Raw genomic sequence first — 144,179 nt, 5'->3', positions numbered from 1 at the left:
GAGTATACTGATTAAATTGGCAGAATTTAACAATTATATGCACCCTTTAGATATTAACACCACCGAGAGAAAAACAACAATCACTCATACAGATTTTAGAGATTTATATCCCTTCAACCAGCAATAAGCGTAACTAACAATTACAGGTTAGAGACCTAATAATATAATCCACTCAAGGGATAACACAGAAAAAAACAAATGTTCACAAACAAACAAACAAAAAAAACAGTCTTAATCCAAAGATCTAAAGAACTCAAAACAAGAAAAAAAAAAAATTTCCCAAAAAACAAAACAAAAAAAATGGCCATTCAAAATTGTAATCCAATAGCAGCAGAAAGAAGAAAAAACCAAAAACCAAAAAGGATTGATTTCACCCAATTCTACTGTTCAGGTCCACGGTGATGAAACTTAATAGAGCTGCAATGATCTTTTTAATCCATGCTTGAGAAAAAAAAAAAAATTCTCAACAGCGATTGACAATAGTGCGTTCAAACCAAAACCAATACAAATATAGAAAAAGAACACAACTAGCAAAAACGATAGTATCAAAGCAAAACAAAATATTAAACTTATTATTAAAGAAAAAACAAACGTTAGTAAAGCCGAGTAAAAGATAATGTCCATGAAAAGACTGAATATCTAATACTAAACAAAGGAAACGACATCTTAAAAACCAATAGACATTACTAAAACCCAGACTAACGAAATAGATAAAGAAAATAAACTTGGCCAAAGGTTCCAAAAGAACGACAAGTCCTGAGAGCACTAGCTGAGAAAAAGAACTCTTGAAAATAATTTTCTATCATCTTTTAAATTACCCGGCTACCAGTCAGGAAACGAGACCTGTGTAAAAAAAACTATGGCAAGCCGAAAGGGACAGAATTGAAAAAAGCGTAGCAGTAATTCCAAGTGAAAAAATTAAGCAAGGCAAATAACTACTGCTAACCACATCATAGATATTAAAATATCTGATCAAATAAAATACTTGACAGCTATATATATATATATATATATATATATATATATATATATATATATATATATATATATATATATATATATATATATATATATTTAGCAATGGATGGTATTCAAAAGTATATTTAATTTGTTAGAATCACAGAATATAGAACCTAGGAAGTAAAGAAGTAACACGGCCAGGCCATCTGCAATTCAGGTACGAATTAAACAGGTGTTGTGCTTATTACAACACATTGTGTGACAGTCGTCACAACTAGTTATACCCTTACTAATGTACTCTGCACCTAAAAGGGGGTCTACATGTAAGCGAAGATCTTGCCCAAATGAAAGAAAATAAAGGGAATAACCAGTTGATGCTTGAGGGGTAGCGTGATAGGCATAAACAGCTTCTGGTAAGTGGTCTGACCACTTTCTGTTTTTCTCAGGGGGCAAAGCTCTCAAGAGGTTGTGAAGGGTTTGGTTGAACAGCTTCCATTTTCCCTTCCATCACTAGCTTGTTCTAAAAAAAGTGAAATTCCTTGCTACCACTCCAATGTACGGGCTACAAAGTTACCCACTGGCACTCAAATTTTAGATAAAATATACCTTTCACACTTCTTAACCCAGTATTCTAAAACATTATACATTCCTGCCCAATAACACATGGCTCTCAATAAGTTTGACAGGAATAGACACGAATATATATATTTGCTATTTATAAAAAACGGCAGAAGCGGACTCTGGGGAGACGATGGCAAGAGTGGAACCCTCGAGAGGCGACAAGCATTGGGTAGTCTCCATCTGGCAGTGGAAGGGGAGCAGCAGGTAGTCTCCTGTCACTGGAGACTGGTGAAGCTCTCCCTCGGTCACCTGTGGACGCTTGGCCTCCCTCCTATTGGGCTCTGGAGACACCGGCTTCCCCCTCTTGGGCACTGAAGATGCAGTCTCCCTCCTCTTGGGTGCTGGACGCTCAGGCTCCCCCCTCTTGGGTGCTGGACACTCGGGCTCCCCCCTCTTGGGTGCTGGACACCCAGGCTCCTCCCTCCAGTCCACGACCTCTGTCATGGCCTCCAAGGCTTCCATGACTTATGGCTTCAGACATACAAAATCCACCAGGATATCCAAGTGGCTATCTCTCAGTAGGTGTCTCCCCTCCATTTTCAGCCACAGGGGAGTGCTGGCATCCATAAGCCAGCTCTCGTACCTCTCCATGTCTCTCCAAGATAGGTGGTCTTGCCTTGCCTTTTTTTATTTTGTATTTTTTTCAACCCACAGTCCTGCTCTGAGTCTCTCTGTGGCACTCGAATCCCACGCAGGCCAAATAAATGTTTTAATGCAATCTGGTCACTTTCAGAGTGGAAATTAGTGCCAGGTAACCATTTTAAACATATGTCCAGTTTTAGCCCCGCTAACTGTCGTTTGTGCTCTGAATAACGAATATGAATACAAATATGACGTCCCCAAATACAGATGCAGATAATGGACCCTCTGCAAGCTCCTAGTACATTAGTTCACAAGTATGTATACCCTGTCAGTGAACCAGAGTGCAGAAATTATTCCCATTGTGTGCATTACCTTGGTTATGAAATCCCTGCGTACATTCTTGTATAAATCTGGAAAATCACTTTTCCAATTGCCATGAAACTTGGTGCTAACATTATTTAGCATAAGTTATTGAGAGTATCAGATTCTGGATATATCCAGTATGTGGAGGTGTCTGGATATCCAGAGATCCATCAATTCTTGCATGTTTCTGGAGACCCGCTTATCCAGTTGTTTTGAAACTTGGCATTAACAGTATCTAAGATTTATTAAATTATTAAGAATATTAGATTCTGGGTACCGTTATATATCGAGGTGTCTAGCTTTTCATCTATCTCTGAATGTCCAAACATATCTGACAAATAGCTTTTCAAATTGTGATATAATCATTTCATTGCTAGTTTGTATTCCCTGCTATTCTGTACATTATTTGTTTATTTAGCAGACACCTTTATCCAAGGCGACTTACAGAGACTAGGGTGTGTGAACTATGCATCAGCTGCTGAGTCACTTACAATTACGTCTAACCCGAAAGACGGAACACTAGGAGGTTAAGTGACTTGCTCAGGGTCAGACAATGAGTCAGTGGCTGAGGTGGGATTTGAACCAGGGACCACCTGGTTACAAGCCCTTTTCTTTAACCACTGGATCACACAGCCTCCCTATACTGCTGATATATTTTATGGTCATCAGCTTTTTCATCATACTGATAGCTCTAATATTGAGTTTACCGCTGTGGTGGGGATGTATGTAACTGGCATACTTGTGGATTGAGGCAGTACTGACATTGTCAGTTCATTATTCTGGTAAAAGGTGTATACCACAACCAGTAGATGGGGTCAACTATCTTTCTCATCGGGCGTGTCGAGGGTAGGATCATCGTCAGTTCCCTTTTGAGCACTGGAGGTTGAATCTGATGCTGCATGACATTGTTTAGGGTCGTCCAAGGGCATCCAATGTTGTCAAACTTCCTGTTTGAAGTCGCTTGAAATGTGAAATTTCTTGTCACAGTGCGTTGTCCATGTCAGGCAGTTATCGTGGTGCCGTTGATCTGTGTGACTTTGTTTTAACTGAGTCAATCACAAGTTGAAGGCAGAGATCTGATTTTGTGGCTTTTTGGATGGGATTGCTGGAGTCTGCTTTGTATATGATGTCAAATTTGTAATTTTGACATTAAGTACCCATCTCTCAATTCTTGGTGGTGGCTTGGATGAAGGCTTGTTGAAGATGGGCACTAGTGGTTTATGGTCAGTGATTACTGTAAATGTCTGTCCTAAATGATAGAGGTGAAAATGGTGAAAGACATCCCCATCAATTTTCAAGTCTTGCCACAGATTCACAATCTTATTGAGGTCTGGGCTTTGACTGGGCCATTTTAAGACATTCAGGTTCTTGTTTTTAAACCACTCCAGTGTAGCTTTGATTGTGTGTTTAGGGTCATTGTCCTGCTGGAAGGTGAACCTCCGCCCCAGTCCCACGTCCCTTGCAGACTGAAACAGGTTTTCCTCTAGAATTTCCCTGTATTTGGCTCCATCCATCTTGCCCTCAATCCTGACCCTCCCAGTCCCTGCTGATGAAAAGCATCCCCATAACATGATGCTGCCACCACCATGCTTCACCGTGGGGATGGTGTTCTCAGGGTGATGAGCAGTGTTGGCTTTGCGCCACACATAGCGTTTTGCGCAAAGGCCAAAAAGTTCAATTTTGGTCTTATCAGACCAGAGAACCTTTTTCCACATGTTTGCTGTGTCTCTGTCACAAAGACGGCCAGAATGGGTGGCGTCAGACCAGAAGCAGGAAATAAACAGACTGAGATTTGGGGTTTGGTGAAGCTGAGCGAATGCTTTCGCTCAGCATTTAATAACAGAACAGAAAATAAAAGGTTTGAACAGACCACAAAACAGGACACGGCACTTGTAGCCAAAATAAACAGACAAACAAAACAAACTAACACTTAACAAACAGACGAACAAACACGGTGAGTGAAAACACTATTTACTTTTATAATTCACAATTACCTCCGTCTCCAATCCCGTTCTCCACTCACCGAACACCCAACCCCGAGTGAAAGAAATGTGCATCTATATATACTGTTGTGCTGGGATTCAATTACTAATTAATTATTCACTTGAATCCCAGCACGTGAATTAATCCTGTGCAACCCTGTGCTCACATATTTAACCAGCACGTGAAGTGATTTGTGCCCTCCTCGTGCCTAAATACAAATCTACCTTTTTAAATCACATGTGAAACACAGACCCGTTTATATCCCGTGTACCAATCTATACACCAACATTAACACACGCAACATACAACACTTAACACACATATGCACACAGGGGCGGGCACATTGCCACATATACCCCCCCTTGTGCGTAGCACACATGGCCTCAACAGCCACCTCCCCCCTTAAAAATCCAGCAGTCCAGGACAAAGTCTCGGGCTGGGAAGGGAGGCTTCAGTGGGCCCATGGCTGGCCATGCTGTCAGCACCCCTGTCGGTAGTGGCACGGCTGACAGCCTGCTGGTCTACGCCTGCAGCGAAATTGCTGCGGGGGATGCTGGTCTCCTGACCTCTCCCCCTTCCTTCGTAGCCGGTAGCTCCCCTTGGTGGGGCTCCGACCACAGTACTGCCGGCAGCGAAGAAGCTGCAGTGGGAGCAGGTCTCCGGACCTCCCCCACGATCTCCGGCAGCGAAACTGCTGCAGTGGGAGCAGGTCTCCTGACCTCCCCCACGATCTCCGTCAGCGAAACTGCTGCAGTAGGAGCAGGCCTCCTGACCTCCCCCACCTTCTTCGTGGCCGGCAGCTCCCCTTGGTGGGGTTCCGGCCATAGTACTTCCTGCTGCGATGCGGAGCTGCTGGCAGCCCCAGGCGATGCGGAGCGGCTGGCAGCCCCAGGCGATGCGGAGCGGCAGGCAGCCCCAGGCGATGCGGAGCGACAGGCAGCCCCGGGCGATGCCAGACAGGCATCCTTGGGCGAAGCGAGGCAGGCATCCTTGGGCGAAGCGAGGCAGGCATCCTTGGGCGAAGGGAGGCAGGGAGTCAGGACAAGCTGGGGTGCGGGTGTTGGCCCTCTTCTCGACCTCTGCGGCTGGGCGGTTCTTCCCCGTGCTTCCCTCAGCAGCCTATGCAAGGGCTGCTGAGGACCGCCAGCATCTAATCCTGATCCTTCTGGTGAAGGGAGAGGCAGCTCCTGCTCCTCTCCCCCTGATGGTGATGGAGGCAGAGGCAGCTCCCGCTCCTCTCCTCGTGATGGTGGGGAAAGTGATACCAGCAGGCATTTATCCTCTGCTGGTGGGGGAAGTGATACCAGCAGGTATTCATCCTCTGCTGGTGGACAGGGACCCAGCAGGCCTTCACCCTCTGCTGGTGGACAGGAACCCAGCAGGCATTCACCCTCTGCTGGTGGACATGGCGGAGGCAGTGGCAGCTCCTGCTGCTCTGCTCCTGCTGGTGGAGGTGGCGGAGGCAGAGGCAGCTCCTGCTGCTCTGCTCCTGCCAGTGAAGGTGGGAGCAGCGTGTAGTCTCCTGGCGACGAAGGTGGGAGCAGCGTGTAGTCTCCTGGCGATGGAGGTAGGAGCAGCGTGTAGTCTCCTGGCGACGGAGGTGGGAGCAGCGTGTAGTCTCCCCCTTTTTCAGGGGACTGATGCTGCTCTGCCTCTCTTGCAGGGGACTGGTGCGGCTCTGCCTCTCTTGCAGGGGACTGGTGCGGCTCTGCCTTTCTTGCAGGGGACTGGTGCGGCTCTGCCTTTCTTGCAGGGGACTGGTGCGGCTCTGCCCCTATTGCAGGGGACTGGTGCGGCTCTGCCTCGGAAGGGAAAACCAGCAGGCATTCTTCCTCTGCTGGTTGTGATGGGGAAACCAGCAGGCATTCTTCCTCTGCTGGTTGTGCTGGGGAAACCAGCAGGCATTCTTCCTCTGCTGGTTGTGATGGGGAAACCAGCAGGCATTCTTGCTCTGCTGGTGAAGGTGGGAACAGCTGCCTCTCAGGCTTCGGATTCCCGCGGTCCCCCCGTCTGGGCGCTGGACGCTCGCGGTCCCCCCGTCTGGGCGCTAGTTCCTCCTCTTCATACTGGGTGGGGCATATGGCTAATGTGTGCCCATAAGCCCCACAGCCAGGGCATAACTCTGCCGCGAGTTTCTTTAAAAAAAACTCCCAGCCATCATCCCCGACCTCCTCCCTTTTGGGCTGTGGACGCCCCGACTCCTCCCTTTTGGGCTGTGGACGTTCGGGCTCCCCCCACTCAGGCGTAGGACGTTCGGGCTCCTCCCGCTTTGGGCTGTGGACGCTCAGGCTCCTCCCGCTTGGGCTGTGGACGCTCAGGCTCCTCCCGCTTGGGCTGTGGACGCTCAGGCTCCTCCCGCTTGGGCTGTGGACGCTCAGGCTCCTCCCACTCAGGTACTGGAGAGGGCAGCGACTGCTCCTCTCCCTCTTGCTCACTGGAAGGCATCCCTCCCATGTCTGCAGCTAGGTACCCCAGCACCACCATGGTGAGGTCACGAACGGATGCCGGGTTGTGCTGTTGCTCCCAGTCCTCCCATCGTTTCCCATCTCGCATCTGCAGCGCGTGAATAACTCAGGGGAGGTCACTGGCGAAGTTCCCCTCGGGGTGCACCAGCCAGTCCCATATTTCCCGGGACAGTGGGGAACCCGGTGGCAGTGGGGGTAGAGGGGTGGCTACTGCCCCGTTGTGGCTGTCCTCCTCCCAGCCCAGCATGCAGGATGAGTGCTGCAGCTATTGTTGCTGCTGTTGCTTCCGCTGCTTCCTGCAGCTCTTTCTTCCCATCCTTGCTTTACTATTTATTTATTTAATTTTTTATTTTTTATTTTTTATTTTTGTAATCCAAAAAATGCGGTTCCTGCTCTGGCCTGAGTCCTGGAGGCGCTGTAAATTCCACGCAGGACACCACGTGTCACAAAGACGGCTGGAGTGGGTGGCGTCAGACCAGAAGCAGGAAATAAACAGACAGAGATTTTGGGTTTGGTGAAGCTGAGCGAATGCTTTCGCTCAGCATTTAATAACAGAACAGAAAATAAAAGGTTTGAACAGACCACAAAACAGGACACGGCACTTGTAGCCAAAATAAACAGACAAACAAAACGAACTAACACTTAACAAACAGATGAACAAACACGGTGAGTGAAAACACTATTTACTTTTATAATTCACAATTACCTCCGTCTCCAATCCTGTTCTCCACTCACCGAACACCCAACCCCGAGTGAAAGAAATGTGCATCTATATATACTGTTGTGCTGGGATTCAATTACTAATTAATTATTCACTTGAATCCCAGCACGTGAATTAATTCTGTGCAACCCCGTGCTCACATATTACATTTAACCAGCACGTGAAGTGATTTGTGTCCTCCTCGTGCCTAAATACAAATCTACCTTTTTAAATCACACGTGAAACACAGACCCGTTTATATCCCGTGTACCAATCTATACACCAACATTAACACACGCAACATACAACACTTAACACACATATGCACACAGGGGCGGGCACATTGCCACAGTCTCCCACTTGCCTTTTGGCAAAATCCAAACGGGATTTGATATGGGCTTTTTTCAGCAATGGCTTTCTTCTCCCCACTCTTCTGGGTTATAGTTGTCCCATGGACGGTTTCTCCCATCTCAGCTGTGGATCTCTCCAGCTCCTTCAGAGTTACCATTGGCCTCTTGGTTGCTTCTCTGACTAATTCCCTCCTTACCTGGTCACTGAGTTTTGGTGGACGGCCTACTCTAGGCAGTCTCGCGGTTGTGCCATATACTTTCCATTTTTTAATAATGGATTTAATGTTGCTCCGGGGGATGTTCAAAGTTTGAGATATTTTTTTATAACCCAACCCTGATTGGTGCTTCTCCAGAACTTTATCCCGGACTTGTTTTGATAGCTCCTTGGTCTTCATGATGCTGTTTGTTTAGATATGCTCTCTAACAAACTCTGGGGCCTCCCAGAAACAGGTGTATTTAAACTGAGATCATGTGACACTTTAATTGCACACAGGTGGACTCCATTCAACTAATTATGTAACTTCTGAAGGCAACTGGTTGCACCAGAGCTTATTTAGGGGTGTCACAGCAAAGGGGGTGAATACTTATGCAATCAAGACTTTTCAGTTTTTTATTTGTAAATAATTTTGAAAAATATGTAGATTTTTTTCCCCACTTCGACATTATGGACTATTTTGTATAGACCAGTGACAAAAAATCCTAATTAAAACCATTTTAATTCCAGTACACTACAAAATGTGGAAAAGTCCAAGGGGGGTGAATACTTATGCAAGGCACTGTATGTGCTATCTTCCTCAGATGAAAAAGGTTGTATAATGTTGACAAGTTGAGCTGCAGTACCTGCTGTGCTTTGTGTTTGACTTCTGTTTGTCAACTTGAAGCCAGACCTGCAAACTCTGGCATAGTGGTTGTTCTTTCCACACTTTCGGCAAATGGTACCTCTGGCTGGGCACTTAGTTTGATGCGGGTATGTTTATCCACAATTATAACAAGTTGTGCTTTTTGGTTTGGTTTCAGCTTTAAATGGTTTAGACGATTGGCGTCTGTTCTGTTGCATCAGTTGTATTGTCATTAGGGTTTCGGAGCTGTGTTTTATACCTTTTTCTCTATTTCCACTGCTTGAAATTCAGAGGCTTTGAGCAATTTGGCTGGGTTCCTTAAAACTCGTCTTCTGAGCTTGTTGGATGAGCAGCTTTGTATCAGTTGCCTGTGAATTTCTAGGTCGATATCAGTAAATTCACTGGATGCAGTGAGTTCGCGCAAGCGTGCATGGTATTCATCAATGCTTTAATTTTTTGACTGGGAAGCTTGTCTGAACTTGTAAACTTCAATGTCCTGATTTTTATCTTTAGCTTTGTCATAGTCTGCAGCCTCATGGTGAAGTGTGTTTCTTCTTCTTCTTCTTCTTCTTCTTCTTCTTCTTCTTCTTCTTCTTCTTTTTATATCTATCTGTTTATTTTTTAGCTCTACAGTTTAATTTGTATTGTATGTGTATTATATGTACGTTTTCAACTCTGTTATGAGGCAGTCGTTCGGATTTCTTTTTTTTATTTTTGTTTACCTTGAATTCATGTATTGTCTGCTGAGCATCAGATTCTCATCGCCACTGTAATGTCCTTACTCTTTGGTAAATATGTAATGAAGATTCGGATGCACAGGTGGGTCTCATTTCACATGAACTTTATTCCATGGTTTATTAGTCAACATTAATGATGTTTATTACTGTTCTCCTGCACTAATCTACCACTCTGCTGCTGCTATTCTCGCCGTGTCTTTCCACACACTGTCTATTTAATCCTTCTTCTTGACCTTGACCGGTTCTTGACCTTACTTCTTTTGTGCTATCACTGTTTACGAGCTATTACTTAAAGGGGCAGCAGTACATTTCTGGACACTGCCCAACCATTGCCCTTGGTACGCCTAACTATTTTAGCCTACACACCATTTGTCCTAATAAAGTTGATTTGACTTAATGCAAACCTAAAATGTATTTGTCAGGATGTCAAATTAAAATGAATCTGTTTTGCTGTAGCACCTCTGGTACCAAAAATGGGCTGGCAGTTACTATACAACACAAACAAAGGGGTTTGGGAAATTGTTTTTTATTTTTAATAAAAAAATTTAAGCATTCAGTTGGTGAAGTCACAAAACAAAACATCTAACTGTAATCATTCAGTGGACTAGATTTAATATTCACAGAACGATGTGTTGGTCACTCATGTAGTCTAAACAAACTTAGTATCCTAGTTGAAGCACATAGTATAAACAAATACATGTGGTAAATATAAGCAAACTGTGTAAGTCTAAAACACAAAGATGTACTAAAAACGGGCAGTGGTGGATCCTGGGATGGTTTTGGATGTTAAGCAAAAGAAGGAGATGGCTCAAAAGCCCATTCAAAATGGACAGAAATATATACTGGCATGACCTTTCCTTAGTTTCATCAGTGTAAGTTCCCCCTCATTTTCCCACTTGGCTACATAAAGGTTTCAGCATTTAAACCATGTTTTTTATGACAGGGTTATTATTGCTGTCATTAAAGCATATGTGTTCTTTTTTTCCAGAACTGCCAGTAGAGTATATTGATCCCACTTCTATAGATCTCACCCAGTTAGTAAATGCATTACTAAATACGACCCACACTGGTAAGTTAAATTATTACACACATGCAAAAGTTCTGCTTTAATAAAATACTGTAAAATGATAACCTGGCAAGTGATGATTTTGTAAGAATTCATGTTATGTATTATGTGTATTAGAATGTCATTGCTATCATAAAATGTGGGCAGATATTTAAGCAGCTTGATTAAATATTGAATATTCATTTTTGGATCAAGTGAGTACCTTTAAATTACATTTCCTTTGTTTACTGTCCACTTATTTTTTAAGATGTTTATTGTCATTCTCAGTGGTTCTTAGTGCAATTACTGAAATATTGTTTTTATTTATTTATTTATTATATTATTCCGTTCAGTAGCAGCTCTTTATTTCTATTGCCTGCCATAGACATATGTAATGTCGGCCAATCCCCCAAATCTTTATATTAGTAAGCACCAGCTCCATAAGGTGTACTACAGTATCCTGTATGTAAAACAAAAAGAAACTTCATTAAAAGTTACAGATCACTAGATGGTGCTTGTTTTTACAGTAGGTCCTATGGAAAATCTTCCCAATAATGCAGTAGGTGCGGTAACTGATACCGTAGTGTACCCTGGGTTATCGGTCAATTACCAACGTAAGATTTAGTTACTTTGGCTAGAAAACAAAATTGATAATATTATGATCAAGATTTAGATACATTATTTTCCCTGTCAGGTGTGATAACAACTGGAATGTTTGTATCTTTGCAAGAAGGTTTGATTTAAACAATTCATATTTATTGCTGTATATTAATACTATACTGTCTATTATATTGCTACAATGCCTATCGTGAGGTCAGTGATTTGTTGTAGCATATAACAACACATAAGCCTACTACAGTAAAGACAATTATTATTCTTATCACTTAGGTTTGCTTTAAATAGCTAAGCTCATGCAAAAGGATTGGGGGTGGGGTGGGAGGGGGGACTTGTTGTTTAGTTGTCTCAATTGTTTTTCAAGTTCAAATTTCATGTTGTGGTTTCTTCCGTCTTTGTACTTGTACACCACGAGTCTAACTGTACATCCAGAATATGTATGCTATGGTCTTGTTTTTCTAAACTTCTCATTTGAAATATAGCCAACATTTATATATATATATATATATATATATATAATTTAGTATATTTGAAGGTTAGTATACTATGATTACTACGACCACTTCTACAACTATTACTACTACTAATAATACAAGTATGTGATTTATTATTAATCCCATCATTATTTTCCCAATCAAGTTATTTCAAATGTGATTAAAATAAAAAATATATATATAACATAATAATCTCTGTGAACCCTATCATTAAACTGTTATCGTATCCAAGCTAAATTGATGCATTTTATTTACTTTTATATTCCATTATATCTAAATATATGTTTGTTATGTTAAATGCATCATAAACTGTTAATGTTACAAAACAGGATTAATGTTACAAACACAATCCTGGCAGTGTTGACTCATAGACCTGATCAGCCTCTGGATAGACTGCTTCCACCACTCTTCCTGTGCAGCTGCAGCCAGCTGGTGAAGGTTTGCTGGTCGCGGTTGACTCCTGTGGATGACACTGGCGATTTGGTCCCACAGATGTTCTATTGAACTCAGTAGAAAAAGCTGGCCATGGCAAGACCTTAACATTGTTTTCTTGTTTGGTCTTGCATTGCCCTGGTGAAAAATCGACAATTCCGAATGGGATTGCAGGAACGGAAAAATTGTTGCCTCAAGGACTTCGTCAATGTATCGCTGAGCAGTAAGGTTGCCCTCAATCTGCACCAAAAGCGTGAGACAGAAGACGTCTCTCAGCTGTCAACATGTTACCCCTGAATGGCCTCCGATCATGCAAATCATTTTCATGCAGACGGCGAGCTACAGTCATTCTGCTGATGCGTGGCTTATTTCTTCCTGGAATTTCTCGTGCTGTAGCCACTGCAGTCTGAAAACGATTACGCAGATGGATCAGTCGGATGTGACGGTCCTGGGCCGGTGTAGTGACCCTCTGCTTTCCAGGACATGGCCTGTCCCTCACAGAGCCGGTTTTCTGGTTTTTCTGGCCTAGTCTGCTGATTGTTGAAGCAGAACATCTCATTCTCCGGGAAACTTCTCTTACAGGCAGACCGCCTTCAATCATGCCGATAGCAACCAGGCAATCTTCTTTACTCAAGCAGGGCATGGTCGTATCTCTCGCTGTTCTTGCATTAATTAAAATCATGCCTTTTCGAATGGTTATTTATACAGATTCTTAACTCATTTTGGCAATTTTAACTCAACTCAAATACAAAACACTGAGCACCTGGCATTTTTTATGAAAGCACATGACTTGAGCTCAGTATTTTGTTATCCCAAGGATCAATACTACTCAAACAATCAACAAACCTACCTGCTCACTATTTAAAATTTAAACAACATTATGTATGTGCCTAATGAGCTATTGATGTAAAACTTAGACTGTTGTGTTTTCATTGTGCATCAGTATATATAATTAAATTTGCATTAACATTCTACTTCTTTAAGTTCATCTCAGTCTTAAGGAACTGTATTGTGGCCTTCCATGGTTTCCTGTTTCACTGGGGTATAAAAATGAGGTAACACGCATATGAAATCCATTTGTCATCCATCACCATGGGGAAAGGCAAAGAACTCACAAATGAAAAAAGGCAAATGGTTGTTGACCTTCATAAATCAGGCAATGGGTACAAAACAATAGCTAAAAAACTAAATATACCACTTACCACTATTAGGGCAATAATTAAGAAGTTCAAAACCACTGGAACAAACGTAAGCGCCTGGAGTTTGCTAAACAGCATTGGCACTTCGATTGGAAGCGGGTGCTATGGTCAGATGAGACGAAAATAAAGCTCTTTCGCCACGCACACCAGCAATGGGTTTGGCGTCGAAAGAAGGATGCATGTGCAGAAAGGAAGCTCATATTTACTGTAAAATATGGTGGTGGATCTTTGATGTTATGGGGCTGTTTTGCTTCCACTTGTCCTGGGGCCCTTGTTAAAGTCAACGGCATCATGAACTCTACCCAGTACCAGGACATTTTAGCCAAAAAACTGGTTGCCTCTGACAGGAGGCTGAAACTTGGCCACAAGTGTATCTTCCAGCAAGACAATGACCCCAAGCACACATCAAAATCCACAAAGAAATGGTTAATTGACCACAAAATCAACATTTTGCAATGGCCATCTCAGTCTCCGGACTTGAACCCCATTGAAAACCTGTGGTTTCAATTGAAGAGGGCAGTCCATAAGCGCAGACCGAAGGATATCAAGGATCTGGAAAGATTATGGAGGAATGGTCTAAGATCCCTCCCAATGTGTTCTCCAATCTCATTAAACATTATTGAAAAAGTCTCAGTGCCGTTATCCTTGCAAAGGGAGGGTCCACACTTCATTTTTTTTGGAAATAAATTTATAATTTGAGAAATGTGTAATTTTGGTTGATTCCATTGAATAATTAATAAAGTCAAATATATTCTACATGTTGGAAAATTACAATATAGCTCAGTACTGGTATTATTTATCTTTATCAAGGGTGCCAATAATTTTGACTGTATATATACCGAGCATCAAAAGAAACTTATCACTATTATAACACATTTATTTTTGAAAAAAATTATGTATATAAATGATGGACATTGACAAAATGTTTTTGGTTTCTGTTTAATCACTTGATCATTCATCCTTGACCATGACACGCTTGAGTGACTATGACTGAAGCATTTGCACTTAATCACCTAATTAGTGAGACAGTTGATTGGACACTCGCTGTGGAGTGATTTCAGCTGTTGAATTGCAAGCTTGAATAAAAGCAATAAAGAAAATCACAGAAAAAAAACAATATGCCACGTCTGTCAAGAGAGCATTGCCTTCGTGCAATCGGCATGTTGGAGGCTGGACGAGGGCAGCGTACTGTGGCTCGCGGTCTTGGGTGCTCACAGCCAGCAATTTCAAACCTGGCGAGACAGTATAACCAGACACACTATGTCAACGACAGGCCACGAACTGGGAGACCAAGAGTCACAACACCTGCCCAAGATCGACAGATCATTTTGCAGCATCTTCGTGATGGCAAGTGTTAATCAGCACAATAAAAAGTCACTGCACCTGTTCTAAAACAGAGTGTGTCTTTTCTCTATCACATCGTGAATTTTATCTAAATATAAATGATAAGTTTCTTTTGATGCTCAAATATAAGTGATAAGTGTCTTTTGATGCTCAGTATATATAGAAATTCTACACCCCCTACAGTACCTATAGAAAGTCTACACCCCCTTTCAAAATGTTCACTTTTTGTTGCCTTATAGCCTGGAATTAAAATGCATTGAAGTAGTTTTTTTTTTCATTTATCTACACATCCTACCCCACAACTTCCAAGTGAAAAAAATATTCTAGACATTTGTAGAAAATTAATTAAAAATAAAAACTTAAATAGCTTGGTTGGATAAGTGTCCACCCCCCTTGTAATAGCAATCCTAAATTAGCTCAGGTGTAACCAATCGCCTTCATAATCACACACCAAGTTAAGTGGCCTCCACCTGTGTTTAATTGTAGTGATTCACATGATTTCTGAATAAATTCAGCAGTTCCTGTAGGTTCCCTCTGCTGGGTAGTGCATTTCAAAGCAAAGACTCAACCATGAGCACCAAGGCGCTTTCAAAAGAACTCCGGGACAAAGTTGTTGAAAGGCACAGATCAGGGGATGGGTATAAAACAATATCAAAGGCCTTGAATATCCCTTGGAGCACATTCAAGACGATTATTAAGAAGTGGAAGGTGTATGGCACCACCAAGACCCTGCCTAGATCAGGCCGTCCCTCCAAACTGGATGACCGAGCAAGAAGGAGACTGATCAGAGAGGCTACCAAGAGGCCAAGCCAATGGCAACTTTGCAAGAGTACAGGCTTTTATGGCCAAGACTGGTCAAAGTGTGCATGTGACAACAATATCCCAAGCACTCCACAAATCTGGCCTGTATGGTAGGGTGACAAGTAGGAAGCCCATTACTCAAGAAAGCCCACCTTGAATGCCGTTTTGAAGTATGCAAAAAAACACTCAGGAGATTCTGTAGCCATGTGGCAAAAGGTTTTGTAGTCTAACGAAACTAAAATGGAACTTTTTGGCCTAATGCAAAGCATTATGTTTGGCGCAAACCCAACACAGCACATCGCCCAAAGAACACCATCCCTACTGTGAAGCATGGTGGTGGCAGCATCATGTTACAGGGATGTTTCTCATCAGCAGGGACTGGGGCACTTGTCAGGATAGAAAGGAATGGAGCAAAGTACAGAGAAGTCCTTGGGGAAAACCTGCTGCCCTCTGCAAGAAAGCTGAAACTGGGACGGAAGTTCAGTTCAACGACCCAAAGCACACAGCCAAAGCTACACTGGAGTGACTAAGGGCAGCAGTGTGGAGTAGTAGTTAGGGCTCTGGACTCTTGACCGGAGAGTTGTGGGTTCAATCCCAGGTGGGGGACACTGCTGCTGTACCCTAAAGTACCCTAGGTACTTTACCTAGATTGCTCCAGTAAAAACCCAACTGTATAAATGGGTAAGTGTATGTAAAAATAATATATAAAAAAATAATGTAATTGTATGTAAAGATAATGTGATATCTTGTAACAATTGTAAGTCGCCCTGGATAAGGGCTTCTGCAAAGAAATAAATAATAATAATAATAATAATAATAATAATAATAATAATAATAATAATAATAATAATAAAGAACAAAAAGGTAAATGTCCTTGAGTGGCCCAGTCAGAGCCCCGACCTAAATCCAATCGAAAATTTGTGGCATGACTTGAAGATTGCTGTCCATCAACGCTCCCCAAGGAACTTGACAGAGCTTGAACAGTTTTGTAAAGAAGAATGGTCAAATATTGCCAAATCTAGGTGTGCAAAGTTGGTAGAGACCTATCCCAACAGACTCACAGCTGTAATTGCTGCCAAAGGTGCTTCCACCAAGTATTAACTCAGGGGGGTGGAGACTTATCCAATTATGATCTTTCAGTTTTGTATTTTTAATATATAATTTTTTTCTCAATAAAAACTTTGTTCCCCTTAAAAATGTGAAAAAAGTTCAAGGGGGTGTAGACTTTTATAGGCACTGTATATATACATACAGTGCCTTGCCCCCTTGAACTCTGCGACCTTTTGCCACATTTCAGGCTTCAAACATAAAGATATGAAACTGTAATTTTTTGTGAAGAATCAACAACAAGTGGGACACAATCATGAAGTGGAACGAAATTTATTGGATATTTCAAACTTTTTTAACAAATAAAAAACTGAAAAATTGGGCGTGCAAAATTATTCAGCCCCTTTACTTTCAGTGCAGCAAACTCTCTCCAGAAGTTCAGTGAGGATCTCTGAATGATCCAATGTTGACCTAAATGACTAATGATGATAAATAGAATCCACCTGTGTGTAATCAAGTCTCCGTATAAATGCACCTGCACTGTGATAGTCTCAGAGGTCCGTTTAAAGCGCAGAGAGCATCATGAAGAACAAGGAACACACCAGGCAGGTCCGAGATACTGTTGTGGAGAAGTTTAAAGCCGGATTTGGATACAAAAAGATTTCCCAAGCTTTAAACATCCCAAGGAGCACTGTGCAAGCGATAATATTGAAATGAAAGGAGTATCAGACCACTGCAAATCTACCAAGACCTGGCCGTCCCTCTAAACTTTCAGCTCATACAAGGAGAAGACTGATCAGAGATGCAGCCAAGAGGCCCATGATCACTCTGGATGAACTGCAGAGATCTACAGCTGAGGTGGGAGACTCTGTCCATAGGACAACAATCAGTCGTATACTGCACAAATCTGGCCTTTATGGAAGAGTGGCAAGAAGAAAGCCATTTCTTAAAGATATCCATAAAAAGTGTCGTTTACAGTTTGCCACAAGCCACCTGGGAGACACACCAAACATGTGGAAGAAGGTGCTCTGGTCAGATGAAACCAAAATCGAACTTTTTGGCAACAATGCAAAACGTTATGTTTGGCGTAAAAGCAACACAGCTCATCACCCTGAACACACCATCCCCACTGTCAAACATGGTGGTGGCAGCATCATGGTTTGGGCCTGCTTTTCTTCAGCAGGGACAGGGAAGATGGTTAAAATTGATGGGAAGATGGATGGAGCCAAATACAGGACCATTCTGGAAGAAAACCTGATGGAGTCTGCAAAAGACCTGAGACTGGGACGGAGATTTGTCTTCCAACAAGACAATGATCCAAAACATAAAGCAAAATCTACAATGGAATGGTTCACAAATAAACATATCCAGGTGTTAGAATGGCCAAGTCAAAGTCCAGACCTGAATCCAATCGAGAATCTGTGGAAAGAACTGAAAACTGCTGTTCACAAATGCTCTCCATCCAACCTCACTGAGCTCGAGCTGTTTTGCAAGGAGGAATGGGCAAAAATTTCAGTCTCTCGATGTGCAAAACTGATAGAGACATACCCCAAGCGACTTACAGCTGTAATCGCAGCAAAAGGTGGCGCTACAAAGTATTAACTTAAGGGGGCTGAATAATTTTGCACGCCCAATTTTTCAGTTTTTTATTTGTTAAAAAAGTTTGACATATCCAATAAATTTCGTTCCACTTCATGATTGTGTCCCACTTGTTGTTGATTCTTCACAAAAAATTACAGTTTCATATCTTTATGTTTGAAGCCTGAAATGTGGCAAAAGGTCGCAAAGTTCAAGGGGGCCGAATACTTTCGCAAGGCACTGTATATATATATATATATATATATATATATATATATATGGCTGAGGCTCGTTTACGCCCTTTAAAATACAGACCCAAGCACAAGAACTGCAGGTTTAAACTGCAGGTTGCAGCAGTGTAGAGTAGTGGTTAGGGCTCTGGACTCTGGACTGGAGGGTTGTGGGTTCAATCCCCAGTGGGGGACACTGCTGTTGTACCCTTGAGCAAGGTACTTTGCCTAGATTGCTCCAGTAAAAACCCAACTGTATAAATGGGTAATTGTATGTAAAATAATGTGATATCTGTATAATGTGAAATAATGTATAATGTGATATCTTGTAACAATTGTAAGTCGCCCTGGATAAGGGCGTCTGCTAAGAAATAAATAATAATAATAATAAAGGACGTACATGAACTTGTATTATGTAGAGGCAAAAACCTAACTCCCACATGGAGTGCTAAACTAAACTATAAACCGGATGGCTAAGCCATTTACCAGTAAAAAAAAAAAAAAAAACTTTTCCACAAATAAGGTTCACACAGTACCTTTCTCTATTCGACAGGTCTCTTCATACCCACGGCTTGTTTAAATACCTGGGTGTCCCTCATTAAAATTAAACCAGGTGAACCATGTCCTGGCTCACTCCTGTGGCCTTCTAGGGAATGTAGTCATGCAGCACCCTCCTGGACTACATATTTTCCTCCTCCACCCTCTACTCTGTCACACATCCTCCCACTTGTGCGTAGCACATCCGGTCAACACACATATATATATATATATATATAAGGGCTGTCAATTAATTAATATTAACACATACATTTTTTGGGAGATTAATTTTTTTTAACGTTAATCACTCTCCTGTTGTCCTTCTTAGCATACCATAATTCATTTCCTATGGCACCATTTTAATACACTCCAGTGTATGCCAGGATTGAATGTGTGTAGTCATCGTTTGAATATAAAATTAGTCACAGAACTGCATTATGTTAGCTGACGATTGTAAATAAATATAAACCTATAAAGAGAATCCAGAAATATGAAAACAGGTTTTTTGTGCTGCATTGTTTTTTGGATAATAATAATAATAATAATAATAATAATAATAATAATAATAATAATAATAATAATAGCATCGGTAACAAAACAAACTTGTGATGGATGCAATCATTGTATTTAAATCTCAAGATTAATGGCAATTCATTTTTTAAATCTCTTCATAGCCCTAATAAATTATATAGTGGCCTAGTGTCCCAGGCAAGGCTGTTCTACACTTCTGAAATAGTACCCAGACACTGAAACTGTAGTTAAAGCACCTTGCACACTTTTATTTAAACTAAACTAAACACAAACACAGGAACAAAATAAAGGTTTTAACAAAACTTAAAAATAAACACAATACCACACCTTTCTCTTTTCTACTCTCTTTCTCCTTCCGCTCCAAGAGCAGACAAGTGCAGCATGACCAACAGGTTGCTACCAATTCCAGCAATATATGACACACGAAGAACAACATTCTTCTGTCCAGGGGAGCAACCACCAAGGAAAGGTATTAAAATCAAATCTCGTCTAGGACAGCTGGAACTGCTAGAGACTGAAAAATGCTGCCAGATGCTGGACAACGGCTTATTTTCCCACCTGAGAGTGCCACCACTAACCTTCAACCTGATATTGTGGTCTTGCGGTCTGGATCAGCACCCCTTGTTCACCTGGTAGAGTTAACAGTGCCATGGGAGGATGCTGTGGATGAAGCGTATAAAAGGAAGAAACTTCCATATGCTAGCTGCTGAAGTGGAACAGCAAGGATGGAGAGTCCAGGTTTACCCAGTGGAGGTTGGTTGTCAAGGATTTGTGGCACACCACAATCTGGTTTCTCAGAGACTTCGGATTCAGTGGTCAAGAGTTGCGACGCATAGTGAAGAACTCATCTGAAGCAGCAGACAGAAGCAGCAACTGGCTGTGGTTGAGACAAAAGTGGAGGATGGAGGGGGGTGATGGATTAAGGTGTTGTGGGCAAGTCAACAAAACACCAAGGATGGAAGGTGACCACTTGAAGACCCCAGAGAAGTATCCTAATCAGTTCAGTCCAGACGGTTGTCATGCTGATGCGCTAGGGAGGCTGCACTGTGGTTGATCCCTGGAGCCAGCATTGCAGCTGTTGTGTTTGTTGATGCATCAGGGAGGCAAAATAGACTGATCCCTGGAGCCAGCATTACACTTCAGCCATCAACACCAGGCAGAAGGATATCTACTTCATCAGATGGAAATAAACACATATGGATCACATTAGTTTACAGTAAAAGAAGCTATGTCTCAGTTGGTGCTTATCTTGGCGAGAGCTGAGTCCAGTATCAGCATGAAGTTTTAACACCTACTCTCATGTAATGGAAATCATTATATATGTATATATATATAATTTAATACAAGCAGGAATGGTTTTTTTTAATCAATCAATCAATCACATTTTTTTGTATAGCGCCTTTCAAGTCGAGCAATCCCAAAGTGTTTCACAAGCAACCAAGTAAAAAGGCCTATGAAAACTAGACCAAACAATAAAAGAATAAAAGTTAAATAAAAACACAAAACATAATCACACTCTAAAGGCTTCAGACAACAAATAGGTCATCAGGGAATCAGCATTTCTGATGATCACTGGTAAAGTATTCCAAAGAGCTGTAGCATTGCGCGAAAAACTGCAACCTAGCATGACATACCTAGACATTGGTGAAACTAGCAGCACTGAATTTTTCAGTCGCAACTGGCGATGGAGCAGTTTTGATAGATATGTAGATCCAAGACCCCGAAGTGCTTTAAAGGAGTTTTAAAAGTGATAGGAAACTAATAGGAAGACAGTGCAGTCATAGGAAAACCAATGTAATATGTTCAGTCCTTTTAGTACCAGAAGTGAGAATTCTTGCAGCTGCATTTTGAACAAGTTGTAACTTATTCACTTGTCGAGCAGGCAACCCAGACTTGTAGTTGTAGTTCATGTATAAACAGAGGTCAGTGAAAGAGGGGTAGTTCTCAATTGTTTCCTGGTACCTACAAGTAATAGCTCAATTTTATGTGCATTCAGTTGTAGGTTTCTGGACATCCAGGCTGCAATATCATCCAAACAAGCAGATAACCTAGTCAGCATTTGTATCACCATGGGTTAAAATCAAAGTAAAACTGTGTATCATCCGTGTAGGAGTGAACATGGAAGCTGTGATTTCTCCCAGCAGAAGCATATACAAGTAAAAACGTAGGAGTCCAAAAACAGACCCCTGTGGAACACCTGATGAGGCAATACTGATAGAGGAATCAGAACTACCATATGACACAGTTTGCTGATGGTTTGACAAGAGCCAAACAAAGCAAGTGCAAGTACTCGTGAAAGTCCATCCAGATCAATATATTTATTAAGTCTGGCTATCAAGAACTGAGTAATCGACGGAGTCAAAGGCAGTAATGATAGCCGGCATAAGTACCGAAGACAGGCCATTATCTGCATTAAGCAAAAGATAATTTACAGTTCGAACCATGGCTGCTATGCAGTGGACGAAAACCAGATACAATGTGATTTATGTCTTCTCTTCAGAGGAGCCGGCTGGCTTTGTGAAGAGTATAAGCAATGTCCAAATTAGATTTCTCTGTTCAATATTCTTTATTTCCTTGGCACAGGTTTGTTGCTTTTAGTTACAACATTAGAATACAGAGCTCAAAGACAGTTGCTCAAAGTACCCTGTGGTAACGATCTCTCTCTCTAGTCCTAAGACACCACCTAACTCCCCACAGTTCAGCAGCAACATCATAAAGAGTAAGGTCTTCCAGTTAAAGCTACAGTAGCATTAGCTGTACAGTACAAAACACCAACTAATAATTTAGCTGTATTCAATCTAACAACTAATAACATTAATAAAATAATCTAAACAATGCAAATGCTGTAACCTGGCCAAAAAATAGAAAGTACATTCCAACATTACAATATGTTAAAACTGTTTTTATAAACCACATGGGACTCTAGAACGTAACTGGAGATTAAACACATTTGATTATGCATGCATCGCTGCATGCGCTTGCATGGGCTTGCATGAATAGACAACCAGTTAACCTGTTTAACCATCCAGCTTGATCGAAATCTTTCAGTTTTTTTTTATTAACAAGCAATATTAAACTTGGCCAAAACATTTGTTGTCAATCAACAAATACATTTTAAAAATGCAATAAGTTTGATAAGACAATACTCACACAATACTCCAAAACAGAGAAAAACAAATGTAAAGCAGAACCCATCTTATTAACGAATGATGGTATACAGTCCGTTCAATTGCTAAAAGCTTTCTGGCATACTCTGTGGAAAAAGAAAGTATAATTTTTTAAGTTCAAGCTGTATCGCATGATAATCACAGTATAAAATGACGTGCCTCCAGTTATTGAAAGTTTACTGCGGTACAGGTGGAGATTTTCCACGGGACCTACTGTATTTCTATAAAGACACTGATCTAGCCAAAGACAGGCTAAAGTACAGATCATGAACACAAAGTACCTCAACACAGACACAGTATTTCAGTAACTACAACAACAACCATCATAAAAATTTAAGAAGCTAGTAAAAAAGACATTTGAAGCTACTTACTCATTAAGCAAGTCAAGAAGAAACTATAGAAAACCCCTTGGATATGGGGTCATCTAAAATGATCAATTACAAAAGCTTAAATAAAAATGCTGACGTCAGAAGCAAACGCTAGATTTTCAAAATGCAATTACTCACTACAGAGAAAGTGAAAATAAATACTTTTGACGTTTACTGTATCCTATATTGTACACAAACACAGAGGCATTGCAAGCACCGGTTCAGAATTTGGTAATACTCTTTTTCTCCCTATGACTTGCAAGAGGATCATAATGTTTAACTTTTTGGCCCATTATTTGTGGAACTTTTTGTTCATTTATTGATCACAGTCCATGCGCGGAAAGCAGATACTACTTATAGTATTATTTTTAATGGAATTCCATCTACCGAAAGAGGCAGCTCAAGTAATTTTAAGGTAAATTGTACTTTATTACTTTTATGGGGGGCCCAGTAAGTTTGTTTATTATTTAAAAAAAATACATATATGTGTCAAACAGGATTGTATTCTGGTACGCCTGGTTAGTTCGAGAGGTTATAGTTTAGCAAGTACAAATAAACTGCAAGAAATATGTTGAGTTTTCTAATCCGATTTTACAATTAAATTGCATAACAGGCAGAATTTCACAATGGTATATTGTATGGGATTCCATTGACCTATTTGTACAAACAGATTTTAGACATTATTGTATTTACCATATGAATGAATTGTGCACATATTTGCATACTGAAATGCAGTACCAAATACAAAACATATTATTTCTTCCAGTGAATAATGAATTGTATTTGTATTTAATTGTGCTGGGCTGTCTTTCTGTACTATTTGCCATTCAAATGATCGACCATGATAGACACTGATATTGCTAAACACATTTCATCAGAAAGGAAATTGATAGGTCCAAGAAAAGTTGGAAAGGAAACATGTGCTAAATAAAAATTATATTTTTTCTCAACCGAAATTTTAATATCATGAGCAATGACAAAAATGACATCTCTTGTGGCCACATTAACCACATTGCTTTTGCAGGAAGACATGTTATTAATTTCAAGCTATATAAAACTGTTATAATTTTTTTTTAAATCTAAAAGCATGCCCCCACCTCCTAGCTCACACTTTGTATGCTTTCAGAAAATGACAATCATTTTGGACTGCACCTAAATTGGATTATACATTTTAACCAAATACCATGCTGTTATATTGTTTTCAGAAAAATAGCAGAATTAATTATTTTTAATTGTAAATAAATACACAGAAGGCTATTTTAACTTACATCCTGCTTTTCTTCCCCTGTACAGGTAAACAACAGTTATTCTCGTTACTGAGTGTTACCTCACACAGTTCCCTGGCTCTCCATACACTCAATATTCTTGTATACAACAGTATGTATTATTTACACTTCACTTACTGGTCTAACTTACAGGCTACTATTTAGCGAAGGCCTTCCAAACTGACAGAATGCCAATCAGATTGGCTTTATGTCTCACAGAAAAAAAAAATGTTGTGGTAAGTTCTGGGTTCTATAGCAACAATAATAAAAGAGGTGCTTCTTTATGCACTCCAGGCACCATATCACAAACAAATAGAATATTTGTGCTTTTTCTTTTTGCCAGTTTCTGACTTCAGGAATATTGACGCTAGCATATTTCCAATGAGGTACTGCTACTGTTTAACTAACAGGACAAATGACTTAACAGGTTAGTACTTGTTTCATTTTTTTTATACTCACAGCTGTTGACTTATATGCTACACAAGTCTACAGAAAATATTAAAGAGTAAGTCGCGAGTTTCCAAAAGATATAACGTTATAAGTCCCCACGTGTTGCTACAACTGTCTAAATAATGTGCCTGTAATTTTTCTTGTCATTGTTAACATCCTAACAACTTTTTACACTTGTAACTTTAAAGTCTGTTTCAAAGCTGTTTTCAAAATGGCTGCTCTAGTGCACTGGGGTTTCAGATCTGTTCTCTAAACCACTGCAGGAAGAGTGATTAAAAAAAACAAACAGTGCTCTGGCTTTTCAGTTCTGTACCACATCATGGATCGTTATTGCTGTGTTACCTGTTTGACAATGTGGACAAAAATCCTTACACTGTCAGTGCACTAGAGCGGCCATTTTGAAAAGAGCTTTGAAGCAGACTTTAAAGTTATGTGTAAACAGTTGTCAAGATGTTAACAATGAAAAGAAACATTACAGGTACATTATTTAAACAGTTGTAACAACACGTGGGGACGTGTAACGCTATATTTTTCTGAACCCTGTTACTTAATCTTTAAGAACTACTGTATATACATTTTTAGGGGTTTTAATCGATTATATATATATATATATATATATATATATATATATATAGTAGCGTTTTCGATCCTAGCGAGATGGTGGAATCAAGCGAAGGGACAATAATACATTTTCGGGGTGGGTCAAGATCTGTATTTATTTAGAAGTAAATAAGGCGACAGGAAAGTGGTCAGATAAGGGAGGCTGGAGAACACACACACAGATGGTAGCTGGTGGCCTTCTTGGTGAAGGGACAGCCTGGAACCAAGATATCCACCATTTGCACAGCCACCTAATTCTTTGTGTGAATGGAAAAGTGTGGAATGTGGCTAGGTGGTGATTGAATTGATCAACCCCTGGCTCGGAGTGGAGAGCAAGTCAGAGAGAAAGAAAGAAAACACCAGGATAGCCGTAGTTTGGGTGTTTTTGGGGTTAGTCTAATAGTTTTGTAGTATTTTGTTTAACCCTTTGATTTGTTCCTGTGTTTGTTTATTTGTTATTATTAAAAGTGTTTAAACTGCAGTACCAACCTTGACTTTCCGACACTTTACCACAGACCCATATATATAATATATATATATATATATATATATATATATATATATATATATATATATATATATATATAATGGGTAATCAGGATATGCAAATTTAAGCATTACAAGAGCCAATCAAATATTTATTTACAGCAAGACTAGGGTGGGGGCTGTATTCCCCATTTTTCCTGGGTAATTTTCAAGCTACTGCTTTTTCTCACCTTAACTTGAACACTACTTGTATTTACTCTCCTGAGCTTTTCACTACTTGGAATACAGTTACACTTCACTGATGAGCCCCAAACAGGGAGAAACATGTCTGCATTTGCAGTGCTCTGACTTTTAAAATGCTTTGAATGTAGAAGCCTTTTGACAACTTTCACACCATTTGATTGGCTCTTATAATGCTGAAATGTGCATATCCCGATTACAATCGGGATACTGATAATCAGGATTTCTGCTTAAATGGTTACCACTGTGTTATCTCTCTCCAGATTTCACAGCAATATTGTTGGACATCATGGATAATTCAACCAGCTATCTGCATGAGCTTTTCAAATCCAATTCTATCTTATCTGGTTAGTGGTTATTAATACATATAAATAATGTGCTTTAACATGTTTCCTCGTAGATTTCTGCCAATATAATTGTAAAAGTACAAACAATCTGAGGCCCAAACGCCAAACCCACAATTTAAAAGTATTGAAATTATTTATGGAAACATCTTTATGCATTTACAGGAGCATTTTCTATTCACAGCTTTCTTAACAAGTCAGCAAACAATAAACAATAATGAAATACCTGTGATACTTACAGATGTGTAGCGATAAATGTTTTATTGGCATCAAGGTACACAATTTGGTATATTGCTTCCCAGCTATAATGTAGGCCTCAGCTGCTGAGGTTTGACATTTTTGGTGGGGATGAAAACCAAAAGGGGTGAGAAAGAAAGTGTTAAAAGTGATGTCAAGCACATAAAATGTATTCCTAGATAGCTAATGAACTGACAAAGAACATCACACTTCATCATAAGTTTACTCAACATAAAAACATATACTGTATGTAAAAGACTTCTTGAATAAGAAGACACACGCTGCTTCCATAATTAAATATCTATACCTCTATAGTTATGACTTCAACTTTGTTTCAATGTTAAACTCTGATTTTCAACCATTAATATCTCGGCAATGGTAGGGGGTAGAGTGATGTCCTTTGGACATAGACCCCTTCTGACATTTCTTCTTTAAATCTTTCAGTATGGTTAGTTAGGATTAGGGTTAGGGTTAAGGGTTAGGGTTCAGATTTAAAAGATAAAAGGGACTGTCACAGGGGGTTGTGACAGGTGTAGGTATTCACTGTATTTAAAAGACAGACACCGAAGGTTTTTCTTTGAAACAGAGTTGATTTATTAATTTTACAAATATGGCAGGTGCTATTGCACATTGCTGCCACTAGGGTACCAGTGGGAACCTTCCTATCGGTGGGCGAGCCGACGTTGTCGTCCTCTAAGGTTGGGAAGTGAGCTTCACTTGCCCCCAAAAGAGGACCCCTGGCTCCACGCAACTGTGCCACCAATGCAAAGTGAATTGTTAGTTATAAATGATAGTTAGTGATTAATTACATATATATATATATATATATAATTATTTTTATAACTAATCAAACCTCTTGGTGGAGAGGAAAAACACCCCCTTTTTTGTGGTCCTAGCGGAGATATGGCCTCCACTCTGGGCATGTAATATCGAGGAGAGAAGAGCGAATGTAATATGTGCGATTTGAAAATGAGACAGAATGTCAGCAGTGTTATTAGTGATACATGGAAGGAGTTGGGCTTTCAAAATAAAATTATTTTTGAAATCCAGACTAGCCGATGAATAAGTTGCATAATTAGAGGGGAGGAGGAACAGCCTTTATTAAAAATATGAACAGTAGATTGATTATCACAAAAGATTAATGGGCCCCAAAGATAGGCTGCAATGACAATAGGGAATATCTGAAGTAAGGTTGTGGATTTAAGCTGAGGAGGAAGATTTCTGATTTCTGGCCAGACATCTGAGAACCATTGATTATGAAAAATTCCACCAAAACCGTTAGAAGCATCCGTATGGAGTGAGAGGGTTGATGGGAAGAAATGAAGTCATCATAAAACAGAGAAAGGCCATTCCAGTACTGTAGGAGAGAGGACGGCATCCTAATGTCTTTCCGGACTTCAGCTGTAATATTGTGAGAGTTTAGATTTTTAGCTGTTGTAGAGAGAGCGAGAAGACGAGAATTAAATGTCCTACCTTGAGGAATGATGCACATTGCAAAACTGAAATGTCCCAGGATTGACAGAAGGTTCCGTTTAGAATGGAATGGTTGATCTTAAATTGAGTGAATGCATTCCAGTTTATCTGGAGGCAGTCGGGCTTCAAATCGAATAGTATCCAAAGTTATTCCTAGGAACTCAAGAGAGTGAACTGGACAATGGTTTTCACCTCTGAGAGGGGGGCGCCAACTGCTGAGAAGAGAGACCTGAGTTCTAAGTGCTTCAGCTGGAGGAGCTGATGGAGGAGATATAAGATATAAATAAAATATTTTTAACAAAAACACACTGTTCACAGAGTGAAACAAAAAGGTTACACAAAACAATAATCACAAACACAATAACCAAATAAATGATCCAGGTCAGGCTGGGCAAATCGCCTTCACTGTTCCTAGATTTATTTTTAATTCGATTTCTCTCTTGTCTCCTCTGCTCTTGTTCACTCCTCCTAACACCCACCCAGAGTGCAGAGAGCTGTAGGCTTATATGCAGGTGACCATCTCCCGATTAGCAACAATTAAACAATTAATTAACTCGGGAGATGGTCACCTTCCGCACAAGGTTTTTAATGTGGATGGGGCTTCCCATCCATGCTGCGAAACAATACAAAACATACAGCTCTTCATCGTCACATTTAATAAAACAATAACAAAACAACACGGCTACGCCGTCATATATACAAATAATAATAATAATAATAATAATAATAATAATAATAATAATAATAATAATAATAATACAACAAAACAAATACAAAATAATAAATTGCACAGGGGCGGAGGGGTACCCCGTTCTAAAAATAAACAAATAATCATGTACAGGGCTCCTCGCCCTGTCATAACAAGGGATGGATTTTAACCTTTGGCAGTCTATTTATTCAGCGCGTCTCAGGCACGTCACGTCAGGTCAGTTTATTTTAGATGCGCTGTTTAAAGTATTTTTTCACAGTAAAACAGGTTTAAAAGGCACTGAATATCAACAGGACACTCAGAACTGCATCTCCAGCACCGCCCCATCCCTCGTTCGCTATATTTTTCAAATAACTTGATGGTGGAAATGCTCTTCTCCTTTGTTTACTGTTGCAACCAGGCTGTTTTTTTTCAACTGTTTTGCTAATTATAGTGAAATAAAAAAATATATTGGTAACATTCATCTCAGCACAGTTACATCAGCCTAACACATTGTCACCCAGTCTCTGACCAGCTGGGCGAGTTTCATCTTTGCACAGGTAGTGGTAGGGTCCACTGCCAGCCAAAACTTGATCCCAAATTTGACAGGTTTGTTTGTTCAGCGACACCGTGCTTTTGTCAGAAACAGCTGCTTGTCCATGTAATGTTTAGCTTGAAACAGGAAATGCTGTTTTCAATGAAGTCGCTCCAAATTTCTGATGCCAAGGAAAATATATCTGAAGTTGCTCTCAAATCAAAACGCAAAAATCACAAGATTTCTCGAAAAATTCTTATAATAATAATATTATAAGACAGCAGACTATATATGCTCACTTAGACAGCCAGACGGCAATTCTCCAAGGAATTGATAGGATTATAATAGATATTTGGATAACACATATCTAGACGTCAAGAGCAATATTCTATTCAAATACATACTGCTCTAAACTCAGCGGAGGTACAGATAACAAACTGGCTTGTATACCTACATATAAAAAATAGCATATTGTACTGTATTGTAACAAGCAGTCAAAATGACTACTTTTGGCGGTATATTTAATACATGTATTTAGTAAAAGTCAAAAACAGACAACTGCAGATCTTTAACACACGCAGCTTAATTAAAATGTTAAAAGTGAAAACCGTGGCAGTTCTAGTGTTAATAACCTGGTCATTGTAATAATCCAGGCCTTATTTTGATTTAGTTTTGACCAGTAACACCTGCTTAACAGGGGGTGGATCGTTACACCTGAACCAGAGGCAGTCGCTAGAGTGAAGATTGGCAACTCGAGAGTAGGTGTGGGCATGGCTGAGGCAGCAGGAGAAATGAGCGCTGTTGCCACTGATGAGGAAGTAATGGCTGCTGGTTCCAAACAAATGATCCTGCTATTATTGCATCCATGCAATCAGATACTGTAGAAATTGAGGTGGAAAGAGTTGCTTGATATTGTTAAAAATCTGAGGAAGGATTCAATTAAATTAAAAACTGAGGGGTTGTAGTTGCTGAATCGGAGGCGAGTGAACCTTGCAATGCAACAGCAGTGGAGCGTTAACTGATAAGTTTGGATCTCTGCTGAGACTTTGAGGAGGATAGACAGGCTCGACCAATATGGAATTCGAGTAGGAAACAAGTAAAGCAGCCCGATCACTTCCGGCTTCAATGGGCAATCCTTTTATGAAAAGAGCTGTCACAAGTTTGTCAATGGACCAATCCTTGCAAATAAATGTTCTTCCTGAGGTTTGATGTGTTTAGAGTGGCGAATGGCAGCAGGCACAGCTGGTTAAGCAGAGATTGAAGCAGGAGCATTGTCAGATGCAGAAGCAGGACGGGTGGATTTCTTTGAAAGTTTTTTTTCTTTGGTGGATTATTTGTTGAAGGAAGACAGCCAGAAGAGGAGAGAAATTCTTCATGTGAGTCAGATTAAAGTGAAAGCTGCCTCTGGTGAGTAGTCATTTTAACACTAGAACCGCCACGGTTATACTCAAGCCTAAATCTGCCGCCGGCAGTCGCTATGATGGTTACATTTTAAATAACATCAATATTTAAAATGAAAGACAAACTATCGAATACAACTCAAAAGTTTTATTCAAGCATGACATATCAAACATCTGCACAGCCGAAACGCCATATTGAAATGAACAATTAAACATAATTGTAACTTGTCACTAAAGCACTACTTCAAAAAATGAAAAACTATAATAAAATAAACATTTAAAAAGAAACTAGTGTGTAAACAGGTGTAAACAGGTATATGTACATATAAAAATGTAAAAACAAAATTATTTTTTAAATTTAAAACAAAAGTAACATGTTTTCTCTTGCATGTGTCACTCGGTGCAGCACTGAATCCAGGTTGAGCTACAGCAGTCTGCTGCTTTGCAGTTTTCTAGCACTGTGGCTAGCTTCAAGATGAAATCTCTCCTACTGATATTTTCCCCAGTGCATTTGTAACCCTCCTTACCAGGGTGCAAGTTATTAGGCCAGTTAGGTAAAAGCACAGACACTGCTTATTGGTACCCAATATGTTGCAGAACATTTATTTAAAAAAAAAAATTGTAATTGGGTAATGTAAAACTGCCCTGACTAGTCAATGTCCATTTTAGCATGGAGTTCACACTGCACAGTCCTGCCACACTAAAACCTATTCCATGAGTTGTCCTCCAGGTTTTCCAGAATCAAAATGGTGGAAAATGATTTAAGCTGTTGGTCCAATCAGCATCAGGTTTCAAAAGAACATTTTCTGATTATCTTCTAAATGTAGTTTTTTTTTTTATTCTGGAAATCTTTATTCATTTTAGTTTAGAATTTCTTCTATAACTTTTCTTCAGTATTTCTCTGGCATTTTCCTCTCTGTTCAGTCTTTTTTCTCTCTGCGTCACTCACTTTGTAACGTGCTGTAACTTGATATCCCAACTCAGAACACTGTCCGAGAGTATCATCAGGCGAATCAGGTAAGTTCCTTTCACAGAAAGAATCCTGGGCTTCATTACTGTTTGGATTGAAATCGAAGTTGTTGGATTCAAAACAGAAACCAAGCTCGGCAATCCAAAATGTCCTTGTGAGTGCCATCACTATTGGAATGGTCAGGCAAGTTAGCCAAGGTATCAATAATCTCTTCAGTGGTTTTGACACTTCTGTATGTCCCGATATTACTTGAAAACAGGGTTTCCTCATAAGGAGAACCATCATAATTAATCCTTTTCGCACTCAGAAGATCTTGAAGTCGAGTTCTACAGGGTTTCTACGGGTAGCGTTTCCAGCGACTCTTATACAGGAAGAAATCCACAAGATAGGACAATATCTCTATGGAGGGTTCTGATCGGCCCATCTACCTTCAGGTTTAACAACGTAAATTGGCAATTCACCCATGCGTTTGACTATGATGTGGATATCAGACTGTCTGCAAGTTTGTGTATACCTCATGCTCTTAGATTGTGCACTTACACACAATCACCACATGACAGGGTAGGCTCCCTAATATACTGGTCAAATCATTTTTTGTTCTTCTTAGCTGACCTTTGTGCATTTCCAACAGCAATGTGGTAGCTCTCTTCCAGCTGATCTTTATACTTCATGACACTCTGTGAATGAGTAAGGAGCTCATTTTCAGATTTTAATCCGAAAGCAATGTTTATTGGTAATCTGGGTTGTCGCCCAAACATGAGCTCATAGGGAGAGAATCCAGTGACATAATTTCTGCTACAATTATAGGCATGGACCACTGATTTTACAAAGTCCTGCCAGTGTGCCTTACTCTTTTCTTGCAACGTGCACACCATGCCAAGCAAAGTCTTTTTAAATCTCTCGCAGGATTCCCACGTGGATGATATGGTGTAGTTTGGACCTTTGTTGAACCCACAAGTGCACATACAGCCTAGTTTCATTATAACAACCCCCGGGGACCTGGAGATATGTTCATTATATCAGGTTGTTCACTATAATAGGCAATTTGCTGTATCAGAATAATGAAGACAAGACCAAATTGAATTGAACATCTTTATGCGGTATACAGTAGTTCTTTCAAGACAACGTCACATTGATCAACATGTAAAATGTATTTTTAAAAGAAAACAGTAAATAAATGAAAAAAGTACACCTACATGCTGAATACAGTAATTACGTGCCCTTTCTCTTGAAAAACATATCCAGCGTAGATTGCTTAATATTTTTCATGCTTTTCTCAATGCATGCTGTTTCAATCTTGTTACCTCCTCACACCTGTTGCCATGGTTACAGTTTGTGTGAAGATGGCAATGGTTGCATACTTCACACATGATTCGCACTACAATAGGTTATCTATGAATCAGCCTTATCTTCTAATTAGCCTACCAAGGTCTTTGTTTTCACTGAGAGATTAACACATTCACACTGAAGAAAGTTCATTGTCAGTCACTACTGAAATTGTTTTATCTGGGTAGATTTTGTAAATTTCCATTGAAAAAATCGGTTATTGCTGCTTGGATTGTTAAAAAAAATGGGGTTTGCTATAAGAAGGGTTTCTTGCAGTGACGTTAGACTGTATTTCTTTAATCATGTGGGATTCAAAACCCCTTCCTTGGTCACTATGCAGTTGCTCTGGGAATCCATAATGGACAAAGAAATTGTCCCACGATGTTTTGGCCACCGTCTTTGCTCTTTAGTCCTTCGTTGGGATGACGACAGCATATTTAGTGAAGTGATCTGTGATTACAAGTATATTCCGGGTGTCTCGTACATCTGGTTCTAGTGAGAGGAAGTCCATGCAGACTAACTCCAGGGGTCTGCTGGTCTCAATGCTCACTAAGAGAGCTGCTTTCTCTGGCCGAGCCTTCGGCCTTACACACCTCCCACATGCCTTGACCTTATGTTCCACCATAGCAGCCATTCTCGGCCAGTAGAACCGTGATCTCACTACCTCTAGTGTTCTCTCCACTCCAAAATGTCCCATTTCATCATGCAAACTTTACAAAACTTGGCTTCTGAACTTCTCCAGCAAAACCAGCTGATGGGTAACTTTAGCTCTATCCATGCGTTTACGGTACAGAACACCATCTATTATTTTCAAACAGCTCCATTCCCGCAGGATCAGCTTGATCTGTGGATCTTCAATACTGTCGCTAGACATTTGTTGTCCTAACTCGAAGAGGACTATAATTGCACCAATAATTGTCGGCAAAGCAAAACTATCTGGAACTGCACTGGCGCGTACAGCAAACGACCCAACTAGAGTAAATTCAGGAAGTTCCTCTGCACTAATGGAAGTCCCTGGGTTGCAGACACTGTGGCAATGGCAAATAGCTGTTAAGCCCTGTCTAGGAATGACTTCACAATCCACAGATGATCCCAATTGCCGTGAGATAAACTAATTTCAGGGTCATCTACCAAGTCTTTGTGAGGTTGTGGCAACCGCCACACAATGTGCTGCAAGAAGCGTAGCACCTGCGCATTCTTAAGAGAATGCCAGTAAGCATGGCCAGGCAATCTAGTTCTTTCATTACAGCGTTTTAATTAGCTCCTTTATATATATATATATATATATATATATATATATATATATACAGTCACCTCCAAAATTATTGGCACCCTTGATAAAGATCAGCAAAAAAGATTGTATCAAATAAATAATACCAGTACTGAGCTATATTGTAATTTTACAACATGTGGAATATATTTGACTTTATTAATTATTAAACGGAATCAACCAAAATTACACATTTCTCAAATTATAAATTTATTTCCAAAAAAAATGAAGTGTGGACCCTCCCCTTGCAAGGATAACGGCACTGAGTCTTTTTCAATAATGTTTAATGAGATTGGAGAACACATTGGGAGGGATCTTGGACCATTCCTCCATAATCTTTCCAGATCCTTGATATCCTTCGGTCTGCGCTTAGGGACTGCCCTCTTCAATTGAAACCACAGGTTTTCAATGGGGTTCAAGTCCGGAGACTGAGATGGCCATTGCAAAATGTTGATTTTGTGGTCAATTAACCATTTCTTTGTGGATTTTGATGTGTGCTTGGGGTCATTGTCTTGCTGGAAGATCCACTTGCGGCCAAGTTTCAGCCTCCTGTCAGAGGCAACCAGTTTTTTTGCTAAAATGTCCTGGTACTGGGTAGAGTTCATGATGCCGTTGACTTTAACAAGGGCCCCAGGACAAGTGGAAGCAAAACAGCCCCATAACATCAAAGATCCACCACCATATTTTACAGTAAATATGAGGTTCTTTTCATCCTTCTTTCGACGCCAAACCCATTGCTGGTGTGCGTGGCCAAAGAGCTTTATTTTCGTCTCATCTGACCATAGCACCCGCTTCCAATCGAAGTGCCAATGCCGTTTAGCAAACTCCAGGCGCTTACGTTTGTTCCAGTGGTTTTGAACTTCTTAATTATTGCCCTAATAGTGGTAAGTGGTATATTTAGTTTTTTAGCTATTGTTTTGTACCCATTGCCTGATTTATGAAGGTCAACAACCATTTGCCTCTTTTCATTTGTGAGTTCTTTGCCTTTCCCCATGGTGATGGATGACAAATGGATTTCATATGCGTGTTACCTCATTTTTATACCCCATTGAAACAGGAAGCCATGGAAGGCCACAATACAGTTCCTTAAGACTGAGATGAACTTAAAGAAGTAGAATGTTAATGCAAATTTAATTTTGTTTGATTTTATTTATAAGAACCTTTAGGGGTGCCAATAATTCTGACACCTATCTTTTTGAGAACATTTATTACTTGTTAATAAAAAAACTTTTTCTCTGACAACTGTATTAGAATAAAAGAATATGGTTTTCCCATATATTCGAGCATAAAATATAGCTCATTACCTGTGTTGTTTATTTTATACAGCCTTTTTTTGCTCATCTTTATCAAGGGTGTCAATAATTTTGGAGGTAGCTGTATGTGTGTGTATATATATATATATGTGTGTGTGTGTGTGTATATTGTAAACGGGCCATCACGCACTGTCGTTCATTGCCCCTTTAAGAACACTGACCCAGGACACATATTATGGATTTTTAAGCGCGGTTGCGCTATTTTTAATAAACAAACACAAAATGAACAAAAACCAAAACAAACACCTAGCTCCTTTGGAGCACTAACTAAACAACAGGCAGGTCCCTCACTATCCTGCAGGACGACTAAGTCGTTTTCCTGTCATAAACAGAATACACTCTAACCGCTTCGTACTCACAAGGGTGACTGCCTGGAAACAGAGCACACCGCCTTCTGCTTCCTTCTCGTTCGCTATATTTTTCAAATAACTCTTAATAATAGTACATACCCATAAATCATCTCTTGATCACTCGTTTTATCACCAAACTTCTCAATAATGCGATCCAAGTCATTATTTTATTAATATAACATCTAAAAAAGCTCTGCAAATGTCTGTAATATTGTCTGAGTGCTGGATGCGGAAGCAGCTATCTTGTTTGTTTATGTCCGTGTTATCTATGTGATGCTGGGTCTATCAGTATTCATGAGATACGCCCCCTTTTTTCTCCGGCTTCTCTCGGCTCCTATCGGTCTCACTCGGCCATTGAATGGTTTTCTCTGCTTTTTCCGGAGAAAAAACAACTAGAGGCCTGTTTTTTGCATCTTTTTGATGATGTCGGACAGGGTCCGACATTTGACCGGAAAGGGAAAATTGCGATGTCGGACCAGGTCCAACATAGGACCGCAAAGGGTTAACCCCCTCCCTGCTGTCTTACTATATATATATATATATACAGCTCTGGAAAAAATTAAGAGACCACTGCAAAATTATCAGTTTCTCTGGTTTTACTATTTCTAGGTATGTGTTTGGCTTGATTCATGCGTCCTTCACAAAGACAAATCTGCCCGATTCCAGCCTTGCTGAAGCACCCCCAGATGAGTCCAGTTTTCAGCTTTGCCCAACACCTGGTCATCTAATGGTTAGACGGAGACCTGGAGAGGCCTACAAGCCACAGTGTCTCGCACCCACTGTGAAATGTGGTGGAGGATCGGTGATATCTGGGGGTGCTTCAGCAAGGCTGGAATCGGGCAGCTTTGGCATGAATCAAGCCAAGTACAAGGTTGTCCTGGAAGAAAACTTGCTTCCTTCTGCTCTGACAATGTTCCCCAACTCTGAAGATTGGTTTTTCCAGCAGGACAATGCTCCATGCCACACAGCCAGGTCAATCAAGGTGTGGATGGAGGACCACCAGATCAAGACCCTGTCATGGCCAGCCCAATCTCCAGACCTGAACCCCATTGAAAACCTCTGGAATGTGATCAAGAGGAAGATGGATGGTCACAAGCCATCAAACAAAGCCGAGCTGCTTGAATTTTTGCGCCAGGAGTGGCATAAAGTCACCCAACATCAATGTGAAAGACTGGTGGAGAGCATGCCAAGACGCATGAAAGCTGTGCTTGAAAATCAGGGCTATTCCACCAAATATTGATTTCTGAACTCTTCCTAAGTTAAAACATTAGTATTGTGTTGTTTAAAAATGAATATGATCTTATTTTCTTTGCATTATTCGAGGTCTGACAACACTGCATCTTTTTTGTTATTTTGACCAGTTGTCATTTTCTGCAAATAAATGCTCTAAATGACACTATTTTTATTTGGAATTTGGGAGAAATGTTGTCAGTAGTTTATAGAATAAAACAAAAATGTTCATTTTACCCAAACACATACCTATAAATAGTAAAACCAGAGAAAATGATAATTTTGCTGTGGTCTCTTAATTTTTTCCAGAGCTGTATATATATCCTTGCCTGGTTTAAAAATAAACTCTTGGGGCAATTCTTTTAGTTCATGTGCTGAGTACCCTGTTTATATTTGGGATAAAAACGCTATTTTCATAGCTAATTCACATTGGATATTTTGGCCCTGACTGTTTTCCATAATTGGGGGCAGAGCTTCCTTTGTTTGAGAGCTCGAGACCAATAAGGTATAAAAAAGGTTTTGAAAGTCTTTTCAAAAAGAGAGGAAAAGAGGAAAGAAAGAGAGAGAGCGAGAGAAGTTATAGGCAACCTGTTCAAATGGCAGAAACAAAAAAAAGTTAGTCTGTGTTTAGTATGCATCTAGTCTTTGTTTAGTCAAATACCTTTGTTTTGGTTGTTCTCCAGTTTCAATATCGGGTCGACTAATACTAGTGCAATAGCTATTCTCACACGCTGCTCAGTTTCGTTGGGCATTACTCACGTTTTGTGTCTATTTTTTTTTTCTGGAGCTTGGATTACAAATATTTTTTGAATGGCCATTCGGGTTTTTGTTGAAGAGCGTTCTTATTTGGGTTGCTGGATTTTTGTGTTATTTTTCTGGAACTTTGTTTGTCTGTTTTGTTTTTGTTTTTGGGTGCATTTAATATTCAAGACCGGGACTGAAACTTTTAAATACAAATACACTGGTATATAACTATTGCAACTGTGAGGGCCATAGAATGAACAGCCTGATTATTGGTTGGCCTACCTGTATTTTCTTGGTGTTTCCTTCCCTTTTTTCTGTTTAATTAAGTTCAACAGTGAGTCAGACCATTATTGGTCTTGCTATACATTATTAATTTGTTACATGCATCTGTAAAAAAGCCTATTATATATATATATATATATATATATATATATATATATATATATATATATATATATATATATGTTCGTTTTTCCAATTGCCATGTTTATGTGATTAGCATTGCAGTGTTGGCATGTTCCTTGAAGGGTTATCTAGAGATATACTGTGTAGAAATCCTTGTTTTTTTTCTGTACCGATTTACCTGCTGGGACTGTGGTATTGAATGTTTTATGCTCGGTACTAGTATACACTTATGGCCTAGGTGTTTTGTTATTGTACACTAGGTAAGTTTGTTACAAGGTCTCCAAAAAAGGCCATCGGCATCCCGATTTAGGTTACTAGCTCGGTATCTGATGTCAAAATTAAATGTAGAAAGAGCAGCAAGCCACCTGTAACCTGTAGCATCCAGCTTGGCTGATGTTAGGATGTATATGAGAGGGTTGTTATCTGTCACAACAGTAAATTACACTTCATACAGGAAATCTCAAAATGTTTCTGATACTGCCCATTTTAAAGCTAGGAATTCTAATTTATGAGCGGGGTATCTTCTCTCACTATGTGACAGGCCTCTGCTCAAATATGCAGTCACACGCATCTTGCCTTCCTGTTCCTGATACAGGGCTGCTCCTAATCCATCAGTGCTAGCATCTGTGTGCAAGACATAGGATAACTGGGGATTCACAAACCCTAATACGGGTGAGGAGGTCAGCTTTTCAATGATGGTGTCCTTTCAGAATCTCCGATGGGTTTCTTTCGTCCCGCTGGCAGATATTCCACAGTCAACTCATTGAGTAGCTTTGCTATCTTTCAATAGCCCTGCACAAATCAGCATTACTAGCCGGCGAATCCCAGGAAAGATTTCAACTCCTTGAGATTCTAGGGTCTTGGCCAGGTGAGGAGGGCGGAAACCTTCTCAGGGTCAGCTTCTACACCATGTTCACTAACTATATGGCCCAAATACTTGACAGACTTCTGGAAAAAATTACGTTTCTGAGGGGAAAGTTTCAGTCCATACTTTTTTAATCGGGACAGCAATTCACACACCTTCATGCTCCTCCAATGTTTTCAAGTACACTATAATATCATCCAAGAAACCAAGAGTACCTCTCCCAGGTTCATGTCTCCCATGCACTTTTCCATACACTGCTGAATGATACTTGGGGCATTCGTTACCCTCTGGGGCTCTATTGAACTCCCAGAATCCCTGAGAGCACACAAAAGCTGTCTTGTTTTTGTCCTCCTCTTCAAGCTCAAACTGATAGTACCCTGACTTTAGGTCCATGACAGAGAACCACTTAGAACATGTCAAGGCAGTGAAAGTCTCTTCCGCACTAGGTAGGGCATAGGCATCGCGGATAGTTTGGGAATTCATTTTCTGGTAGTCCACACACAAATGAACATCCCCATTCTTCTTAGATACAGCTATAATTTGAGTTGTGAATGGGGACTCTCAAATGATCCCAGCTGCAAGTAATTGCTGTAGGTGTTCTCTGACGGCTTTGTGGTCGGAAGGGTGGATTGGTCTAGGTCGTTGCTTAAAGGGGGTTTGGTCAGATAGTCTTATGTGATGTCTGACCTTTGCAGTGCAACCAAAATCAAAATTGTTCACCGCAAAGACCTCAGAGATGCTGCTTAACTTAACTGCTTCCACTCTTTAGGCAACAGTGATGCCCCAAAATCAAAGATTAAATTTGGTTTATTAATTACTACTTCCTACCAGCAGAGGCAGTACACTGACCGACAACCCATTCTTCCTTTGCAACTTTTGGGCTACAGGTTACGTGCCCCATCGGGATGATGTGTTGAGGAATGTAAAGTTCAGAAACTAGACAATTTACAGGGAGGACTACATTATGACTGCTTTCATTTTTCAAGAGCACTGATAACCGTGGGTTTGATACAGCTGGTAAGGTCTGGATGCAGTTACACACAAAAACCTCTCCTGGTAAGGAGGACTCTTGGGGACCATCAACAAGAGCTACTGTGCCTGTACTCAAGTGACTCAAATGTGAAATGCCTTCTGCAATCAGCTTCTGACCAGCAGATAAACATTGCTTATCTTGCCACGGCGCATATGGATTTTCTTTCTATCAGCAAGACCTCTTAATAATTATTTGTTTATTTAGCAGACAACTTTATCCAAGGCGACTTACAGAGACTAGGGTGTGTGAACTATGCATCAGCTGCAGAGTCACTTACAAATACGTCTCACCCGAAAGATGGAGCAGAAGGAGGTTAAGTGACTTGCTCAGGGTCACACAATGAGTCAGTGGCTGAGGTGAGATTTGAACCAGGGACCTCTTGGTTACAAGCCATTTTCTTTAACCACTGGACCACACAGCCTCCTATACTCTTAAAAGGCAGTGATAGGCATCTAAAGGGAAGTGAGACTTCACTCTTTTCCTCTTAGTTGGTTGAATTCTGTGTAGCACATCCAAGGCATTGGCCCCAATCAACAACGGAATCTGGTGACTGGACCGAATGACAGGGACAACCAAAATCAAAGTCCTTATTTGTTCTACTTTTCTTGTGATGTCTTCTTGATATTGAATACTTGCTTCTAAGTAGCCCATGTATGGCACACTCTGACTATTTGCGCCTTCAATATTCAGCAGATTGTTTAACAGTAATATTGGTATATACGATAGATGATGCTGGTAGAAACCTAAAGAAAGGGTGGTCACCTGTAAGCCTGTATCTAACAAACAATCACAAGCAATACCCTCAATACGAACAGTAGCTGCACATCTTGTTCCAACAGTTGGTTCTCAGGTTGGGTGGGACTTTGTGATCCAATACCTGTACCAGTTTGTACCTGTGGAAGAGTGGTGGGCAATTTACTAACACACACGGGAGACAGAAGGTTTAGTTGAAAACACTGCACTGGTGTCCAGTTTTATTACTTTCTGTTTGATTTATTTTAGAGGGCACTGTTGTCCGTGGCCTGAATACCGACAATGGTAAACAGGACCACAGTAATACCAATACAGGTACACAGTCAAATGCTGGCGCACTCACAGGTGCTCTGAAATAATAATAAATAACAAAAGGTGAAAGAAAAAGGGAAAATAAAACACAGTAATAAAACTACAAAATAAAAGGTGGTGTTTACGCAGTGCCTCCAGCCTACAGCTTACAGCTAAGTCGGTCAGCTCGGGTCCCCGTCCTATGTTATGCACTATACACTGGGGTGGCCAAGGTTCCCCTCTATTTACACACGGCCCCCTCGGGTACGCAACAATTTATTTTAAGTATAATTTTCTTTATTTAAGGCTGGCTGTCTTCTTCAGCCATGCTTGTCTGTTTCATTCATGCTCGCCTCCTCAGCTGGCGTCTCTGGGTAACCCCTATCTTGGCCATCCGAATGCATAACAAAGCAAAATATTTATGGGCCGAGCAATCCCCCAAGGCCCGCCTCTCAGCCACTCAGAGAGGGAAAGCCAACGCACCCTCTTCCCCACCTCTCCGTGTCATCGCCATGACTGACAGGTGGATCTTACGTGCCTTTTAAATCCGGGATAATTCTGGTCGCTCTTCTTTGCACTCTTTCTAGAGCAGTAATATACTTTTTGTAGCGAGGTGACCCGAACTGAACACAATATTCTAGATGAGGTCTCACTAATGCATTGTAAAGTTGTATATCCGAGCATCTTGTTGGCCTTTTTTATCGCTTCCCCACATTGTCTAGATCAGGGGTGCCCAATCCTCGTCCTGGAGGGCCGGTGTCCTCCTGGCTTTTGTTGCAACTGTGCCCTAAATTACTTAATTGGACCAATCAAGCACTTATTAGAAGCTTAACCCTAATTGGACCAATCAAGCACTTATTAGAAGCTTAACCCTTTGTGGTCCATTATCGGACTGGGTCCGACATTGCAATTATTCCTCACAGGTCCTTTGTCGGACTGGGTCCGACATCATTATAGCAACGCAATAAATGGGTGTCTAGTCATTTTTTCTCCAGAAAAAGCCGAGAAAACCATTCAATTGCCGAGTGGGAGCGATAGGAGCCGAGACAAGTCGAAGAAAAAAAGAAAAAAAAAAGGCGTATCTCATGATTAGTCATACATGGTATCTGGTATCAGATAACGGGGGCGGTCTGAAGTAAACAAGTTGGCTGACTGAATCAGCGCACAGAAAACACAGATATTTGCAGAGCTTTTTTGAGATGTTATAGTAATAAAATAATGACTTGGATCGCATTATTGAGGAGTTTGGTGATAAAACGAGTGATCCGGAGATGATCGATCGGTATGTACGACTATTATTATTATTATTATTTATTTCTTACATAGGTGACCGCTATAGCAAACGAAAGGGTGGGGCGGGGCTGGAGATGCCTAGTGAGTGCTTTGTTGATATGCAGGGCCATTTAAGCCCGTTTGATTGTGAAAAAAAAATACTTTTAAACAGCGCGTCTAAAATTAACTGTGCGTGTGAAAATTAATTAGACCTGGCGTGCCTGACGCACAATTAATAAATGGACCGCAAAGGGTTAATTGGTCCAATTAAGCAATTTAGTGTACAGTTGGCACAAAAACCAGGAGGGACACCGGCCCTCCAGGACCAGGATTGGGCACCCCTGGTCTAGATGAAAACATTTGTGAGTCAACATAAACTCCTAGGTCTTTTTCATAGATTCCTTCTTCAATCTCCCATATGATATTTATAATGCACATTTTTATTGCCTGCGTGCAGAACCTTACACTTTTCTCTATTAAATGTAATTTGTCATGTGTCTGCCCAGTTCTGAATGTTGTCTAGATCATTTTGAATGACCTTTGCTGCTGCAACAGTGTTTGCCACTCCTCCTATTTTTGTGTCGTCTGCAAATTTAACAAGTTTGCTTACTATACCAGAATCTAAATCATGAATGTAGATTAGGAATAGCAGAGGACCTAATACTGATCCCTATGGTACTCCACTGGTTACCTCGCTCCATTTTGAGGTTTCTTCTCTAATCAGTACTTTCTGTTTTCTACATGTTAACCACTCCCTAATCCATGTGCATGTATTTCCTTGAATTCCTACTACGTTCAGTTTGAGAATTAATCTTTTATGCAGGACTTTGTCAAAAGCTTTCTGGAAATCTAAATAAACCATGTCGTATGCTTTGCAGTTATCCATTGTCGATGTTGCATCCTCAGAATAGTCAATCAGGTTAGTTAGACACGATCTCCCTTTCCTAAACCCATGCTGACTGTCTCCCAGGATACTGTTACCATATAGGTAATTTTCCATTTTAGATCTTATTATAGTTTCCATAAGTTTACATATAATAGAAGTCAGGCTTATTAGTCTGTAGTTGCCTGGTTCGGTTTTGTCTCCCTTTTTGTGGATCGGTATTACGTTTGCTATTTTCCAGTCTGTTGGTACAACCCCTGTGTCAAGAGACTGTTGCATGATCTTGGTTAGCGGTTTGTAAATAACTTCTTTCATTTCTTTGAGTACTTATTGGGAGGATCTCATCCGGCCCAGGGGATTTGTTTATTTTAAGAGCTCCTAGTCCCTTTAACACTTCTGCCTCTGTTATGCTAAAGTTATTTAAAACTGGATAGGAACAGGTCGACATGTGTCGAATGTTGTCCGTATCCTCCTATGTAAAAACTTGTGAAAAGTAATAATTTAATATATTTGCTATTTTTTTCTCTTCTATGATTTTGCCATTTGTATCTCTTAGACATTTTACCTCCTCTTTGAATGTTCTCTTGCTGTTATAATATTGGAAAAACTTTTTGGAATTGGTTTTAGCCCCCTTAGCAATGCTCATTTCTATCTCTCTCTCTTGGCCTTTCTAACTTCCTTACTTTCTTTTTGACTTGTGTTTGCAGTTCTCTAGTACTCTTACTGTGTACTTTGTTCTTGGTCCCTTTTAAACGCTCTATAAAGTGCCTTTTTTCTCTGAATATGTTTTTTAATTGATCTATTTTTTAATTGATCTATGTAGTGGCAAGTTGTCTTCTTCAGGTCTAAGATATGTATGACGCTTGAATGGGTCCCCATTACAAGAAAAGGCTTTGTGGTTACTTCCTGGATCCAAGAGCCCAAGAGTCCAAGAGAACAAGTTCATGCATGTTTTGCTTTAAATATAGCGCCCAAAGAGGGAGTTTACTTTGTTGATCCAATCACTTCCAGGTAAAACAGGAAGTTAAACCAACCAAAATCAGTCCTTTCATTGGTTTACAAAGTTTGAACGATGCATCCTTTTACACAAACAAAGTGTATTAACACAGTAGCTACCCCTCCTCCATGGAGCGATAATAGTAAAAACAATATCATTTATAGAATGATACTTAATTTTGTTCTAACTTTAGTTATATTGATCATAGAAGGAAATGTCAGTTTCATTCTAAATAAATTACTGTCGCAAGCATATTAAACATGTTATACAATAATTAAACAATTAAAACAATAAACATTTCAATTTTAACACATATATAGTGTTAAAATTGTTTTGTTTTATTATTAGTTTTACTTGTTTAGTTGTAGTTTATATAGTTTTTAGCGAAAGCTAAACATGGCAACGTAGATGGACACCGGGAGTGATGAAGATTTTGAAGTTGGTTCAGGGGATTTTGATACCAGCGAAAGTGATGCTGTGATGAAGAGGATGTGGAGCCAAGAACAGCAGGGGACTGGGTGATGCCAGTCCTCCACCATTTGATTTTGCACCCGTTTACACAGATGTGCACCCCGCCGTGGAACTTGAGAGTTTGCGTTCTCCATTGGAGTGCTTTTTGGCTTTTGTTCCTGAAAAGCTAATTACTTACCTTTGTGACTGTACAAACAAAAGAGCATGCAGCTACTTTACAGGTAAGTCAACTGCAAGCGGGAAGCTGTTTGGTTTGAAATGACAGTGCTATCAAAACACAGTACTGGGTACAAGGCAATAAAGCAGGCGTCTGCAGCAGCCAGATCCATCACAATGCCTGCAGAAAAGTAGCCCTGCACACGCATTTGTGACTATCCCTCCGACACAAGGGAAGCAGAGACTGCAAAAAAGGTGCAGGGTCTGCTACGAAAATGAAAACAAAAGAAAGGACACAAGAAAAATGGGCAGTGGTTGCGAATGCAATCCCGGGTTCTGTTGTATTGAACATTTCAATAAATGGCACAGAGCAAGTCGATAATGGCACACGTTTTGATGTTGTTTGATTTTTATTTGATAATTACTGTTTACTGATTATTATTGTTATTAGCAGTGTTTTTGTTTTCATTGTTAAAACAAAAAATATAAAATAAAATAAAAAAAACGTGTTTTTATCTCTATATTGAACATGGGTATGTAGTACACAGGAGCATGAAAGGTTAATGAAAAACACAGTTTAGGTCAGTGGTAGCCAATACACCAAACACTGCGATCCATTTTGGTGGATCTCAACGGGCTCCGCGATCCACCAGTAAGCTGTGACCAACAATTATTAGCGGGGTTTAATATAACCGTGTCCAGTATGTAATAGCAATAGTAAAACAAAACAATCACAACAACAAAAACGTAACCAACGCTCTACACTAACTTTTTTAGGCACATGTGCGCCTAAGTTTAAAAAAAAAAAAAGACACCCACTGAAATTTTGGGGCACACACACAAAATAATAATAATAATAATAATAATAATAATAATAATAATACAATTATAACTCAAATGTATTGTTGAATATCTACAGATCTTTTTTTCCTTCCTTTCTTACATAACACTTTTTTTTTTAACTGCCTGGTAGCATGTTCCTCAGAATGTATGGTAGCGGGATGGTCTGCCTCTCCGCACATTGCGTGCCGTTTTAAAGCACTGGGTTTAATATATTTTCATGTTTGAACTTCTGGCTCCCTGTTAAAAATGCAGTCTTGCCTGCCATCAGCTCCCCTGCATCCTGGTAAAACGTGAAAAACATGGATCTTTTTAACACTGTCAAACTTAAGCCAGGGGACATCTTTTAGCCACAGTTGGTTGAACTTGTATTTTATAACTGTAAACACGCTGTAACTAACTCGAAGTTCGCTTTCATCTTCTGACATACTTGCATTGCTAATTTCTTGTAAAGACGCCGACATATATGAATTTGTTATTTTCCTCATCTTGGTTTGAAACTAGTAGCCATCTCACTGATAAATCATGAAATTGGCAGGGTATGGGATTTGTAGTTATGTGTGATTAACAGTGGGCACGGGACACCAATAAACTACATTCCCAGAGTACATTATGATTGAGCTATGAGTTTAGATCCGACTGTGAGGTTTTTTTTTCTTTTGTTTTATACTTTTCAGCTTAAAAAATAAATCACGTTTATTGTTTATAGTCAACCTCTAGGAATTTCCAGTCGCATACGTGCACCTAAATTAAAATGTACGTTCACACAAGCATTTTGTTAGTCTCATATGCAGAAACTGTTGGGATATTTTCATCTGTGCTACTGGACGACACAGAAGGTTCTGCCCATCGGCGAGACAAAAACTGTTGTATGCTTATACGCTAGTGTTTGTTCTGATTTGTCCCGAGATCCACCGATCACGTATTGGCCACTTCTGGTTTAGGTCATTTATTTGTGTTTTATTCACCATATGTTAACATTTTATAGCAATTACATGTTTGAAAACATTATTATTATTATTTGCTGGTACCTGGGAAGGGGTTTCATTTTTACAGCTGGAGCTGAAGTGGGCTTGACAGTGATTCTGGCGTCCCAGTTTCACCCCCCTCTGTCCCCTACTCAGCTAAGCCCAGCTTACTTACCTTCCTTTACATCGATGTTGCTTTCTTTCTACTATGCTTCAGGTCCTCATCCAGAATCTTTTTGTCTCAACCAGAGCCAGTTGCTGTTACTCTCTGATGCTTCAGATAAGTTCTTCACTGTGCGTCGCAACTCTTGACCATTGAATCCGATGTCTCTGAGAAACCGGGTTGTGGAGTGTGCCACAAATCCTCAACAACCCACCTCCACTGGGTAAACCTGGACTCTCCATCCTCGCTGTTCCTCTTCAGCAGCCAGTTGAGCATACCGAAGTTTCTTCCTTTCATACGCCTCATTCACAGCATCCTCCCATGGCACTGTTAACTCTACCAGGCGAGCAAAGCTGGACAGAGGAATGTTGTTCTTCGTGTGTCATATTGCTGGCATTGGAGGCAACATGTTGGTCATGCTGCGCTTGTCTTCCAATGCTAAGGCCAAACATCACAGCACCTGGTCATGATGTCAAGTAAACCGTCTTTGGCTAAGACCCAACCTTACATCCTGTCAAATTGTGTCTTAATGTTCTGTGGTGATGGGAGAACATCATATGTTGACCTGATGAGGAAACTGATCCTGCTCTGTTCCATTGTCCATAGATCTCACCAGCCGATCTTGCGTTGTTCCACTCTCCCATTTCGTCCATTCTCCCTGCTTGGCCTGGGAAATGGCCTTTACGCACCTCATCCTCTCCTCCTACTTTTGCACCTCGTTTGATTACCAGCTTCCTCCGTTGAGCTGGGGCTGCTTTGTGCCATGTGGAGGAGCTGAACTGAGACCAAGGCCTCCTCTTCCATGCTGTACTTGCCCCATGATATCACTGATACGAAGGGCGCATATCCTTTTGCCGCCCACTTTCTTCCAGTTTTCAACACACATTCGTCATGTGACTCTACCAATGTCATTTCCAATCGAACCTTGGCGCACTTAAACTCCTCGGTTAGAGCTGAGACTGGCAGCTGCAGTATCCCTTTACCATACAGTCCCACTGTGGCAGCGTGGAACTCCTAACCATTTCCTAACATATGAACTGATTAATGCTTCCAGCTTCTCTACTGTTGTCAAGGAAACCTCATACACAGTGAGTGGCCACAGCAGCCTCGGCAGTAGACTAAACTGAAAGCACCAGAGTTTAAGTTTGCCCGGTAAAGCGCTGCTGTCTATGCTCTTCAACCCTTTCACTGCTTGTTGTCTCACTTCTCCCACATGAACTGTGTCCTTTAGGTCCACATCACACCATCTCCCAAGACTTCTCAGACACTGTTGGTATTGCCTCACCGTTAATGTAGAACCTCTTATCTACTACTTTACCTTTTTCATTATAGAGATGCTCATTGACTTAGTGGGCTTGAATTGCATCTGTGCCCATTCAATGTTATTGATTAGTTTGCCCAATAACCAATTAGTGCAGGCTTCTGTTGTAGTCATGGTTGTCATGTCATCCACATATGCTCTAATTGGTGGCAGTCGCATTCCAAAGCCAAGCATTCTCTTCCCACTACCCATTGTGACCATCTAATGATTACTATAATGTAAAAAATATAATATAATGAAAAAAGTTTAGTTTATTCACTTTGTGCCCACAGGGCCAGCACAGGTACATCTCAATAGTGCAGTACAAATACAAAGAGAGACATTTACTAAGGTAAAAATAATAAACAAATGCTTTTAAAAAGACCAAATTCCCATTGGGCTTTTTTTTTTTTTTTTTGGATTCTATTGATTTTTGGGTATTAAAATCCTAACCAGTTCTGTCTGTATCCATCATAATGTGATATAAAGAGTGTGTGTGTAAGTAGATATAGTTTAAACACTGACATCGGCAAAGCATTTAAACGTTCATAAAAATGTACCAAAAGCACATCCCTATATCTTATATTATTATTTGTTTATTTAGCAGACGCCTTTATCCAAGACGACTTACAGAGACTAGGGTGTGTGAACTATGCATCAGCTGCAGAGTCACTTACAACTACGTCTCACCCGAAAGACAGAGCACAAGGAGGTTAAGTGACTTGCTCAGGGTCACACAATGAGTCAGTGGCTGAGGTGGGATTTGAACTGGGAACCTCCTGGTTACAAGCCCTTTTCTTTAACCACTGGACCACACAGCCTCCTATCTAGAGAATGTTATGGGGGAAGGAAGGGTAAAGATAAACTAAATTAACATCACAGCATCTCAAGTCTCATAGTTTAAGATTTGAAATGTAATTTTGAATGTACTTTATAAAATGCCAACTACAAATTTGTCCAACAGTCTGCCACACCAGACTGTCCAAAAGTCCCGGAAAGACCATGCAAAGCGCTCGTCCTCCAACAAGCCATTGTTAAAATGCCAGTAAGCAGCGGTGTGCCTAGCTACCATCACCGCACGATCTCAGGCTCATCCTCAGTCCTCACAGGGAGGGGATCTAGCTCCAGGGCACCACCTCCTTCTGCCCTCTCAGGTTCTTCCCCTCCCTCCGATTTGCCAGTGGCGGTCACTGGAATGGGCACAATCTCTGTAGAGCCCATAACTACCTCAGGGGAGGTTTCTGTTTTCCCCTCCACGGCCGCTAGAGGGGGGAAGCTGAGGCAGTGGTTGCTCTGGGGTCCCCTCCTTTGTCCCCTCAGTGACCTCCACTAAGGCCAGCCCCAATGGTGGAATTGAGGCTGGTTCTCTTGCACTTCTGTGCATCTGAGGAAGGTACGCTGGCAGTGGACAGCAGGCTAGCTTGCCCACCATCTTCCTCCTCCCCCTCGGAGAGCTGGGCCTGTGCCTTTCTCCTCCTTATGCCACCGGATATGGTCTCCTACTGAACATCCCTGCCACTGTAAGTCCCCCCTCGATCGCTGTGTTTGCGGCGGCCTCCGATTTCAGCAAGAAACTTTTTGGAGGCTGCCACGATGGCTGAAGATCCCACCACCTTTGCCATTGCCTTTACAAACACCTTCGAGAGGGTGTCCCTCAGGAAGCACCTGACCCCATGCCTCCTGGAGATGCTTATGAATGGGTTTGCAGCCACCTGTGCCCATCTTTGTTGGGCCAGTGGAGCTTGTCTACTCATGTTTATATATTTTAAAAATATATTTATTTGTATAATAAAAACAAAAAGACCCCCCCTCCGCTGTAAAAATCACCCGCGCATGGGTACATGCACATAACACAACACAAAAGACCCCCCTCCGCTGTAAAAATCACCCGCACATGGGTACATGCACATAACACAACACAAAAGACCCCCCTCCGCTGTAAAAATCACCAGCGCATGGGTACATGCACGTAACACAACACAAAAGCCACCTACACTGCAACAGTGCAGGGAAACACACAAACACAAGACAAACACAATAAACACAAATAAACACAAAAGAAAAACAAAGTTTTCTCTTTCTCTCTTTTCTCTCTCCCCTGTAATTCCCTTTTTAAAAACAAGGGGCAGGACAAAGGATTAAAAGAGAAAAAAAGAATTCAAAAGAAATAACTAAAAGAGAAAAGGGTAGAACAAACAAAGATACTGTGTGCTCTCCCTCCCCAAACTAAAGTAAGTTTATTTATTCATATAGCACCTTTCATACAACAGTATCTCAAAGCACTTTTTATAAGTCAATAAAAACAAATAATTACAATAACATGAATTAAAACAATTAAAAAAAAAAAAACTTGAATCTGAAAAAGTTATAGTAAAATAAATCAAAACACCAAAAAAGCATCAATATTAATAGTGAAATAAAAAGAGAACACTTAACATTTTGTATAAAATGCTAGTCTAAAAAACCTCACAGCCTTCTTCAAATGCCCGTCTCCTCCACTCTGCACACGTCAGAAATGGGGGTTTAAAACAAATGAGTTTTTTAAACAAAAACTAAATACAGTTTGGGTACAACAATTTAAATATATAAAAACAAAAACAAATACCTTTTAGGTAAAATGTAAATATAAGATAATAGTGTGTTAAAAAGAACATAAACTCATAAATTGTCAAAGAGGAGCACCACGAAAATGTGACCTCCTCTCAGCGCTGCACTTTGTCCAAATTAGAAGGCAGACAAACATTTAAATATACCCTCCCGTATTTTAATATTAGGTTGTTTGCATTTGAAGGAAAATGTATCTCCCTAAAATAAAACTACATGGAAGGTACTACACAAATTGCGTGAGAAAAAGGTGAGACTTTTGTTTCAATTTTTCCATGGAAACTCCGCCATTATTGTAAAAAATGCTGTAGAGATTTTAGGATAAAGAAGCAAGTTCACTACAACAATGTGGTACATCTTAAATTATGTTCCTTATTTTTATTTTAGTGAGCCAAAACAATGACTCTGACTGTATCTTCATCTGTGTTATGGCCGGTAAAACAGGTAAGAATTTTAGAATCAGCAGGTGTAAAAAGATATGAAGAAAATATGGTGTAAATCAAAAAATAAATGTACTGTATATTTATGAGCTTTAATTAAATTAATCCTTAAATGGAGATAATATTTTGTGGTTTCTAAACAGCTCTAATGCAAATTTCATATATTTTAAAATTCTATTCTTTCTTTTAGTATCTTGTAACTTTTTTATGTTCTTAGACAGAGACTTGTCCCTACTCTGGGAGATGGCATCACTTAAACCTCTTTTCAATCACACTGTCAGCAGTACTGTACCTACTGGTAAAGGTAAGTGCATTTAATCAATGTAACTAAAAAAAAAAAAAAAAGGCTCATTTAGGGTTGAGCCCAACCCCAGTTTTTTTTTTATTTGTACTTGTAAGGAATACAGTTAAAATATTTGGCAGATTTGGGAAAGCTTTGCATAAGACAAAACTGATCCCAGTTTATTCAAAGCTGTCTTACTGTAGGGAATTCAAGTTTCTTTCTCAGTAAAAGCTTTTAAATGAATACCTTCACCTCATAATAATGGCATTTGTAAATATGTGGTATTGCTATCTATTTAACAGGTAGCACTTCCACTTTGGTCCCAACTTCACCCCTACCTCAAGGTAAGAATAAATATGGACCTTAACATTTATGTACTATTTTTACTTAATGTGAACTGTCCTAGAAAAAGTTGTGTTTTGTGTCCATCAGTAAATACAAGCTTAAACACACAATGTTGATTTATTTATACATTTTTTCAAAGCATTATTTAAATATCTGGACATTATGTGGTACCAAGTTATTGTTATGCTTGAATTATCACCACAAAAAGTTTTAGTGAAAAAGTGTATAGTAGGAGCATGTTGAACAAGGAGGCCGACACAGTAGATGTTTTGTGCTTGCTGATGTTATAGAATATGCTTCTTACTATACTGGTCCAAAATAAAGAAAATAACAGCGATATAGTGGTTACAGAACAAAAACTAGCCACAGAGCAAACTCTGTCCATGTCAATTCAATCCTCTCCTACACTTCATCTCCCTCTACAGTACAGAAACAAAGACATAACAAAATTAAGTTTCTGTACTTCACTAATATGCAAACGTAAAACTGGAATAATCTTTGTTCTTCGGGATCGGTAGCCCGCCCATCTCTGCTCTGGATTGTTGGCTTTAGGCTTGTGAGATCGGAGGACGCTCACATGCCCTCAGAACATCTGTTCTGTGTGGGGACTTGCTACGGTGAGGAGAAAAAACATAACTGGAGATTCCAAATTGTGGGAAAATAAATACAAATAATAAATGGTCACTAAACTTATATTTAAAAAAAATGGAATAAGCAATATAAGTAAACTAAATTAAATCTTACTTTCTTTAAGCACAATAACATTATGTACATACTGTAACAAGGCTGCGCTTGCTGCAGCACTGTGGGACTGCTGCGACCTTTCCCCTACCTGACACTGTGCCAGTCCACCTGGAACTCTGAGGTAGCAATGCGCCAGCCCGCTGTTTGGGACTGTCAAGGAAGAGAAAGGCAGCGAAGACTGCATTCCGGGACCTGGTGATGGAGATCGACCATATCGGTGGGGGGCTGGAAGGTTAAGCCGTCGGGGCTGGACAAGCAGGGAATGCCATCCCCAGCCTGTCTGAGCTGGAGCAGGGGCTGGTTGAGATGGGGTGGTGGCTCTGGCTGGCCAGCAGGAGGGAGCCCCACAGCTGTGGGGGACGAGCAGGGCCCAGGCCGGGGACTCTCTCCAGCAGCCTGGAGCCAGCGGCTTGTGCCTGATTCAGGTTTTTTTCAAGAGCTCGAGCAATTTCCATCTTTTTGTAGCAAGAGAAACAGCGGCTCATTTCGCCGCTTGTTTACATGGCATTTTGTAGTGATGAGGTGCATTTGTGGAAGTTAGAATACAAAACAAGTCAATGATGGTGGCTCTGTGTGACAGCAGCTGTCTGCTGTCACACAGAGCATGACAGTTATGTGCTGCTTCTCATTTCCAGTCATGATTACTCACATCTTTTTTTCTCCCTATTTGTGAATTGTGGTATTGCTTGGCGTGTTGAAAAATTCAGGGGTCTGATCAGCATTTCTGATCTGTCCAAGCTGGTACTGTTTGTTAGAAACGCTGCAATTTTGAAAACTCTTGAATTCCTCAGGAATCTAATGATGCTTCTTTGAAAATGGCTGATTGTATGTTATGGACAGAGAGTGTGAGCGGAGCGCGAATGGAGCAGGGGAGCAGAGTGGGATAGTTGCTGGAGCGGACATTTCCGGCCCGCTCCTTTACAGCACTGAGAAGAACTGAGCACAGATTTTTTTTTCTTAAATACGTTTGGCCATGGAGTTTGCACAAAAGTGTTATAAAAAAAGGTGACAAATACAGATGCAGTTACTTTACTGTATTTTCCATTATGCCTGTTTGTAACCATTCACTTTCCAGTTTCAAACCAAAATTATGCACTTTTTTGTTTGCAGACTTGAGAATTGCACTTTATAATTCATTATTGAGGGAAAAATATATATTCTCCTGATCTGTGGAGCTGCATTTGTGCCATATAAAATGTGAGAAACGTCATCAGTGTGTCCATCTGTCTGCAGTTAGTATATAGCCTATATTGTTCTTATACAGTTCTATGGTTATGCCCTAATACAGCGCTGTGAACGCAGTTTATATTTTCTGCACTCTTAAAATAGTTACTATACTACAGGATGGTCCGTTAGCCACGTTGAGACTCACTCATATCAGTTTGTGGGTTGGTTTGAGCTCCCTATGAGATATTCGTATACAAACAAAGCCCAATATAAAGCTAATTTGATACAAATCATATGTAAAGTTTGAAATAGGTGAATACACTGTACACGACATCGAAGGAACCTGTTAAAAACCTGTTCATTGCAAGATGACATTTACTAACTTTTTAACTTTTATTTTCAATATATGCATTTATTCAGTACCAATCAATAATAATGAGAAAGTGTCTTTGAATTGAATTAGATAACTTCTCTGAGCACTTTATGTTGGCTTTTTACTTTGCTGATCATAGCTGAGGATTTTTTTTTTTTTTTTTTTACTTCGGTCAAGGTATGCGATTATAATAAGGACGATTTAAACAGTATTTCTTTCTGAATGTACATCACATCTTTTCATCTGCAATCTGCAACAGTGGAGCTTGCCTGTTTTGTCTGGAGCAGGGGAGCGGAACATGAATCACAAGCAGTGGAGCAGAATGAAAGAAAGAGCGGAACGGAGGACATTACGAGCGGTGAGCAGAATTTTGTCACCACTCTGCTCACGTTCTCTGGTCATGGATGATTCGAGATTGGGCAGTAACGTTTTGGTTTATTTTTTCTTGGCAATAAGTCACGTTGCTGCTTGTGTACTCGGGTAGTCACGTCTTTTGTTGGCGATTTTTAATACACGCATCACTACTGTACTCAAATTTAAGACGCAGGCTATTTTTCTAAAGCAAAAAAATGTTCAAAAAGTGTGTCTTAAATTCAAAGGAATACTGTATTTTTAGCAGTGCAAGTATCAAAAACTAAATCTTGAACGAAGGCTCGGCACACTTTGCTAAAGTGCGCAGCAACAATTAATCATGTCCTCATGACTGGAATCGAATTTGTTTTGTCTGGTCTGTCGCGGCTTGATGACGAAAGACTGTGCCTAGCCATTGTCTCACTGTTTACCCGATTCACGTTTACTTAGCACTGATCAGGAAACAGAGATATTATGAAATATAGGAATAAATACTTTGATTTAGATGGAGAGCTGACCAAGGTTTTAAAATATGTTTCTTACCACATAATAGCATTAACAATATTATCAATGCCCCTCTTTTCTTCTGTTGAAGATATTTTGGTTCTTTGCAGGTACTATATACATCAATTTTAAATAATGCGGAGATTTCAAAGACCAGTATACATTAAACATTGCTGCAAATTCCTAATGCTTAATCATCTCATGTCGTAGTTCAGACCCACTCCAATAGTGTAGCTACAAATAGTCTAGCTGCAATTTTGCTGTTGAATACTCTCTCAACAATTTAGTTTTTTTCGTACCATGAGCAATTAAAAAGGTGATTTTGTTTAGGTTCTCCCTGTTGAAGAAGGTGCAATTTAGGCTTTGGACGACTTTCGTTTTTTATTCTTATTTTTTCCTCAATTGAAAGCGCGGAAAACAGTGTATGAATTAAAAAACTACAACATTTGACGGCAGCCATCGTTCACTGAAAAAATGTACAACTACGTACTGCGTATGGATTTTGAAAGGGAGTAGCAACACGTGACCCATACCCTGCTTGGCAACAGACACGTCAAGATTAAGTCTAATTGTGTGGTGGAGGCTAGCCACAAACTTCGTGTATCGTGTAGCCAATACAAATACAGAAAAACTTGACACAGAGGGTGATTGAAGGTGGAATACACACAGTATCCCACTATTTTTGAGGCTACAGAAAACTCAAATTGGGTGGGATTCTGTCATGTTAGCCAATAGCAATACAGTAGACCTTTGAAAGTGTAACCCACTATTACAATGAGTCACATTGAGAATTAAGTTCAGGGAAAATATATGTGAATTCTGGAGATCGCTCTCTAATGCTGCGTATACCCTTCTTAAGAAAATGTACTTTACGTTATACAGTTGCCTTAATATATTTATACCAGGTTACTTTATTATAAAGAATCACTCAGCAACAACAAATATACTTTATGAAAAAAAAAAGTTTATAAAAGTAATATATATATATATATATATATATATATATATATATATATATATATATATATATAGCAATTAAAATTGTTACAATATTGTTCACAGTAAAAAAAAACACTGGAAATAAAAATATAGAACAAAACAAAATGTTTCTATCAGTTGTGCACAACGACTAAAGTACCTCCGGCGGACTTAAAAATATAAAAAACATTCCTTCTGCTGAACTGTACAGTCCCGCTGCAATATTACAAGTCGTCTCGGTAGATGCAATGGATCGAGTCCTCCACTGTTCGTAATCTCCAGTATCCACGAACTATTAATAAAATATAATAGCAATGCAGGACAGTGAAGATACAGCATATAGAAATTTCAGATGTATTCCTAGGACGGTATCTCTGGCACTCGTTTGCACCTTGGAAATTAACATGCAGGCAACTGACTGTGTAAAACACAATGCACACGTGGTACATTAATTAAAAGGAAACTTATTTAAAGTGCTTTTTTTTATTCTTTCTTTTTTAGTAACCATACAATAAAAATGTACTATATAAATGACAAATATGTATTTGGAACATCTTAAACACATAATATAAACCGTTCAAGTTTTGAACTATATTTAACTGCAGTTCAGCCAAAATGGCGGACGAATGTATAAACAATATTCTCTTTTTTTTTTTTCTATTTACCGAGTAAAATGCGAAATACAACTGCCTCTGTAAATAACAGAAATCACTCAAATAAAAAAATATTATTCTTTTATAAGTATTAGAATATAGCCGCTTCAAATATTTATTTATTTGCAAAGCTGTATTGAACAGGATCATCCACATGGCGGCCACACTATTTGTTTATTTATTTATTTATTTATTTATTTAAAGTTTTACCTAAAGCTTTATTACAGCAAATCCTGCTATTTTTAATCAATAAAATCAAAGTAAGGAGAAATCGCTTACCTATTAATAAAATATAATAGCAATGCAGGATAGTGAAGATACAGCATATAGAAATTTCAGATGTATTCCTACGACGGTAGCTCTGGCACTCGGTTGCACATTGGAAATTAACATGCAGGCAACTGACTGTGCACGTGTTTATTGCGGGCACAGAAGGGGGGGGTCGTGTTAAAGAAACAGACTCACTGATACCCATATTTGGAAACAGGAAGCATGGGGGTTACAAAAGCATGACATAAAGGTTTGAAAATGTATGGAACAGGCGCTAGAGGCTAAACGAAACCCACCCTCGATACAAAGCTATCATAGCTCAATATGGTTATTGCACTGCGATTATTTTTTAAGACATACACATAGGTTTAGCCTCCGTAGCCTCTTATGACGAGCTGCCACTGAGCACCATTAACCCTTGTCCCTAACCAAATCAAAAAGATCCACAGTAGATCCAAGAAGACAAGCATTGAATTAACAACAGAACTGGCAGAAGGCACATATGTCGTTGTCCATCAAATCAGCAGTACGAAGGTCACTCTTGAAATCAGGACTTAAAGGATGTGTTGCAGTAAGAATACCTCTGTTAAGAAAGGGGAACAAGACTAAAAGGCTAAAATATGCACAAGAACACAGAAACTGAATTATGGAACAATGGTCAAAGGTGCTTTGGACTGTTGATGGATGGACAACGATGCCTGTGCCTTCTGCCAGTTCTGTTGGCAATTCAACGCTTGTCTTCTTTCTATTCCTTAAGGATATTATCTTCAAGTATTGCTCATCCTTGTTAGACAGCTTTTTGGGTCTTCCAGTCCTGGGTTTGTCAATTACAGATGATGTTTCTCTGTACTTGTTAATTATGCTTCGGATACCACACCTTGAAAAATCAAGTGATGCAAGCTATTTCACTCAATGTTTATCCTTCTTTATGCAAGTCAAGGTTGTTATATAGTAGAAAACACTAGTGGAGGCTTTGAGTAAATTGTTGATGCTCATATGCATCAAAGTAGAAAAATGCAACATGTTGAAGACTCTTTCACAGCAGTGTGTATATATATACAGTGCCTTGCGAAAGTATTCGGCCCCCTTGAACTTTGCGACCTTTTGCCACATTTCAGGCTTCAAACATAAAGATATGAAACTGTAATTTTTTGTGAAGAATCAACAACAAGTGGGACACAATCATGAAGTGGAATGAAATTTATTGGATATTTCAAACTTTTTTAACAAATAAAAAACTGAAAAATTGGGCGTGCAAAATTATTCAGCCCCCTTAAGTTAATACTTTGTAGCGCCACCTTTTGCTGCGATTACAGCTGTAAGTCGCTTGGGGTATGTCTCTATCAGTTTTGCACATCGAGAGACTGAAATTTTTGCCCATTCCTCCTTGCAAAACAGCTCGAGCTCAGTGAGGTTGGATGGAGAGCATTTGTGAACAGCAGTTTTCAGTTCTTTCCACAGATTCTCGATTGGATTCAGGTCTGGACTTTGACTTGGCCATTCTAACACCTGGATATGTTTATTTGTGAACCATTCCATTGTAGATTTTGCTTTATGTTTTGGATCATTGTCTTGTTGGAAGACAAATCTCCGTCCCAGTCTCAGGTCTTTTGCAGACTCCATCAGGTTTTCTTCCAGAATGGTCCTGTATTTGGCTCCATCCATCTTCCCATCAATTTTAACCATCTTCCCTGTCCCTGCTGAAGAAAAGCAGGCCCAAACCATGATGCTGCCACCACCATGTTTGACAGTGGGGATGGTGTGTTCAGTGTGATGAGCTGTGTTGCTTTTACGCCAAACATAACGTTTTGCATTGTTGCCAAAAAGTTCGATTTTGGTTTCATCTGACCAGAGCACCTTCTTCCACATGTTTGGTGTGTCTCCCAGGTGGCTTGTGGCAAACTGTAAACGACACTTTTTATGGATATCTTTAAGAAATGGCTTTCTTCTTGCCACTCTTCCATAAAGGCCAGATTTGTGCAGTATACGACTGATTGTTGTCCTATGGACAGAGTCTCCCACCTCAGCTGTAGATCTCTGCAGTTCATCCAGAGTGATCATGGGCCTCTTGGCTGCATCTCTGATCAGTCTTCTCCTTGTATGAGCTGAAAGTTTAGAGGGACGGCCAGGTCTTGGTAGATTTGCAGTGGTCTGATACTCCTTCCATTTCAATATTATCGCTTGCACAGTGCTCCTTGGGATGTTTAAAGCTTGGGAAATCTTTTTGTATCCAAATCCGGCTTTAAACTTCTCCACAACAGTATCTCGGACCTGCCTGGTGTGTTCCTTGTTCTTCATGATGCTCTCTGCGCTTTAAACGGACCTCTGAGACTATCACAGTGCAGGTGCATTTATACGGAGACTTGATTACACACAGGTGGATTCTATTTATCATCATTAGTCATTTAGGTCAACATTGGATCATTCAGAGATCCTCACTGAACTTCTGGAGAGAGTTTGCTGCACTGAAAGTAAAGGGGCTGAATAATTTTGCACGCCCAATTTTTCAGTTTTTTATTTGTTAAAAAAGTTTGAAATATCCAATAAATTTCGTTCCACTTCATGATTGTGTCCCACTTGTTGTTGATTCTTCACAAAAAATTACAGTTTCATATCTTTATGTTTGAAGCCTGAAATGTGGCAAAAGGTCGCAAAGTTCAAGGGGGCCGAATACTTTCGCAAGGCACTGTATATATATATATATATATATATATATATATATATATATATATATATATATATATATATATATATACACACACCTCGTAGCACTTAAACCTACCCACAAACACACACAAATACAGTACAATACCTTTTTGATTTAGAAATTATTTTACTATTAGACTGGGGACACCTCGTGATTAGGGATCTACCTAATTCGCTATTTCGCGGACTTCACGAAAATTGGTAAATTGAGGGGTCACCGCGAAATTCACCTCCTTAGGGGCCAATGCATACCGAACTAGTATGGAGAGAAAAAAAAAAAGAAACCAAATGATTTAAATGAACTACTGCACAGCACAAGCGACGCAAACTACGTAGCTTAATTCTGTAGATAGGCTTTTTTATCCCTTCACCTTCCTGTGTGCATTGCACTTAAAATAAACATCCTTAGACAAATACAATTAAAAAAATACTCCAAAGCGGTTATTGTTCTGTGACCTGTACTGCACAGTAGTAGATGGGACAGTCAGTGTTGCATTGCTATTTTGATTTAGGTTGCTAAAATCTAGTTTTCAGCATTGGAGGTAAAATACCAAAAATGGACGACAACGCGAAAAAAGCAAAGTATGTTGAGTATCGTGTCAAGAAATTTCCCAAAAAACTTTACATGCAGATGGAGGTATTTGTAATTGTTTTGGAGGTAATGGTAATTGTTTGTAGATCTTGTAATGTGATTTTTTCAGAGAAAATACGATCGATCGCTATTTAGCTTCAGAATCACACATTAAACAAAAGCCTACTACAGAGGCTACAGAACAGAACGTAAAATAAACAGCTTTCAGAAACCAAACTGGAAAGTCAGCACAGGTTTATTTATTGTTTAGACACGTCAGCGAAATCCTAATTTTATTCCATAGCCTACCCGGGAAAAAGATGTAAATTCTTCGCGATTTATGTAGTCCCCTACTTATGATATCAAGGCGACTGCCAAGTCATTTCCAAACAACCAGTCAGTCAACAAGTAAATTGTTTTGGGTTTGATTTATTTGAATTAATAAATTTTATATTCTCATTTATTTTGTTTTTGTGGCTCCTAAAACCATAAAAAAAAGCATTTCTCTCATAAACAGGGTCCTTCATTTTATGCGACCTGTTTTTTCAATTGTAATTCAACTGCTATCCCCTAGATGTCCCTGCAGCCACTCCAGTTATAGTAATCAAATTCACAATTAAGAAATCAACACATTACGCTTTGACTAATTAGAAAAATAAAAGCTAATTATGATGAGTATAAATGGTAATTGGAAAAATGGATGCGTTAAAAGAAAAATCGAGAGACCTAAACATGGAGTCAAAGACATTGCAATCAAAAAGCATTTCATTGAGTGAATGCACGCAACAATATCCACCTGGTGTTCTGCACACTGATGGGTATAATTTATTTTGCACAACTTGCAATTTATCTTTGGACCACACTCGAAAGTCAACAATAGACGACATTTATCATCAGAAAACACAGAAAATGAAAGGCTGAGATTGACAGCTATGAGACGACGTCCTCCAGTAAAAAACGTAAGGGGAACTAAAGTTATCAACGCCGACGAGATGTTATTTTCGATTTGACAGAGGCATTTGTTTGTGCTAATATTCCACAGGAAAAAATTGATAATCCCAAACTACGTGCATTTCTGAACAAACCTGTAATAAATGCGGGAGCAATTCCTACAGCAGGTCAACTGCGAAAGGAATATCTACACCAATTTGCTGAGTTGCACAAGATGAAAATTGTACAACTGGTAAAGATGTCTGACAGTGTATCTGTAGTAACTGACAAGTCTACAAATGCAAAAGATCAGTGTGTTTTGCACATTTTGTTTGTTCTCCAAGGACTATCGAATACCTTTGAACTGAAAGTAATATTAGCCGATACAGTTAATCTGCACTCTGTGAATTACTCATCGGTGGCACAGGGCGTTGTGAAATGTTTAAACGCATTTGAAGTTAATTTTAATAATGTGACTGCGATAATGCCAGTTACATGATCAAGGCATACAATGATATTCTTTGAGGTTTACTGCCAAATTCACTACATTTGACTTGTAATGCCCACATAATAGCCCTTGCCAGCAATATCTGGGCAAATAATTTTCCGGAATTACGTTTTAAAGACCACCTGACAGAAGCAATCCAACAAGAAGGCTGTACTTTACCCATAAAGTTGCCACCTGAGCCACGATGGGGCACTTGGTATTCTGCTGCTGAATCTCATTCCAAATACATCATCCCTTTCTATGCAGGCTTCGTGGAAAAGGAAATGCACACCAAACACTGTAGTGTTAAAGGACCTCCAGAAATTGCTTAAAGATGTGCAACGTTTAAAATCTCAACTCTCCCTAATTGGGACGCATGCCAAGGGACTGGTGGATCTGATTCATTGGTTTGAAAGCCGTGAAGTGAGAGTCCATCAAACATATAATAAAGTTGCAAAATTAATAAATACATACCGAGCAATGACACTAGAGGTACGTCGCAATAAACAAACTATGTGTAAAAACCTTCCATGACGTTTCTGAAAAAATGACTAATTACTACAACCTGGATCAATGCAAAAATAAACCAGGTTTTTTTCAACCAGCTCATAACTTTCTGATGGCAGTAAGGATATTCGATCCACAACAAGTGTGTAGTTTGGATCTGGAAGCCCTCCCATTATATTCTATACCAGGATTTGATGCTGACTGTAAATCAGAAATGGACAAATACCTCCCATGTGCACAAGAAAACGGCAGTAGAATGACTTTGAATGAATTTTGGATTAAAGCTGAAGAATTATTTCACACTTTAACACGAAAGGCTAAAATATATTTGTCAGCTGTTACCAATTCTGTAGAACAACGTCAATCTATGAAAGAAGGCAGGGTTAACCAACTGACGATGCTTAAGTTTAATAGCAACCTTTAATGCATGGGACATTTTCTTTCATGAAACTGTAAGTGACACTTAATGTGCTGCTTGCAAACAACCTTGCATTATTATTATTATTATTATTATTATTATTATTATTATTATTATTATTATTATTATTATTATTATTATATTTGTAATATATATGTTACATATTGATGTTATGATTTCAATATTTTATATAAATTGTTCAGGGAATCATTGCTGTTATTTTTAATATTTTGTTGACAAATTATGTGTTCTTACTAGTAAACGGAAACATTTAAATTACTTATTTACACATTCTAAGAAATAAAGGCAGCTTTTTATAAGACGGGTCTCAGCTTATAGAACCTGCTTTCCATCAGTGTTACTAAGCATGCAATTTAAGGTGCACCTTATGGTTAGCATGGTTTAGTAAATACCCTGTGCATACCATTCCCCTCAATAGTGCTTTCCACATCATTTGAATACATTACAATGCATTAGGCATATTCATCAGATGCTAATCAACACAACACCTTATTTTTAAGGAATGTGTGTTAACGTGCGCCTTGTGCTTTAAGGTGCACCTTATGTAGGTTGATGAAATGCTTAATTAGACCTTTGTTCTTGGCTCCTAAAAAGTTGCAGAGTTCAAATTACTTATAAAATGTTATAGTTAACTTGAAATAACTAATAATTTGCTTAATTAGACCTATTTAATTGTTCTCGACTCCTAAAAAATTGCAGATTTCAAGTTAGCTATAACATTTTATAAATAACTTGTACTTTTTAGGAGCCGAGAACAATTAAAAAGGTCTAATTAAGCAAATTATTAGTTCAATTAAGGGTTTAGTTAAGTAACTGAGAGCTCAGTTGGAACATGGGGTCCCCAGAACCAGGATTGGGAAGCTCTGCTCTAGGCTGAAGGCTATACTCCTGCTGGTGATAAGACTTTGTCACTAGTGTTGAATATAAATATTACCGGAACTGAGATGGATAGCCTTGTAAACCTCTACTGAACCCTTTGTTTTACCACTGGCACACAGAGAGTTTTCTTTTTCTTTCTTAGATATTGAGTGGATAAAAGCGTCACCACAGTACCAAAGACACGAATGAAGAGCAACCAGACTAATTCCAGGGTTTAAAGGAATGAGCTACGAAGATAGGCTGAAAGAACTAGCCTAGAACAAAGAAGAATTAGACATAGTTATTCTTTACCAAAACATTAAGTGCAATACAGAAACCAGGACCAAGGGACACAGTTGGAAATAAGTGGCTATAGACTTCGGACTGAGGGAAGGAGACACTTCTTCACAAATGTGATGAGGGTATAGAATGGGTTACCTATGCCTCAATGTTGCTAAGGCAGAATCGTTTAGATAATTTAATATCCAACTTGACAAAGTTTTGAAATCAGTCAGTTTCTTATGTTGTTATGGTCTTAAGAAGATAATTCAAGTTAGATTTAAATTGAATATGAAGTATGAGCTCAAAGGCCACCCTTTTACTTGCTAATGTGTACTCGTCTTAGTTCAACTAAATCAAAAAGAGATTCAGGTGCCGTTTAGTTAGGTTTGAGTAAATCAATCAGTAAAAATACATCAGTAATCCTAGTAAAGCAAGAATCATTTGTGAAAGAATACATTTAATAAACAAGACAACACATTTGATTAAATGGTGGGACTAAAGCCACCACATAAATCATAATACTGTAATGTGATATTTGTTGTGTTTCAGCAGAAGGGACATAGTTATTTATCAAGCAATGATTAGTTGAAGTTCTTGCTAGTTTTGTGTCGTATACACCTATGAGCTTAGGACTGTGTTAAGGACATGCTAGCTTGAATATACAAATTGACTGCAGACAAGTTTAAATTAGAGAAACAATAGCATCACTGATCACATTCATAAACATGAGAGCAAAACAACATATTTGTTTTTATATTACTCTTTTTCAATAAATCATTGTGTCCTTTCAGAATAAAAACATTTTACAAAATCATAATACAGTAGCTATCTTGTATTCTTGTTAAAACCAAAATGATTTTAGGTTAATTCACTTTTGACAAGTAACAAAAAATAAACACTAGATGGAGCCAGTTCATCAGTTTTATCAGAACTCTGCCCTCAAAACAGGACTGATTACAAGGATCTCTATAATGTACTAGAGTTGTATCATAATGACAAAACGTCATAATAACTGTGAGAAATCCACATGAAATCATATTTAAACAACATAACAATTAATTTTCAATTATTATTGCAAACACCTTGGCCTTCCAAAAAATGTAACTTGTTGTGTCTGGCAGTATTTGCCAGTTTTACCCCATGCTGAACGCATATATGGTGGAACCCCTGAAAAGACTGCTCTTGAAATACAGGCAAATAATTTTATTGAGCAAACTGCCTCACATAAGCAGTGGTGGTACACCAACATTTCATACATTTTCTAGAAATGTTAATGAACTTTTCATTAAAAAGTTATTTTAAGAATTGTAATCCCCCCCCCCCCCCCCCCTCCACTTGCAGGTCACACTGGATACCAATCCCCTTCCCCTGCCGTTTAGTAGACTTCAAGGATTCTCCCACCAAACCCCAACCTTGTCTCACTGATATTCACTCCCATTTTTCCACCCTTGGCTGGCAACGGGGAGGGGGTCTGTTCTGACCCAGCTGGGGGCCAACCTTGGTCTCCATTGCTGTGAAGGGAGGCCGCCCATTGGGTTTTCGAGGGGGTGAAGGTCTGGGGGTGAAGGTTGCCCTTTGGGGAGTGGTCTTTGGGACTGGAGGAGCCTTGGGTCAGGCGGAAGGAGGGGTGAGCTGGTATGCCGGCAGGGAATCTTCAAACGTCTCGGCCAGGCGGACTGCTTCCTCCAGCGTGGTGGGCCAATGCTGACTGACCCACGCTTGTCTCTCTGGCCCGATGATGTGGCTGAACTGCTCAATATCGATCAGTCCAACCACCTGTGCTATAGTTCGGGTGTCATGGCAGAGCTACCGGGTTAGCTGGTCCGTCAGCTGTTGAGACACCATACCTGGGGGCCGCTGGTATTCCCGGAACTGACGACAATAGGTCTCCTCTGTGATGTCCAGACGCTGGAGGATGGCCTGCTTGACCAGGTCATACTCCACGGTGGCCTTGTGCGTCACGGCTCGATAGGCCACCTGGGTTTCCCCAATCAAGCAGGGGTCAAGGTGAGTGGCCCACCATTCCTGAGGCCATCTTGCTGCTGTTGTCATGCGCTCAAACAGAATGAGGTAGGCCTCAGGCTCATCATCCAGTGTCATTTTGAGGGTTTTGGGTTTGGGAGATACCACCCCTGGTTCCGCCGCTGGGGCCAGACATGTACAGGACGTTCATCCTCTCCAACATGCCGGCGATTGTCCAAACAACAGTTCAAATGATCAAAATGTCCGTATTTATTAAGGTAAATTATCATGCCGCCCCTCTACCAGCAATGGTATCGTGGGGTATACGGAAGGTTTAGAGTCCAAAAACAAAACAGCAACAAATAATACAATCCATCGGTGCACAGCAAAGTGCTCCAGGAAGGGTGAGGTTGGTGTTGTGCTGTGCTGTGCAGTGATGGTGCTCTAGGGTTTGTGCTGGATCCGTGGCTGCAACTCCCTGGCTCCTACTCTGCAACACAAAACAAAACAAACAAACAAACAAAGTTGTTCTGTCCCCTTTGTACTGCCAAACTCCTCCCTGTGATCAGAGTGGCGCCTCGCTCTATCCAATTGTTGCATGCCCCACAGCTGATGACAATGGATTAGTTTAGCAGTCTTGCAACTACAGTCTTTCTCCAAAATGGCCAACTTCCAGTTCTGACCAACAATCGAGTAGGGCCATTTCTGGGAATGCATACCACCAACAGGGCCGGATTAACAAATTCTGGGCCCCTGGGCATGAACGCATCATGGGCCCCTCCCACCCCTCCTCCTATCAACCTTTTTAAAAAAGGTGTCGATAGAAGGCACACTTTGTAAAAGAGCTGCTCCTCTCGCTTCTTTCTCCTTTTTTTGCTTTCGCTTAACGTACCCGCTAGGAGTGCGTCGATCCATGCTTTTTTCTGGTTTTGCTCTTCGCTGGCTAGCTACGTTTTTTTCTTAATTTTGTCAGCCTTTACATTAAACCCACACTCCCTTACCATTGTACCAATCGTAAAGGGTATGTCTTCTGGTAGAAAATATTCACATGATTTAATTGGTCAATTTGTTGTGCTTAAACAGTGAGTGTGTAAACATTGGACAGTTGACTTGCTCATTCTAATTTATTTCAGTGGCATAAATGCACGTTACATGACATGTTGTCGGGGGCCCCCTGGTGGCCGGAGGCCCCTGGGTAACTGACCCAGTTGCCCGTTCGGTAATCCGGCCATGACCACCAACCTTACATAGCCCCCTTTCTGGTCGGCAGATAGACTTACATACAGCTCAGATTCCTTCTCTCCTTGTTACACTGCCTCACAACCTACCATGTTAAAATGGTTGTATATTTACCTGTACTGTAGTGTTGTGTTCTCCTGTAGAACAGCTGTTAAGCATGAAAAAGCTAATTTGCAATATCAAAGGAATGTTGTTAATGCTTTTGCCAAAACATTATTTTTCAACCCGTACATTTAGTTTCATATTACAGTTTAAAATGATTACGTTATTGAAGTTCTGAAACAGTCATTTCAAAATCCCATATACAGTGGGAAACCCAATTAAAAATCTGTACATGTTCCGTACAATTTTTTAACCAGGTTATATACGAGCACAATACAAGCTGAATCAAAAATCTGTTGATTTTAAAAATAAATACAATAATCATTACCTGACTGATTTAAGAGTGCCATGCTAGGCTTTGCCTAGGTTGCAAGTTCCCGAGCGCCAGCCCGGAACATTTATAACAGTTGCAGCAGTGTGTGGAATGGGTTCCCATCACAATGGGCATTTCAATAAATACACCAGAAAGAAAGTACAGGTATCTTACAAAAATGTTTGCACATTAAGTGGATAAATAAAGATGAGTTTCATTGTTACAAAGCAATCCTATACGTCCAGTATTCTATACATTACCCAAGATACATGCAAATGCATTAAATCCTCCAGGGCGTCCAATAGTGGCAGGAATTGGATCGGTGACTGAGCCGTTATCTCAGTATTCTTATTACCACATTAAAGCTTTAGTACAATCATTGCTAGGGCTCTTTCTGAAGGTTTGTTCTCTAGCCAGTGATTCGAAGATTGTTTTAGACCTTCGAAGGTTTAACAGGTGGGTTCACGCACTGTATGTTTTTTTTATGTTGCTTCCTGTTAACAGAAACTGTTTGACAATGTGAATACTATAAATCACACATTAAATATCACTCACATACAAAATTTGATCTTTTAATTTGTATAATACATATTACATAAACAAAAGTTATTAAAATCCTCTAACAAATCGTTATCACGTACAACACATGGCGCCACTGCCGTGTATGGTGCAGGGTATTATTATCCAAAGCAGTGGGGTCATACCTCTAGTGGCTGTATTGCTTCAGTAAAATATGTACTGAATACCTAGTGTACAAGACAGTGTAAGAGAAGTGCTTTGATAGAATGTTTGAAACATACAAAATATACGCTAACATTAATACACCACCCACTCGATATATCACGGGTGTCGGGGTCCAGTATAAATCCACTATATATAGAGGGCCGTGATATAGCGAGAGACCCATAGAAAAACAAACAGGCTAACAAACACAAACTGTACAACCACTCCCTCGTCAGGGTCCAGTATAAATCCTCTACGCAACCTGCTTTTTCTCATTTTTCGTATAAAACGCTGCACACCGTTTTAATTCGTACAGCGGAGGGTAATTGCTTCTCATCAACTTCAGTCTCCAATTAATTTCATGAGTCTTCCTCTCCTCTCCTTGCATTGAAATAATCCATTCCCAACAACATAGGTGGCTTGTTGCTTTGAAGCTGACGTCACTGCCTTGTGCCTTTTGCTAGTGCATTGCTGCCACACGTGAACACCTCGTTGGCTAAAATAAAAACCGCTTCAGCAAGTAGATATTTAATTTGCTTTGTGTTATTGTGCAATAAGTGTGTATATACAACAGTACAATATTAATGCTTTGTTTTTAATTGTTTTGTATGTTGTTGTTTGTGATGTGCAGTATGAAGTAAAACGTACAGTAATTATAAGTGTCTATGTATATTGCAACTAAGGCATATGCAATTACAGTAAAAATGGGGAGCCAACTCCAGGACCGCGATATATCCGAATCCGCACAGTATAGCGAGGGGCGATAACGAGGGGTGGGTGTACTTTTAATTTCGAAAACTGACCACCATCCGCCCCTCCCCGCTCCAGCTCGTGTTATCCAGAAGCAAACCTTTAATTTCTTCATTCACCATCTCGACAGCAAAGCGTTGTGTAGCGTAAAGGGGCGTTCACACCAGTTGGTTTTCAATGGTTTTCAATGGGTTTCAATGAAAGCGGTTACGCGCAGCGGCAGAGTGGCGTGCAAGAGATAAAATATTTTCAACTTTTGCTGCGTCGTGACGTAACCTACCAACAGCCAATCAGGGAAAATTAGGAGGTTCCTTTGCGAGGAAGAAATAAAAATAATAAAATGGAGGAAAAGCTGTTAGCTGTAATTTCAGATTTCCCGACCTTGTATATTACAACAATTAATAGTTTCCAAGATATTAATAAAAAAAAGCTGCAGCATGGAAGTCTATGGGTGTAAAAATTGGATTATCGAGTGATTATTAAATATACATAATTACGTACGAGAGATAATATATTTTTTTGTGCCAAACTCGACATTGAAAATAATTATGCACCTGCTACTATAACGTAAGCATTTTTTTTTGATAAATTAACTGCAGACAAACTTTTAAAAGATAAAATAAAACGTTTTATTTGGTGTACATATATTATATTTTAACAGTTTTTAACAAAATTGATTAAAAAAAAAAGGAGGGTGGGTGATTGTGGTGGTGTGGGGGTTACAATTAGGTTTTATAAAAAAAATATTTATAATGTTTCACTCCTCAGTTTTGTCTTTTGTCAGTGTCTTCAGTTCTGTCAAAAGAGTTTTATTTTCCCGCTGGCATTTACTGTTTGTTGCTCGGCAACCAAAAACCACCTTAACTGCAGTCGTAACGTAACAACACAGACCGCCCACTGACTTTACTCTGCCGCGTTTGGTGTGAACAGTACTGCAGCGCGGCGCGTCCTGTGTGAACGCCCCTTAAGGCCTAAACTGTTGAAAGAAATGTCTCAGCACCCCTCTGCTGGCTGTTTTGGATTTTTTTTGTTAAATGCCCAGACGGCCAAAAAAAAAAAAGGTTGAATGCAAACTGTGCAAGCGACTCGTATCATGTAGGCATAACCAATCTCTGGGATCACTTGACAAGCGTAAGTTCATATTATTATTAGTATTGTTAATATATTTAGTAGTAGTAAAATGTGACTGATAACCTGCTTGGAACGGTAACTGTTAAATAAAGCTTTGTCCCCTGCAGTTGGTTCTGGTGCAATGCAAGCTAAGCAGGCTCAATTACGTGTAAATAAACAACGTATTTTTATTTAAATTATAAAAACACGATTACTGTTCTATATAACGTGTTTTTAAACTACATGTGAATGTTCTATTCCATTTATATGGATTACCTGTAAAATAATAGGATTTTCAATCAAATGTAAACAAGTAGCTATGGTGACGTCACCAATAAATTATGCAAATGAGTACCATCGAAGTTTCGAACCTTCCTTCGGTAATGTGTTGCGAACCTTCGAAGGTCGAAACGTACACTTCGTTGCAGCCCTAATCATTGCCCTCTTCTATTAAAGACACTACAGATTTTATGAACAAAACCAGGACTATTGATAAATTATCACCCTCAGATTTATTATGCTCTATGGATGTTACCGTATTCCTCATAGTGATGGGTTGGAGAGAGACTGCAATACTTTCTGGATAGGAGGGAGGGATTAACTCCACGACTCAATATCTAACAAAATTAGCAGAAGCAGTATTAACAAAGAATGATTTTAAATTTGAGGAGAATTTACAGATTTAAATAATTGTGATGGGTTTGTCTTTTTCACCTAATTATGTGAATTTATTTATGGGTAGATTTGAGTTGAATTATGTATATAACAACAATCCCTATATATCTCGCATGAAAAATTGGTATAGATACATAGACAATGTTTTTTTTTTGTTTGTTTGTTTTTGGGACAGGTAATTCATTAGAACTGGGAGAATATGGGGTAAATATCAATCATAGAATGCCCTCTGTCTAATTTAGTTTGGTTAGTAATCTCAATTCAGTATATTTTATAGATGTAAATGTTATTAAAAGGGGACATCTGTATATAGAAAGAAAACAATAAAATAATGTACTTGATTGTACAAGTTATCATATACAGTAGATGCCGCTTATTAGCAACCCTGATAAAGACAACTTTCGGTTATTAACAACATTTTCCCAGGATCCAGTCCCGTCCCATAGACTTCAATGTTAATGGAATTCTGATATCAGCAACTGCACGCCGATTATTGACAACTTTATTACTAGTTGCCAGTGCTACAGAACACACTTGCATGATTTATGTGCATACTTCATGCAGCTTTTTTAACACACTGACTTCGCAACTGCGAATTTTGACAGACTGAGGCAGAATCGTGGCTTTAAAACTGGCTACGAAGCGACACACAAAATAGATATGGATCCACAGTGGAAGGTGGTACATTTTATAAAACAGACAACATTGGACAATTTCTTATTTTAAATTGTGTTCTTTAGAATTGATTGTAAGTACAACCACGGACGTCCACAGAATTAGTTCTAGGGTGGGGCAAGGTGTTTAAAAGTAGTCGGGTAACATGGTTTTGTATTGCATAATAATTCTTCTAAACCTCACTTACAAAAAAAAAAAACACCACTCTACAGCAAGCAGTTCTCAGAAATCCTGCTACGATGTCAACACGAAATGTGCTGACTGTAAGTGTAAAAAGTGATCAAAAATGATGGACTGAATGGGCTAACACTGCTTCTAAAATACAGAGTAACTATGAGGCACACAGATATAGAGAACATTTCTGAATTCCTGAAAAAATATTTCTTGTAGGAAATCCGGCCTTACTCACAAGTGCTTTTTACTGCATATAATTCATTATGCGTATCTTAATATTTTGCCAGCAGACATGCATCTTTTTTAGTTTTGTTTCACAGAATAGAATTGAAAGGTCACCTTATTACTTTTTTTCTGTATGCCATAGAAGGCTAAAGAAAGCAGATGGATTTATATATTTTAAAATGTATGCAAAAAACCAATGAGGTATGTCTTTGCTAAAGTTCACAAAACAAAATTCAATGTACAGTCATATTTTTCAGACAAAATAAGAACATAAGAACATAAGAAAGTTTACAAACGATGGGAGGACATTCAGCCCATCTTGATCGTTTGATTGTTAGTAGCTTATTGATCCCAGAATCTCATCAAGCAGCTTCTTGAAGGATCCCAGGGTGTCAGCTTCAACAACATTACTGGGGAGTTGGTTCCAGACCCTCACAATTCTCTGTGTAAAAAAGTGCCTCCTATTTTTTGTTCTGAATGCCCCTTTATCTAATCTCCATTTGTGACCCCTGGTCCTTGTTTCTTTTTTCAGGTCAAAGAAGTCCCCTGGGTCGACATTATGTATACCTTTTAGGATTTTGAATGTTTGAATCAGATCGCCGTGTAGTTTTCTTTGTTCAAGACTGAATAGATTCAATTCTTTTAGCCTGTCTGCATACAACATGCCATTTAAGACTGGGATAATTCTAGTTGCTCTTCTTTGCACTCTTTCTAGAGCAGCAATATCCTTTTTGTAACGAGGTCACCAGAACTGAACACATTATCCATTTTCATTGTTGCATCCTCAAAAAAGTCTAGTAGGTTAGTTAGACACGATCTCCCTTTCCTAAAACCATGCTGACTGGCTCCCAGGATATTGTTACCATATAGGTAATTTTCCATTAGAAGTCAGGCTTATTGGTCTGTAGTTACCTGGTTCGGTTTTGTCTCCCTTTTTGTGGATCGCTATTACGTTTGATCGATATAACACTGTACAACTATTGTGTACAATTATTTTTTTTGCAAATTCAGGTTTCGGGGGCTCTTGCACTAGGGTGACCACCCATCCCTAATTGGGCGTGACAGTCCTGATATGTACAGATCAAGTCCCAGTCCCGGGTTTAATGCTTCTAGGACGACATTTGTCCTGAATTCGTAGACACAGTGCAGTCCATAGCATATCTGTTTATAGCGCATCATAGCACCGCCCCTGCCACTTTATTTTGCAATGCCGTACATTCACCAGTTAAAACAGGTATGTATATACATATATATGTAACAAGTATGTATATATCCAGGCGTACCCCCAGAACCCTTTCACATGGTACGCACAACTGAACCACACTGACATCTCATCTCATGCCGATAATGACTCTGCATCAACATGCTGTAAAGTGTTTTAGTCAGAGTGCTGCATTTCTGTTCTTTCCTGAGTTTCCCTTTTTAATAAAGAATAAACACAGCACGCTGCCATCGAGACAGAACAGCAACTACAGTGACAGCCAAATAGTCCACAACAATAAAAGCTACAATTAAATCTATTTGAAATACATACTCAAAAATATTTTATGCTGGTTCCATTTCTAATCATTTTAAACTCACAATCACTACAACTAATCATTACTCCTCCTCCCACCCACTGCCCCCCGCCCTGCTCTTTGGGGGGAAACAATAAAAAAAAGTAACATAAATATGTAAATATACCCCAGCATAAGAAATGGCAGGTGTCCTGTTTTTGCATTTTGAAAAGGTGGTCACCCTGTCTTGCACTTATCTGCAGACGCCCATGAGTACAACACATACAGACGTGCTCAAATTTGTTGGTACCCCTCCACAAAAAATGAAGAATGCACAATTTTCTCTAAAATAACTTGAAACTGACAAAAGTAATTGGCATCCATCATTGTTTATTCCAGATTTAATAGAAATCAGACTTTGCTTTTGATTTTTTATTCAACATAATATTGTAAATAATAAAACAAATGAAAATGGCATGGACAAAAATGATGGGACCGCTAACCTAATATTTTGTTGCACAACCTTTAGAGGCAATCACTGCAATCAAACGTTTTCTGTAGCTCTCAATGAGACTTCTGCACCTGTTAACAGGTAGTTTGGCCCACTCTTCCTGAGCAAACTGCTCCAGCTGTCTCAGGTTTGATGGGTGCCTTCTCCAGACTGCAAGTTTCAGCTCTTTCCATAGATGTTTGATAGGATTCAGATCAGGACTCATAGAAGGCCACTTCAGAATAGTCCAACGTTTTGTTCTTATCCATTCTTGGGTGCTTTTAGCTGTGTGTTTTGGGTCATTATCCTGCTGGAGGACCCATGACCTGCGACTGAGACAGAGCTTTCTGACACTGGGCAGTACGTTTCGCTCCAGAATGCCTTGATAGTCTTGAGATTTCATTGTGCCCTGCACAGATTCAAGGCACCCTGTGCCAGGCGCAGCAAAGCAGCCCCAAAACATAACCGAGCCTCCTCCATGTTTCACTGTAGGTATGGTGTTCTTTTCTTTGAAAGCTTCATTTTTTCGTCTGTGAACATAGAGCTGATATAACTTGCCAAAAAGCTCCAGTTTTGACTCATCTGTCCAAAGGGCATTCTCCCAGAAGGATTGTGGCTTGTCAATATGCATTTTAGCAAATTCCAGTCTGGCTTTTTTATGTTTTTCTTTCAAAAGTGGAGTCCTCCTGGGTCTTCTTCCATGGAGCCCACTTTTGCTCAAAAAGCGACGGATGGTGCGATCAGAAACTGACGTACCTTCACCTTGGAGTTCAGCTTGTATCTCTTTGGCAGTTATCCTTGGTTCTTTTTCTACCATTCGCACTATCCTTCTGTTCAATCTGGGGTCGATTTTCCTCTTGCGGCCGCGCCCAGGGAGGTTGGCTACAGTTCCATGGACCTTAAACTTCTTAATAATATTTGCAACTGTTGTCAGAGGAACATCAAGCTGCTTGGAGGTGGTCTTGTAGCCTTTATCCTTTACCATGCTTGTCTATTATTTTCTTTCTGACCTCCTCAGACAACTCTCTCCTTTGCTTTCTCTGGTCCATGTTCAGTGTGGTGCACACAATGATACCAAACAGCACAGTGACTACTTTTCTCCATTTAAATAGGCTGAATGACTGATTACAAGATTGGAGACATGTGTGATACTAATTAAAGAAACGAATTAGTTTGAAATATCACGATAATCCAATTATTTATTATCTTTTCTAAGGGGTACCAACAAATGTGTCCAGGCCATTTTAGAATATATTTGTAGAATAAGCAATAATTCATCTCTTTTCATAGCTTCTTTGCTTTATTCTATGACATACCAAAGGCATGCAAGTATACATGATAAAATAGCTTTTAATTTCATCACTTTTCAGGAGGAATGAAGCATTATTTCAATGAGCTGTAAGGGTACCAACAAATTTGAGCACGTCTGTATCTCTTATGTTTGCTTTACTCATTGTAAGGACAATTTTAGTACATCATTGTGTGGTACTATTTAAGCCTACTCCTTTTTGTTTTGTTTTACACACGTGTGAACTAAACAGTTTTATATTTGGGTATTTTGTATTTCTCATGTATTACAGTGCCATATTTGTACAACTACAGTATATAATGCTGTTCCATATAAATACACTTGAAAACAGGAGCTTTTTGCTTATTGGCAACATTCAGTTAATGACAACTTTTTGCTGGGAACCGAGAAGTTGTTAATAAGCGGCAACTGTAGTGCTTGTTGTTTGCGATGCATTGTGTACTTCACTCGCATCATCAGTTCCCAATTGTACTGTATATGGCATGTCTTCTCTATCTGAGTGGGTCTGAAATCCTTCATTAGTTTTCAACAGACTCCTGCAGTTTCTCCGATAGATCTATCCGTTCTCATTCATCACGTTGTAGGATCTCGGTGCCACTTGCTCTAAGACAGTTGCTTTCCTATGCTATGTTCCTGGTGCTTCAATGCGCACAACATCATTCGGGTCTTGGTTCATTTATCATGGTCAGCCTTCTGTCTTTCCTTTATTTGCATGGTTTGGCTCGTCAGCTCTGCATTGCTGCTGACATCTCTGTAGTGTAGTCATGTCTTTTATGCACACATAAAATGTGCCTATTCGGCCAGTAGGGGTCATTCATTACATATTTCCCTGGCGTAGAGCAAGCTCGTCCTCGAGCGTAGAGCAACTGAGCAGCATACATCTGAACTCAGCAATGAGACTACACATCCCGTGTGAGTCGAACCACTAGTTAGGCGCCACTTATAATGGCCCCTTTTTTATGTATTTTTATTATTATTTCTTCCTCCGCCGGGGTCGGGATTCGAACTGCTGACCCTTGGCACTAAAGGCAGACACGCTACAGTTTGGTTTGCCATACAAACTCTGTTCTGAGCTGCAGGAGTTGTCGGAGACATGCTGTTTTGGCTGCTAAGTTAGGAACAAATTTGCCAAGATAATTTATCATGCCTAGCGTACACTGCACACCTTTCTTGTCTGTGGGCTTCAGCTTGTCTTGAATGGTTTTCACTTTCATCTTGTCTGGCTGCACACCATCAGCTGTCAGCTTGTCTCCCAAGAATGTGATTTCTTTCACACAGAGCTGGCATCTTTCCTTATTTAGCTTCAGTCCATACTGTTGGATTCTTTATAGCGTCTTGTCCAGCCTGTCATGGTGTTCCTGCTCTGAACAACCCCATAATCAGGGCCCCTATTTTATCTCGTTTCCTTAAAGCAATTTCATTTCAGGAAAGGCACATTTTTTGCATTTTTTCGTTGTACTCTTTGTAACACTTTTTTTTACTACCAAACTCTAATTTTAGTGTTGAAAACTGTATAAATAAATGCAGTGTATAGTGTACAGAACGTATAAGAGCAGGACAGAGGAAAAAAAAAAAATAAGGCAGCATTAAACATTCTTTGCACACTGATACCATCAAAACAGCACAGCCGTAAATGCATATGAAAATATGAAAGAATACAAAGATAACTAGTGTATTCAAATTTAAATCAATAAGTGTAGTACTTACCTAACTGGTTGTTCTAATGCGCTGTTGAAAACTTGATTGTTAAAAAAGAAAAGAAAGAACAATGTTCAACCTATTGTTTTTAACTGGAACTATTCACAAGGCCGTTCGATTTATTTGTTCATACACACTTTTGCTAGTTCAGCGAGGTTTGTTGGCTTTAGGCTGTGTCTCAGCTGAGAATGCACAACTCCATAAACTGAAAAACTTCTTTCCACATCGCAAGTATTGCAGTGTACAGCTAGACACTGCAGCCATTTGATGTAGGCAAGGGAAACGATCCTTCATTGAAGACCAAAAGATCAACGAATTGGTGTCCTGGGGCACTTCCAAAGCCGCAGCTCGATATCCTCCCATTTCTTTCACAGCGTCCTCGGTATATCCAGGTAAGGAAGCCAAAAGCAAGTCGTTTCTGTCCAGTAAGTTGATAAGGTTTGGGTTCAAAAGCCTGACAGCTTTAAAAAAACCCAGCAGCAGGCTGGCAGAACTTGGCAGCATGATCAGATGGTTTCTTATGTAATGCAAAATACTGTTTAATTTTCTGCACAGAAAGCTCCAACGATTGTATTTGCATTACCGGTATTCAAGGGTAAAGTTTGTAGTTGGTTAGTAAAAAAAAAGAAAGGAGATCCATTACATCGTTGTAGACACTGGTTACACTCTGACTGGGAGACTCACTTTTCAGAATTCTGCTAGATTGGATGAGAGTTGTCGGCAATGTAGCGGACTTCACATTGAACAGACTTGGATTTTAATAATTCCGCTGTATCTTGACACATTGTGGAAACAGAACTTTCCATTTCTATTTCTAGAAAAGCAGTTAAAAGCTCTATTTTCATTGATGTATTGGACAGCATCAAACCATGTTTTCCAGCGGGTAACAATTGGCTCTGGAGGTCCTGGTACCTTTTCAGGTGGCTTTCCTGTTTTTTCTGACACGTACTTTCAGTAACGAAACTTGCACGCAGCTGATTGTTTGAAAGATTTTTTTCACGGAATGCAACTGTTTGGTTGGCAAAGGTAAACTTGGTCTGCCAGATTTTTCCGATAAGTGCATAGAAATGCACTGTACATGTGACATGAATAGAGTTCACAGCCATGCCTTTGATAACTGACTCGTAACATTTATTCATATTTGCAGCATTATCAGAAACAAATGCAGCAGTTCGTTCCCATTCAATACTGCACTCGCAGAGAGTTTTGACAATTGACTGCGCTATTGTTGTTCTGTCTGTTTTTTCTAGGAACACAGATTGTAGAAGTTTGACTGCTGGACGTGATTGATTTTGTAAACTACGATATTCAGTACAAAGCGATCTTCGTTGTCTGTCATTTCATCTACCAATATAGACAGCTATCCATCTTTAACAAACTCGAAAAGTTCGCCTCTTTGAGCTTGAAAAACTTTGGGCGCGTATTGTTTCCTCAGCCAGTCGGCTGATGGTACGACTTCCATAGTTTTCATGTTTTGTTCCAAAAATATTTTAAAGCTAGGGTTATCTACCTTTTCTAGTGGGATATCTGCTTTTATCAGTGCTTCTGCCAGCTGAAATCTAGCCAAGTCTCTAACTTCGCCAGCTTTGGTCTGAGCAGTGAACAAACTTGAAACAGTAACTTGCTTTTTTCCCGTCTCACCAGAATCGCTCTGCACTAACTGCAGCCGTTTTCTTTTCAGGTGTTTCTCGCTTTTAAGATGCTTGACACAAGAGTCCTTTCTATTGTGGTCTACTGCTTCGTTACACACCGAACAAAATAATATATCATCCGATGAGTGAAACTCACCAGAAGAAAAATCTTTTTCGCATTGCTTAGCTGAAATGCGGGATGTTGATGCATGTCTAGCTGCCATAGTTGCAGTTTAAAAAGGCGGGGGTTTTTTTGTTTGTTTTTTTCAGTGTTTCACTTCCCTTTAACCAGAGCTTACCGGCAGGAAGCATATAGTAAAAACGAAATGCACCCAGAAATAATATGTCATAACAAGTGAACATTCTTTTATAGGACTAAATGTTTAATTATTACATTATGTAGAGTTTTAAAAATGAAAATGTCACGTTTTGTCGTGATTTTTCGTGATCGCGATAGAATCGTGGCCCTACATATAATTATGTCATCAACATAAACTTGGATGCCTTCTAGACCTTCAATGATGTGCTCCATTGCTTTGTGGAATATTTCAGGAGCCGAGTTTATACCAAATGGAAGTCTCTGGAAGCAGTATCTCCCAAACGGTGTATTAAATGTGCATAACTTGGCACTCTCTGAATCCAGCTTCAGTTGTCAGAATCCATGTGAAGTGTCCAATTTGGAGAAATATTTAGCCCCTGACAATGTTCTTGTTTTATGCTGGCATTTAGGTCTTTAGGATCCATACACACACACAGGTCTCCATTTTTCTTAACACACACCATCAAGTTAACCCAGTCAGTTGGCTCCTCAATTTTTCTTATGACACCCAGTGCAACCATTCTATCCAGTTATTTCCATAAGTCTTCACGTAGGGGTACTGGCACTCTGCGAGGCGGATGGATTACCGGCTGCGCATTGTCATTGAGTTTAATTTGGCTGCTCCATCCAAGGTATTTTCCTCATGGTGCTGATATGCTCCATTGATACAGCTGGAATCACTGATTTGTGTACACTATCTTTACTAGTCCCAGATCTTCACATGCTTTGTCTCCAAGCAGTGAGTCATGTCCCTCTGGCACAACCACAAACATGAAAACATGGCTCCTGTTTTTCACAAAGACATTAAGTCTGCACATCCCCTTGGTCTCGATGTTTTGCCCATTGTATGCTTTCAGTGCTACAGATCTGTTAGTTATTTTAGATTTTGTTTTCAGTTCCCGTACATCTTTCATGCTAATTAGGTTGGCCTTCGCAACTGTATCCAGTTTGAAAGGCATTATTGTTCCATTAACAGGCAACATCGCTACCCAATTATCAGCAGTTACTGCATGCACACTCATTTTCACTTTTGAAGTTCACTGAGTTCATTCTATTTGGATTTGCCTTCTCTGAATGCCGTGTTTCAGCTATGTCTATATGCACATCAAACTGTATCTCTCCAACAAAAAATGTCTCACTTAAATCTGTGTCATCTACGGTGCGCACCGCTCTTTTTTTCTGTTTTTTGTCTTTGGTAAAGCACATTCTAGCAAAGTGGTTTTTGCCATTACAATTTGCACAGCTTTTCCCATATGCTGGACACTTCCTTGCTTGGTGCATTGTTCCACATTGTGTGCACTTATACATTTTGTTGCTTATTTGTGTCGAATTTTTATGCTCAGTGTGTCTTCTGTTGTCCCTTGTTACAACATCCACTACAGCGCATTCAGCTGCACTATCCACTGCGTTACTGCCTGCGCTCAAGTCAAAAGTTTTTATGTGCAGCTACGCGAATTCACTGGCGTGACAAATCTTTTCTGCATCTCCCAAGGTAAGTTCAGTTTCTCTCAACAGCCTTTCCCTTACTTTTTTCATTAATTCCGAAGACAATCTGATTGCGTATCATGGAGTCTTTCAACTCAGCAAAGTTACAGGTTTGCACTTTAAGTTTTAAGTCTGTTAGGAAACTATCAAATGTCTCTCCCTGTTTCTGAACGCGGCAACGAAAAACATACCTTTCATAAGTCTCGCTCTTTTTAGGCGAACATTATGCATCAAACTTATTCAGTACCTCTTCCAGCTTGTCCTTGTCAGCTTCCACTTCAAATGCAAACGTGTTGTGAACATCGATAGCTTGGGGACCCGCTATTGTTAGGTGACCTTACGTTTGTCTGGTTTCTCTGTAGCCCCGATTGCAGAAAAGTACAATAAGAATCTCTGCTTCAGTGACTTCCAGTTCCATACTTCGCAGGGCCGCAGAGCACGTGTGAGACACTGTCAGCCGATGGTGTCTGTCGCACTTGGTGCGTTAATGAAACGCATTGAACCACGCTTGGAGTGGGCGCATGCGTAATAAACCCAACTCAATGACTGATACAACTGTGGCCATCAGACCCAATAGTTTTTGGTACCGCACCAAAGGAACTTGCGATCCCTGTTGAAACCCTGAATAGCTGCTACCCTGTCGTCTAACAGGTATGAACAAATCATACTGGAGTCCAGCCGGAGACCCAAGTACGTCGTGCACTGCATCGTTATAATCCGACTCTTTTCTCGTTGATGGTGAGGCCCAGCCTCACCAGACGCTGCGTGACAATCACTGTGTAGGCCACTGCTCCCTCTAGCGACTGAGAGCAAATCAGCCAGTTGTCGAGATAGTTTAGTACTCTGATCCCCTGCAACCGCAAGGGGCCAGGATAGCGTCCATGCACTTTGAGAACGTACGAGGAGCAACGGAGAGGCCGAATGGCAGCACAGAGAACTCGTAAATGCTTCCCTGAAAGGCGAAGCGGAGGTACTTCCTGTGCTGTGGACAAATGGGAGCGTGAAAATGCACACCCCGTAAGTCCAAGGTGGTAAACCAGTTGCCCGGCCGGACTGACTGGAGAATGTGACGGTGAGTCAACATTTAGAACCTCCTCTCCTTCAAGAACTTGTTGAGGAATCTCAGGTCTAGAATGGGGCGAAAGCCATTGTCCTTCTTGGGTAACAGAAAATATCTCGAGTAGAACCCCTCTCCACAGGAGGTGGGTCTATAAGACGAACGGCTCGCTTGCACAGCAAGGCGCCCACTTCTTTCTGGTGTATCGATACCTGAAGAGGGTCCATCACGGATGTGTGCATGGCTCCTCAGAAGGGGGGAGGTCCCAAGTGGAACTGCGTGTAGTCACACACCTGGTCAGCGTGTAGCATATACCAGGGGACACACAGGCTGAAGCCGCGGCAGGTGAATCTGGACGGAGTAAAATAAAAACAATACAAACAATAGGAGTGGGGAACATGCTGCTGTTGTTGTTGTTGTTCGACTTTATTTATTTATTATTTTTTTGAAGGCCCAACTCACCAGGGTGGGCTGGCTGAGGCAGCCGGCGAGGTCTATTCTACAGCAGGTCTATTAAAAATACAGCCCCACGGAGGACAAGGCCTGCTGTGTTATTTTGTTTTATTTATTTATTTTTTTATCTAGCTGCTGCATAACATAGGCAAGGGGGTGTACAGTGTGTGCACTGCAGATTTGCCAGCGAGTGTATTTAGTCAACAACAACAACCATATATATAGTTTTTTATATATATTTAAACTGCCACACAGCAGCTAGCGTAGTCGCTCAATAGCGGGGGTATGGCAAAGCCTAGCCCAGGTGGAGGACATGCTCCCACGAGTGAAGGCTGGAAAAAAACAACAACACTCCTTTAAATCAATACTGCACAGGCAGTCAACTCACGTACCACAGATAGGAAAGCAGCAGCCTGCAGCACTAGCGCAAGAAGGTTGCTGAAGAAAGAAAAAGGCTGAATCAGGAGTCACTGATTCTGTGAAAGCAGCAAGTCAGCTTTCAGCCTGAAGGCAAGGGAATTGCAGTAGACTCAAAGCTATTTTTCACAATACGCTGAGATACCAACACAGAGGGTCTTACTTTACCGTCTAGAGATGCAAAAAAAGAAATAACTTCAGTGGAATGACGGCTTTAACCCCTTGTTAAGCGGGACAGAGGCTGTCATCCCAGGAAGGGCCTATCGGCAGCTCTGGTATAGAGAGCTCAGAAAATACCTACCAATAGGCAGGCATATCACATACATAATGTTTTGGTGGTCGTCTTCGAATTGAAGGGGAACTGCAAAACTTGCAATGCAGGAACAGGACACCGCTGGAGAAACAAGCGGAGAGGACAGTCCATCCCAAACAAAGTGACCCTGGGTTTGAATATGCTGGGTCTACTCCGTCTTGCCCTTCTCCTCCGAACGTTTTCCTGCCTGTCCTCAAAAAGAGCCAAGCGTCACTGCATCAGGCAGTGTACTACAGCAGCCATCCTGAGGCCAATGACAGGTCTCTGAAGGTATGTGGTTTTATACAATTGCTTGCTTGATTACTCACTTCTACAATGGTTTGTACCTTGTCATAGGAGGTGCAAAGTTTTTGGAGGGTCAGCAATTGCCCAAGTGCAAGGCAAAATCCTTACACCTCATTATAATGTTTGCGCCTACTTAGTATTCCAGATCCCCGCCCAATTCCATGCTCTTTTCTTCATTTGAATACATTTCAATGTCATTTAAATGAATTAATGATCCTTACACCGGCCCCATAATATGTTTTGATAAGATGACAACAAAAAAACAACAAGTTGTTATGATCTACATTAAATTGTTTAATTACACTCCTAGTCACACTCTGCGGTCCTCTGATGCTGGACCTTTGGTTGTTCCTCTGACTAAACTGTGAACAGTGGGCACTTGCACTAGGGCTTTTTCTTGATATGCACCTGGGCTGTGGAGCACATTTCCAACTGAGATCACTGATTCTGAGTCCTTGCTTGTTTTTAAATTTTGTCTAAAAATGTATTTATTTAATTGGCATTTTTGTAGATTTTTTTTTTAAGCTGTTCTGATATTTCTTGTTTTTAATATTGTCTACCATGGTATTATCTGTAAATTGTTATGATTGTATTATTGTTATTTTATCTGTCCTTTCTCTTTTGTTAAGCACTTTGTAATTATTTGTTTATGAAAGGCGCTATATAAAATAAAGATTATTGTTATTATTATTATAATTATTAAATACACCTCGTCATTGAATTGAAGAAAAAAAAAGGGTTTTCATTAGAAATCATAATCAAAATCAAACACTAAATGTGAATGCATGTATATGCACTAGCTTCAGGTCCAAAAGCACTTTACTTTAAAAAAATTACTGTATTCACCCCTAGATGGAAATCTTTTGATTTATATTTATTCATTGATAGCACCGTGATGCGTTGTTAGTATTTGGTAAATAAACTTGAGTTCTGAGAGGAGAACATACACAATTGAAAGTTGCAGATTTCTTTTTAGCTATTAAACAAATTAGTTTTGCTTTTGTTGGATAGCAAAAATAAGTATTTTTCAGGGGTAAGAAAAAAAAGGGAGTTATTGTTTACATTTACATATAAGAAGAGTTGTCAGACTGATGTGTAAATGTATGCTATACAATAACACATGTTTCTTCAAATGTCCAATATGCAAGTTTTCACAATGCTTTGCTCCATTTCTGATGGCAAAATGAAATCTTAATTAGCACAGAACGACGACCTTGAAATGGAAACGCACCAGTGACACAAGTGATAGGCTTGTTGTTGATTTTAACACTCCTGTTCTGTGTTTCGGGGAGGGGAAATGTCTTCACGCAAGGGGTGGTCGATATATGACATCATTGGACACACACTACAGTTCAGAGGCTATGTGTGCGCATACTGGGCCAAAGCCTGCTCAGGTCTATGCTTAAGTGTAAACGGGTGACTCAGATGTTAAGAATCTTCTAATCAGATCCACTCTGAGCCAGTTCAGGTCCGAGTTGCAAGTGTAAACACACTATTACGTTATTCATAAATGATACAAAATGCCCTTGTGGGGTACTGAAATATTGGTTTATGATGCTATGGACCTTGCTGAGCATACACTGAAAAAAAAATAAAAGGGGTCAATGATCTCATGAAAAACAGAAACACAACAAGAATTGGAAACCAGATAACATGAATGACACGTGGGAAAGAGAGTAATGATTGAACCATTTCCATTCTAACTTTAATATACATACAGCATATTATATATTACTAACATTCTGCAATGTTCCCTCTCTATGCAGCCCTTGTTGAAACAGCTACTTCTAGTACATTGGGGCAGCAATCCTCAACCCCTCCTTTTGGTATGTATGTATCAAATAGATGTCAGAAAAAGAGGCATACGTTCATATTTTACTGGACTTTTTACTGAGAGTTTATGATTCAGTTTTTATAGTTTACTAGTAGTTATGGCAGATAGAATAATGTCTCATACCATTTGGTGCACCATTGCCCCTTCATATGAACTTTAGTGTGGCAGCATTTACACTTTTTTGCCCTGTGCTTCAGTTCAGATACCATTAAGAATAGTATGTTGTCAAACAGGGATGATTATTCCTGCAGGGATCTGTAAATGTGGTCCCATACTGTATGTAAGTTTATATACAGAACACGTACATCTGCTATCAACCCTTTTTAAAAGGGTAGTACACTGAAAAACCATTTCAGTTCTTATCTGAAAGATAAATCATGATATTTCTAGAGGTTGGCTCAACTAAGTGTTTTTTACCCTTTTTTTAGCCACCTTTCCTATGACAGGAACCACCCCAAGACCACCTCGAAGTGGTAAGTGACACACTTTTTATTTACACAGCCAACCAATGTAAGATAGTATGGTTTTTATCACTGGTTTTAGTTGTTGTGACAATGAAATTCAATTTGTGGGTGAAAGAAATTAATACACTTCAATTTATATTCAGATTCAAACCTTATGATTGTTACAAAAAAGCAGGTAACTGTTCCCAGCTCCATTTTTTTAAAATATTGTAAATCCTTTTACTTTTAATATTTAAAAAATATTTAAGAAAGCTACTGTGTGGCCTATATTGAACTCATTTTGCTGCCCCTCTTGGTCACAAAGATATATACCTTTATAAGAAGAGCATTAGAGGGCTGTTGAAAGGTTTGACCTCAACAAATGAGAGAATATAAATTGGATACCTTCTAGCATATTACACACCATTATCGAGCTAGAGATTAAATTACATTGCTAAAGAAGATGTTTGTGTGCTATGTTTATTGTAGGCTGTCCTCGGGAAAAGCCAAAAGAAGTATCAGAACTTGTAACCACCCCTGTGCCAGTGACTATCAGTGTTGAGAAGTTAAATCCATGTATGTTGGAATTATGCAAGTTCTTCCAGCAATGTCTTTGTCGTGTATACACAAAGAAATTGGAAACCAGAAGGTAAATCAACTTGCTTGTTTGTGCTAATTGTCATGCTCATTAAATACAATACATGTACTTGCATAAGCAGGGTAATCCCTCAATGACAGTATTACTGTACCTATGAGAGCACGACACATTCATAACGTTCTAACTAGACCAATGATTAACAACTTTTACCAAGGTGGGATCCTTCTTGTTGTTTAGGGATGTTCCCAAAAATCACAACTACAATTAGAGAATACATTTCAACTGTTGTTTTGTAGAATTTTAGCAGGATAAATATTTTATTATTTTAAAATAGATGGAGAAGTAGCCGCTAGGATGTTAGGGTGAATGCTTTCAGGTTGGTGGATATATTCATCCAGCTTTTCCCAAAAGTTTTGGAAACTGCAGTTTCTCAAACCTCTACCTAGTATCAGTAAGTAATATCTCTAAATGTGCTTAACATTCTTTACACTTAAAAACCAAACAATGCCCTTACTCAGAAGAATAAGTCACAAATACTACTGCAATCAGGAAATGACTCCCAGCTTACTAAAGCCACATTGCCCATACACATGACTAATACTATAGGGAGACCAATCAACAACCCTGGTACACTAAAATATCGATCAATATTGAATAAATAAATAAATAAATAAAGGTGATATTGACATATATCATTTTATTTCCCATTCTTTCATGCTTACTTTGTGCTGAATTCTGGTATTTTAATAAGCATTGTTGCAAGACAAGGTGTTGTTTTGTAATGTTTTCCTATTTTTATGTTGCTATGCTTTGTCTGTATTTTGTAAGTTCTCGATGTAAAGGCAAGCTTGTGGAAAGTTACTGATAAGGAAACATTCCTTATTTCGGTAAGATATATGGAAGTTGTCAGTGTCTTGTACTCTTCCTGTGTCTTGTAATCTCTTGTAGTAATACGTCTTATTAGTAGGGTGTGTGTGTCAAATGCATGAATTATGAGTATGTTTATTAGAAGGACCAAAAAAAGGATTAAGTTGTAATGGAGAAAACTGCATTTTACACATTGAATTACAGATATTTAAATTTAATGGATAAAGAGTACACATAGCAATTTTGCTGCACAGCTTGAGTTTGCATGTTATCAAGATTCTTGTACTTTGTTAGATCGCTAGAGAATGGATCATAGAAAAAAAAAAACACACAGTTGAATCCACTTGCAGTGTTTGTGACTGTTAAATAAGCAACTGGATTCTTGATAGGATTTCTTGCTACCTTCTTAGTCCCCCTTAACCTATCATACCAATTTACCTATCTATCTGTCAACTGACTTTTTAGAAGGTGAATCTATAAATACAATATCCCCTTCAGTCACTGCATCCATAATTGTACCACTATACATTTCCTATCTGTGAATCTATTTTATAATGCTGTGATAGGATGGCTGGGTGGATAGACTCGGAGACAGTAACTGCAGGTTTCAAGCGCTGGGGCGCAAGTTTATTAAACAAAAAATAACTTTTTGCATCATTAGCCGGAGGAGTTCCAGGTCTTGCCATTTGGCCTCTCTCTTGCTCCCCCGTGACTTTTAGAAGTGCATAGAAGCTATCATGGCCCCATTGAGACTCAAGGCTTCAGAGTACTCAATTATTTGGAAGACAGGCTCATTTGTGCCCAGTTTCCAGCACAGGCAGATGCCCACATGGCACTTACGGTGAATGATGTGAAGAGGCAGCTCACGCCTTCTCAGACAGCCTCCTATCTAGGAGTGTGCTTGGACTCCAGGTCCATGCTGTCCACTCTTTCGGATGACAGAGTGCAGAGAATAGGTGCTATTTTAGCTCAACAGAGCGTTCAAGGTAGTGAAGTTCCAGAAACTTATGACCAGACCCTCTCTTTGGGTCTTCTGCACATGCTTCGGGAGAGCACAGGTGGACCTGCTTGCCTCCCAAGAATCGACCTATTGTCCCTTTTGGTTCTCAATAATGGGAGCCGGGGACCCGCTTGCAATAGATGCCTTGGCACACCAGTGGCCGAGGCAGCTTCTGTATGCCTTTCCTCCACGCGCCATGCTCTCGCTGTGCTTAGAAAAGATCAGATAGGACCAGGCCAGGGTCTTATTAGTAGCCCCTTATTGGCCCAGGAGACTGTGGTTCCCTTTCAAGTCGAAAATAACCATCAACATGAGATATTGCCGTCAGGCAGCACCGGTAGGCTGAGCTTTTATAGCAAAGCTGCCGATAGGCCCCCACGCCAGCTGCAGTGTAAGCCCGCCCCCCTGGGAGCTTACTTAACTGCGCGCGCGGGGATGCACTTCCTCTTTTGTCTTCAGCCTTGGTACGGTAGGTAATAGATAATAGAGCTTGTTAACTGATTGTACTCGATAAGCTTTACGCTTGAGAAGCTGGTTAATTACCCCTTCTCTGAGTTTATTTCAGTTACTGTGTTATTTAGGATTATATATATTTTCTTGTTAATATATATTTTATCCTTTCGCTTTGCTTCGGCATCGCGTCTTCGTGGTCTCCCGTCTTCCTTTTCTTATTGTTATTATTATAATATATAATTTATATTATATTTATTATTTGGGTTTTTGTGTATATATATTGTTATATATATTTTTTATTGTAGTTTTTTTCCCATACAGTATAAGGAAGACGACCACCAAGTGCATCAACTGTTGCCCTTATAAGCAGCACAATACCTTGTCTTTCGAGACTCAGACACAGTACTAGAGCACATAGCGTCTCCGCTTTGCGGGTCAGCTGACGTGGATCGTCTAGTGCAGTACACGTGCTCCGGCGCTTTCGGTGTCAGCGCTTAGGCGCCTGGTGTAGCGCTTCGGCGCCTAGTGCTTGGGCTCAGTGCACGCAACGCACCTGTGCACGCACCTCGACGCTCGGTGCCTTGGTGCACGCACCTCGACGCTCGGTGCCTCGGTGCACGCACCTCGACGCTCGGTGCTCGGTGCCTCGGTGCACGCACCTCGACGCTCGGTGCCTCGGTGCACGCACCTCGACGCTCGGTGCTCGGTGCCTCGGTGCACGCACCTCGACGCTCGGTGCTCGGTGCCTCGGTGCACGCACCTCGACGCTCGGTGCTCGGTGCCTCGGTGCACGCACCTCGACGCTCGGTGCTCGGTGCCTCGGTGCACGCACCTCGACGCTCGGTGCCTCGGTGCACGCACCTCGACGCTCGGTGCTCGGTGCACGCACCTCGACGCTCGGTGCTCGGTGCCTCGGTGCACGCACCTCGACGCTCGGTGCTCGGTGCCTCGGTGCACGCAGCTCGGCGCTCGGTGCCTCGGTGCACGCGCCTCGACGCTCGGTGCTCGGTGCCTTGGTGCACGCACCTCGACGCTCGGTGCACGTACCTCGACGCTCGGTGCTCGGTGCCTCGGTGCACGCACCTCGACGCTCGGTGCTCGGTGCACGCACCTTTGGTGCACGCACCTCGACGCTCGGTGCCTCAGTGCACGCACTTGACGTTTGTCTTTCAGTGCTTGGTGCACGCGCCTCAACGCACCTTAAAGCTGTTCGCTTGGTGCTCAGTGCTTAACGCTCGGCGCTCCTATTACTGGCACGGTACGCTTCGGCATACAACGTGCTGCACCATGTCATTTCACCGCTGTGTCACCTGTGGGACGAAGTTACCGGCTAATGACCCGCATGAGGACTGCGTGTCCTGTCTGGGGCCGGAGCATGCGACATCTGCTTTGGCAGACAAAGCCTTTTGCACGTTATGTGCAAGCTTTCAGACGTGCACTCTGCGTCGTAGGGCGAGGAGAGCAGTCGGGGATCGCTCCCCTTCATCTGGGTCGTCACACACCCTTTCCGCCCCGCAGCCTTCTTTGGCTTCCCCGCCAGCGAAGCTGCCTTTTTCCAGGAGTTCGCCTTCCCAGGTTACCCCTGGTCAACGATCTCCTGACGTTAGGCGTAAGAGAGACCGCTCCCACAGCCTTTCTGTAATGCGAGGCCCTTCTCCTCGCGGCGAACGCCCCCGTCAGATCTCGAGATCCCGCTCTAGATCGCCCCGAAGGAGAGGACATTCCCGTTCTCCTCGTCGCGACAGGCGAGGTGGTGTAACTGAGCTCACTAATAAGATGTCTCAGTTTATGGACCTTATGATGGGGCAGCAATCGCTGCTCATGTCCCTTCCCACAGCTCGGGCCGCAGAGGAGCCAGTCAGACCGGCTGTCAACCAGCCGATCATCCTACCACAACCCCTGTCCGTTCCAGTTGCGCAACAGGACGCATGGGACATGGATGCTATCTCTCGAGATGCATCAGAGGGTGAGCCTCTCCACGGAGAGGATAGTGTGGAGGCAGAGCTCACGTCCCACCACTCAGAGTCTGAGATGGAGGTAGGCGTAGATGACTCTTTATGGTCCCTAGTAGAGCGGGCGACTCGCCACCTGGGCTTAGAATGGCCTGCCACTGAAGAACCTAGGCGCTCTCTTTTTGAGTCGCCTTTGGCACAGGGCCAGCAGTCTAGGACGCTTCCGGCCTTCCCAGACTTTGTTAAGGAGGTGCAGTCCACTTGGGGGACTCCAGCCTCCGCCCCGGCAACCTCGCGTAAGGCGGCTGCCTTTACCATGCAAGGTGCGAGTGAAGCGGGTCTGGCGTCATTTCCGCCAGTTGGCGCTGCGTTCGCAGCGTTGGTGAAGTCACCAACACTCTCTGGGTTGGTGAAAGACCCCACCTGCCCTAACAAGCAGTGCAGGATCACTGAGGTGCACCTCAAGAGGGGCTATTCGGCGGCTACAGAGGCAGTTAGGCTGTCCAATCTGGCCAGCCTCCTCTCAGTTTATCAGGCTGCGCTAATAAAGGATCTCCCAGACTACCCTTCGGTGTCTCTGAGAGCGGAGTTGGGGCTAGTTGCCCAACTGCTGGTCAAGCTAGCCCAGCTTAACGCGCGGGCCCAGGGCAGGAGCATCGCGTCTCTGGTGGTGGCCAGACGACAGCTCTGGCTCTCGCTGGCGAGAGTCCAGGAGCATGACAAAGCTCCCTTGTTGGATGCCCCAATTACACCGGGGCACACATTTGGCCCAGCGGTGGAAGAGATGCTGCAAAGCTCAGCTAAGGCTAGAGAGGCATCACAGCAGTTGGCTACGATATGGCCGCGTAGGCCTTTCCAGGTCAAACGCCCACAAGAACATCAGTGGCGTAGAACACCACCGCAACACCAGCCGCGTCCAGGGGGTACTAAGACCACCCCGGCGGATACAGCAGCGCGTGGCCAAATCCCAAGGGGACGACCGCAGCGCACAGGGTGGCGACCTAGAGGAGGCGGCAGACCACGCCCTCGTGGCTCTGGCCAGGCCCCTCGTGAGCGAGCGAAGCCTAAGCAGCACTGAGAAAACCAGGCAGCCATTAACCCAACCCTATACTGTTCCACAGCTTCTGTTTTGGCAACAATGCACCAGCGATATCTGGGTGCGCAAAACTATACTCACCGGGTACACCCTTCAGTTCCGGTTAAACCCCCCCCCCTTCAGGGGGGTGGTGGTAACTGTAGTGAAGGACGTGGTTCAGTCCTCAGCTCTGAATGTGGAAATACAGGCATTGCTCAGGAAGCGTGCCATTCAACTAGTAGACCCTGCTCTGACCGACCAGGGGTTCTACTCCAAATACTTCCTTGTGCCAAAGAAGGACGGCGGGCTCCGCCCTATTCTAGACCTGCGTGTACTGAACAAATACCTACGGGTATTGTCGTTCAAGATGCTCACGCACAGGCACATTGTCCAGTCTGTCCGGCAGGGCGACTGGTTTACCACCATAGATCTGACAGATGCGTACTTTCACGTTCCCATCTGTCCGGGTCACAGGAAGTATCTACGATTCGCATTCCAGAGCAGGGTCTACGAGTTTTGCGTCCTGCCATTCGATCTGTCTCTAGCTCCTCGAACCTTTTCGAAGTGTATGGACGCCATTTTAGCTCCTTTGCGGGCTGAAGGCGTCCGACTGCTGAACTATCTGGACGACTGGCTCGTCTGCGCGCAGTCAAAGGAGCAGCTGGCACAGCACACAGTGATGGTTACAGACCATCTTCAGCGGCTAGGTCTGAAGGTCAATCCAGACAAGAGCCGCCTCGTGCCCAGCCAACAGACCGAGTTTTTGGGTCTGCATCTGGACTCAGTGTCCATGGAAGCAACCCTATCGACACAAAGAGTTGCCTCATTGGAGCGGTGTCTCTCCCTATTCAGGTTGAGAGAAACAGTCAGCATGGAGCTCTGTCAGCGCATGCTGGGGTTGATGGCTGCTGCCTCGCAAGCCCTTCCTTTGGGCTTACTACACCAGAGACCTCTGCAGGCCTGGTTCAATGCCTTCGCGTTGCACCCGCGGAGAGACAAGCACCGCAGGTTGAGGGTATCCCGAACCTGCTGGAAAGCATTACGCTGGTGGAAAGTTCAGTCGAACATCTGCCAGGGAGTGCGCTTGGGTCCCATCTTCCGAAGGGAAGTTATCACAACCGACGCTTCCAACCAAGGTTGGGGAGCAGTCTGGAACGGGACAGGGACCCGTGGAGTGTGGTCAGGACCCTGGAAGTCAGCCCACATCAATGCTCTGGAACTCAGAGCAGTGGACCTCGCCCTTCGGCACTTCTTGCCAGTGCTTCTAGACAAGCACGTGTTAGTGCGGTCAGACAACACCACAGTAGTGGCGTATATCAATCGCCAGGGCGGATTGCGGTCCCCCGGTCTTCACCGGATGGTAACGCGGCTGTTGCTCTGGGCTCAACCGCGTTTAGCCTCTCTGCGTGCAGTTCATCTGCCGGGCAGAGTCAATTACGCAGCGGATCTCCTGTCCAGAGGAGGTCCTCTTGCGGGCGAATGGCGTCTTCACCCTCGGGTGGTAGAGCGCATCTGGGAATGGTTTGGCACAGCGCAAGTCGATCTCTTCGCTTCGCGAGAGACCACGCACTGTCCCCTATGGTTCTCGGTGAAGGACCTCGACAGCCCCCTGGGGGTGGATGCACTGGCTCACGAATGGCCGCCAGGGCTCCTGTATGCCTTTCCACCGATTCCGATGCTCCCCGCCTTCTTGGAGAAGGTCAGGGTAGAGCGAGCGACAGTGATTCTGATCGCTCCTCGGTGGCCTCGGAGAATATGGTTCCCGAGTCTAGTGCAATTACTGCACGGTCGCCCGAGGGAGCTCCCTCTGCGAGCGGACCTGTTGTCCCAAGCTCAAGGAGAGCTTTGGCATCCGAACCCCAAACTCATGCAGTTATGGGTTTGGCCCCTGAGCGGGAGCGCCTGTCAGCCTTAGGGCTTTCGACTGCAGTTATATCGACCATCCAGAGTGCGAGAGCGCCCTCTACTAGGTCGCAGTATGCGTATAAGTGGCAGTTGTTTCAGAGTTGGTGTCTGGCTGAGAGCCACGACCCAGTCTCCTGTCCTATGGCAGTAATATTGCAGTTTCTACAGAAACTGCTGGATGAAGGGAAATCTCCTTCTACACTTAAAGTGTATTTAGCCGCCATTTCGGCTTGTCATGTACGCATTGACGGTTTATCACCTGGTTGCCATTTTTTGGCATCTCAGTTTCTGAAAGGCGCAAGACGCTTGCGGCCTCCAAGAACGACCAGTTTACCTTGATGTGGTGCTAGAAGCCCTTACCAAGGCACCGTTTGAGCCTCTCCACAGCGTGGATATGAAGCTCATATCTATTAAGACTGCATTTTTGCTGGCTGTGGTATCAGCAAAACGCGTGAGCGAGTTACATGCACTTTCAGTGCATCCTTCTTGTACTCGTTTTGCAGGAGACGGTTCTAAGGTCTCCATGCGCCCTAATCCGGCCTTTTTACCAAAGGTTATATCCCCGTTCCACATGAACCAGTCAGTCGAGTTGATGGCGTTCCATCCTCCTCCTTTTTCTTCCCCAGAGGAAGAGCGGTGTGACAGGAATGGCTGAGTGGTCTGACGTCACGGCAGAAGAAGGGACAACAAAAACAAAAAGGTATTGTGCAGTGGCGCGGGCGCCGTTTTATTTAATGAATCCAAAAAAATAAATAAAATATTTAAACAGAAAACAGTCGCTCACAGAGCAAAATAAATAATTAAACAAAAAGAAATCACTAACACAAAAACACAGGTCAGGCTGGGCACATCGCCGTCACTGTTCCTGTTTACTGTTAGTTTCGTTTTAATCCTCTCGCTCTCCGTCTCTCTACTCCAAACACCCACCCACAAGTGCAGAGAGCTGCAGGTTTATATACTCTGGCCGAGGGATTAACTAGTTGTTAATTATCTTATTATCCCTCGGCCAGAGTCTGCATGCGTTTGGTAAGGATGCATGACTGTCAGCTAGTTAAATAATCAGTAGCTGATCAGCCATGCATCCTCACGGGGTTTTTAAATATAATAATAAAAGACGCGGCGCTTTTACCCGCGCCTCAAACAAAAATACAAATAATAATACAGAGGGGCGGGACACTCCGCCACACATGCCCCCCCTTGTGCGCAGCACACATGGCCTTTTCGGCCACCTCCCCCCTTAATCCCCAAAGTCCCGGTTAGCAGTCCCGGCGCAGGAACAGGGGCAGCAACGGACCAAAGGTGGCGGCCACGGTGGGATGTCTTCCTCCCACCCAAACAGCCGTAGCGTTCCAAAGGCCCGCGCACCGGCCGGCTCCTCTGGCCAAAAAAATTTTGGGGGTGGTCTCCAGACCTGCCCCCCCTTCTTCATGGCCGGCCGCTCCCCTCCGTGGGGCTCCGGCCACCCTTTCTCCTGCAGCGAAATTGCTGCGGGGGAAGCTGGTCTCCTGACCTCCCCCCCCTTCTTCATGGCTGGTAGCTGCCCTTCACGGGGCTCCAGCCACAGTATTTCCTGCCGCGAAAGTGCGGCTGGGGGAGCTGGTCTCCTGACCTCCCCCCCTTTCTTCATGGCCGGCAGCTCCCCTCCGTGGGGCTCCGACCACATGATCTCCGGCCGCGAAAGTGCGGCTGGGGGAGCTGGTCTCCGGACCTCTCCCCCTTTCTTCATAGCCGTCCGTTCCCCTCCGTAGGGCTCCGGCCATAGTGTAGTGACCCCAGGCGAAGCAGGATCCCTGGCGACCCCAGGCGAAGCAGGATCCCTGGCGACCCCAGGCGAAGCAGGATCCCTGGCGACCCCAGGCGACGGCAGCGGACCCTCGGGAGGCGACGGCAGCGGTGTCGGACCCTCGGGAGGCGACGGCAGCGGAGGCGGACCCTCGGGAGGCGACCGCAGCGGCAGCGGACCCTCGGGAGGCGACGGCAGCGGCAGCGGACCCTCGGGAGGCGACGGCAGCGGCAGCGGACCCTCGGGAGGCGACGGCAGCGGCAGCGGACCCTCAGGAGGTGAACTCGGGAGAGGAGCCCCTGGCCATGGAGGCGGCAGCGGGAGCTCCACTTCTCCCTCGTTCCCTGTAGCTGGTGGCTCTCCAGGTGATGTGGAGCAACAGGCAGCCCCAGGTGATGCAGAGCAACAGGCAGCCCCAGGCGATGCGAGGCAGGCATCCCTGGGTGGTGCGAGGCAGGGCAGGAGCAGTCCTTCCCATGACGGTGGATGTGGAACCAGCAGGTATTCACCCTCTGCTGGTGGAGGTGGGAGGGGAAAGCAGTCCTCCCACAGTGGCTGAGGCGGAACCAGCAGGTATTCACCCTCTGCTGGTGGAGCTGGATGTGGCAAGCAGTCCTCCCACGGCGGTTGAGGCAGAACCAGCAGGCATTCACCCTCTGCTGGTGGAGGTGGGAGGGGCAAGCAGTCCTCCCACGACGGTGGAGGCAGAACCAGCAGGCATTCACCCTCTGCTGGTGGAGGTGGGAGGGGCAAGCAGTCCTCCCACGACGGTGGAGGCAGAACCAGCAGGCATTCACCCTCTGCTGGTGGAGGTGGGAGGGGCAAGCAGTCCTCCCACGATGGTGGAGGCGGAACCAGCAGGCATTCACCCTCTGCTGGTGGAGGTGGCGGAGGCAGAGGCAGCTCTTGCTGCTCTGCTCCTGGTGGTGGTGGAAACAGAGGCAGCTCCTGCTGCTCTGCTCCTGGTGGTGGTGGAGACAGTGGCGAGGGCTCCTCACCCCCTAACGCTGGAGACGGCAGCCATGGCTCCTCTCCCTCTGGTGTTGGAGACGGCAGCACTGGCTCCTCTCCCTCGGGCGCTGGAGACGGCAGCGATGGCTCCTCTCCCTCTGGCGCTGGAGACGGCAGCACTGGCTCCTCTCCCTCGGGCGCTGGAGACGGCAGCGATGGCTCCTCTCCCTCTGGCGCTGGAGATGGCAGTGATGACTCTTCTCCCTCTGGCGCTGGAGACGGCAGCGATGGCTCCTCTCCCTCTGGCGCTGGAGACGGCAGCGATGGCTCCTCTCCCTCTGGCGCTGGAGACGGCAGCGATGGCTCCTCTCCCTCTGGCGCTGGAGAAGGCAGCGATGGCTCCTCTCCCTCGGGCGCTGGAGACGGCAGCGATGGCTCCTCTCCCTCTGGCGCTGGAGAAGGCAGCGATGGCTCCTCTCCCTTTGGCGCTGGAGACGGCAGCGATGGCTCCTCTCCCTCTGGCGCTGGAGACGGCAGCGATGTCTCCTCTCCCTTTGGCGCTGGAGAAGGCAGCGATGGCTCCTCTCCCTCTGGCGCTGGAGACGGCAGCGATGGCCCTTCTCCCTCTGGCGCTGGAGAAGGCAGCGATGGCTCTTCTCCCTCTGGTGTTGGAGACGGCAGCGATGGCTCCTCTCCCTCTGGCGCTGGAGACGGCAGCGATGGCCCTTCTCCCTCTGGCGCTGGAGAAGGCAGCGATGGCTCTTCTCCCTCTGGTGCTGGAGAAGGCAGCGATGGCTCCTCTCCCTTTGGCGCTGGAGACGGCAGCGATGGCTCCTCTCCCTCTGGCGCTGGAGAAGGCAGTGATGGCTCTTCACCCTCTGGCGCTGGAGAAGGCAGTGATGGCTCTTCTCCCTCTGGCGCTGGAGACGGCAGCGATGGCTCCTCTCCCTCTGGCGCTGCAGACGGCAGCGATGGCTCCTCTCCCTCTGGCGCTGGAGACGGCAGCGATGGCTCCTCTCCCTCTGGCGCTGGAGACGGCAGCGATGGCTCCTCTCCCTCTGGCGCTGGAGAAGGCAGCGATGACTCTTCTCCCTCTGGCGCTGGAGATGGCAGCGGCTGGGCTTTTCCCGATGGAGCTGGAGATAGCGGTAACCCTGCCATATCTGCAGCCAGGTAGCGGATTACCATGTCCGCAACCTCTGGGAGGGACACTGGGCAGTGTTGCTTTTCCCAGGCTTCCCATCGCTCTCCATCTCTGGCCCACAGGAGGTTGATCACATCAGGGAGAGCCTCTTCAGCATTCCTCCCAGGCTCCACCAGCCAGCCCCAGATTCCCTCAGAGGAGAGTGAACTCCTCTTAGCCAGCGGGCCCTCTCCCCCTGACGCCGGACGCTCAGGCTCCTCCATCTCCTGCCATGGAGGGGGTTGGTCTGGTGCCACGTGCCCGACCTCACCAACCGCGAAGCACCACTCCTCACCCTTCAGGCAGGTGAGGCAGATGTCCAGTGTGGCAAGGTAAGGCTGCTGCTGCTGCGCCTCCTGCTGCTGTTGTTGCTGCTGCTGCTTTCTCCTCCGGCTACTTTTCCCCATTTTTATTTATTTATTTTTATTTATTTTTTTTTCAACAAAAAAAAAAAAACACACAAAAATACTTTTTGAAAAAAACAAAAAAAACGTCCTTATCCTTTCCTGGTCCGGCTGTTGGAGGCGTTGTTTGTCCCACCTCGGACACCATATGTGACAGGAATGGCTGAGTGGTCTGACGTCACGGCAGAAGAAGGGACAACAAAAACAAAAAGGTATTGTGCAGTGGCGCGGGCGCCGTTTTATTTAATGAATCCAAAAAAATAAATAAAATATTTAAACAGAAAACAGTCGCTCACAGAGCAAAATAAATAATTAAACAAAAAGAAATCACTAACACAAAAACACAGGTCAGGCTGGGCACATCGCCGTCACTGTTCCTGTTTACTGTTAGTTTCGTTTTAATCCTCTCGCTCTCCGTCTCTCTACTCCAAACACCCACCCACAAGTGCAGAGAGCTGCAGGTTTATATACTCTGGCCGAGGGATTAACTAGTTGTTAATTATCTTATTATCCCTCGGCCAGAGTCTGCATGCGTTTGGTAAGGATGCATGACTGTCAGCTAGTTAAATAATCAGTAGCTGATCAGCCATGCATCCTCACGGGGTTTTTAAATATAATAATAAAAGACGCGGCGCTTTTACCCGCGCCTCAAACAAAAATACAAATAATAATACAGAGGGGCGGGACACTCCGCCACAAGCGGTTACACATGCTCTGCCCCGTGAGGGCATTGAGGTGTTATATTGACCGTACAAAGACTGTGAGGCAGACAGAACAGTTGTTCATATGCCATGGTTCTAGATCTTTGGGTCAGTCGCTGTCTAAACACAGCGCCTTTCCCACTGGATAGTGGATGCTATTAAATTAGCGTATGAATCTGCAGGCCTTCCACCACCAGGGCAGTTGAAGGCGCATTCTACCAGGGGTATGGCGACATCCTGGGCCCTCTTTCGAGGGGTGCCGGTGTCTGATATTTGCGCGGCAGCCAGTTGGGCTACGCCGCATACTTTCATGAGGTTTTACAGGTTAAATGTACTGGATTCCTCTGCTCCACTGTTTGGAGCATCTGTTTTACACTCTACGACGCCTAAGGATGCGGACGTATAGAGTGGTTGATAGCATGGTGTTGACTGTTCCACCTTTTAGACAGGTGTCATTACGAGCATAGACGCTGAGGCGCAGCACCGCATATGCCTAGATGTACTGCCTACGCAGTTGCGTTATGACGTAAGTCTGTCCTACTGCCGAGAATCCTCCCTCGCGACAGCTAGGGTACACTGTATCCCATGTTGATGGTTATTTTCGACTTGAAAGGGAACGATGGGTTGCGGATGCAACCCCGGTTCCCTGAAAGAGAAAATAACCATCAAGCTGCGAGGTCGCTCCGGTAGCCTTCACGGCCTGAAGAGCAAAAGAGGAAGTGCATTCCCGCGCGCGCAGTTAAGTAAGCTCCCAGGGGGGCAGGCTTACACTGCAGCTGGCGTGGGGGCCTATCGGCAGCTTTGCTATAAAAGCTCAGCCTACCGGTGCTGCCTGACGGCAATATCTCATGTTGATGGTTATTTTCTCTTTCAGGGAACCGGGGTTGCATCCGCAACCCATCGTTTTCAACCCTGATACAGCTCCTGAAAAGCCAGCCATGGAGCCAACCGAAACGCTGTGACCTGCTCAGTCAGGCGTGGGGGACATTGTGGCATCCCGACAACAGAACCCGGTGTTGCTTCACAACCACTGCACATTTTTCTTGTGTCTTTTGTTTTCATTTTTGTAGCAGACCCTGTACCTTTTTTACGGTCTCTGCTTCCCTTGTATTGGAGGGATAGTATCCCCTTCAGTCACTACATCCATAATTGTACCACTATACACATAGCACAAATGCCGCAGACACCTGCTTTATAGCCTTGTACCCAGTGCTGTGTTTTGATAGTATTTCATCATAGCACTGCCATTTCAAACCAAAGAGCTTCCCGTTTGCAGCTGGCTTACCTGTAAAGTAGCTGCATGCTCTTTTGTTTGTACAGTTTGTACTGTTCTTGTTTCCACATCCTCTTCATCGTCATCGCTGAGAGATAAGTCAGCATCACTGTCACTGGTATCGAAATCCTCCCGTGTGTCGCTCTCCATGTACGTTGCCATGTTTAGCTTTCGCTGAAAACTATATAAACTACAACTAAACAAGTAAAACTAATAATAAAAAAATAATAATTTAAAACACTATATATATATATATATATATATATATATATACAGACGTGCTCAAATTTGTTGGTACCCTTACAGCTCATTGAAATAATGCTTCATTCCTCCTGAAAAGTGATGAAATTAAAAGCTGTTTTATCATGTATACTTGCATGCCTTTGGTATGTCATAGAATAAAGCAAAGAAGCTGTGAAAAAAGATGAATTATTGCTTATTCTACAAAGATATTCTAAAATGGCCTGGACACATTTGTTGGTACCCCTTAGAAAAGATAATAAATAATTGGATTATAGTGATATTTCAAACTAATTAGTTTCTTTAATTAGTATCACACATGTCTCTAATCTTGTAATCAGTCATTCAGCCTATTTAAATGGAGAAAAGTAGTCACTGTGCTGTTTGGTATCATTGTGTGCACCACACTGAACATGGACCAGAGAAAGCAAAGGAGAGAGTTGTCTGAGGAGATCAGAAAGAAAATAATAGACAAGCATGGTAAAGGTAAAGGCTACAAGACCATCTCCAAGCAGCTTGATGTTCCTGTGACAACAGTTGCAAATATTATTAAGAAGTTTAAGGTCCATGGAACTGTAGCCAACCTCCCTGGGCGCGGCCGCAAGAGGAAAATCGACCCCAGAGTGAACAGAAGGATAGTGCGAATGGTAGAAAAAGAACCAAGGTTAACTGCCAAAGAGATACAAGCTGAACTCCAAGGTGAAGGTACGCCAGTTTCTTATCGCACCATCCGTCGCTTTTTGAGCGAAAGTGGGCTCCATGGAAGAAGACCCAGGAGGACTCCACTTTTGAAAGAAAAACATAAAAGCGCCAGACTGGAATTTGCTAAAATGCATATTGACAAGCCACAATCCTTCTGGGAGAATGTCCTTTGGACAGATGAGTCAAAACTGGAGCTTTTTGGCAAGTCACATCAGCTCTATGTTCACAGACGAAAAAATGAAGCTTTCAAAGAAAAGAACACCATACCTACAGTGAAACATGGAGGAGGCTCAGTTATGTTTTGGGGCTGCTTTGCTGCGCCTGGCACAGGGTGCCTTGAATCTGTGCAGGGCACAATGAAATCTCAAGACCATCAAGGCATTCTGGAGCGAAACGTACTGCCCAGTGTCAGAAAGCTCTGTCTCAGTCGCAGGTCATGGGTCCTCCAACAGGATAATGACCCAAAACACACAGCTAAAAGCACCCAAGAATGGATAAGAACAAAACATTGGACTATTCTGAAGTGGCCTTCTATGAGTCCTGATCTGAATCCTATCGAACATCTATGGAAAGAGCTGAAACTTGCAGTCTGGAGAAGGCACCCATCAAACCTGAGACAGCTGGAGCAGTTTGCTCAGGAAGAGTGGGCCAAACTACCTGTTAACAGGTGCAGAAGTCTCATTGAGAGCTACAGCAAAACGTTTGATTGCAGTGATTGCCTCTAAAGGTTGTGCAACAAAATATTAGGTTAGCGGTCCCATCATTTTTGTCCATGCCATTTTCATTTGTTTTCTTATTTACAATATTGTGTTGAATAAAAAATCAAAAGCAAAGTCTGATTTCTATTAAATATGGAATAAACAATGGTGGATGCCAATTACTTTTGTCAGTTTCAAGTTATTTCAGAGAAAATTGTGCATTCTTCGTTTTTTGTGGAGGGGTACCAACAAATTTGAGCACGTCTGTATATATATATATACAGTGCCTTGTGAAAGTATTCGGCCCCCTTGAACTTTGCGACCTTTTGCCACATTTCAGGCTTCAAACATAAAGATATGAAACTGTAATTTTTTGTGAAGAATCAACAACAAGTGGGACACAATCATGAAGTGGAACGAAATTTATTGGATATTTCAAACTTTTTTAACAAATAAAAAACTGAAAAATTGGGTGTGCAAAATTATTCAGCCCCCTTAAGTTAATACTTTGTAGCGCCACCTTTTGCTGCGATTACAGCTGTAAGTCGCTTGGGGTATGTCTCTATCAGTTTTGCACATCGAGAGACTGAAATTTTTGCCCATTCCTCCTTGCAAAACAGCTCGAGCTCAGTGAGGTTGGATGGAGAGCATTTGTGAACAGCAGTTTTCAGTTCTTTCCACAGATTCTCGATTGGATTCAGGTCTGGACTTTGACTTGGCCATTCTAACACCTGGATATGTTTATTTGTGAACCATTCCATTGTAGATTTTGCTTTATTAAATCTCCGTCCCAGTCTCAGGTCTTTTGCAGACTCCATCAAGTTTTCTTCCAGAATGGTCCTGTATTTGGCTCCATCCATCTTCCCATCAATTTTAACCATCTTCCCTGTCCCTGCTGAAGAAAAGCAGGCCCAAACCATGATGCTGCCACCACCATGTTTGACAGTGGGGATGGTGTGTTCAGGGTGATGAGCTGTGTTGCTTTTACGCCAAACATAACGTTTTGCATTGTTGCCAAAAAGTTCGATTTTGGTTTCATCTGACCAGAGCACCTTCTTCCACATGTTTGGTGTGTCTCCCAGGTGGCTTGTGGCAAACTGTAAACAACACTTTTTATGGATATCTTTAAGAAATGGCTTTCTTCTTGCCACTCTTCCATAAAGGCCAGATTTGTGCAGTATACGACTGATTGTTGTCCTATGGACAGAGTCTCCCACCTCAGCTGTAGATCTCTGCAGTTCATCCAGAGTGATCATGGGCCTCTTGGCTGCATCTCTGATCAGTTTTCTCCTTGTATGAGCTGAAAGTTTAGAGGGACGGCCAGGTCTTGGTAGATTTGCAGTGGTCTGATACTCCTTCCATTTCAATATTATCGTTTGCACAGTGCTCCTTGGGATGTTTAAAGCTTGGGAAATCTTTTTGTATCCAAATCCGGCTTTAAACTTCTCCACAACAGTATCTCGGACCTGCCTGGTGTGTTCCTTGTTCTTCATGATGCTCTCTGCGCTTTAAACGGACCTCTGAGACTATCACAGTGCAGGTGCATTTATACGGAGACTTGATTACACACAGGTGGATTCTATTTATCATCATTAGTCATTTAGGTCAACATTGGATCATTCAGAGATCCTCACTGAACTTCTGGAGAGAGTTTGCTGCACTGAAAGTAAAGGGGCTGAATAATTTTGCACGCCCAATTTTTCAGTTTTTTATTTGTTAAAAAAGTTTGAAATATCCAATAAATTTCGTTCCACTTCATGATTGTGTCCCACTTGTTGTTGATTCTTCACAAAAAATTACAGTTTCATATCTTTATGTTTGAAGCCTGAAATGTGGCAAAAGGTCGCAAAGTTCAAGGGGGCCGAATACTTTCGCAAGGCACTGTATATATATATATATATATATATATATATATATATATATATATATATATATATATACAGTACTGTGCAAAAGTTTTAGGCAGGTGTGAAAAAATGCTGTAAAGTAAGAATGCTTTCAAAAATAGACATGTTAATAGTTTATATTTATCAATGAACAAAATGCAAAGTGAGTGAACAGAAGATAAATCTACATCAAATCAATATTTGGTGCGACCACCCTTTGCCTTCAAAACAGCATCAATTCTTCTAGGTACACTTGCACACAGTTTTTGAAGGAACTCGGCAGGTAGGTTGGCCCAAACATCTTGGAGAACTAACCACAGTTCTTCTGTGGATTTAGGCAGCCTCAGTTGCTTCTCTCTCTTCATGTAATCCCAGTCAGACTCGATGATGTTGAGATCAGGGCTCTGTGGGGGCCATACCATCACTTCCAGGACTCCTTGTTCTTCTTTACGCTGAAGATAGTTCTTAATGACTTTCGCTGTATGTTTGGGGTCGTTGTCATGCTGCAGAATAAATTTGGGGCCAATCAGATGCCTCCCTGATGGTATTGCATGATGGATAAGCATCTGCCTGTACTTCTCAGCATTGAGGAGACCATTAATTCTGACCAAATCCCCAACTCCATTTATTATTATTATTATTATTATTATTATTTATTTCTTAGCAGATGCCCTTATCCAGGGCGACTTACAATCGTAAGCAAATACATTTCAAGTGTTACAATACAAGTAATACAATAAGAGCAAGAAATACAATAACTTTTGTTCAAGCAAAGTACAAGTGTGACAAAACACAATTCAATAATACAGCAGATAATAGTGATAGTTACATCAGGATATGATTAAATAGTGATAGTTACATCAGGATGTGATTAAATACAAAGTACTACAGGTTAAACACTTGGCAGATTACAGTATTCTGAAGTACAGGATTAAATGCAGTAAAATAGGGGGCAGATAAGAACAAAATAAAGCACATTTACATGAAGGGTGATAGTGTCCCAGGATACAAACAGAGGAGTTCTACAGGTGCTGTTTGAAGAGGTGAGTCTTAAGGAGGCGACGGAAGGTGGTCAGGGACTGGGCAGTCCTGACATCTGTAGGAAGGTCATTCCACCACTGCGGAGCAAGGGTGGAGAAGGAGCGGGCTCTGGAGGCAGGGGAGCATAACGGAGGTAGAGCTAGTCTTCTAGTGCAGGCGGAGCGGAGAGGTCGAGTGGGGGTGTAGGGAGAGATGAGGGTCTGGAGGTAGCTGGGTGCAGTCTGGTCAAGGCATCTGTAGGCTAGTACAAGAGTCTTGAACTGGATGCGAGCGGTGATCGGGAGCCAGTGGAGCGAGCGGAGTAGTGGAGTAGCGTGGGTGAAGCGAGGCAGAGAGAACACCAGGCGGGCAGCAGAGTTCTGGATGAGCTGGAGCGGACGGGTGGCGGATGCAGGGAGTCCAGCCAGGAGGGAGTTGCAGTAGTCTAGGCGGGAGAGCCCCAAACTTGCAAGGAACCTCCACCATGCTTCACTGTTGCCTGCAGACACTCATTCGTGTACCGCTCTCCAGCCCTTCGGCGAACAAACTGCCTTCTGCTACAGCCAAATATTTCAGATTTTGACTCATCAGTCCAGAGCACCTGCTGCCATTTTTCTGCACCCCAGTTCCTGTGTTTTCGTCCATAGTTGAGTCGCTTGGCCTTGTTTCCACTTCGGAGGTATTGCTTTTTGGCCGCAAGTCTTCCATGAAGGCCACTTCTGACCAGACTTCTCCGGACAGTAGATGGGTGTACCAGGATCCCACTGTTTTCTGCCAATTCTGAGCTGATGGCACTGCTGGACATCTTCCGATTGCGAAGGGAAGTAAGCATGATGTGTCTTTCATCTGCTGCAGTAAGTTTCCTTGGCCGACCACTGCATCTACGGTCCTCAACGTTGCCCGTTTCTTTGTGTTTCTTCAAAAGAGCTTGGACAGCACATCTGGAAACCTCTGTCTGCCTTGAAATTTCTGCCTGGGAGAGACCTTGCTGATACAGTATAACTACCTTGTGTCTTGTTGCTGTGCTCAGTCTTGCCATGGTGTATGACTTTTGACAGTAAACTGTCTTCAGCAACCTCACCTTGTTAGCTGAGTTTGGCTATTCCTCACCCAGTTTTATTCCTCCTACACAGCTGTTTCTGTTTCAGTTAATGATTGTGTTTCAACCTACATATTGAATTGATGATCATTAGCACCTGTTTGGTATAATTGTTTAATCATACACCTGACTATATGCCTACAAAATCCCTGACTTTGTGCAAGTGTACCTAGAAGAATTGATGCTGTTTTGAAGGCAAAGGGTGGTCACACCAAATATGGATTTGATTTAGATTTTTCTTCTGTTCACTCACTTTGCATTTAGTTACTTGATAAATATAATCTATTAACGTCTATTTTTGAAAGCATTCTTACTTTACAGCATTTTTTCACACCTGCCTAAAACTTTTGCACAGTACTGTATATATATATATATATATATATATATATATATATATATATATATACTTGTAAAAGTTGAATGCCTTCCCGCAATATATCTGTCTTCTAAACGCCCACAGGTAGATTGGAATCGCTTCATGACACGCAATTGGATACAAATGTTACCCGATCCTCCCCCGACTTTCATTGCACATTCCACAGTACCAGCACTGCCTTAGAGAATGAAACCTGAACCGCTAGACTGAGAAACCGATTATAGAATAGAATGGGAAACTTGACGTACGCACATACGGCATGGTTTGACGTACGTGCGTACACCATGGTGTTAAAGTGGATAAAGTTCTATTAGGCAGCCATTTTGGCTTGCCATATTAAAATTGATTCAGTCTCCACAGGAGCTCATTTCCTGGTGGGGCAATTTTTAAAGGGTGCTCGGCGGCTTTGGCCACCTATGAAGGACATTGTCCCTCGTTGGAGGCTTAATGTGGTGCTAGAAGTACTTATGAAGCCTCCCTTTGAGCCCTATTTATCAATGAAAGCAGCTTTCTTGCTCGCTATTACATCTGCTAAGTGGATGAGTGAGATGCAAGTTTTTTCAGTTGCAAAAGCCTGCTGAATTTTTGCAGAAGCCAGTGCGAAAGTCACACTTTGTGCGTATCCTGCTTTTTTGCCAAAAACCACCTCGGCATTCCACATGAACCAGACGGTAGAGCTTGAGGCTTTTCATCCACCTCCTTTCCAGTCTGATAGAGAGCAGCAGCTCCATATGCTTTGCCCGGTGCGGACACTAGCGTATTACCTGGACAAAATCAAACGTTGGAAGCAGGATGAGCAGTTTTGTTTATCTGTTATGGGGCTAAGTCCCATGGGAAAGCTCTGTCTAAACAGAGGCTATCAAGATGGGTCACAGATACGGTTCAGGCTGCATATGAACGAGCCAACTTGACCCCTCCAGAGAAGCTCACTGCCCATTCTAACAGGGGCATGGCTACTTCGTGGGCTTTATTCCAGGGAACAACTGTCAGAGACATCTGCGATGCAGCGGTGTGGGCTATGCCCCACACTTTTACGCGGTTCTATTGGCTGAATGTCGTGGATCCACAAAACCCTGGGTTTGGAACAAGAGCGTTAAGGGCAGCCTTGAGCTCGACGCTTACAACATAAAATTGGAGGTGAGTCCCCCCTCTATTTTTTAGCCCTGTTACTTGTAAGGCCTGGGCGATGCCTAATTTTTCACTATCGATATATCGTTCTCCAAAAAAGCTGATGCATCGATTCATCAACGTTATGAAAGGGTAAAAAAAAATGTAGTAATACATGTAGAGCTCTGGATTACTGTGTAACATTGCAAGTAACGCTTTAAAAACGAATATGCATATTAAATTGATTACATCAGTTTAGTAATTAAATATATTACATTTTAGTTTTTTTTACTTTATTTTTGTTGATTTGTACGAGTTGGGGGGTCAAAGCAAAATAAAAATAAAAAAGTTGTTTAAATCCATAACCAGTCATAGTAACAACCAATCAAGAGAGAAACTACGCAGGACATATTAATAAAACACAAAACAATAACAGCAGTGCGTTTCTAAAACGTGGATGTAAAAGACAACATTTCCCTTTTTCATCCCTATCCAATAATTGCACTTGTATTACAAAGTAGTTTTATGCAGTGCAACGTGTAAAAATGGTTCCACTGCTCCCTGCATCCTCTTTTTAAAATAAATAAATAATCCGCGGAGGTCCCATGTAGTGTAGCAGCAGAATAGGGTTTTAGCTGTCAGAACAGAGGGCAGACCAGCAAACGCTGTCGTTTATGTGAGGAGCATCTAAAACATGACAAATTCAATGGAAGCTCCTGAGAATTATTAAGACTTTGATTTGGAAAGAACACAAGTAATTTTTTGACTTGGATGCTAAAAGAAAAATGTATGAACTTTTAAACAAAATAAATCCTTTTATGTCTATTTCTACTACCGGTACCGTTATTTACACTGTGTTCTGTTTTGCATGTTAACTTTGTTAATCTGAAATAGTTACACTGGAAAAATAATACAACTATGTTGATGCAATATGTAAAAACGCAGATGTTATGGTTGAAAACGCAGATTTTGAGATGGTATGCTTTTTACAAACGCACATTTTTAAAGGTTAGCGCAACCTTTGCATCTCATTAAATGGTCACACAAATTAGTTGTATTACCGGAGTATCACAAACATTGCTTTCTTTACTTTTCTTTTAATTCTAGCACAATGCTTTTAACTTGCTCTGTTACTTTGAAGACTCATGCACAGATGCAATCCCATCAGTAAACATTCACAGGGGGCGGGGCAGGGGAGAGAAGGTGAGCTCAATCGCATGCAGACTCACAGTCAGACCTGAGGGGAGCAGAGAAGCTCTGCTTAATGCAAAAAATAACTGCAGGTTCCAAATGTAATAAAAAATAAGTTTTCCTTTGTTAAAACCCATTACACAAAAACAATGCACTGGCTTGAATATCGATAGTTGTCAAACGATACGATGCATCGATACATCTATGTGTCGCCTCAGCCTTAGTTACTTGTACTGGGTTCCTCATGGTAATGTGTGAGGTGGCCTTGGCCAAGCCTTGTAGCTTTTCACTTGATCTGCAATTTTCCTTGCGACAGCTTAGGTATGTCTATTTATTTATTTTGTGTGAGATTTGTTTTATGCAAACCTTTTATTTTGGCTCTGAGCTGTGTGTTTGTACATCGTTTTGATTTATTTTTGTTTCAATAAATACGCGTGCACCAGAACTTTCAACCCTGCAAATACTTGCCTCTCTGTCAGATTCCTGGTCTGGGTACATCACCACTCGAGCCAGTCTGTCACAAGGTCTAATTAAGCAAACTATCAGTTCAATTAAGGGTCTAGTTAAGTAATTGAGAGCTCAGTTGGAATGAAAACCAGCACACATTCGGGTCCCCAGAACCAGGGTTGGGAACCACTGGTCTAGATCAGTGGTTTTCAACCCCAATCCAGGGACGCCATTTAGGGGAGTGTGACAGGTTGGCCGAATGGTGACGTTCCCAGACCAGACAGCTGACCGAGAAACACACAGACAGGTACTACAGGTGAAAAGCGCTCTGATGCGCCGTTTTTATTGACAACAAAAATAAAATAAATATTTAAACAAAACACTGCTCACAGAGCAAAATAAAAAGGTTTAACAAAACAAGTCACGAGCAAAATAACCGGCTCAAGGGCCAAAGTAAAGGTTCAAACAAAAGACCAAACCAAAAGTTTTAAATATAATACATACCAACAAACAAACAAACAAACAAACACTCACAGTGTAAACTCACCCAACTCCCTCCTCCCAAACAAAGGATTTCCCCTCCTTAAATACCATGTGGCTGGAGCCTAATTAACCATTAGTCATTCAATTAAGGCTCCAGCCACATTCTCACATGAATTTGGCATGGATAGGAAATTGACCCCATCCCTGTCAACCCCCAGCAACACACAAACCACACAATGCATTTTAAAAAACAATACATTTTAAATTATAATTAGGGCTTCTGTTTTTCAGGTTTTATTAATTGTAGTTTTTGGTGCTTATTTTTAGCTATCTTCAAGTTTTATGTACAAAATTTTTCGGGACTTTCGTTTTTGATATACTGTATGAAATTAGTGTTTTTGGTCACTTTCCAAAATGCTTGAGCGTTTTTATTTTTTCTGTCAAAATATGTATAGTAGTAACTTGACGGTACTTGCACACTTCAGGACAGCCCGGCAGCACTAGGAAATGTATTTATTATTATTTTTGTAGTAGGTTTTAGTTTTTTAATGGAAAAAGGGTAAAGTCAACATGAATTGATTAACCATTTGCACAATTTTTCTGGTGTTTATTGGCTATCTATCCACTGATTTCATTTTCAGAAGCCCTAATTATAATACAATATTTACAAGCAGGGCCCTGCCCTGCCACAGGGAGGCATGAACAATACACAGTAACGCAAAGCTGTCAACTCTCCCTTATTTGCCAGGACTCCCGTTTTTTTGGACACTTCTCCCAGGCAACTCCGGGGACAGTGTCTCTGTATTTTGCTCATAGCTCTACTGTTAAACCCCTTTATGTCAGCAAACCTTTAATTTCTGCAAAGGGTCTGTGGTTACTGCACTCCCCTTTGTACTTAGCAGGGTTTAGGACCCAGAGGAGCCCTGTGGCAGGCATGCATTCAGTGCGTGAGGCAAGCTTACGTAGCTGACATCTACGATGGCTGAGTATGCGATAAGCCCTCCTCGTCCGGTAAAAAAAATAAATAAATAAATTAAAAAAAAAAAAATATATATATATATATATATATATAGATGCAAATTTCAAGCTTCTTAGACCACAACATATAAACTGTATTTGTAGCCTAATGAACTCATCTGAAAATAAAACATGTCCTGTCATAGGAGAACTTTTTAAACCAAGCAACAAACACTCTATAGCAGCGGTTCTCAAACTTTGCGGTACTGCGAGCACCTTCTACCAATAAAAATGACTTTGCCATCTCACTGCCCTGTGTTGCAGCAGAATAGTTAATATTGATAAGAAAACCATGCATTACAAGGCAATATCAACAAAACTAATATAGTAATTGCTCATATTTACAGCCAACAGTATAAAAAAAAATACATTAAAAAAAAAATGACTCCCATTACTTAACTAATGGGAGGAGTGAGCTTGCATGTGTGAACACTAATGTTTCAATTTGGGACATGATAAGTTTACAAAAACAATCATTGCAGGGCTAAGTAGATTTTATGTTATAAAACTGAATTATTTATCTCTTCCAAGAATAGTGCACAATGTATCAAACTATGTGACTGATATCTGTGTTAAGACTCCAAGATTAATACATTGAAGCTGTGAGATCAGTAATATTTTACTATATTATATCTTTACTTAATATATCTTACTCCTGTGTGTTCTGAACTTATAGATATGCTTACAAATGAGGCTTTATTTGCAACTGGGTCTGCACGCAACAGGTGCAGATTGTTTAGCTTTAAAAGTTGCTGTTTGTCCTGTGTTGGTATTTTTTTAAAAGTATGATTTATATAAAATATAGGAAACAAGCACAGAAAATGATCCTGTAATAAACTGATGTTTAAGTTTGTATCTGCAAAAATGATCTGCAAACCTAGAGCTTCCATGGACCCCTGCTTAAAGTTGTCCTGCCCACTGAAATCTGAAATGGCATCCCTGGCCCCAAGGTATCTATTTATTGAGTATCCAATAATAAAAACAAGCCAGTCGACGCTCTATATGGTAGTACTCCATTAACGCTGGCTTTTCGATATAAAAACGCCTTGCCCCAGGATAATGCCAAGTATATCATATTCTATGGACTTACAGCTCTTGGGGAAAAATAGTTGAGATTCGCAAACTACACAAAAAGGACATCGCATTTGGAGATCATGAGTGCATGTGCGTAAACAGGATATTGTCAAAATATTAGTGCAATCCATAACCCAGGTAAATAATGCACATTGCAATTCATATGAGAATTGTTTTATGTTCACTTTATTAAAAAAGTAAACAAACAAGTATAATCTAATTGAAAGCCTTCATTCAACATACTGCTTGTTCATTTTTCAATCTGGGTAAATCAGATCAAGACACAACTGCCCGGACAGGCCACCAGAACAGTGTGAAATGTCTTTAAAACTATACCACACAATAACTCCATCACTATAAATATTAAAAAGAATAATCCTTTTCATATTTTTTAATTAATCAAAATGCTCACGTACAAAGGCAAACCTGCCCCAGCATGGCACTAAATCAATGAGAAACATCTTACAGACTATACCACACAATTAAAAAAGTATAAGAACTCATTATAATTAAGAATTATTTTTATTATGTAGACTAGAGATTTTTTTGCATTGCTTTTGTGCCCCAGTTGTGCACTTTTGTCTTGGTGCGGCTTTCACCCTCCCCTTCTAGATTTGTGTGCTTCATGTAGCTGCCCTTTCATGCCACGGTACTGAAAAAACATCACCAACTTGTGCAGCTTTCATTTAAATTAGGTTGTAAAGCACCCTTAATGTATGTATAAAACAGGTGGAAAATCCGACAGAAAAGGCTGTCGGAATAACAGTTTTTAGAAATAAAACTTTGATGAATCACTCCCCATGTAAGAAACTATGTAAACACGAAGTTTCAGAAAACATTTATACATTTTGTAATTCCACATGTTTCGCAATAGACACATATCTCTTAGGGAAAATAGTTAAAGGTTTACAGTTAAAACTTTACATACTTCTATTAAGTATTGAAATTACGTCACAGACAGCTATATGTTCATTACAGAACGCATTGCCCCAAGATAATGTCATATTTTTCATCGGGTTCTTTACATAGAAAGGCCAGCCATAATGAACTAATATATACAGGTGCAGGTGATGGCATTTTCATGTTGGATGCAGGTATGTAAAACACATTGCCCCCAAACATGTTTTGTTTTTTTCTACGATATATGTGTGCACATTATATAAAAAATGTGAAATTACTTTGGGACAATCTATTCTTCATATAGGAATGATACCTTTAAGGACAACTATAGACACCTTTGATGACGTCATTATAATTCTTAATAGATATAAGTCATGTGTTTTGCTCCAAACTTGTATGTATTTTTTCAAAGAGACATTTGTCTATGCAGTATAAAAATAATCAATATGGCAAGATGCTCTTTATTGATAATACAGACTTAATTAAAAACTGTATATTGCCTAAAGAGAAACGTAGATGAATTATGCATCAATCCCGTGTAAAACATGCTTACTCCAGACTTTAGCTGCTTTTTCAAACAGATATGATTCTATGTGGGGAAAATGAATTTATACTAGAAAAGCCTGATTTTAGACTTTTATTAAAACCCAACGGTAGTGAATTTGAGGCTGAGACAGCAGTGCTGTCAGCAAGAGTTCCAAGTTCCGCTTCCTCCGGCTTATCCCCAGACCCAGCTCGTGGCGAAATTTAGAGCTCCAAAGTCGAAATTTCATGTTTATTATTTTTTTCTCGCATGGCCCTAGGGCTCTTCCATTGGATTTAGATATGTCAATCTAGGTGTGATTTTCGAAACCTGTAGTCCCTAACGTGCTGATTGACTCGGCAGAATATCTTTTAAGGTGGTAATTAGCAGCCGGAGCTCAGAATCGCCCAAATGTAGTTCTTTATATGTTCGTAATGGTCATTTGCATTTCTGAAGGAAAAACAAAACACAAGATGTGCTTTACAATAAATGGCTGTAAACCCCAATACAAATGGAGAATCTGCCTCTCCTGTTTTGGAGAAGAAAAAAAAAAAACTAAGGAAAACCAAATTGTTTGTCTAAGGAAGTAGAAATACTTGTTAATGCAGTTCTTCATTTCTATAAACCTTCCCACAAGGCAAAGGATCAGCAGATCCAGTGACCATACAAAAAAGAGGATGGGATAATGTGTTGAATCCCCTCAATTGTATAAAATTATTATTTTGTTTTTTGTAAGAACTGTGTAGTCTTTGGAAAGCATATAAATTTATTCACTTCAGTTACTATTTTGGACATGGTAGACTAGCTCTGCCTCACATAAATCCAATATTGCTTGTGTATTTAGTCATTTAGAATACGGCATCTGTATAATCTAGCAAACGGATACCTCCCCCTCCTCATTATTCTCCTTCTCTCTGCCTGCACTACAACCACTTCGAAAAGAAAGCTGCCTTTGTCGCTTTCAAAAGGGTAGTGAATCTTTTAACAATAGCGACTGAAGTTACACCAAGTAGACACTTATGTAACTTGGAAAGTCCTAAAAGCCTAATAACAAATGTGGAAATGCTTTGGAAATCGCACGTAGGGGTATGTCAGCTAATTTAACTAGCCGTGAATAACTTAAAATAGACTAAATCCCACGAAGCACCTAAACTTACACGTTCAAAGATCTCACATACACCAGTCACCCGTCTAAATGACTAATGCACGCTTAAACCCCTAGTCACGTACGAAAATAGGGCCCATGGTGTCTAAATTGGAGAGTAAATGATTCAATGACCCAACACGATATCTGGAGCGCTGGGAGAAAAGTTACAAAAGAAAGAATGATGTAACCACAGGTTAGGTGTAATGTTATCTCTGAAATTTGGTAATTATGCACATGAATGCCTTTTCATATTACATGCTGATATTGAGGTTTATTAAAGCATTAGTATTAAACTGAATAATTGTTGCATTGAGCTAATCATTCTGGGATAATCCACAAAATAAGACTCACACTAGTGATCCAGTTAACAGCATAAATAAAGAAGTAATGTTGTAATAACTTAACACATCTCCAGTCAATACTACCATGAATCTATATGTTTTGTAGTTGTATTTCTGGTAGCATCTGACCTTGCAAATGAAGTCCTTCCTGGCTAGAACACATACTGTATATGCTTCAATTTTAACTTTCTGTATCACTTTTAGGTACTGTACTGATTATCATTCTTGGTATTTGAAGTATACAAAAGATGTTTGCAAGAGGGTCAAACAAATCCCTTTTTCTCAAAGTAAGTATTATTTGCATTTTGTTATGCTTTTATTTATCTCATTTTTACCATTAGCATTAATGTACATTCAGTACATGCTTTCAGTGACCTATGTCTGAAATGGTTGTTGATAGGCTACCCGAGTGTTTAAAATCAAAGCATCAAGACAAGAAATAAGAGATATTTAAAAGTCCATGAAATTAGCAGCATTGTCATGTCAGGTCCAGCCTACAGGTCAAAGGTACACCACCTGTATTATGTGCTCTGAACATCACAATGACATTTCTTGTCTAAACCACAACCCAAATCCAGTCAAAAGCACAAAGCCTGTTCTTATTATTGTTGACAATTGTACCTTTTGTAGTAAAATTACAGATGGAATTGTCATGATAAAGTGCAATACATCAATCAGAAGTCAGCATTGTTAATTTGATGTCAACTTTTAAAAATGAAATAGCTCTTGTTGATGTGCATAATGTTGGATGATAGCTCTTATCAGCAACAGAATTTTTACCTTAATGTCTTTCAACATGCTTAATTGGTCCTTGTCTATAGTTACACAGAGCGCTGTTCCTAAACCAATCCAAGAAACTATGATATGCCCAATAATGTTGCTCTGCTTTGTTCATTTAATTTAGAAATAATAAAGAAACATAACAAATTCAGTGGCAAACATTTCAACTAGAAATATTTCTCAATGTCTTCAATTGAAGACATTGTTTATTAAATACATTTGTATGCTCTTGTGTTCTGCACATAATTGATACATCTTTCTGCTCTCAGGACCAAACTCAAATGACTGGTTTCACAGACCCTCATTTGCACTCATTTTGGACTAGCTAATGTTATCTTAAGCAAGGTAGTCTAGGATTAGTGGTAATCGAGGTTTGTAAAACCAGACCAAATCGTTTTTAGCTGGAGGGAAATGTTTGGGAAATAATATGGTTGCAATAAATGCTTGATTTTAATAGTTCTAACTATTTACATTGAGCCACAGGATGCCATTTAGGAGTTACTGAGAACCAATATAAAATTAATAAGCTGTATCTTGTATGTTTATGTATTTTAATACTACGACTACTACGACTACTAATATGAATAATAATAATAATAATATTAAAAACAAATGTTCCTCTTTTTATTATTTATTTCTTAGCAGACGCCCTTATCCAGGGCGACTTACAATCATAAGCAAATACATTAAGTGTTACAATACAAGTAATACAATAAGAGCAAGAAATACAATAACTTTTGTTCAAGCAAAGTACAAGTGTGACAAACCACAATTCAATAATACAGCAGATAATAGTGATAGTTACATCAGGATATGATTAAATACAAAATACTACAGGTTAAACACTTGGTAGATTACAGTATTCTGAAGTACAGGATTAAATGCAGTAAAATAGGGGGCAGATAAGAGCAAAATAAAGCACATTTAAATGAAGGGTGATAGTGTCCCAGGATACAAACAGAGTTTGCAGTTCCAGTTGACATTACAGTTTTCAAATATTTTGATTAAATTGTTATATGCAATAGCAAACTAGTGTCTGTGCTGTTTTTATACTTCAATATATATATATATATTTTTTTACAGCTTTAAGACAAAAGTGCCTTGCAAGGATGTGCAAATTCACATAACTTTCAAATACATCCACAACTGGAAAAGGAGTTAACATTGACCAACACACTTGGAAAACTCCCATGGAAGACAGCACTGTTTGTCCTGCTTTTGCATGTGTTTAATCCTCAAAGGCGTTATTGAATTACGTTATAGAGATTTAAACAGAAGTATAGGCATTTTAAAAGTATATTATACAACATAGATATCTGATTTTGTTTCTGTAGAAAAAACACCAGGGCCATTTAGTATCAAATTACTACTTAGGTTAATTATTTTGTAACTCTTGCTTGGAGTGCTGTGTTGTTTTTTGGTTTGTTTTTTTGTCAAAAACTGTCAAATTATTGGCTGTAAGAACCACACATATTTTATATTTAAAAGTAATAATTGCTTTAGCAAGCTGTGACACAAAATTCAATCAGCAATATTTAATGTTTTTATTCTAGTTTTTTCATAACCAATAATTTATAACAAGCAAGGTGAGCACTACATGATTTACTAAATTAATTAATTCGCTTTTTGTATAGCATGAGATCGACATATTTTACATATTTTTGAATAGTTCATGAAAGGACCCCGTATTGATTTAGGATTGCATGAAATTAAAATGGTTCTGAAAAACTGTTTTGTGAGGTCTCTATTTACTGTTGCATTAAATCTGTCTTTATGTATATATGTTATTATTATTATTATTATTATTATTATTATTATTATTATTATTTATTTATTTCTTAGCAGACGCCCTTATCCAGGGCGACTTACAATCGTAAGCAAATACATTTCAAGTGTTACAATACAAGTAATACAATAAGAGCAAGAAATACAATAACTTTTGTTCAAGCAAAGTACAAGTGTGACAAACCACAATTCAATAATACAGCAGATAATAGTGATAGTTACATCAGGATATGATTAAATAGTGATAGTTACATCAGGATGTGATTAAATACAAAGTACTACAGGTTAAACACTTGGCAGATTACAGTATTCTGAAGTACAGGATTAAATGCAGTGAAATAGGGGGCAGATAAGAGCAAAATAAAGCACATTTAAATGAAGGGTGATAGTGTCCCAGGATACAAACAGAGGAGTTCTACAGGTGCTGTTTGAAGAGGTGAGTCTTGAGGAGGCGCCGGAATGTGGTCAGGGACTGGGCAGTCCTGACCAGATGTGATCAGATTTTATCAGCAGCAGCAGAAGATAACATTTTAACATTTTCAAATTGAAGAAATAAAATATGTTGTAATAGGACATTACAATATTAGTATCTGCATATTACATAATTATATGTTCTGTTTTGATTAACATACTGAATGTTATAAGTATGACATTATACACAACTCTATTCCATTAAAGAACATATAGCTTGCTTTATGACCTACGGAATTCTCTTGCTCTATAGAGACATTAAGTCAAACGATCCTTGAAACAGAAACAAAGAGAAATTCGAATACGGTTGTTTTGCTTCATTCTTCCTTTCCTGATTTTTTAAGTTTGAAAGAATTTTGAGGTAAGATGTATACAACCTTACACCCTGTAGTAAAAGGTGTAGGTATAACTTTGAGGTAATTTACTGTATGAAACCACTGCTTGTGCTGGGAAACTAGAAGAGCAATTATTTTCATTATTTATTTTTTTTATCAATAATGCTTAATATTGTAAAGAAAATATATTCAATAGCATATGGTACTGTAGTTGCCTCTTGAAAACATTTTATGTTATAGAATGAAAGAAAGTTAACATTCCTCATCAATGATTACAATATCTATACGTGTTTTACCCGTGGGACTGAAACATTAAAGAAATGCATATGCCCATGTTGCACATCAATGATGGCTAGTTATAGTATTCCTACTGGATGGGAATATAAATAATATTTGCTGTCCATTCATTACCATACACTTCTGTAATTCTGGATAAACTAGTGATCTGGATTAAACCTGTTTGTCAGAGGTAAATCATAGTCTGGGGGGCTATTCCTAAACATACTATAGCAGATGCCTTAATAAAGGTGTGATACATTAAAAAAAAAAAACTTTTAAAAACTTTTTTGATAGCGGCATTGCAAAAAGGAATTGCTATCCTAAAGATCAAGTCTGTCACTAAATTAAATTAGACAAGAAAAACAGATAGGACCATTAGAAAGAAGTCAAACCCATCTCTATTAGCAATTCTGGATCTAATTTAGTCAAATTGCATATTTATTACATTTGGTTCTTGGGGATGATTCCATTAATATACCCAGGTTCACTGGAATGAGTCTTATGAAGGTGATGTATCTCAAAGAACCAGCACCTCTCCTTCATCACAATAATATATATCCCACTAAATATAGAGCACCTTGGTCACCAGTGAAATCCAGAACATTTCATTAGCACCAAAATCGCAAACATGAACATCTGTTATTGCAGGAGTGAGCAAACTGAGTTAACATATACGACAAAGCTCATCTATGAGAAGAATCATTTATGAATTTTGATTATATATTTGCTTTAAAAAAAAAAAAGTAACACTTAATGTATTTGCTTACGATTGTAAGTCGCCCTGGATAAGGGCGTCTGCTAAGAAAAAAAAAAAAAAAAAAAAAAAAAAAATATATATATATATATATATATATATATATGTTTAGTCATCTCAATGCTTTTTATTAGCAGTTCTGACCTGATTTGCTGCATGACTCTGTTATGAGGCTCAAGTATTGCAAAATATACTAAAAGGCATTAATTGTTTAATTTGTTATTTTGTGTTTGTTGGAAAAATTAAACAATCATATGTATATATCACAACAATGTCTGCTAGTATAGTGGCATAGAACTAATGGGTCTAGTTCACATGTGTTATGTGCAGCACAAAAAATTGTATCAGGAGTTGATTTATTTAACTGAAATGATAACATAATGAAGTCTGTGTGAGCTCATTAGATCAACACAATTGTATTGAAATAGGAGATAAAAAAACCCATCAATTAAATGAATACCAAGGTCACATTTAGGCCAGCTCAGGGATATCAGTTTCACAAATAACCTATAGTCATGCTGTTCCTAAATTCAGGACAATCAGTTAAGTGAAGCAGTAGTGCATAGATACACGGCAACAACAGGAGGCTTTCAATATAGATTCCTTTGCATACTATTGCTGTATTGTTAACTCTGACATAGACGCTGCAGATGTCTCATCAGTTTTTAATTACATATCTGTTAAATCAGTCACATGGTTCTTGGCAAGCACCCAAGTCAGTATATATGTTAGATGAAGGGAAAGCTTTTAAACTTATTTTCAACTATATTACATGTATGCATGGACTTTAAGGTAAGTTCATTCTTTTTCATCTTCATTATTTAAAATGTCAGCCCACGTGATGTACGGACAAGAATGGAAAAGCAGCATTTTCCTCTATATTGTCCCATTGACATCTAGATGGTACAAACACAAGGTTTAATAGATTGTGTGGTGTAACACATTTACATATAGAGTGTTTGTATCATTTCCTGATTAAAGGGAACTACTACAAAATTCATAGTAACAAAAAACTCATAGGCAAGTTAGCTTGGCTTAATTTACTCTGGAAGGTTAGGGTTTTATTCCCTAAAATAATCTCAGATGACTCAGCCTAGATGTTAGTTCTGTAAGAAAACTATTGCTCATTAAACATTTCTTTGAGGTTATATTAATTGGGACATGTCATAATAACATCAGCATGCTGAATGTATCTGATCCCATATGCTACCCAGCAGAGGCATGGGAACTGGTAGTTGAACAAATATGTACATGGCTACATAGGGGAACATTGGTAATACTGTATACAAAAAATTAAAAACATGCACATCAGCTTGTAAAGACAGGACTATATATGATAATTTTGCCAGTCAGTAGGAGAGGGAATCCTTTGGTATTTTATTTAAATGTAGTTTCAAATTATACTGTATTGAACTATATATATTAAAATAACTATGTTATTGTATATTATATTGAATTTATCACTGTTAATTTTACATTTCCAGAAAAAAAACCATGAAGTTATCACTGTTGTTTTTTCTGTCAATTACCTTTCATCTTGGTAAGTAAACACATTTTAACTGTACTTGTAAGATGGAAAATTAGTGTAAGGTAAAGACACACTTGAATTTAACACGCTGAATTCTTTAATAAATGATTTAGTGTTTACCCTTATTATCTTACTATGTACTTCATATCTTATATTGTTAAAATTGCTTTTTTATTGATGGGTCACAGTTCTATCTTTCATTAGATTAAACCTGAAGGATACCTCTATCATGCATACTGTTCAACAATTCCATGCAGGGCACATACATGTATTGAGTGGCTGTGGGTAACTGCAACAATTGTACAGTATTTAGGCTAATGGTGTAAAAAACGAATATGGTATAGTACAGTATATGGTTTTGTTGAACATTTTGTGTAAATATAAAACAAACAGGCTAATATCATTTGGCAGTTATCCCATAGACTTGGCCAAAAAACATATGTAGACCTCCATTCCTGATAAGTAATGATAAGCAGATCCAGTGTAGAAATTATATTGGGATCTGTAACTGTTTATTAAAAATTGACATGACATTTCCTCTTAAAAAAATGACGAGGCTACACCAAACAACTGCAATTTACTACTGTTAATGGTGGGTGGTCAACATTAGCTGAAATGCTTTGGGCTTCTGTAACCGGTTAAAAGGTAGCTTACTGTTTGTCTTGGGTTTCACAGGACAACATATGCTGTGATGGTCAATTCATACATAAATAAGAACAATAAGAGACAGAGAAAAATACAGTTTCTTTTGATCATTATAGTTATCCTGGGTGCTGTAACAATAGAGTAGTAATATGACAGTATAGGATATTTGATACTTAGGAGATACTTAACACTTATTTATTTGATTTTTTCTGCTTTCCCTTAGCTCTAGGAAGCAATTCTCCTTCAATGAGTGAAACAAACAAAAATGCAAACTCCCTGATTGGTAAGTATGTATTTTATTTATAAAATTTGATTTCAAGAGAGGGTTTTCCACCTAAAGCAAAGGGACACAATTAGTAGTCATGGTGACACAAAATACATTCAGAATAATATCAGTTAAGGTTGTAATGCTCAGTTCTGAACTCCACTCTGAACACAGCAATAAAGCCAATATTTCAGTGGGACTCAGAAGCTCCGAGTTATTGGAGAAAAACATAAGGAAATATCACTGGAAACCATGAATTATTTTAAAGTATTGAATTACGGAACTATAATCTGTGGTTTTAAAAATAATCAAATAATGAGCTTTGATCTCTGAAGGGAAGGATTTGCTTTGTTTAGGAAACCTAATTTTCATGATGTTAACAATGAAGTACCTGTGCTTCCTTCACAGATTGCCTTGGGGTTCGCTTCACGTGGCTCCAGACACTGCTCAACAACTTCCCCGCTCTCTTTAATTTCATCACCAAATTGAAGTGTTTGACTGGACTTTGCCCCAGTGATCTTGAAGATTATGGCTGTTCCTGCAGATATGAAGAAGAAGATGTTCCTTTTGATGACATAGACATGTAAGATACTGGTAATAGCTCTGAAAGACAGGTTGGGTCATTGTATTGTGGGATTAGCAGAGTTTGAAAATGGGTATGGGTGTTTAATGAACAAGGGAAGACAAAAGTTAAGGAAGTGTTACTCAAGATTTTTGGAGAGTCTATTCAAAGTCAGAAAACTTTGCAGAACCCATTTTTAAAAGCCATAAATTAATATATATATATAGTAGATACAATATTTTGTTCACACCAAAAGCCACATACAGTATTTCACAAAAACATATTTGGTTAAAAAAAAGTGGAGAAAATCAGGTACCTATCATTTGGACACCTTTCTCCAGAAAATATGATACATAGGGTCATGGGGAAATTATAAATGGGTCATAATATTTGCTACAACACAAATCATATAATTTTTTTCACAGTTGTTGTTATAACCAGCGAAGATGCTATAAGAATGCAGCTGAAAAGGACTGTAAACTGGAGACTGGAAACATTTCAATAAATACAAGCTGCCCTTCTGGAAATATCACTTGTGGTAATGTTCATTTCTGTTTATTATTATTATTATTATTAGTATTATTATTATTATTAGTAGTAGTAGTAGTATTAGTATTATTATCCTCACCTACAGTGTAACCTCATATACAAGTATATGAAATTTATGCGTAATATTCATAAAGTTCTTACACTAAACAGTTCATATTTTTCCCATTGAGCTAGTAGGTTAATATTACCGTTCCTTCCATTGTAAAAAGCCTTAGGTATTATTATTATTATTATAAAATCAGCTTAGTGCCTGTATTGGAATTTATTTGTAGGTTTGTGTGCTGCTCATTGGAGGAAGTTGTTTGATTTATTGGTATAAACAGCAGGCAATACTCAGCAGATTTATAACTTCTGAGGCAATACAGAAATCTCATGCTACTCAGTATTATTTGCTAAACATTTTTGACTGCATATATTTTTATAAACATATTATGCATGTACATACATATAATATATACATGGTTTTCTACTGAAGGGTAGCTTCAGCAATTGTGATCCTTATGATAGTCTATGAATGGAGTTAAAATCCAGTGCTTTAGCACTTCTGTTAAGAAATACTTTTTGCACAAGTTCAAAACAAACCATGCAATCGCCAATGAAACACGGTATCACAAAAAATTTAATATAAAATAAAATAAAATGTAGCCACTGGCCACAAAGCTACATCAGTACTTCCCTACTATAGTCAACAGTACATTGTTAGTAATTTCTTAACAGATGAATAATCTCAAAACAGGTTAATCTATTAATACTGTACATTTTTATACATATAAATGATAAATGCAATATACAAGCTGACATACATACCTCCTGACTGGGATGATAAATCACTGAAATCTCAGCAACGAGCTGAGCTCTCCGTTTAGATCAATCAATAAACCCATAGTTTATGGTCCCTAAAACCATAGCGTTGAATCCCACTGTTGAAAAACATTTTAATACAAAATAGTCTTATAATTACAGTAGTTTGTTGGACTCTCTACAGAGCCATAACGTCTCTTTGGTACTGTGGTGGCCAGAATTGGACACAGTACTCTAAGTGAAGTCTCACCAGTACATTATACAATCTCATTTAATTTACTTAATATATAAAATGAAAATCAGAAGTAGGAGAGGATAAAGGGAGCAGTGACAACCATAATGTGGTACTGCGATTGTACATATCTGATACCCTGCAGCTCAGTTGTGATCCCTGAATCTGACCTCAGTAGGATGTAGGTTGAGTTCCAAACTGGTTTAATATAAGCCATAAGTCATTTTACGGTAAACAGCAAAACCATGTTTCGCATTGTATTACATGTTTAAATAATTACAAGGTCAGATATCTTTAACAATATTTTTTCTTTCTTCTGTATAGATTTCACTGACACCTGTGAGCAGATTTTTTGTCTCTGTGACAAGGCTGCAATTGAATGCATCGCAAGTTCACAGTACAACTTCTCAATGAGGCACCTGGATAGTTCCTTCTGCCCAGTTACATCAACAGGTAACCAATATTGGACTGGTTTACCAAATATAACATTCTTTTTGTATGTTCTCTATTAGCAAGGAAAAATAATGTTATATTGTAAAAAATATATAACTGAAATCTGCATGTTTATGTGTCATGAGGCTTACCTGCTTCAGACTCTTTTGTAAACCAAACTCTGCCATTGCTCACAGACCCCCCCCCCCCCCCCCCCCCAGACAATAAAACATTAAAATTGCATAACAAATTTGAGCCATTGATTATTTTTTTATTCTGATACATGCAATACATACATAAGAAACAGACTGCCAACTTATCCCTGTTAGGCTTTCTGTAGAAAACAACATAGTAACTACAGTGTACAATAGACTGTGTCAGCTTGCATGTGTTCCCTGAAGTAATTCTGCCCTGTATTATCTTTTTTAGACAAGTGTCTCTATTTAACTCTCATTTAGATAATAGTGATAAATAGACACAGATCCAGCCATAAGTCTTTAATGGTGACAGTTGCTAATTTTAATGTGACAAATTGATCAGTGATTTCTGAAGACAATAACTGATTGAATCCAAATAATACAATGTATTCATCTACCAAGATATATAATAATAATAATAATAATAATAATAATAATAATAATAATAATAATAATAATAATTATTATTATTATTATTATTATTATTATTATTATTATTATTATTATTATTATTATTATCTGTCTCTCACTCTAAATTGCCCTCTGTGTGGGTGTGTGAGTGAGTGTGTGTCTCGCCTTGCGCCCTGTGTATGCGGGGTTAGGCTCCAGCTCACCGCGACCCTGTAAAGGAGTAAGTGGTTAATGATGATGGATGGATGGATAATCTGTCTCTAATAACCCCACTTTATCCGATACAGTAGGTACAATAAACATATTTTAGGGTAAATAAGCATTCCACATCTTACAGTATTCTGTGTTTTACAGCTCCCCCTGAGACGACTGAAGTGTCTGGTCTGGTAACTGCTGGACCTGGTAAGAAGCTGCAAATTAAAATATTTTCTGAAACAGTTTGGTAAAATACTCTAGAAAGAGACAGAGAATATCATCAATCAATGCAGAACATGTGCTTTTTAAAAGGCAGCACTATTTTACATTCTTGGGCTTTCCTAAACCATTCCTACCTTTAAAAAAAAAAAAAAAGAAAGCATTCCATATCCTTATCTAATGTCACAACTTGCCTTGAATCAACTGACAGAGATTGAATGGTAAATAAACAATTTAGGATTGACTTTTCCAGGCAGGGTAGAACACATACAGTAAAGCAGGTTCTGATTAACAATACTCCTGGACTGCCTGTCTGTGAAACAAGCCGTTAGAAACATACAATACAAAGTCTTCACTTTTTAGTCAAACCAGTCAAATCACATACTGTAGGGGTTTTTTAACCCACAGTTCAGTCTCTCACCAGAAGCCTCAAGAAACTACTAAAAGTTCCTTAACTCAATTGAATTTAAGTACTGTATGTTCTTGGGCCCTTATTGTAAGACAAAGTCTGGATATAATAGGCTGCTAAAGTAGACCTTATGAACACTTGATTACTGCTGTAATTATCTCTGCACAGCATTCATTAATTCAAATACTCAAGAGACCAACGCCACTAAATATGAGTATCCAGCATGTACAGAAGAGGCATCAGTATACGCTATATTAACATATATAGTTTTAATGTTTGTCACTTTTTTGATTAAAAATAAAAATAAAAAATACCACATGGTTTATCTGGGGGTGACAACAAAACTACATCATACATTTGTAAATGTAGTTGCTGAGAAAAAGTTGTTTTCCTTTTCTATTTTGAAAAGAGGGCACCTTGCTTTCCTGCATGTATTTTGAATACTGCATACTATACACTAGCATAGTATTTCTTTTTTTTTGGCACAATAATTATACAATGTTAATTACTCAGCTGAAAATGTGAATTTGAGAGGACAGCTGTGTACAATTAAGCCAATTATGTCAACAGGCAGGTTCTTGTGTAGATGTGAGAGCTTTTCTGATCCAAAGAAACTGGCACAGAAGCCCTGCTATTTTGTTATTCTGCTATAGTTTTACTACAGAAAACGATATTAACATTTTTCATATACTTAAGAAAAAACTGACAAAAATGGAAAAATGTGACATTTCGAAATCTAACATGAAATATTGTACTACTATTATGGCTTCCAGTAGACTTTTGTGATATTGTAGTTTTTTTTTTTTTTGATTACATGGTGTTGAATAAAAGATCCAAATTATGTTCATCTGTTTTGTTTTATTTTATTTTTTTTTTGAATGATGTCTCAATCCTGAAATTCTGGCCATTGCTGTAGATCTCATATAATTCTGAAAGAAGCACATTTTATAGCAACATGTATTTTCACATCCTTGGTCATTTCATCTCACTGTCTGGGTCAAAACATTATTCACTGAGGGAAGCAGCAGCTTGTTTAATGGTAATATAAAAGGTGTTGGGATGGTGGGGACAATTTAATTCTCATGCATACAGAGCTTTCTTTAATCTAAAATGGTACTGTACCAGATGTATTTAAAAATAATGATTTTAAATTGATATGTAAATTAAAAACAGCAAATACATATATTGCTTCCCTTTGTCTTCTACTAACTTTGGTCCATTGATATATCTTTTGTTCAAATTAGGTCTGGAAATGGAAGGAACAAGTGTAGGACTGCCAGTTACAGTGGCGGAGCTACCTGAAATAGAACCAACTGAATCAGTGGAGGTGATAGAAAATACAAGGACTACTACTGGACTTACTACTGGACACATTGATTTTTCCCCGGGGTCTGTAACAGAAGGTAAGGACCTTGTTAATTTAATACATATTTTTAATAATCTTAATTCCTGGGATTCGATGGATCTCAACGTAAAGACACAATAAGATCTTGGTTTGCGTTTGGTTACTGTATATTACGTTACTACTTAGAACTACATGGGTTGGACAAAAATTATTTGAAAGTCCTGGAATATATGGGCCACCCCTCAAATGAGTGACTGTTTGTTAAACAAAACCAGTATTCTGTAGTAATATAAAAGCTCTACATCTCCCTTTTGCCAGTCAGCTTCAGTCATTATGTGCAAGACAGCAGATCCAACAGACTTTGATACAGGGCTTTGATAGCAGGCAGTTGCTTCCAAATGTGATGACTCTATAAATCCATTCTAGATAACAAACATTTCCAACTCCAACTCCAAGAAAGAGGAAGTAATCATCAAGGAAGGTTTATGCACCCCTCCAAAAAATGTTTATTATTTGTTCCAATCCCTGCAGAATACATTTGAGCTAAGCATCATGTGATTATTTTCATCTACTCACTGTGGCTTATGGGTATTTCCTCTTTCTCTAGGTCCTCAAACACCAAAACCAAGTAAAAACCCATCTGTTACAGTCCCACAAACAAAACCTGCTGACATTTCAGTGGAGGCTGAGACAGAAGGTAGGAACCCTAGCACAGAAGCACCTGATAGCTCACAGGAGTCTGAGACTGAAGGTAAGACGCCTGCTAAGGCAAAAACAAGAACAAAATTAATAAAAGGGATCTATTTAATTTACCCAAAGAGTGACAGATACAGGTATCCATCATTTAATTAATGTTTACAGAAAAAAAGACTATTATTAGATCAGTTGAATAGACCCCAAAGTGTTTTAATAGAAATATTAAAACACTGGGACTTGAATATTTAAAAACAGGAAACAAATTGGAGTGAAGCATGGTGAAGCACACTTGTTAAATAACGGTTTAGGGTGCTAAAGCATGAAGCACAGTAAATGCACAGAAAACATGGTTTAATCGTGGTAAAGTGTGAAGTTACTGTAACAAATCTGGTAAACTTTTAGATGGGGATGATACACCAAACATATGGGCCTTGTTCTAAAGACTTAAACTTAAACTTTGTTTGAAAATTGTTTTTAGAAGATAACCAGATTAGATGTAGTATTCATTTATTGATTCTAAATCATAACTAAGAAATAATTTCAAAATTATGTGATTAAGAATGTCAGTGGTGGTGGGATTGGAAGAGTAGAAAGCTCTTTTAAAAATTACATTTTACTTATCTTAACCTTTTAAAAACTCCAGCAAATGATTTCCTAGTGATTTAGGAATAGTTTCAGGTGCTTTGTGACTTCAAAACAACACTTCCTTCATTTAACAGTAGCAGTTCACAGTCACTTACCCATTACATTTTGTGATGCATTTCTTCCCAAATGAATTAGGACTGTCAAAGGCAGTGCCATTTTTTACGTTCTCAATGCTGGGGGCTGAAGGCCTGTTTGATCTTCTGCTGGAGCCTGAGGTTGAAGGTAAAAACCTGAGAACTACACTGTAAATCTGTTGCTATGTTTTATTTCTAAAATTAATACTAATTACTGTGTGATTCAAGACATGTCACATTAGTGTTATACTGATAGTGGGTATATCATTTCCCACAGATCAATGTTTTATTTAAATGAAAAGAAACTGAATTTAAACTTATTATGTTAGGTTTCCCAAAATACTTACATTTAACATTATTATTATTTGTTTATTTAGCAGACGCCTTTATCCAAGGCGACTTACAGAGACTAGGGTGTGTGAACTATGCATCAGCTGCAGTCACTTACAATTACATCTCACCCGAAAGACGGAGCACAAGGAGGTTAAGTGACTTGCTCAGGGTCACACAATGAGTCAGTGGCTGAGGTGGGATTTGAACCGGGAACCTCCTGGTTACAAGCCCTTTTCTTTAACCACTGGACCACACAGCCTCCTATATGATTGAATAGTAACACTGCTTGCTATACTGTGCTCATTACTTCTTCTATTGTGCCCAGAATGCAGCAGTAACACGTTCAATCAGTATAACAGTAATGGAAAAATAAATCGTGAGATGCCACGACTGGGAGAGATGCTGCACTGCTTGACGGGACGTTGCCCTCATGAGTTTGAAATGTACGGCTGTTACTGTGGACAGGAAGGAAGGGGTCGCCCAGTTGATGACCTTGACAGGTAATGACTTAGAGTTTCTGTTGTTTAGTCACTTCTTTAGAAATAATAGATTTATTCCCCCAGACTGATCCAGGTTCAAATGACAGAACTTACATGCAACTAAATAGATTATTATTACATCAGTAATGATGGGATTTACAATTCTCAACTCTACAACTGTATAATATAATGTTATGTGTCTTGTCTTCTTTACAGATGCTGTTTCTTCCATCAGTGCTGCTTGGAGCAGATTCAAATGTTTGGTTGCAGGCCATCACGGAGATTTAATGCCCACATTACTTGTGAAAATCGAGAAGCTACATGTAAGTTTGTTTTTCATGAAGTATTCACAAATATTATTTACTGGAACTGTGTATATTTGTGTTATATTTATTTTAAAACACCACTCACCCACATTTTACTTGGGATTTCTATTTTGTTTAATACTCCAAAATAGCTGATCAGATTTGTTATGTGTTTTATCAAGTTGTTAATTGCATTCTGATTTCAGCAACTGGTAGTGTTGTGACAAGAAAATTGTCTCAAAATAGTCCAAATAAAAATACGTTTAGAAAACAACATTTATGCTTAATGAAAAAAAAAATGTTTTCGATGCCTTTGTTATTACAGTTTCAAATAGCAGTGACAGAGAATACAAATCCTGTAAACTTTATTGTATCAGTAAGTACTATAGTGAGATGGATTCTTAAAATGAAAACATTTCTATGAGCGGATCAATCGGGTTAAATTGGTGCTTAACGGTCCGGAACGGCATTCTGCCTCTTCAGGATTCCGTTCCTGGTCTTCTGATTGAAAGTAAAATTCTGTTCCTGTCAACAACCTTACACGAGTCGTGACCGTTCCACCTCTTTTAAAATCCCAATTTAACCACTGGGATCAGTGAGATTTTATGTACAATTATAGCATTGCTATGCCAGTGTGCCATGCCATTAAAATTTAGCTTGAATCTCAAAAGCAACTGACGTAACTTGATGCTCACACCAGAAATGAAATGACACTGCTGCTGTTGAAAAAAAATATTCTGTGTAGAAAGTAGCATGTTATGTTGTCTGGTCCCAAAGGTTAGCTCTTGGAGGTTTAAAATGTTATTGAAAAGTTCATGAATAATAGTTCAAATGCCATAGTCTCAATCTGAAGGCTATCTTGAACATGTTGACATTATTATGTTTTATTACAGGCCAGTGTTCACTAAAGGCCTGCTTGAAAAACAACAGCTGTACAAACTATACAAATTACAACTAAAACATTGCTCTAACACTTCATTTTAATTGCCACTTTTTTGGTTTATTAATTTTTAGTAACTAGCTTACTAACATGTTAACACATTGTTTCATTATTTTTTCATGGTTAGTTAAAATTTTAGGATTTATCATTTAAGGTAAAGTGCACCTCATCTCCCAATTAATGTGTTTTCAAAGTCTACCTAATTCCTTCACGTAACTTCAGGGAGTTGACAGGATGTACCACATTAAAGATCTGCAAAGAGCATTGAATAAATATTTACCTCCAAAAGATTCAAATACTATAAATTACCATAAAAAAAAAAAATATTCACCTTTATCATAATGTGCAAGTTTTTCATATAGGATAATCTGAGAATTAAATTATAGCAATAGATATTTGGGTAAGGTTTCCTATAATTATTTTGTTAGCACCATGTACTTTAAAGACAATAATGCTTTTTAAAAGATAGTTCGATATTAGTTAGATAAATAGATCACTATGCTTAAACATTAATATCTGACACAGCAGTCACCAGCTCCTAGATAACTGACCTCAACAGCAGTTAGGAGACCCGAGGCGAAGGCGAGCAAGACAAGGTCAAAGTAATGACCAATGCGATTAAAAAACCTAACAGATGTCTTTGTGTATGATTTGTTTTTGTATGTGTTTGATTGGATATATTTTGGCCTGCATCTCTTAGGCTGTTTGAAGTGTATGCTGCTGTTTTAAAATGAGATTCAAGGTAATAGTCCTGCTAACTGTAGGATAATGAACACTGTACACGGAGCCTGATTGGCTAAGACTATCCAGTAGGGTTATAATGTATAACCATTTACAAAAAAATAGCATGTTGTTAAAATACTAGTAAGCTAGCAGTTAATAGACGCAAAAAACACTGTCTTGCTGTTTCTATCCCTGTACTCCTTTCTTAACCAAGTGATTGATATTCCATATCACATCTTGCTCTTTTGAATTACACAAATCCAGAAGGCCTTTGATTAGTGCTTCTATTTTTTTTGCAAACCTATATCTAGGTTTTGCTACAGGTTCAATGGTCTAATAAAAAAATATTTCACAAATGTATTGGTTAAAAATAAAAATTAAATCTGTTTGTTCTAACTGAGGTACTGGCCAGAACACCTGCGACAAGTTGCAATGTGTCTGCGACAAGGCAAGTGCCAAGTGCATGGCAGCCTCACATTTCAATGAAACCATAGCCTTCCTGGACAAGCAGCAATGTCGTGGCATGAGAGCACCCTGCAGACGCCGACCGGGGGTAGGCAGACCACCAGTCTCAGCACCCAAATCTGAAGATTCCAGTGAAGAAGTAGTGAACTATAAAGGGGGACCCCATCAATCCCATCCACGTATAGCTGAGCCTTTGAGTGTGGGCACTACCCCTTCAGAGTCACAGGGAACACAGCTGACCACAGAGCAGCCACAGACTGAGGGAGCAAAAGAACTGTCCGCTGAGGCTGAAGAGGAGAATGAAGAAGTTGCACAGTCTGCCGAAATTCATCCATAAGGACCCAGCACAACTCCACCAGGAAAATGAGCTCATAGTTATTTTTGTTATTTTCTTCTTTGTGAAATGGTATTGACGGATGTCAACAGAGAAAGATTATGCAACCATTTTTAGTTTCCTGCAATGTATAACTCAAATGCGATTTACTGCCAGACACACCTGTTTTTAAACAAGTACACTGAAAAACCAGCATTAATTTTGTATCAAAATACAGTATATTAATAAGTAATTTTGTCTCACTTCTTTGCATTAAACATAACATACACATTCCAAACATGAACTTCATGATGACTGCTGTCTACTCTCTCCATTATCCATGACTTTACAAGTCACAGGTTTTCTCTTTTTCTGTGTTTTGAAACATCAATATCTATTATTGTAAATAGCTGAAAATAGTTAATAAACATTTACATACAACTGTGAATATTTTGTAAGATGCTTTTTAAGCAAACAATTCTACAGAGGGTTGACAGTTAATGTCAATATTTTCTTACATGTTTTGACTAAATTAGGATAAAAATGGCTGAATAAAATGTGAAAATACAAAAATGTTGTTAACCAGAAGTTTGTAATTCCATATTTTGTGCAAGTATAATGCTTATCAGTTATGTTCCACTGATAATTTTTAAATAATAAACTTTAAAAATAAAGGCTCTGCTATTGTTTTACATTTCCAGAAACATGTAGGCGTTTCACTTTGCACTGCATTCACGGGGCGGAGCTAGGCCACCTGCTGTAATGTTTAGGACATCAGTTTAGTAACATATAGAACATAAGGAGAGAGGCTCCGTCCTTCGAAGGCCCTAGGCATATAAAGGGGGGTTCCATCATTGAGGAGACCCGACAAACATGAAGGGGGTCACTGTCTTTGAGATGACGTGACATACGAAGAGGGGTCACCGTCTCTGAGATGACCCGACATACGAAGAAGCTCGCAAACCAGAAAGAAAAAAAACATTGATTAGTAATATTAACACATAAAAGAGGTTCCGACTCTTCAATGGCCCAACATATGCAGTAGGGGGGTTCCGTCACTGAGGAGACCCGACAAACAGGAGTGGGGCCACCGTCTTTTTGGTGACCCGACATACAAAGAGGCTCGCGAACCGGAAAGAAAACATGAAGTTAGTAGTTGTTAGAACATATTGAGCAGGGTGTTCCTCCTCTTCAGAAGCCCAAAATTATAGAAGGGGGGTTCCATCGCTGAGGAGACCCGACAAACGGGAGAGGAGTCACCATCTTTGAGGTGACCTGACAAACAAGAGGGGTTCCACCACTTGGGGCCCTCACATAAATAGAGGCATCAGAACCTGAAAGAGAAGAAGACAAGGGATCATGCATGCTAAAGGAGGGGTTTAGCCGGGGGTCCACTCTGACTAATGGAGAACCCTCCTCGATGAGGTAAATGAAGCGATGCTTAACAAAGGGTTGGAGAAAGTGGAATCACTAACCCCCCAAAGAATGGACCCCCGGCTCCCCGTTGAAGACATTTACGAGAAGAAAAAAAGGAGAACCGCCAATGCAGAGATAAAAGAAGAAAAAGACAAAACATTTAACACAAAAAGAAAGAAAACGCTTAACGTGACACGGGTTTGTAACTGTACCCTACTGTCTATGTGACAACCCTCCGCACAGTGGAAAGGAAAAAAAACCTTTAATTTTTTTTTGTTTTATTTTTTTAGGAGGAAACTTTTGCTAGCCTAGGCGGATAGGTCGTCCCCACTCCGGACATACTAGCAGTGGACTGATGGGCAAATACTATTTCGTCTAGTGAAGAACGAATGTAAACTTTGACTGCTGATGAGGTCCAGCGTCCCATATTTTGGATTAGATTCTGGTTAATCTTTGCTCCTGCTGCTGAAGTGGGTCCCCCAATTCTGAATTCCTAACAAATAGGATTTGATAGTAGCTGATTATTATTATTATTATTTATTTCTTAGCAGACGCCCTTATCCAGGGCGACTTACAATCATAAGCAAATACATTAAGTGTTACAATACAAGTAATACAATAAGAGCAAGAAATACAATAACTTTTGTTCAAGCAAAGTACAAGTGTGACAAACCACAATTCAATAATACAGCAGATAATAGTGATAGTTACATCAGGATATGATTAAATACAAAATACTACAGGTTAAACACTTGGCAGATTACAGTATTCTGAAGTACAGGATTAAATGCAGTAAAATAGGGGGCAGATAAGAGCAAAATAAAGCACATTTAAATGAAGGGTGATAGTGTCCCAGGATACAAACAGATGAGTTCTACAGGTGCTGTTTGAAGAGGTGAGTCTTAAGGAGGCACCGGAATGTGGTCAGGGACTGGGCAGTCCTGACATCTGTAGGAAGGTCATTCCACCACTACGGAGCAAGGGTGGAGAAGGAGCGGGCTCTGGAGGCAGGGGAGCGTAGCGGAGGTAGAGCCAGTCTTCTAGTGCAGGCGGAGCGGAGAGGTCGAGTGGGGGTGTAGGGAGAGATGAGGGTCTGGAGGTAGCTGGGTGCAGTCTGGTCAAGGCATCTGTAGGCTAGTACAAGAGTCTTGAACTGGATGCGAGCGGTGATCGGGAGCCAGTGGAGTGAGTGGAGTAGTGGAGTAGCGTGGGCGAAGCGAGGCAGAGAGAACACCAGGCGAGCAGCAGAGTTCTGGATGAGCTGGAGCGGACGGGTGGCGGACGCAGGGATTCTTCGGATGTTGCTGAGGAAGAATCAGCAAGTGTGTGCCAGAGTGGAGATGTGCTGGGAATAAGAGGCAGGGGTCCAGGGTGACTCCGAGGTTCTTAGCAGAGGAAGAGGGAAATAGTGTGGTAGATTCCAGAGGAACAGAGATAGAGAGATCAGAGGAGGGGGAGGAGGAGGGAAAGAAAAGGAGGTCAGATTTAGAGAGGTTGAGTTTGAGGTGATGCGAGTGCATCCAGGAGGAAATAGCAGACAGACAGGTAGAGATACGGGAGGAGATGGTGGAGTCAGAGGTGGGGAAGGAGAGGAAAATCTGAGCATCATCAGCATAGAAATGGTATGAGAAACCATAGAATGCGATGAGGGGGTCCAGGGAGCGGGTGTAGAGAGAGAATAGGAGAGGACCCAAGACTGACCCTTGGGGGACTCCAGTTAAGAGAGGGTGAGGTGTGGAGGTTGCTCCACGCCAGGTTACCTGGTAAGTGCGGTTGGAGAGGTAGGAGGAGAACCAGGCCAGAGCAGTGCCAGAGATCCCCAGGTCAGCGAGAGATGATAGTAGAATAGAGTGATCAACAGTGTCAAAGGCAGCAGAGAGGTCGAGGAGAATATGGACAGAGGAGAGAGAGGCAGCTCGGGCAGACTTTAGTGAGTTGGTGACAGACAGGAGGGCGGTTTCAGTGGAGTGAGCAGAGCGGAAGCCAGATTGGAGAGGGTCAAGCAGAGAGCTGGCGGTGTACAGTCCGCTCGAGGGTTTTGGAGAGGAAGGGTAGGAGGGAGACAGGACGGTAGCTCTGGAGGGAGGTGGGGTCGAGGGTAGGTTTTTTGAGGAGGGGAGTGAGGGAGGCTTTTTTGAAGGCAGAGGGAAAGATACCAGAAAGTAGAGAGGTGTTGAGGAGGGAGGAGATGAAGGGGAGTAGAGCAGGAGCAGCAGCTTGAAAGAGGTGAGTGGGGAGGGGGTCCAAGACACACGTGGTGGGTTTGTGACCCTGGAGCAGGGAGGAGAGGTCAGAGTCTGAGAGGGGCAAGAAGGTGGAGAAGGAGGGCAAGTTAGTAGGGGATGTAGTGGGTGTAGGGGTTGGAGCAGGAGGGGGTGCGGGGGAGGGAGAGGTGTTAAAGAGTTTGCGGATATCTGAAATTTTAGAAGAGAAGAAGGAGGCGAAGTCATCAGGGGAGATAGAGGAGGGAGGAGGAGGGGGGAGGGTTTAGGAGGGAGGAGAAGGTAGAGAATAGTTTATGTGGGTTGTTAGTGGAGGCTTGGATTACAGATTGGAAATAAGCACATTTTGCAGAGGAGAGAGTAGAGGAGAAGGAGGAGAGGAGAGTGCGGTAAAGGTCTAGGGCAGCAGGGAGTTTAGTTCTCTTCCATTTCTTTTCAGCAGATCGCAGTGTGATTCTTGCCGAGTGGAGCGCAGAGGAGAGCCAGGGATGGGGAGGGGAGGGGCAAGCAGGTCGGGAGGTGAGGGGACAGAGGGAGTCAAGGGAGGAGGTGAGTGAGGAGAAGAGGGTGGAGGTAGCAGAGTCTATGGAGAGTTATGAAAAGGAGTCGATAGGAGGGAGGTGAGAGAGAGCAGTGGAGGCAAGGACAGAGGGGGAGAGAGATCGGAGGTTACGGCGATAGGTGACAGTGGGGGTAGGAGGAGCAGGGAGAGGGGGGAGAGACAGAGAAAAAGAGATGAAATAGTGATCAGAGATGTCCAGGGGGGTGACAAAGAGGGTGGAGGGGCAGCAGGCCCTGGAGAAGGTGAGGTCCAGTTGACGGCCAGCTTTGTGGGTAGGAGGGGACGGAGAGAGACAGAAGTCGAAGGAGTGGAGGAGAGGGAGGAATCCAGCAGAGTGGCTGGGGTTGGAGAGATGGATGTTGAAGTCACCCAACAGGACAGTCGGGGTAGACAGAGAGGGGAGGGAGGAGAGTAAATAGTCGAGTTCATCCAGAAAGTGAGTGAGAGGCCCAGGGGGGCGATACAGAACAATGAGCAGGAGTTGACAGGGAGAGGTTAGTTGGACTGCATGAAATTCAAAGGTATTGACAGAGAGTGAGGAGAGATCGGAGGGGACAGAAAAGAGCAAGGAGGGAGAGAGGAGAAGACCCGTCCCACCTCCCCGTCCAGTGAGACGCGGGGTATGGGACAGGACGTAGAGAGAGGACAGGGCAGCAGGAGTAACAGTGTTATCAGGGGACAGCCAGGTTTCAGTGAGAGCTAGGAAATCGATCGAGAGGTGAGAGGCAAAGGCAGATATGAAATCAGCTTTGTTAGCAGAAGAGTGACAGTTCCAGAGTGCACCAGAGAGTGTGCGGGAGGGGGGGAGAGGCAGAGAAATGAGGTTAGAGGGGTTGGAGGAGCAGCAGCGGAGGGAGGGCAGAGGACGAGGATGGGAGGACAGAACAGGGATGCGAGAGACAGTCATAGCAGGACAAGCAAGATAAAAGGCACAGTAGGAGCAGTGGGGTGGAGGGTACAGACCTGACTAGTAGATAGCTTCTTCTAGAGCCCCGTTAGGTTCGGATCTATTCAACCAGCTTCTCTGCGCAGGCCTCCCCATGCTGGACTCCCACAGCTAGACTCCCGGCTCTTTTGTTGAGGCTCTTCAGTTTGCTGGCGCTTCTTGCTGGCGCCGAGATAAGCTGCTTGATTAAATGTTACACCTGCTTGGCAAAAGAACCAACTAAACTGTGTGGAAACCAATCAAATAGCAAAATCAACTGCTAATCAATTTAGCCACTCACCTGGTACTACTCACACACTAACTCAGCCAATTCAAACACCACCTTACAATGTCACTAAATGTAGTTAGTTAAAATTACTTGAAGCAGGAACTTATCTATCTGCCACTGTCCCTGGTTACCTGTAGACTGAACTAATTACTAGATGCCCACCCTTAAATAACTCCCTTCACTTAGCAAGGGAACTAGCTGCTAACTGCTCTGGAGACAATAGTTTCACACACTTTAATGGGATCACACAACTACAGGAGCTGTGTGGACACCAATTCAAATGCAAACTGCTCTATTCAAGTTAAACCACCCTCCCTGATACAATTTACAAATTACAAATTTATTACTCAAATAAGCACACTGCCTGGGATAAAATCACACACTCCTCCCCAAATAGAAACACCAGATAATGATACTTAAATAGTTAATTCATAAATTACTAGGAGCAGGATCAATTACCTATCTTGCTTCAGACGCTGGTTAGCTGATGCCAGATGTAGAAAGTCCTTTGCATGAACTATGAAAGCCATGATCCAGTCCTGGTTAAATGGAGTAGGATTAATCCTGCTTTGGGAACAGAAAATCAATAGGTGGTCCACCCTGTGAAATAAGAGGGGTGATGAAAGTAGCAAGTGCTGCAGCCATGTATGCTTGTGGTATTTTGAGTAATCCGCTGATAGTTAGGTTCAGTTGAAAATTAGCTGGCTGAACTGGGATGTCACTGCTGTAGTTGGCAGAGCTGTAGGGACCAGACTAAAATCTGGAAATCTGTAAATGAGAAAGAGCGACAGCTGCATTTTTATAAATGCCCGGTAGATGGCGTGCTTGGATTAGAAAATGATTTCATACTGAAATCCAACTGGTAAACTGGAATGACCTTTATGATAATATGAACTGTAGATTTGTTTTTGCACAAGAAAAATATTCATTTCTTTGATCAAAGATGACCCCATATATGTGCTGCTGCGACTGTTGGTTATATTTGGATTTTAGATGCTGTGATAGGTTTTCGGTTTCTAGTGAGCAAGTACTAGATTGTTGAACTGATTGTTAAAAAACCTCCAAATCTCTTAAATGAAGCATATGATAATAAAACCAGGTCGTGAGGTGCTGAAATGTAATCATCATAGAATATAGGCAGGCCGTTCCAATGCTGAATGAGAGCCGACCACATTTTTCTTTTCTAGCTTCTGATGAAATATGAATGTAGGAATCCAAGTTTTTTGCTGTTGATGAAAGAGCAAGTAATCGAGATATAAATGTCCGACCTTGGGGAAAATACGAATTACAAATGAAAATGGTCCAACGAGAGTGGTGCATGTTCCTTGATCTGAAAGTTCTGAATAGGGGAACGAATATAGTCGAGTTTAGAAACAGAGGGCTTGCTTAAAACATTCAGTGCCAGTATGATTCCTAGAAATTGCAGTGGCTAAACAGATAATTTCCAGTATTTGAGAACAGTAAAAATGGCAAACAAGGAGAGGTAAATGAATGGCTCTTAAAGATCCCATGCAGGAGAAGACCAACAGCTGGAATGGAGTGTAGTGTTGAAGGAACGGATATCACATAATACTGATGTTGGATTCCAGATAAGTAGGCTTTCATAGTGAAAAAGTCCTTGGTATGAACAATAAAAACTGAGAATCTAATCTTGATTGAAAGGGGTTGAAGAAATCAATTTTAGTTTGTTGAGAAAAGTGGTCCAGTTGGTGGTGTAGAATGATCTAGTTGAAGGGTGAGAGTCATGTATCCTGGGCTGAATCCAGGAGATTACAAAGGAGAGATTGAATAGATGATTTGATTGCAGAGCTTCCAGAGGCTTTGGATGAGCTGCAGACTTTATGATGGAATCTGGATATCTGTATCTGAGCTAATGCATCAGCCATGTTATTGTGAGTATCGGGGCAGTGGTGTCTTGAATAATAAAGGATTAGAAACTGAAATATGTATTAGACGACAGAGAAGTTGCATGACCAATGACAAAGAGGTCCGGTCGAGAGGGCTGAAGAGAGATAAATGATATAAATGTTGAGGCTTTTTTAGGGCAGATCGATACAAAGTGTGAGGTGGATCGTATCCCCGCAGGCGTTTGCTCTGAGGTTGCTGCAAGATGTAGATTTGCTGCAAAACCTGTTAATCTGATTGGGAACAGTTGATGAATGCATTATCCATTGTGTGGTAAGAGGCTGCTTTAAATTATATTAATAGTTCTTCTATGTCTTCTGGGAGTTCCACACATTAATTATTAGCCTCTTAAAGTAAAAATGTCAAACCAACCTACAGATAATTAAATTATTGGATTAGAAAATATAGGGCTTTCTTACACAATGATATGGATAGCTTAAACACACACCTTGTGGTGTCATACTACCCTCTAGTGGTTATGATTAAACATGCATGAGTCCACTTCATGAAGTGAGAGGGTAAACTTGCAAGAATGCGTTGCAAAGCATGAAACCAGGACAATTTCACCACAAGTAACATTTTTTCAAAACAAGCTGGGGATCCTGTGTTGAATGAGAATTGAATCAAATTAATGCCCTACCCATTATGATATTGTGTCTCAGTTACTGAAAGTAGCAATGGATCGCTGCAGCCAGGAGATTGTATGGAAACAGTGCAACGTGATGATTGACAGATCTACTGCCGATATGGGCATCGTTGAGAGCTGAATTAATGCTTGCTGTCTTTAGATGTTATAAAAGGGGAGAAAGACAGTCTGCGCTACTCGATCTTGTAACGCAGTCTGAGAGTAAAAATGTTGGCGGCTTGAACCAGCTGGGGGAGTACTGGATTGCAACAGGAAAGAAAATACCTTTTACGAACAGAGCTTTCAGGATTCTGTGAACGTGTCAATCTTAAAAAAGACGCGCTGGAAATGCATGCCAAGGAAGATTTCTCTAGGGGTCAGAATACTGGATACGGTAGCTGCATGATTGAGTACTGTACCATCGCAGCAGCTGATGTGGAAGGTCAGCGTTGAGCGGAGTCAAAGTTGGTAGGATAAAACAGGATACCGGGCAGATTTCTTTAGCCATTTCATCTGCTGGATTTGGATAGAGGGGACGCCATCATTAGAGATTTCCTGATTCTAGAAAGAAAATTGCTGCTGGTGAGTTTTTCAAAATAATCGATTTTGATGTGGGTCTGTAGTGATACATGAAACGAAAAAATGCAAGACAACTACATGTAGGTGGCTAAGGGTTAAACAGACAATATATAACTGATGGAAGATGATGATAGGGCGCAGGAGGCCTAGTTCCACCCCCCGAACCACACTTAATAGGTTAAAATGTACTATTAACTAAATGTCTGTATTCTGCAATGCTACACAATTCCATTCACTTTATTGGTTGATCAGTGTTACATTGAGAAGTGGCGTCTATGACAAACAGGACTATATATTCATTTGGTCCAGTTCTGCTGATTAGCAGGTGTGGATATTGCCTATTTTCAGTTTTACCCATGCTCAGTTATAATAGAAACCCCCCTTTCCTTCCACCACACTGACACAATACAAACCTGCCTGTTTAACCAAATCATATAACACTATGCTGTTAAGCTTGAGTTCAATATTAGGTATTACACTCTAGTGTTCCACTGATCTCTGTAACAGTAACAACATCATACTGTACATTTATTGACTATTCACTGAGCCTGTATCTTGACTCTTACTGCTGTTACCAGGGCCTTTTAAGTCACAGTATGCTCCATATTGGTGTTATTTCTTGGTAAAACAATCAAATAAGATGGTGAAGCATGTTCCAAAAGCTAAGGAATATCAACTAAATAATATCCCAGCTTGGTGACTTGTAAACATGTACAAAGTACATTACATCCCTTCAGCTCCACCCATGTTTCTCCTACAGTTGATCTACATCTGATAGCCAAATAACATTAGGGTTGACATTACTTCCAAAACCTTATCATTATAGCGCCAAAAATATGCATCGGGCTGGTTGTTGTTTATCGCCTTGGAGATGACCCAGTAATTACCTTTTGATGTCTTATTTCCGACATACAGTTGCAAAGGAAATTCTGTCTTGACCAATATGCATTGAACCATCAGGACACACATGCTCATTTATGTGGACAGAGCATAGAAGCTACAAATGAAGTATATGTTTATTTATGACAGTTACAAATGACACAGCATAAATCCATATATTACAGGGTTTATTCCTCGTAAGAACAATTCAGAAATAATGATCTGGAATCATTTACTGCCCTCTATACCTACCAAATAACTGAAAACTGAAAATGTACTACTATTACTGGAGCTACTGGAATGACCACAAAATAATTCTGGGTATTTTTTTTGTACAGCCATGAAATCCATAGCCAGAAACAGAACTGCCTGGGATCTTTAGTGAGAACAGCTCATTGACCAGACACCTGACACCACTGCAGCTGTTCAGAAGCTTAATGATAAAAATCAAAGCAGTACTTTTTACAGCAGAAGGATCACTGCCGAGATAGTTTGCAGAAAAAGCATTAACCTGCATTACCAAAAACAGGGTGGTTATTCAATGATTTTGTTACATAGCAAAAGTTCAAATGGAACCATCGTCTTGTGGTTTAGCAGAGCAAAAGAGTCTCATACAGAAACTCTTCATGTGACTGATCCTTACATCATTCAAATGTAGTATATTTGTAAGGGTTGACCCAGATGTCGCCCTTAATACGTTAGTTCCAAGCCAGGTTTTTTTGTGGATCCACGACCTAAGTCTGTAGAACCTAGTAAAGATATGGGGAGTGGCCCACACTGCTGCACTGCAAATGTCATTGACAGATGCACCCTGGAATAAAACCCACAAAGTTGCAATGTACAGTGAGCTTTTCTGGAGGGGCAAGTTGGGCAGCTCATAGGCAGTTCTGCATGTGTCTGTTAACCTCTACCTAGACAGGGCTTGACCATGGGACTACATCCCAGCGCAGACAACACATCGCCCAGACTGCCTCCAACTTTTTGTGCTGTCAACATAGCACACCAGACCCACACTGGGCAGAGTGTATGGAGCTGCAGCTCCCTGTCAGACTGGAAGGAGGTGGAAAGAACCTCCAAATCCACAGATTGGTTGACATGGAATGCTGAGATAGCATTCGTCAAAAGGCAGGATCGGTACGGAGTGTAACCCTTGTCCTGGCCTCTGTAAAAATTAAGCAGGTTCTCACTAAGGAGAAACCCTGCATCTCACTCAACCGATTTGCGAAGGTGATAGCAAACAAACACTCGCTTGAGCGATAACATTTGAGATTAGCTGAATATGTGGGCTCAAACAGAGGCTTCAAGAGTGAACCTAGCACCACGTTTAGGCGGCCAAAGCCACCTAACCACTACTAAAATGAAAGCTAAGCTCCTGGGGAGACTGAATCAATTTTGATATTGCAAGCTGAAATAGCTGCCAATTAGACCTTTAATGTAGAGGGGGATTCCTGTATTCAAAAATTGCAGTATACCTGCCATGGGACAGGTTGTGGGGTCAAAGCCCTTAGGCAAGCACCACGTCTGAAAACGGCTCACTTGTACCCATACAGGGAACGTGTGGACGCTGCTCTGGTATTCTGCAGAGTGTCAATAACCCTGTCGGAAAGCCCCAGACGGCTCAAATGTTGCCGTTCAGAGGCCAGATCCAAACCCGCAGGTAGTGATGTCAGGCAGGCTCCACATCTGGCCGCTCAGGAGCTGCATCAGAACGGAAAACCATAGTCTCCTGGGCCAGTAAGGAGTTATTCATAGCACCCTGGCCCGGTCCTGTCTGATTTTCTCCAGACACAGCAGGAGAATGGCGAGCGGTGGGAAGGTATAGAGCCTCTGCGTCGGCCACTTGTGTACAAAGGCATCTATCACCAGTGGGTCCCCGGCTCCTGTTATGGAGAACCAGCAGGAACAATGGGTCGATTCCTGGTAGGCAAAGATGTCTGTCTCTGTTCTCCCGAATCGTTGTCAAATGAGGCTAACCAAGTCTGGGTGAAGCCTCCATTCTGAGGCACTAGGAACTCCCCTTGAGAGGCATGTGCACTGGTCACAGGGAGAGGAGGTGATCGTGCGCCCAGAGCAACAGCTTGCGGGCTGCTCGATGGAGACTGGGGGACCTGAGCCTGCCCTGGTGGTTTATATAAAGCACCACCATAGCATTGTCTGTCCAGACAATCACGTGTCTCCCTTGAACCTCCTGTAAAAATTCTGCAAGGCTAGAAACACTGCCTCCAGCTCCAAAATATTGATATGGAGACCCTGTCACGGGGGGTTCCACTCCCTTTGTTCTCCCCTGCCATTCCATACAGCGCCCCAGCCGAGGCTGGACTCATCTGTGGTGATGCCTCCCTCTGGTGATGCTGCCTAAGTGCAGATGGGCAGGCTGTGTCCACCAAGAAAACGGCTTCAGTGACGAGACACTGTCACCAAGCCGCCACTGTTCAATGTGTGCTGAAAAAACCTGCTGTTGAGCCAGGCTTGGAGAGGTCATTGAAAAGCTTCAGACAAGCAGCCATTCTCTGCACCCTGTCGTCCGACAGAGTGTACAGAATGGACCTGGAGTCCAGGCACACTCCCAAATAGGAGGCTGTCCACCAACAGGCCCAACCGATGAAGGTGGTCTGTGGCGAGTTGCTCCTGGGCCTCTGCTTGTACTGGAGACTGAACACAACAAACCAGTCGTCCAGGTAATTGAGGACTGTGATGCCTCTGAGTCTCAGTGGGGTCAGAATAGCCTCTGTGCACTTCAAAAAGGCATGGGGAGCTAGAGAGAGGCCAAAAGACAAGACCCTGAACTTGTACACTGTTCCCTGAAGGTGAACCACAGGTACTTAAGTGCGCCGGTTTTTATATGGCCGATACGGAAATAGGCATCTTTGAGGTCCACCATGGTGAACCAATTGCCTGGCCTGAATGACTGCAACAGCTGTTGCATCATCACATTTTGAACCTCCTTCTGCTCAGAACAGGTTGACCTGCCTGAGGTTGAGGATTGGTCTGAGGCTACCATCCTGCTTGGGCATGGAGTTGAACCTGTTTTCCAGCTGGAGGGGGTGTACTATATGAATAGAACATGTTTGCAGCAGAGCTGCTACCTCCTGAGACACAACAGTGGTGTCCTGTGGGTCTGTGACTGATGCTGCAGTCACAACCCAAAAGGGAGGGGGACCATGCTTGAACTGCAGTGGGTAGCAGGTCTGAACGGCAGTAATCCTCCAGATGTCTGTGGTGCACTGACGGCAATACTCTAGATGGCTCACAGAGAAGGGGCCCTGGACCTGTGGCAGCAAACCCCTAGGGCCGCTGCTCACCTTGTGACTTGGCCTGAGGCTCTTGCCTCTGCGTCGGGAGGCGGTCTGGCTGCAGTCCGGTCTGGCTGGACTGATCAATGGCATAAGCTCCGCTGTTACAGGGAGAGCTTAACCACAGGGGATGCGCGATCTGACTCCACGTCCTCAGACGGGGACGGCAGCACCTAGAGACGCAGAACGCCTTGGAGAAATGCAAACAAAACTTGCAGGAAAGTGGTTTGCTAAAGACAGTAACTGGACTGTCAACAAGGCCAGTTGGTACTAGACAGGCAGGTTGGCTTTGCATGTGTCACAGGGATAAAACCCAGGCATTATGTAAATAGGCAGCAGTGTGGAGTAGTGGTTAGGGCTCTGGACCCTTGACCGGAGGGTCGTGGGTTCAATCCCAGGTGGGGGCAGACTGCTGCTGTACCCTTGAGCAAGGTACTTTACCTAGATTGCTCCAGTAAAAACCCAACTGTATAAATGGGTAATTGTATGTAAAAATAATGTAATTGTATGTAAAAATAATGTGATATCTTGTAACAATTGTAAGTCACCCTGGATAATGGCAAATGCTAAGAAATAAATAATAATAATAAAATAGCAAGCAATGTACAGTAAGAATGTACAGTTGCTGCCTCAGCTTGTGTTTGGTACCGATTCGGTGCCTGTAGCACAGGGTAGGTACATTAGTGCGCAGTGGGGGTTACACATCCCATGTACCCCCTCTGCCATTCTAGGCAACGTCTCAATCCAGGCTGGATGCGCCTGCTGAAGCAGCAACGCCGCTGTGTAACAGGGCTGGAGTCTGCAGCTCCTGTATAAAGTACGTACTGTGATAGGGCTGGTGCAGTATACAGTACTTGTAACAAAAACCTGCTGTCTCAGACAACACAAGCAGCAACGCCGCTGTACAGCGGAAGTCGAGACTCAGACCAGTCTGCTGGTCCTGGA

The 144,179-nt window shown here is 40.9% G+C and overlaps 2 protein-coding genes across 3 annotated transcripts; both read left to right on the top strand.

The window, feature by feature from the left end:
• The first annotated feature begins 26,295 nt into the window (after nt 1-26,295).
• Nucleotides 26,296-115,849, top strand: LOC131721005 (HERV-H LTR-associating protein 1). Of its 2 annotated transcripts, XM_059013788.1 has the most exons (9): nt 26,296-26,376; nt 51,298-51,354; nt 51,568-51,654; nt 51,936-51,977; nt 84,466-84,525; nt 84,962-85,006; nt 85,466-85,625; nt 113,577-113,659; nt 115,236-115,849. In XM_059013788.1, exons 1-9 carry the CDS (start codon nt 26,319-26,321, stop codon nt 115,277-115,279), a joined length of 636 nt encoding a protein of 211 aa, XP_058869771.1. In that variant the 5' UTR covers nt 26,296-26,318; the 3' UTR covers nt 115,280-115,849. The 2 variants fall into 2 exon arrangements, 1 of the variants encoding a protein (XP_058869771.1); XR_009319811.1 differs by lacking the exons at nt 26,296-26,376; nt 51,298-51,354; nt 51,568-51,654; nt 51,936-51,977 and adding an exon at nt 69,654-70,018.
• Nucleotides 115,850-118,216: 2,367 nt separating this feature from the next.
• LOC117394512 (otoconin-90-like) lies at nt 118,217-131,194 on the top strand. The gene is made up of 12 exons (XM_059013777.1): nt 118,217-119,316; nt 120,173-120,232; nt 120,623-120,797; nt 121,202-121,314; nt 122,683-122,811; nt 123,753-123,800; nt 125,466-125,624; nt 126,174-126,317; nt 127,043-127,129; nt 127,640-127,814; nt 128,010-128,116; nt 130,163-131,194. The coding sequence occupies exons 1-12, from the start codon at nt 119,271-119,273 to the stop codon at nt 130,561-130,563; spliced, it is 1,644 nt and encodes a 547-aa protein (XP_058869760.1). The 5' UTR covers nt 118,217-119,270; the 3' UTR covers nt 130,564-131,194.
• The last annotated feature ends 12,985 nt before the right edge of the window (nt 131,195-144,179 follow it).

Source organism: Acipenser ruthenus, chromosome 3 (genome assembly GCF_902713425.1).
Source record: "Acipenser ruthenus chromosome 3, fAciRut3.2 maternal haplotype, whole genome shotgun sequence".
Taxonomy (NCBI): Eukaryota; Metazoa; Chordata; class Actinopteri; order Acipenseriformes; family Acipenseridae; genus Acipenser; species Acipenser ruthenus.
The sequence above is the reverse complement of the archived record's forward strand: the minus strand, read 5'-3'. Positions and strand labels throughout refer to the sequence as shown.

Bases quoted from the DNA above. Each gene is read 5' to 3' on its own strand.
- LOC131721005 (XM_059013788.1), top strand. From the start codon at position 26,319: ATGGATAATTCAACCAGCTATCTGCATGAGCTTTTCAAATCCAATTCT. The intron at 51,355-51,567 runs GTAAGAATTTTA...TTATGTTCTTAG, and splicing joins TGTTATGGCCGGTAAAACAG to ACAGAGACTTGTCCCTACTC. The intron at 51,978-84,465 runs GTAAGAATAAAT...CTCTCTATGCAG, and splicing joins AACTTCACCCCTACCTCAAG to CCCTTGTTGAAACAGCTACT.
- LOC117394512 (XM_059013777.1), top strand. From the start codon at position 119,271: ATGAAGTTATCACTGTTGTTTTTTCTGTCAATTACCTTTCATCTTG. The intron at 120,233-120,622 runs GTAAGTATGTAT...CTTCCTTCACAG, and splicing joins AAATGCAAACTCCCTGATTG to ATTGCCTTGGGGTTCGCTTC. The intron at 121,315-122,682 runs GTAATGTTCATT...TCTTCTGTATAG, and splicing joins TTCTGGAAATATCACTTGTG to ATTTCACTGACACCTGTGAG.